This window comes from Corythoichthys intestinalis, chromosome 10 (assembly GCF_030265065.1).
Source record: "Corythoichthys intestinalis isolate RoL2023-P3 chromosome 10, ASM3026506v1, whole genome shotgun sequence".
Classification (NCBI taxonomy): domain Eukaryota; kingdom Metazoa; phylum Chordata; class Actinopteri; order Syngnathiformes; family Syngnathidae; genus Corythoichthys; species Corythoichthys intestinalis.
Window position 1 is genome coordinate 54,570,177 of NC_080404.1, and position 122,781 is coordinate 54,692,957.

The 122,781-nt window shown below is 40.7% G+C and overlaps 10 protein-coding genes and 1 pseudogene across 15 annotated transcripts in view; all 11 read left to right on the plus strand.

Annotated features, from left to right (window-relative positions):
• The first annotated feature begins 3,830 nt into the window (after positions 1 to 3,830).
• Positions 3,831 to 5,210, plus strand: LOC130922676 (E3 ubiquitin-protein ligase TRIM35-like). Its single transcript, XM_057847588.1, has one exon. The coding sequence runs from the start codon at positions 3,831 to 3,833 to the stop codon at positions 5,208 to 5,210; it is 1,380 nt and encodes a 459-aa protein (XP_057703571.1).
• Positions 5,211 to 10,675: 5,465 nt separating this feature from the next.
• LOC130922678 (E3 ubiquitin-protein ligase TRIM39-like) lies at positions 10,676 to 14,099 on the plus strand. The gene is made up of 2 exons (XM_057847589.1): positions 10,676 to 11,963; positions 13,975 to 14,099. Exons 1-2 carry the CDS (start codon positions 10,676 to 10,678, stop codon positions 14,097 to 14,099), a joined length of 1,413 nt encoding a protein of 470 aa, XP_057703572.1.
• A 4,809-nt stretch (positions 14,100 to 18,908) lies between these two features.
• Positions 18,909 to 20,470, plus strand: LOC130923314 (E3 ubiquitin-protein ligase TRIM39-like). The gene has a single exon (XM_057848937.1). The coding sequence runs from the start codon at positions 18,909 to 18,911 to the stop codon at positions 20,289 to 20,291; it is 1,383 nt and encodes a 460-aa protein (XP_057704920.1). The 3' UTR covers positions 20,292 to 20,470.
• Positions 20,471 to 37,783: 17,313 nt separating this feature from the next.
• LOC130923152 (E3 ubiquitin-protein ligase TRIM35-like) lies at positions 37,784 to 39,344 on the plus strand. Its single transcript, XM_057848653.1, has one exon. The coding sequence runs from the start codon at positions 37,786 to 37,788 to the stop codon at positions 39,175 to 39,177; it is 1,392 nt and encodes a 463-aa protein (XP_057704636.1). The 5' UTR covers positions 37,784 to 37,785; the 3' UTR covers positions 39,178 to 39,344.
• Positions 39,345 to 50,405: 11,061 nt separating this feature from the next.
• Positions 50,406 to 53,694, plus strand: LOC130923467 (E3 ubiquitin-protein ligase TRIM35-like). The gene is made up of 2 exons (XM_057849202.1): positions 50,406 to 50,449; positions 51,392 to 53,694. The coding sequence occupies exon 2, from the start codon at positions 51,455 to 51,457 to the stop codon at positions 52,934 to 52,936; it is 1,482 nt and encodes a 493-aa protein (XP_057705185.1). The 5' UTR covers positions 50,406 to 50,449; positions 51,392 to 51,454; the 3' UTR covers positions 52,937 to 53,694.
• A 2,236-nt stretch (positions 53,695 to 55,930) lies between these two features.
• On the plus strand, positions 55,931 to 64,234 carry LOC130923470 (zinc-binding protein A33-like). Of its 2 annotated transcripts, none has more exons than XM_057849210.1 (2): positions 55,931 to 55,962; positions 62,670 to 64,234. In XM_057849210.1, exon 2 carries the CDS (start codon positions 62,713 to 62,715, stop codon positions 64,105 to 64,107), a length of 1,395 nt encoding a protein of 464 aa, XP_057705193.1. In that variant the 5' UTR covers positions 55,931 to 55,962; positions 62,670 to 62,712; the 3' UTR covers positions 64,108 to 64,234. The 2 variants fall into 2 exon arrangements, with proteins under 2 accessions (XP_057705193.1, XP_057705192.1); XM_057849209.1 differs by lacking the exon at positions 55,931 to 55,962 and adding an exon at positions 59,325 to 61,816.
• Positions 64,235 to 66,331: 2,097 nt separating this feature from the next.
• Positions 66,332 to 71,812, plus strand: LOC130923477 (E3 ubiquitin-protein ligase TRIM35-like; annotated as a pseudogene).
• A 1,391-nt stretch (positions 71,813 to 73,203) lies between these two features.
• LOC130923463 (E3 ubiquitin-protein ligase TRIM35-like) lies at positions 73,204 to 99,955 on the plus strand. 2 transcript variants are annotated; one of them, XM_057849198.1, is made up of 2 exons: positions 73,204 to 73,396; positions 97,643 to 99,955. In XM_057849198.1, the coding sequence occupies exons 1-2, from the start codon at positions 73,302 to 73,304 to the stop codon at positions 99,066 to 99,068; spliced, it is 1,521 nt and encodes a 506-aa protein (XP_057705181.1). In that variant the 5' UTR covers positions 73,204 to 73,301; the 3' UTR covers positions 99,069 to 99,955. The 2 variants fall into 2 exon arrangements, with proteins under 2 accessions (XP_057705181.1, XP_057705182.1); XM_057849199.1 differs by lacking the exon at positions 73,204 to 73,396 and adding an exon at positions 94,374 to 94,468.
• On the plus strand, positions 77,316 to 79,031 carry LOC130923476 (E3 ubiquitin-protein ligase TRIM39-like). The gene has a single exon (XM_057849215.1). The coding sequence runs from the start codon at positions 77,596 to 77,598 to the stop codon at positions 78,985 to 78,987; it is 1,392 nt and encodes a 463-aa protein (XP_057705198.1). The 5' UTR covers positions 77,316 to 77,595; the 3' UTR covers positions 78,988 to 79,031.
• A 6,007-nt stretch (positions 99,956 to 105,962) lies between the features above and the next one.
• On the plus strand, positions 105,963 to 117,771 carry LOC130923468 (E3 ubiquitin-protein ligase TRIM35-like). 4 transcript variants are annotated; one of them, XM_057849206.1, is made up of 2 exons: positions 105,963 to 106,408; positions 115,470 to 117,770. In XM_057849206.1, exon 2 carries the CDS (start codon positions 115,532 to 115,534, stop codon positions 116,936 to 116,938), a length of 1,407 nt encoding a protein of 468 aa, XP_057705189.1. In that variant the 5' UTR covers positions 105,963 to 106,408; positions 115,470 to 115,531; the 3' UTR covers positions 116,939 to 117,770. The 4 variants fall into 4 exon arrangements, with proteins under 4 accessions (XP_057705189.1, XP_057705187.1, XP_057705186.1 ...); XM_057849204.1 differs by having other exon boundaries at positions 105,964 to 106,414; positions 115,470 to 117,576; XM_057849203.1 differs by lacking the exon at positions 105,963 to 106,408 and adding an exon at positions 107,032 to 107,884 and having other exon boundaries at positions 115,470 to 117,771.
• Positions 117,772 to 122,457: 4,686 nt separating this feature from the next.
• LOC130923478 (E3 ubiquitin-protein ligase TRIM35-like) overlaps positions 122,458 to 122,781 on the plus strand; it is a 1,621-nt gene continuing 1,297 nt past the window's right edge. The window contains exon 1 of the mRNA XM_057849217.1: positions 122,458 to 122,781. This exon is cut by the window's right edge and continues 1,297 nt beyond it. Coding sequence (XP_057705200.1) covers positions 122,509 to 122,781 — 273 coding nt within the window. The 5' untranslated portion in view covers positions 122,458 to 122,508.

Below are 122,781 nucleotides of genomic sequence, written 5' to 3' on the forward strand. Positions count from 1 at the left end.
GGTGCGTCTGATAGTGCGAAAATTACTGGAATTCAATTTTAGATTCATCTGTGCAAAGAACAGTATTCCAGAAGTCCTGGTCTTTGTCTACATTCACTCCAGCAAACTTCAGTCTGGCCTTCATGTCCTTTTTGAAGAACAAAGGTTTCCTCCCATGAAGGTTAAACTTGTAAAGTCTCTTTCTGATTGTAGAGGCCTTGCACTTTCACATCAACAGGAAGGAAGAGCCTCCTGTAATGACATTTTAGAGTTTTTGGAGACTTCTTTTAGCATCTTGCGGTCTGCTCTCCGGGTGAACTTGCTTGGACGGCCAGACCTGGGCATGTTGGCAGTTGTTTTGAATGTCCTCCACTTTCCGGACAGTGGAATATTTTATATTCTTTCGAGATCTTTTGAAAGCCTTTACCAGACTCTTCTTTCTGAAGGCCTCACCGTGGTGTTTTCTCTCACTTCAACAGTCAGGGGCACACCAAAGTAAATGCGAGGTTTAAATAAGGCAAGCGTCCTCCAAAACACCGGGTAATGATGTTCTAATCATGTGCACCTGATGTGATATAGCTGTGCGTGATTTTACCCATTTTAAGTGGGACTGAATGTGGGGGTGTCCTAATTTATTCCTCATCTACATCTACATTCACTACATACTAGTCAATGCGATCAGCATTTGACCTCATTGTTTATTTGTGATTTATTATTGTTATTTACGTGTTTATTAGGACTTCAATAAAGAACTGAAGAGTTCCAAAATGTTTTTGTGAATTAATAAGTGTCAATAAAAACTTAATTGCTAGATTATTAAAAAATATATACATATATTAGATTTAGTCAACTCATCACTTAAAAAAGTCTGCTGACTAATCTGGAGAAAATTAGTCATTTGGGACAGCCCCAGTGCTTCATTTGTAAATCATAAGGTGCTAGAATGCAAAATACATATGACAGCGCAGAGATGATGACATGGGCACAAGTCGCGGAACATACGTAGAAAATGGTGCTAAAACCAACACGCAAACGCCCACTTGCCATGCTGTGGGACTTGCAAGCAAGCCTCAATTTCAGATAATATCCATGGTATAAATATTAAGTCAATTTACAATTGTTTAAGCTATACTCAGCCCAGCACGAGCAATTGCCCAAATAACCACAGGTTGGGCTTAAAGTAACATATAGTCTAACTTGTATAACATTAAAACAAAATCTGAGAATACAATAAATAACACAAGCCCATCCTTTTGCGAGTTTCATCCCACCCGTCTTCTCTTTCCCCAAATTTCCCACCGGCTTACAAATTGTGCAGCCCAAACCCGAATTTCCCATAAGGGTACTAGCCTGTTGCTTTGGCTGTTGGTGGTCCACCTGGCTGACTGCTGGCGCTGTAGCTGGCCTCCACTCCGGGTGGCGCTGAACCTGACCAGCTGCTGCCACGGTAGCAGCCTCCTGCCCCGGCTTGGCTGGCTGTCCTTGAACCTGGCTAGCTGCTGCGGCTCTAGGCTCCTGCTGTTATCATGCCTCCTCCGTTAGCATGATCGCTGCAGCTGCCCTCATTGCCGGTTGTTGCGTTTCTGAGTCCTTCTGTAAAAGAATTTATGCATATTATTATTGTATTTTATACTGTAATGTCCGTAACTATGCACGGTCCCTTTAAGAGACGCTGGGACTGGAGAGCTGTGAGGTAGTAGGAAGCGAGGAGGGGACGGGCGAGAAGCAAAAGTTAGCGGTCGAATGTGGCGGCAGTCCGCGGTTATTTTGTTTATGGTTTTATTTTTGCCACAATACAGTAAAGTGGAGAAAGCCATCAACGACTCCTCTCCTTCGATCAGGGCTGGCCCGGGCCATTTGGGGGCCCGAAGCAAAATAACGCAAAGGGGCCCATATTTTTGGCCCACCATTTCGTCACAGTGTACTGTGAAACCCTTACATGCAATCCAACCCATACGTCCATATTTTGTATATTAATCAGATTTTGTTGCACTGCATACTTCAAACTTCTCACCCCAAATGATTGTCAGTACTTGCAGTAGATAGCGCCAAACCTTTTTCTAAAAGAGGAAAGAAAGAAGTTAAGGAAGAACTTTTATTTTTTTGTAAGCTTGTAATCAAGTATCAAAACTCACAAAAGTCAAATAAAGCAAACTGTAGCAAACAAAAAAAAATAAAAATAAATTAAACAAATGCCAGATTGGGAGCCCCTAAGTGGTCAGGGGCCCTAAGCAGCTGCATAGTCTGCGCACAGGCTGGACCGGCCCTGCCTTCGATCCCGCCATTTGGGGCTTTTAATGACATTTTTTAAAAACGTTTTTACAATATTATTTTCTATACAAGAGAGGTGCCGGATCTCCCAAATAAATCCCGGAACACAGGGAAACCAAAATCAAGAGGTGCTGGATCTTGTTCCGGCAGGATCCGGCACAAATTAACCCCTGGACAGCCCTAAAATGTGATGTAGATGAGCCAAAAGATAAAGAGTTTCTTTACTTATGAAGCACATTCTAAAATCTACACTGAGGAGAAGCATAATAGTATTCCAATTTGCCATGATGTTATTTAAGTCATCAGGCTATGATGTAGCCTGGAGCTGCAACCAAGTGTTGGTAGCTCATAAATCATTGTATTGATAATGATTTGATGTAGATGAGCCAAAATATGAAGGATGTCCTTTTCCTGATTTGTAAAACCGATTCTAAAACACAAGATGCTTTCAATATGGTAGATTTTAACAAAGACAAAGTGCTATGTAAAGTAAGTAGCAGTTTATTCAGCGACATTAACCCAACTAGAGCCATGTAGAAAGAGAGTTGCGACACACTTCCGGGTAATGGAGCCTCAAACATCGCTTCACCGAGGGCGAACCCCTTTCATATGAGTGGCTGGCTATCAAGTACAGTGGGGCAAATATATAATATTATAATAACACCTCAAGCACCCTCTGATACACGACAGAATTCATGGTGGATTCTATGATGGTGTGCTGGCCAGCTCCTGCTGAAGCAAAGCATCCCCACTTCGACCTCCATGCTTCACAGTTGGTATGAGGTTCTTTTCCTGGAATGCTGTATTGGGTTTACGCCAAACAGGTCCTCTGTTCTGGTGTCCAAACAACATAATTTTTGGACTATAAGCTGCTACTTTTTTTCTTCATTTTGAATCCTGCGGCTTTTTTCCAGTGTGGCTTTTTGTTGATTTATTTGAGTTAACAGGTAACACTTTATTTGATAATTATGACATGACACTGTCATGGGAAATACTGAATTCATATGACAAATGTCATTAAGTGTCATCCGGCAAATTCCGTCACTAACTCCATTCATGTACATCTTGGATCTTTTACATTCATTTAAAAGTGAGATAATTTGTCGTACCGATCGAACGGGTCCGATCACGTCATTTTCAAAGTATCGGAATCGGCAAAAAAAATATCGGACATGCCTTTTTTTAATATAGATAGATAGATAGATAGATAGATAGATAGATAGATAGATAGATAGATAGATAGATAGATAGATAGATAGATAGATAGATAGATAGATAGATAGATAGATAGATAGATAGATAGATAGATAGATAGATAGATAGATAGATAGATAGATAGATAGAGCTCTTAGATAGAGGTTAGAGCTCGTCACCTCAGGGTAACTCTTCTGTAATAAATTTGACTTCAAAGTCATATAAGTTGCTCTTTACAAATTGGAGCCCAGCTTCAGTTAGCAGGAAGTGCACTTTTGGACCTAGAGGGAGGACATGAAAGAATCCTTTTGAATTGTATGTAAGAATGCTTTTTGTTTTGCAGAACAACTGCAGCTCGACATTCCAAACTTGTGCGCTCTAAAACAATGGGTGACCGTCTAGAGGACCATCTTCAATGTCCCACCTGTCTGGACATCTTCAAAGATCCTGTCATTCTTCCATGCAGTCACAGCTTCTGCCGTGCGTGTCTGCAGCAGTGGAAGGACAAAGGAGAACGATCGTGTCCACTCTGTAGGACAGCGTTTAGTTCGATGGAACCGCCTTTGAACTTGGCACTGAGGAATATGTGTGAGAACCTGCCACGAGCCTCAGTCAAGTCAGAAGACATCTGCAGCTTGCACCAAGAGGAACTCAAACTCTTCTGTTTGGACCACCGGGAGATTGTGTGCATCATCTGCAGAGACTCAGAAATCCACGTTGGTCACACGTTCCGGCCCCTCAAAGAAATTGTGAAAGGAAAGGAACTCCAGGAAGGCCTGCAGAAGGCCAAGGAAAGACTCCAAATTTACAACGACTGTCGAGAGAACTGCAACGAACAGGTAGAGTACATCAAAGTCCAGAAGGAGAAGGTCGAAGGCAAGATTAAGAAGGATTTTGAGGAGCTCCGGTGCTTTCTCGACGTCGAGGAGGAGGCCAGGTTGGCTGCGGTAAGGGAGGAAGAGCAGAAGAAGATTGAGATCATGAAGGAGAAGATTGTGGTTCTGGGCCAACAAATGACTGTTCTCTCGGATGTCATCAGAAGCACTGAGGAGCAGCTGGTGTCTGGCAATGTTTCTTTCATGAAGAACTTCAAGACTGCGATAAGCAGAATACAGGAGCTGCCGGAAAAGCCACAGCTGCTGCCAGGAGGTCTGCTGGACGAAGCCAAACACGTGGGCAACCTCAAATTCAAGGTGTGGGAGCGGATGAAGGAGACGCTCGCCTACAGTCCCGTCATTCTGGACCCCAACACGGCCAATCCAAGAATCAGTCTGTCTGAAGATCTGACCAGTCTGAGCTGGGAATACGTACGGCAAGAGCGTCCAAAGAATCCAGAGAGATTCCAGAAGTGGCTGTGTGTGCTGGGTGGTGCTTTGGACTCGGGAAGACACGTGTGGGACGTTGAGGGGGGAGACAACAATGCCTGGAAAGTGGGGGTCATGGATGGGGACCCTTGTTTGCCAGAGAAAATGACTGGTTGGTTCATTGGATTTTGGGATGGTATATACAAAAAGCCCTCTGCCAATTATTATGCAGAGTGGAATCCGCCTGTCAAAGTGCAGAGGATTCGAGTCAAACTGGACATGAATGAAAGGTCATTGTCCTTCTCTGAACCTCTTACAAACACTGAATTGTTGAATGTTAAGAAGCCTTCCGATTGGCCAAACTTGTCTGATAGTAAAATGTATCCTTATTTTTACACAAAAAGTAAAATTCCTCTAAAAATAATCCCCATTCCACCTGGAGTTACCACTGCCATCAGTTAGCAATCATGTTGGCACAGGTTGATTTTTGTTGTTGTTTTGCTTTTTAATGTCATCTAAATCATATTTTTTTCCAAATGATTTGACCCTCACTTATTGGCCAGGTCATGTGATAAGACTTTACTGGAGTCAAAATAATGAAGCAGTTACTAAGTATTCATTTCTTCCAATACTTGTGTGAATACAACTTTTAGTTTAATGCGAGTAATATTTGGAAGTACAGTAATGCTACTCTTACTTTTTGCTCCTCTCTTGTTAACATTGATTTACTTGTACTACCTTCATACTTGTACTACAATCATTTTTTGATTTTATAAGTATTTTGAGTGATTTCATTTGAAAATAATGCTACTCTTAGTCAAATAAAATGCTTGGCTTCTCGTTACAGTTTAAAAAATACATTACACGCAACTCGAGTATTCTTTTCAACAAACAATTTGGATTGATGACTTTGACTTGTACAGTGGGGCAAATAAGTATTTAGTCAAACACGAATTGTGCAAGTTCTCCTACTTGAAAAGATTAGAGAGGCCTGTAATTTTCAACATGAGTAAAGCTCAAACATGAGAGACAGAATGTGGAAAAAAAAACAGAACATTAAATTGTTTGATCTTTAAAGAGCCTATTTCCAAATTAGAGTAGAAAAAAAGTATTTGGTCACCTACAAACAAGCAGGATTTCTGGCTGTCATAGAGGTCTAACGAGGCTCCACTCGTTACCTGTATGAATGGCAACTGTTTTAACTTATCGATATAAAAGACACCTGTCCACAACCTCAGTCAGTCACACTCCAAACTCCACTATGGCCAAGACCAAAGAGCTATGGAAGGACACCAGAGACAAAATTGTAGACCTGCACCAGGCTGGGAAGACTCAATCTGCAATAGGTAAAACGCTTGGTATAAAGAAATCAACTGTGGGAGCAATTATTAGAAAATGGAAGACATACAAGACCACTGAAAATCCCCCTCGATCTGGGGCTCCATGCAAGATCTCACCCCGTGGTGTCAAAATAATAACAAGAACGGTGAGCAAAAATCCCAGAACCACACGGGGGGACCTAGTGAATGACCTACAGAGAGCTGGGACCACAGTAACAAAGGCTACTAGTAGTAACACAATGCGCTGCCATGGACTCAAATCCTGCACTGCCAGACGTGTCCCCCTGCTGAAGAAAGTACACGTCCAGGCCCGTCTGCAGTTCGCTAGAGAACATTTGGATGATCCAGAAGAGGACTGGGAGAATGTGTTATGGTCAGATGAAACCAAAATAGAACTTTTAGGTAGAAACACAGGTTCTTGTGTTTGGAGGAAAATTAATACTGAATTGCACCATACCCACTGTGAAGCATGGGGGTGGAAACATCATGCTTTGGGGCTGTTTTTCTGCAAAGGGACCAGGACGACTGTTCTGTGTAAAGGAAAGAATGAATGGGGCCATGTATCGAGAGTGAAAATCTCCTTCCATCAGCAAGGGCATTGAAGATGAGACGTGGCTGGGTCTTTCAGCATGACAATGATCCCATACACATAGCCAGGGCAACAGAGGAGTGGCTTTGTAAGAAGCATTTCAAGGTCCTGGAGTGGCCTAGCCAGTCGCCAGATCTCAAACCCATAGAAAATACGTGGAGGGACTTGAAAGTCCGTGTTTCCTAACGACAGCCCCAAAACATCACTGCTCTAGAGGAGATCTGCATGGGGGAATGGGCCAAAATACCAGCAACAGTGTGTGAAAAGCTTGTGAAGAGTTACAGAAAACGTTTGACCTCCCTTATTGCCAACAAAGGGTACATAACAAAGTATTGAGATGAACTTTTGGTATTGACCAAATACTTATTTTCCACCATGATTTGCAAATAAATTCTTGAAAAATCAAACAATGTGATTTTCTGGGTTTGTTTTCCACATTCTGTCTCTCATGGTTGAGGTTTACCCATGTTGACAATTACAGGCTTCTCTAATATTTTCAAGTGGGGGAACTTGCACAATTAGTGGTTGACTAAATACTTATTTGCCCCACTGTACTTGAGTAATCTTATTTAATCGTAATGCTACTCTAACTCGAGTACGATTTTGGCATACTCTACTGATGACATTATTTTCAAAATAAAAATCAACACTTGCTCAGTACTTGAGTATTTTTTTTCCACCCGATACTTTTTGACTTGTACTTGTGTCCTTACTAATTTTACATTGATGTGAGTAATACTTGAAAGTAACACTACTCTTACTTGAGTACATCTTATGGCTTCTCTGTTGATAATATCGATTTACAGTATTTGTACGACTATTTGTGGATGGATAAGTACTTTTACTTGAGTGATTTTATTTGGAAGTAACGCTGCTCTTACTTGACTACAATGTTTGGGTTCTCATTTCAGTTTTAAAAATATATCAAATGCAGGTGACTGAGTACTTGAGTATTCTTTTCAACAAATAATTGTTTTGTTTTTTTTTGATTGACACTGAATTGTGAGTGAGTAATCTTGTTTTAAAGCAATGCTATTCTTACTTGCACACCACTTTGGGCTACTCCACTGATGGCATTTTCAAAATAAATAATTGTAAAACTTACTAATTACTTGAGTATTCCTTTTACCAAATACTTTTTGACTTGCACGGTACTTGAGTGAATTTTCTGCAACTTGATATGTTGAAGTAACGCTACTCTTACTTGAGTAAAGTACAGGTACTGTAGTTCCCGGGTTAACATCTTGTTCTGAACCTGAGCAAGTAAAACTAAATATGATAAATAAGCCTCCTCAACTCTTTCCTTGCTCTTAAAGATTTTAATCCTTTTTTTTTTTTTTTTTGCTGTTGCAGAAAACATGCACATTTGAACTAATCAGATGTTAAACTAATCTGATGTTGGTAGATTGTTTTCTTCGAGGAGATGAAATGCATGTGTGGCAACTTTGTATATATTTTTTTTACATAGCGTTTTGACAGTTGCCGTCATATTTTCGGAATCAAAGCACCGTGTACCCCTACAGCATTCTGGCCCTGAATCTTATACCGGAACTGCGTTCCTGACCGTTCTGGCCCACTTTCACCCCTGATCGTGACTGTCAAGGCCGGGAGTTTTGGCAACTATTCACTTTGTTTGAGCTACTTGGCGACTAATGGCAGAAAGCTTAAAGTGCATGTGACACGAAAAAGTATGTTTATTTCATAATACACGCGGTATTTCATGCTCCTGAATGATATGGACCGCTTGGACGTGTGTAGAAGCGATCGCTATATTTATTTAGTTTTTTGAATCCCGCGCCATGAAAATGAGTGACTTCCGGCTTCGGTCTTGCATTGAGGAGGAGGGCACTGTGACGTGTACAGTAGAAGACGTCCTCCTCACTATACACCGCACTGTTGTGTATGAGGACGAAGGATTCAGCTGATTTTGCGGATTAATACGTTTATTTTTCGCATCACGCCAGCCAAACGGCTGCAGAAAAATCATTCTGGATGAGGGAGAGGCGTATGTGCCTTTTTGGAATTTCAAAAGGTTCCCATTCACTGTGGATATTTACTGAAGGACCATTGGACTTACGAGGAAGTGAGTAAACATCTTGTTTTGTATTATGTCAAATAAGAATACAGCGATTACAAAGTAAACACTACAAACTTTCTTTAAATAAAGGACTACTTACGTTTGATCATTGATAGGCATGTAAAAAGCTCTCCTCGTGCACATTAGCAGCACGTTAGCTGCACAACAACTGCAGCCACCCTCCACCGGGGAACGAACTGTAAATTGCTCTCCGCCGGGCGGTTTGCCAATCCGCGATGACAATCGACAACCCAGTCGTCATGTCAAATAATCCAGGATAGTTGTGTGATTTTCCGCTTCGAAGACTTTGAAACATCACTCGTTTCGGGTTAGCATGTCGGCTAGCTGTCACGCCTTTTGGTTTGTTTGCATTCTCCGAAGCCAGGGAAGGGAAATGACATATGTCTGATTTAGGTGTCATAAAATATCGTTCGGGAGGTGCGACAGTAAAGGTGAAGTCGACAGTTTTGACCATTATGGAGTAATTTTGCCATGTCGTCCTGAATAAATGCATTTTTATTATTTCATATTCCATTTAGCACAAGACTGTTATTTGCCATGACCATGCCATTTATTTAGCAATTGGGGGGAAATACTTGGATAAAAAGAATATCCTGTAAAAATATTGAAGTAAAGAGACAGAAACAATGACATTTTGCAGCTCTCTTAGTCGCGTTTTCCTCGTTGTGAATAGTTCCCCCTCGACGGGCTGACTGGTCCTTCTCAAGCCATTTATATAGCTATTGGGGAAAAATACTTGGATAAAAAGAATATCCTGTAAAAATATTGGAATAGAGAGACTGAAACAATGACATTTTGCGGCTCTATTCGTCCTGAATAATTCCCACAATGGGCTGAATAGTAAAACCGATGAGCCCAGTCTACTGCTGACGTCATCCACCTGTTGGGGACGCTAAAGCCCTATAATGGTAGGCGTGGCTAACCGGCAGATTAAAAGACTAATTTCTCGTCATCTGCGCTTTGCTAAATTGTTGTATATAGTCGAATCGTCTCAAAATATGATTCCAATTCACATAATAATGCCATTTAAGACTTTTTTTTCCTCCTGTCGTATGCTCTTTAAAGTCAAATTTCCTCTAAAAATATCGTACAGTGCGACTTTTTTTTTTTTTTTTTTTTTGTAACGAGTTTGACTCACACTTCAAAGTAGTGATGTTTCCTCTAAGGCGAGCTCCGAAACCAGGCCATAAAACTCGGAAGGACCTTTTTTCCGGAGCGGGAAATCGATGATTTGCAGATTATTTGTCATGTCTTATCTCATTAGATAATAGTAATGGCTCATTTAGATGAAATTATGCTGAAAAAATATCCCCACTTTGTAAGCAGCCATGAGTGAATTATTTGGACAACGACTTTGACTTGAGACATATTATTTTGAAGTCATGCTACTCTTACTTGAGTACAAATTTGTCTTTGCCCCTAAATGGAAAAAGTCCATGAAAGGTTTTGATCAGTAATCCACGTGTCATTTTGGCTCCTCTCGTAACTATCTCACTTCTCATAAAATCAGCAAGAAAGGTTTGATCACAAGTCCAAGTGTCCAAAATCCCCAATAATGGCAAATAGCAGAGTTTACTTTTGGATATTTTGAAAACAAAAGCATCCCTTCAATGCCAGACGAAACAACAATTGCGATCTTTACTTCAGTGAGACACGAGCTTAACGATACAGCTAGTAACCTCAGGGTAACTCTCCTGGAACATTTCCCTTCAAAGTCATAAAAGCTGCTCTTTACAAATTCGAACCCAGCTTCAGTAAGCAGGAAGTGCACTTTTGGACCTAGAGGGAGGACAAGAAAGAATCCTTTTGAATTGTATGTAAGAATGCTTTTTGTTTTACAGAACTGCAGCTTGACATTCCACACTTGTGCGCTGAGCCAATTGCTGTCTTCTCTAAAACAATGGCTGACCATCTGGTGGACCATCTTCAATGTCCCACCTGTCTGGACATCTTCAAAGATCCTGTCATTCTTCCATGCAGTCACAGCTTCTGCCGTGCCTGTCTGCAGCATTGGAAGGACAAAGGAGAAAGATCGTGTCCAATTTGTAGGACAGAGTTTAGATCGCTGGATCCCCCTGTAAACTTGGCATTGAAGAATTTGTGTGAGAACCTTTCACGAGCCTCAGTCAAGTCCGAAGACATCTGCAGCTTGCATGAGGAGAAATTTCAACTCTTCTGTTTGGACCACCAGGAGCTTGTGTGTCTCGTTTGCAGAGATGCCGAAATCCACATTGGTCATACGTTCCGGCCCCTCAAAGAAGTTGTGAAAGCTCATCATGAGGAACTCCAGAAAGGCCTGCAGAAGGCCAGGGAAAGACTCCAAGATTACAACGACTGTCAAGAGAACTGCATTGAACAGGCAGAGTACATCAAAGTCCAGAGGGAGGATGTTGAATGTATGATTAAAAAGGATTTTGAGGAGCTCCGTCGTTTCCTCGATGTCGAGGAGGAGGCTCGGTTGGCTGCGGTCAGGGAGGAAGAGCAAAAGAAGAGTAAGATGATGAAGGAGAAGATTGTGGTTCTTGGCCAACAAATGACCGTTCTCTCAGATGTCATCAGGAGCACTGAGGAGCAGCTGGCGTCTGGTAATGTTTCTTTCATGATGAAATTCAAGACTGCGATGAGTAGAATCCAGGAGCTGCCTGAAAAGCCGCAGCTGCTGCCAGGAGGTCTGCTGGACGAAGCCAAACACGTGGGCAACCTCAAATTTAAGGTGTGGGACCAGATGAAGGAGACACTCGCCTACAGTCCCGTCATTCTGGACCCCAACACGGCCAATCCAAGAATCGGTCTGTCTGAAGATCTGACCAGTCTTAGATGGGTAGACGTACAGCAGGAGCTTCCAAAGAATCCACAGAGGTTCCAGACGTCTTTGTGTGTGCTGGTTGGTGCTTTGGACTCGAGACACGTGTGGGACGTTGAGGTGGGAGACAACAATAACTGGTCAGTGGGGATCCTTGATGGAGACCCTTGTTTGCCAGATGAAATGTCTGGTTGGTTTATTGGATTTTGTGATGGTAAATACAAAAAGCCCGGTGGCAAATATGGAGAATGGAATCCGCCGGTCAAAGTGCAGAGGATCCGAGTTGAAGTGGACATGAATGAGAGGTCATTGTCCTTCTCTGAAACACTGACAAGCACCGAATTGTGGAACACTAAGAAGTCTTCCAATTGGCCAGACTTGTCAGGTAACACCAAAATGTATCCTTACATTTCCACAAAATGTAAATTCCTCGAAAAATAATCCTCATTCCACCTGGTGTTACGACTGCCATCCGTTAGCGGTCATGTTGACACGGCTTGATTCTTTTGCCTCTAATGTCATCGAAATCATTCCTTTTCTTTTTCCACATGATTTGACTCTCACTTATTGGCCAGGTCATGTGATAAGACTTTACTGGAGCAAAGCAAATAAAAAATAATTCAGCACTTACTCAGTTGTTGTTTTTTCTTCCAATACTTTTTGACTTGTGTGAAGTCAGCTTTCAGTTTCATGTGAGTTATATTTTTTTGGGCGTAATTCTACTCTTGATTACAACTTTTGGCCACTCTTGTTAAAATTGATTTACTTGTACTACTTTAATACTTGTACGACAATCATCTTTTATTTTAAAAGTACTTTGAGTGTTTTTATTTGAAAGTAATGCTCACTCATGCTTTCTCGAGTACAATTTTTGGCTTCTCGTTACAGTTGGAAAAATATATCTGAGACAAATAACTAAATACTTGAGAATTCTTTTCAACAAATAATTTGGATTGACGACTTTGACTTGAGTAATCTTATTTAATCGTCACTATTACTCGAGTACCATTTTGGGCTACTCGACTGATGACATCATTTTCAAAATAAATGATAGTCAACACTTGCTCGGTACTTAAGTATTTATTTTCACCCAATACTTTTTGACTTGTACTTGTGAGCATACGACTTTTACTTTAATGCGAGTAACATTTGGAAGTAAGACTACTGGTACTCGAGTTAAACTTTTGGCTTCTCTCTTGATACCATTGATTTACTTGGACTACTTTTGGAGAGATAAATACTTGAGTGATTGTATTTGGAATTAACGCTGCTCTTACTCGAGTACAATGGTTGGCTTCTCATTTCAGTTATAAAAATAAATCAAACACAGGTGACCGAGTACTTGAGTATTCGTTTCAACAAATACTTTTTTGGATTGACTAATCTTTTTTTAAAGTAATGCTACTCTTACTCGATCTACTGATGACATCATTTTCAAAATAAATGATTATAAACACTTACTTGAGTATTGTTTTCACCAAATACTTTTTGACTTGCATAGTACTTGAGTGAATTTTCTGCTACTTGAGTCATTATATGTTGAAGTAACGCTACTCTTACTTGAGTAAAGTACAGGTAGTCCCCGGGTTACAACGTACCAGACTTCATGATTTCCACTTTACGACGCCGGAGTCTCGACCACCAATTCCGCCCCAGTCGTTTTTTTGTTGTTTTTTTAGTCACATAACAGTGTTGAGTACAATGGAGGATTAGGGCCAAATAAAGGAGAAGGGGGGGGGGGGAAGGACTCTGAGATTATAGTTGCACTGGTACTACAAGAAAAAAGTCTAATTATTACATAGGGTAAACCACTACTCAATTTACATACATGTAACTTAGCCAGAAGCTAAGCCCAGCTCAGCCCCAACCACCCCACCTCTCGCCACCGCCAATTCAGAAAGTTTTGAATGTTGAGCAGAAATAAAATTCCTCCTTTTCTCTGGTTGGATTAAAGCCCTCATTGAAGCTCAAGATCCTCCAGAGTTATTTTAAAAGACCTTTTTTCTTTGTGTGTGTGTGTTTGTGAATTGGGCCCCAAATCTTCCCCCTCCAAGAAGTCCCATCAACCAGGTCAGGACCAACTTGACATTCTCGCAGGGATTTGTTCGAGTGAGGGGAAAATGACCATAAATCAACAGGAAGTGAACTGAAAATACCCCAAAATTAAAGGATGTGACATGTTCTGTAACCCAAAATCAACAGGAAGTGACCTCGGAATGAATAGGCAGCGACTCAAACTCAACAGGAAGTGACCTGGAATGAAAACCCAAGGAATTTGACAAGAGTCCCCCAAAACCACACAAACACAACACAACACCCCTCTAGTGGCTTGGCGGTGAATTACAGACCAACGCGTTCCCTTGACGCAGAACTTTGAATGCTCGTTGACGACGTAGGGTCTACGCCGTCGCTACTCCATCACCGCAACGTGAAAGCCATGAAGGCAGAAGAACCTTTGTTTTTGAGAATAAAGTTTTTGTCTGAACTCCGCAGCCGAGTCCGCCACGTCATTTCGGCTTGACAGTTACGATGGGGCTTTGCCGTGGTATATACAGATCTATTAGGTCACTTCTTGTTGATTTAGGGGACACTTGCTGTTTATATAAGGTCACTTATTGTTGATTTAGGGACATTTGAGGAACTCGTCCTGCCGGGTCACTTCCTGTTGTGGGGACATTTCGAGGGCAATTACTGTAGATAACCGGTAATTTCCTGTTGATTTGGGCACATTTCGGGGACACGTCCTGTTGCATGGCTGTCAATGGCATCTACTTACATGGGACCCAGTTGAATGTCAATGGGCTGTAATTGTAAGTTATTGGTCCAAAATCACAACCGCACAAGTCTTTCTACCATTGAAACTGAGTGGTAAATTTGGACGTACATAGCTGTCAATAGCATTGATTTACATGGGCCCCAGCTGAATGTCAATGGGCTGTAATAAGCGGTCCAAAATCACAACCACATGTTTTCCTGCCACTGGAAATGATTGGAAAATTTGGAAGTACATGGGTGTCAATGGCAATCCATTAGAAATGAATGGGCAAGTTTTGGGCACATTTTGGGGGGACTGTAGGTTTTTATAAAACTTTTATGCCCCTTACCGTCCTGGAATTTTTTATGTGTAAATTATGTGATTTTGTCAAAAAATGATGTAACAAGTAGCTTTTTGAAAAAAATAAAAAGTGCACGGAAAATTTTGGGGCGTCGTTCAAAAAATTATCTGCGTCATGCAAAAATTCCGGCTAATTTGATATTCGAACGGTGACAGTCGGTCAAACACTTTGGGTTGTGTGGCGCGCCGAAGAAACGCTATTAAGAAAAACAAAAGGAATTTTAGTATATGGGCCTTGGCCTTTCAAAGACCCATCTAATAATGTATAAACACTAGTAACTGCAATTTCTGGAGAAATGACAATGGGGCTTTACTGTGGTAGATACAAATGATGTCACTTCCTGTTTTTTGGGGGATGCGTCCTGTTGATATCAGGTCACTTTGTGTTGATTTGGCCAGTGTTGTCACGGATTACTTAAAAAAGTAATTTAATTACTGATTACTGATTACACCTCAAAGTAATTTAGTGACTTCACTGATTACTTTATTATCAAAGTAACTAAGTGACTTTAAAAGTAACTTATCAGTTAGTTTTTACGAATTTTTCTCCTTTTGCTGCCTCAACATAAATATAACAGAAAAATTTCATCACGTGTAATTGAGTTTTTCACATTAGGCTAAAATCTTTGAGTTAGCGGGGGTTTAATTAGTCGATAGAGTTGATTTCAACCACCATTGACTCGCCCTAGCTTAGCCATTCCGGAGCCTTAAAACTAACAAATAACTGACAAACTGCACAAAATGTGTTTAAATAAAGTCCAACGACTAATTAAATCCCCGCTAACTCCAAGATTAAGCCTAATGTAAAAAAAGTCTGAACTTCCCCTTTGAAATAAAGACCTAGCCATTAAAATGTCTATAAAAGTTGTAAAGCAATAAAACAACAGAAATTAATGAAATGAACAAAAATCCTACAACGTACAGTTTTCATAATGGGTCAAAATCATTTTTCGAACAGATCATGTGACTAGCACCTTGAGACTATCCTTTGCTTTGCTAAGCCAAAACTACACCAGAGGAGGCAAGATGGATATTTAGAATTTCTTTAAACAAAAGCTTTCAAATGCTACCAACAACAACTTGAACAGTTGATTGAACTCAAACAGTATCAAGATGTGTGTGTGTGTATATATATAATATATATATATATATATATATACAGTATATACACACATATATATACATATATATATATATATGTATGTATTAGGGCTGTCAAAATTATCGTGTTAACAGGCGGTAATACATTTTTGGTAATTAATCACGTTAAAATATTTGCTCCACTCAAACATTAAAATGACAACACAGTGAAATGTATACTTGTTGTGTTTTTCGGAGTTTTGTCGCCCTCTGCTGGCGCTTGGGTGCAACTGATTTTATAGGCTTCAGCACCCATGAGCATTGTGTAAGAAATTATTGGCATCAACAATGGTGGGCTACTAGTTTATTTTTTGATTGAAAATTTTATTAAAACGAAAACATTAAGAGGGGTTTTAATATAAAATTTCTATAACTTGTCCTAACATTTACTGTATCTTTTAAGAACTACAGGTTTTTCTATCCATGGATCGCTTTAACAGAATGTTAATAATGGTAATGCCATCTTGTTAATTTATTGTTATAATAAACAAATACAGTACATATGTACCGTATGTTGAATGTATATATCCATCTTGTGTCTCATCTTTTCATCCCAACAATAATTTACAGAAAAATATGCCATATTTTATAGAAGGTTTGAATTGCGATTTATTGTGATTAATTAGGATTAATTTTTAAGCTATAACTAACTCGATTAAAAAGTTTAATCGTTTGACAACCCTAATATATATATGTATATATATATACAGAGGGGAGAACAAGTATTTGATACACTGCCAATGGGTTTTCCCAGTATCAAATACTTGTTCTCCCCACTGTATATACAGTATATATACATATATATACAGTATTGGCCAAAGGTTTGGAGACACCTCAAAGGTGGATACTTTGAAGAATGTAGAACACAAAACCTGTTTTCAGTTATTTCACTTTTCATAGTTTTGATGTCTTCAGTGAGAATTTACAATAGCAGTGAAAATATATAAAACACAAAAATTTGTGCTGGCTGTCTCGTTACCTGTCGGCTTTGTTTCGAGTTTTTTTCGCGACACGTTCTGCTGTAATTCCAAGTGCTTCCTTATTGAATTGGATGTCGAGTATATAGCGGTCGACAGTCTTTCTGAGCCAGCGCAGAGTTGCAACGCACGGAGATATTTTTGTCATCTTTACTGGACGGATATGTGATGTAATGGCTGTATCTCCAGTGAGCAAATGCAGCCGTTTGTTGTATCTCTCCGGCTGCTTTACTGTTACCATCCTGATAGGTAGCCAGGCTATGTGGCAGACGGCGCGCATACAGCATGGTAATACACGTGACCCGTTTTTTTTCCAATGAGAAAACGTGAGGTGTGATGTCACTCCCAAACTCAATAGCAGTATTTTCTATTCAAATGCTCTTCGTGCATGACTACAGTATTCTTCATTCTACATACAGTATGAGGCAACAACAAAATAGTAACGCACAGGCACTGAGGAGACTAACTTTAGTCAGATTACTGGCTTGGAAAATGAACGCGTTGGATTGCTCGTTACTGAAAGAAAGTAATCAGATTACAGTAACGTGTTATTGACAACACTGGATTTGGGGACACGTTTGGTCGTATTGCTGCCAATGGCATCGACTTACTTAGTTGCCAATTGAATGTCAATGGGCTGTAATGGTAAGTTATTAGTCAAAAATCACAACCACAAAGGTTTTTCTGCCATTGAAAATGAACAGGAAATTTGGACGTACTTGGCTGTCAATGGCATTAACTTACTTGGGTGCCAGTTGGCTGTCATGGTAAGGGCTAAAAAATCACAAAAACCTGTTTTCCTGCTATTGAAAATGAAAGGGAAATTTGGATGTACTTGGCTGTCAATGGCATCCCATTAGAAATGAATGGGCAAGTTTTTTGCAAACTTTTGGAGAACCGTAGGTTTTTGCCAAATTCGTTATCTTTTCTAACTTTTATAAGCTACCGTCCTGGAATTTTTGATGTCTAAATGAAGCGAGCATCAGCACACACTTTGCCGAAAAGTCCCTTCATGACTCGACACGCTTCAAAAGAGGTCAGACCAGTTTCATCAAACACGTTTTGACTTGTGCAGTACTTGAATGAATTTTCTGCAGCTTGAGTCGTCATATGTTGAAGTCACCAACAGGACCTTCGGCAAGCGGAGTATTAGCCTAAACGGTAAGTGAAAGGCTTTCTACATGCTCCTAAAGTTGCTGACCAAGTGGTCATAGTTGAGTTAAAATGCTGCTATTGTGTGTAGTAGCTCGTTAAGCTAAGGACTACTTATCGTGGAACTAGCAGCACCACTCTTAATCGTAACTGTCAACGCGGTCAGTATTGGCAACTATTCACTTCGTTTGAGCTCCTTGGCGACTAATGGTAGAAAGCGTGAAGTCAATTTTCCTCGAAACGTATTGTCCACTGCAACTGATTTTTTTTCTACGAGTGTGACTCATACTCAAGAGTAGTGATGTTTCCTCTAAGGCGAGCTCCGAAACCTTGCCCGCAACTCAGAAGGACCTTTTTTCTGGAGTGGGAAATCGATGATTTGCAGATTGTTGGTCATGTATTAGTGAATTATTCAATTGACTTGAAGTCATGCTACACTTATTAAGTACAAATTTCTCCTTACCCATAACTGAATAAATCCATGAAAGTTTTGATCACAAATCATTCTGTTATCTAGTATTTATCTCACTTCTCATAAAATCTGCATATCAAAAAGGTTTGATCAAAAGTCCAAGTGTCCAAAATCCCCAAGAATCGCAAATCGCAAAGCAGAGTTGACTTTTGGACATTCTGAAAACATAAGCATCCATTCAATGTCAGATGAAACCGCATTTGTGATCTCTACTTGAGTGTGACACCAGCATAAGGTTAGAGCTCGTCATCTCAGAGTAACGCTTCTGTAATATTTCACTTCGAAGTCATATAAGTTGCTCTTTACCAATTGGAGACCAGCTTCAGTGAGCAGGAAGTGCACTTTTGAATCTAGAGGGAGCACATGAAAGAATCCTTTCAAATTGTATGTAAGAATGCTTTTTGTTTTGCAGAACAACTGCAGCTCGACATTCCGAACTTGTGCGTTGAGACAGACTGCGTCTTCTCCAAAACAATGGCTGAACATCTGGAGGACCATATTAAATGTCCCACCTGTCTGGACATCTTCAAAGATCCTGTCATTCTTCTGTGCAGTCACAGCTTCTGCCGTGTGTGTCTGCAGCAGTGGAAGGACAAAGGAGAACGATCGTGTCCACTTTGTAGGACAGAGTTTAGTTCCATGGATCCGCCTTTGAACTTGGCACTGAGGAATATGTGTGAGAACCTTTCACGAGCCTCAGTCAAGTCAGAAGACATCTGCACCTTGCATGAGGAGAAACTTCAACTCTTCTGTCTGGACCACCAGGAGCTTGCGTGCCTTGTCTGCAGAGATGCAGAAATCCACATTGGTCACACGTTCCGGCCCCTCAAAGAAGTTGTGAAAGGTCATCATGAGAAACTTCAGAAAGGCATGCAGAAGGCCAAGGAAAGACTCCAAGATTACAACGACTGTCAAGAGAACTGCAACGAACAGGCAGAGTACATCAAAGTCCAGAGGGAGAATGTAGAACGCAAGATTAAGAAGGATTTTGAGGAGCTCCGTCGCTACCTCGATGTCGAAGAGGAGGCCAGGCTGGCTGCTGTCAGGGAGGAAGAGAAGGAGAAGAGTCAAACGATGAAGGAGAAAATAGCGTCTCTCGGAGAACAAAAGGCCGCTCTCTCGGATGTCATCAGAAGCACTGAGGAGCAGCTGGCATCTGGTAATGATTCTTTCATGAAGAAGTTCAAGACTGCGATGAGCAAAATCAAGGAGCTGCCTGAAAAGCCGCAGCTGCTCCCAAGGGGTCTGCTGGACGAAGCCAAACACGTGGGCAACCTCAAATTCAAGGTGTGGGAGCGAATGAAGGAGACGCTCGCCTACAGTCCCGTCATTCTGGACCCCAACACGGCCAATCCAAGAATCAGTCTGTCTGAAGATCTGACCAGTCTGAGTTGGGAAGACGTACAGCAGGAGCGTCCAGAGAATCCAGTGAGGGAGAAGTATGCGTGTGTGCAAGGTGTTGCTTTGGACCCGGGAAGACACGTGTGGGACGTTGAGGTGGGAGACAACAATGCCTGGAGTGTGGGGATTATGTGGGGGGACCCTTGTTTGCCAAATCTAATGATTGGTTGGTACATTCTATTTGAGGATGGAGAATATGAAAAGCCCGATTGCGATATCGGAGAATGGAATCCGCCTGTCAAAGTGCAGAGGATCCGAGTTGCAGTGGACATGAATGAACGCTCATTGTCCTTCTCTGAACCTCTTACAAACACCGAATTGTGGAACACTAAGAAGCCTTCTGAATGGCCAGACTTGTCCGGTAACACCAAAATGTATCCTTACTTTGCGTCACAAGATAGGAGTCCTCTAAAAATAATTCCCATTCCACCTGGTGTTAAGATTGCCATCAGCTAGCGGTCATGTTGGCACGGCTTGAAATTTGTCATCTGAATCATTCCTTGTCTTTTTCCACATGCTTTATAGCCAGGTCATGTGATAAGACTTTACTGGAGTCAAAATAATGAAGCATTTACTCAGTATTTGAGTATTCTATTCTTCCAAAGCTTTTTGAATTGTGTGAATTTTACTTTTAATTTCATTTCATGTGAGTAATATTTGGAAGTAATACTACTCTTACTAGAGTACAACTTTGGGCTACTCTCTTCCATCCATCCATCCATCCATCCATCCATCCATCCATTATCGTCCGCTTGTTCTGGGATCGGGTCGCAGGGGCTGCAGCTTTAACAGGGAAGCCCAGACTTACCTCTCCCCAGCCACTTCAACCAGCTCCTCCGGCGGGATCCCAAGTCGTTCCCAGGTCAGCCGAGAGACATAGTCTCTCCAGCGTGTCCTGGGTCGTCCCCGGGGCCTCCCGCCGGTGGGACATGCCCGGAACACCTCTCCAGGGAGGCGTCCAGGAGGCATCCGAACCAGATGCCCAAGCCACCTCAGCTGGCTCCTCTCTACACGGAGGAGTAGCGGCTCGATGCCGAGTCCCTCCCGGATGACCGAGCTTCTCACCTTATCTCTAAGGGAGAGCCCGGACATCCTGGGGAGGAAACTCATTTCGGCCGCTCGTATTCGGGATCTTGTTCTTTCGGTCACGACCCAAAGCTCGTGACCATAGGTGAGGGTAGGAACGTAGATCGATTGGTAAATCGACAGCTTTGCCTTTTGGCTAGGCTCCTCCTTCACCACTACGGACCGGTGCAGAGTCCGCATTACTGCAGACGCTGCACCGATTCGCCTGTCGATCTCCCGCTCCCTCCTAACGTCACTCGTGAACAAGACCCCAAGATACTTGAACTCCTCCACTTGGTGCAGGATCTCATCCCCGACCCGGAGAGGGCACTCCACCCTTTTCCGACTGAGGACCATGGTCTCGGATTTGGAGATGCTGATCTTCATCCCAACCGCTTCACACTCAGCTGCGAACTGCTCCAGTGAGAGTTGGAGGTCACGGCTTGATGAGGCCAACAGCACTACACCATCTGCAAAAAGCAGAGATTCAATGCTGAGGTCAACAAACCGGACCCCCTCAACGCTTCGACTGCGCCTAGAAATTCTGTCCATAAAAATTAGGAACAAAATCAGTGACAAAGGGCAGCCTTGGCGGAGTCCATCCCTCACTGGGAACGAATTCGACTTACTGCCGGGAATGCGGACCAAACTCTGACACCGGTCGTACAGGGACCTAACAGCCCTTACCAAGGGGCTTGGTACCCCGTACTCCCGGAGCACCCCCCAGAGGACTCCCCGAGGCACACGGTCGAACGCCTTCTCCAGATCCACAAAACACATGTGGACTGATTGGGCGAACTCCCATGCATCCTCGAGGACCCTGCCGAGGGTGTAGAGCTGGTCCACTGTTCCACGGCTGGGACGAAAACCACACTGCTCCTCCTGAATCCGAGATTCGACTTCTCGGCGGACTCTCCTCTCCAGCACCCCTGAATAGACTTTACCAGGGAGGCTGAGGAGTGTGATCCCTCTATAATTGGAACACACCCTCCAGTCCCCCTTCTTATAAAGGGGGACCACCACCCCGGTCTGTCAATCCAGAGGCACTGTCCCCGATGTCCACGCGATGTTGTAGAGACGTGTCAGCCACGACACCCCTACAACATCCAGACCCTGTAGGAATTCCGGGCGAATCTCATCTACCCCCGGGGCCTTGCCACCGAGGAGCTTTCCAACCACCTCAGTGACTTCAACCCCAGAGATCGAAGAGCCCACCTCGGAGTCCCCAGACTCTGCTTCCTCAAAGGAAGGCGTGTTGGTGGAATTGAGGAGGGCTTCGAAGTATTCTCCGCACCGGCTCACGACGTCCCGAGTCGAGGTCAGCAGTACACCATCTTCACTATACACAGTGTTAATGGTGCACTGCTTTCCTCTCCTCAGGCGCCGGATGGTGGACCAGAATTTCCTCCAAGTTGTTCTCCATGGCCTCGCCGAACTCCTCCCATGTCCGAGTTTTTGCCTCGGCGACCGCCGAAGCCGCAGTCCGCTTGGCCAGCCGGTACCTGTCAGCTGCCTCCGGAGTCCCACAGGCCAAAAAGGCCCGATAGGCCTCCTTCTTCAGCTTGACGGCATCCCTTACCGCTTGTGTCCACCAGCGGGTTCGGGGATTGCCACCACGACAGGCACCAACCACCTTACGTCCACAGCTCTCATCGGCCGCCTCAACAATGGAGGTGCGGAACATGGCCCACTCGGATTCAATGTCCCCCACCTTCCCCGGGACAAGGGAGAAGTTCTGCCGGAGGTGGATGTTGAAACATTTTCTGACAGGGGATTCTGCCAGACGTTCCCAACAGATCCTCACAATACGTTTGGGCCTGCCAGGTCTGGCCAGCATCTTCCCCCGCCATCGGAGCCAACACACCACTAGGTGGTGATCAGTTGACAGCTCCGCCCCTCTCTTCACCCGAGTGTCCAAAACATGCGGCCGCAAGTCCGATGACACGATTACGAAGTCGATCATCGAACTGCGGCCTAGGGTGCCCTGGTGCCAAGTGCACTTATGGACACCCCTATGTTTGAACATTATAGACAAACCGTGACGAGCACAGAAGTCCAATAACAGACCAACAGCTCAGGTTCTGATCGGGGGGGGGGCCTTTCCTCCCAATCACAGCCCTCCAGGTCTCACTGTCATTGCCCACGTGAGCGTTGAAGTCCCCCAGGAGAACGAGGGAGTCTCCAGAGGGGGCGCTCTCTAGCACACCCTCCAAGGACTCCAAAAAGGGTGAGTATTCTGATCTTCTGTTCGGTGCATAAGCGCAAACAACAGTTAGAACCCGTCCCCCCACCCGAAGGCGGAGGGAGGCTACCCTCTCGTCTACCAGGGTAAACCCCAACGTACAGGCGCCAAGCCAGGGGGTAATAAGTATGCCCACACCTGCCCGGCGCCTCTCACCATGGGCAACTCCAGAGTGGAAGAGAGTCCAACCCCTTTCGAGAAGATTGGTACCAGAACCCAAGCTGTGTGTGGAGGAGAGTCCGACTATATCTAGTCGGAACTTCTCTGCCTCACACACCAGCTCAGGCTCCTTCCCTGCCAGAGAGGTGACATTCCATGTCCCAAGAGTTAGCTTCTGCAGCTGGGGGTCGGACCGCCAAGGCCCCCGCCTTTGGCTGCCGCCCAACTCCCTATGCACCCGACCCCTTTGGCCCCTCCCACAGGTGGTGAGCCCATGGGAAGGGGAACCCAAGTTGACTTTTCGGGCTGAGCCCGGCCGGGCCCCATGGGGACAGGCCCGGCCACCAGACGCTTGCCTTTGAGCCCCACCTCCAGGCCTGGCTCCAGAGGTGGGCCCCGGTAACCCGCGTCCGGGCAAGGGAAACTGGAGTTCATTTATGTTGTTCATCATAAGGGGTCTTTTTGAGCCATACTTTGTCTGGCCCCTCACCTAGGACCTGTTTGCCATGGGTGGCCCTACCAGGGGCTTAAAGCCCCAGACAACATAGCTCCTAGGATCATTGAGACACACAAAGCCCTCCATCATGATAAGGTGATGACTTACGGAGGGGGGCTACTCTGTTGTTAACATTAATTTACTTGCACTACTTTAATACTTGTAATACAATCATTGTTTTTATTTTATAAGTACTTTGGTGATTTTATTTGGAAGTAACGCTGCTTTTACTAGAGTACAATGTGTACATTTTTTTGGGATTGACTACTTGTGATTGATTAATCTTGATTTAAAGTCATGCTACTCTTACTCACGTACCATTTTGGGCTACTCTACTGATGACATTTTTTTTTTTTTTTTTAAAGATTGTAAACACTAATTAATTACTTGAGCATTCTTATCACCAAATACTTTATGACTTTCACAGTACTTCAGTGAATTTTCTGTAACTTGAGTCATCATAGGTTGAAGTAACGCTACTCTAAGTACAGGTAATTCACAGACCCGACTTACGTGATTTCGACTTTATGACGCCAGTTTAGTACGTCAGAGGATTAGGCCCAAATAAAGGAGAAGAAAAAAAAAGACGAGATTGAAGTCGTACTGGTGCTACGAGAAAAAAAAAGTGGTATGACTAAATAGGGTAAACCGCTACTCACTTTACGAACATGTACCTTAGTCGGAAGCTACGACGAAGCATCAACATAAAGCCATCTATTGATTATAATTAGAACTGTCCCGACTAGTGGACATCATCGATGACGTAAATGGGTCGACGAGCACAACATCCCATTGACGGTTAATGAAGAGTTAAAAATATATATGCGTGGAAAGTTGAGAATGGCGGTGTTAGGTTTTGTGTTGGTTTTCTCCTAGTGTGATTTGTCCCTGTGATTGCCCATTGATTTCACCTGTTGTGCCTGCTCCTAGTGTATCCTCCAATCTACATCCTCATGTGTTGCCCAGCTGTTCCTCGTTGTCTCGTTACCCCTTGTCTGCGTGTGTGTGTATATAAGCTCCCATTTTCTTTTCACTCCTTGTTGCGTCATTGTCTATGTCAATGTCCATGTGCACGTCCGAACGGGTTTTCGTCAGTTTTCTCCAAGCCTTGTGTTCACCTCCGTAAGTTTTTGATACCCAGCCTTTTGTTAGTGACCTGAGTTGTGTTTGCTGCGTTTTTTTGGGATCTGCACATTATTTGTTGATACTTTGTTTTTTGCTTGCCTTAATTAAATCATTTTTGTACCGCTCTTTTTTGCCTTGCTTCCCTTTTCCTGCGTTTGGGTCCACACACCACGTGCCTGCCCATTTCTTGACAGGCGGACGCCCGGTATGCAAGTGGGCAAGTCGGCACAAAGGCAAAAAAGCGCACCAGAGTGGCCAAAACATTGACCTATATCAACGAAACAAAGGAGGTTTGTTTCTGTTGTGTTCTGTCTCTTCAATGCCAAGCTTGGCTGCACGTCGGCCGTGAATGATCACCTAAAGCATCGTCACCCAGTTGTAATTTTGGAAGACAGGAGACAACAAGCTGGCAGATCGTAAATCCATCTAATTAACTAACCAACGACTTTTTTAATTGAAGTTGAAGTCTGTCGCGATATTCAAAAGTTCATTTATCGCACAGTAAATAAAAATCAGGGCGGTAATGTTCACGGCTGCGTTTTATCGCCACGTGCGTGCATGCATACGTTTGTGCGTGTGTGTACACGTGTGTGTTGATGGCATATGAGACTCCTGTTCCTTTCACAGTTGTTTATTGGTCATCAACACCCCGTAAAGTTCAAACAAAATAAGGAAAAACATCTATATTAAACACTGTAAACAAGGTATTGGCTAGAGCTGGGAATCTTTGGGCACCTAACGATTCGATTACGATTACGATTCAGATGGTCCGATTCGATTCTAAAACGATTATTGATGCACCCCCCCCCCTTTTTTTTTTTTTTTTTTTTTTTTATGTTTTATATATTAGTTCCAAAATTGTTCAAAAATACTCTCAGGCTAAACCAAACTACTATTTCAGTATCAAGTTAACATATAGCAGTAAACAAATATACAAAAATAACAGTAAATAAAAAACTCCAGTCCCCATTCTGTATCAGCAGCTTTAAACTACATTCAATTAATTTAATGTTGTCAATCAACCGTTAAAGTTGTTAAAATTGCTCCCGTTAATCCATAATTTCCCTTTTGTCAACTTTCGACATGTGAAAGTTTTAAAACTATTTTAAAGATAGATTCAAGTCAATATTTTACCGATTTAGGAGTATTTTAGATAAAAAGTTAATTAGGTTTGCTTGGAAGGTTCGCTACAACAGCCTTGCAGAGAAGTGTACTGCTTTAAGATGGCGGCCGTTTACTACATCCGCATCTAGCTTTTTGTAGATGTGCTGCAAACGCTACCGCTACCGTAGTGCATCTAGTCTTATATAAATGATATTTACCGTAACTTTATGTGGATGACGTACTTTTGTAGCAGCTTCGGGTATGTTGTTGTGTTTTTTTTTATCTCGTGGCATGAGTTGAGCTAGAGCCGGGAGTTGAGCATTGGCATTACCCGAGGGGCCGGGTAATGAGAAGCATGATGTTTAGCTACTCTCGCTCCGTTGCTCATTGACCGCGCGGCGCGCTGAGTGTGTTGTACTTCCGCTTTACTTGGCATATTTCAATAATTGGAATTTGGATGTTTGTGAATCGTTCTCGAATCTTCCACGGCCGAATCGCGAATAATCTAAGAATCGGAAATTTTGCACACCTCTAGTATTGACGGTGCAATAATCGTGAGAAAAAAAATACCACGGTATCACGGTATTGCAATTATAGCTCCAAAATGTGTTACTTTTTTCCATTGAACAGGACTTTTTTTTTTCAGAACATATTTGCAAATTGGAACATGAATATAGTGTTAAAATAAATGAATTAACATAAAATAAATATTTTAAATAAAATTATAATAGATTGAACTTATAGACTATACCCACAGCCACAGCTCAAGTTGCTCAAGATTAGAGCAAGAACAAAATAATTGCAATAAAAATGTAAAAACAGTTCTAAATAAAATTATATACAGGTATGTATATATATACATATATATATATATATATATATATATATATTAGGGCTGTCAAAATTATCGCGTTAACGAGCGGTAATTAATTTTCTTAATTAATCCCGTTAAAATATTTGATGCAACTAACGCACAAATGCCCCGCTCAAACAGATTAAAATGACAGCACAGTCAAAAGTGTTTTTGTTGTGTTTTTCGGAGTTTTGCCGCCCTCTGCTGGCGCTTGGGTGCAACTGATTTTAAAGGCTTCAGCACCCATGAGCATTGTGTAAGTAATTACTGACATCAACAATGGCGGGCTACTAGTTTATTTTTTGATTGAAAATTTTACAAATTTTATTAAAACAAAAACATTAGGAGGGGTTTTAATATAAAATTTCTATAACTTGTGCTAACATTTTTCTTTTAAGAACTACAAGTCTTTCTATCCATGGATCGCTTTCACAGAATGTTAATAATGTTAATGCCATCTTGTTGATTTATTGTTATAATAAACAAATACAGTACTTATGTACCGTATGTTGAATGTATATATCCGTCTTGAGTCTTTCCATTCCAACAATAATTTACAGAAAAATATGGCATATTTTATAGATGGTTTGAATTGCGATTAATTACAATTAATTAATTTTTAAGCTGTAATTAACTCGATTAAAAATTTTAATCGTTTGACACCCCTAATTTTATATATATATATATATATATATATATATATATATATATATATATACATATATGTACATATATACATACATGCATGCTGGGTGACTTTCTTTTTTTTTTTTATGTGGGGGTGAAAAGCTCAAGTGAAGTTTTGCAATTTTCAGCCACTGTGTCAACTCTAGTCTACATGATGTCATGCCTTTGTGTTAAAAAGAACATGAATTCATAAGTTAATAAGTTAGTAAAAATGTATAAGTTAGTTAAAAAGTACATAGTTGTAGAAAGCTTTAATCGAAAAAAAAAAAAAAAACATTGGGAGTGAGACCTCTCCTCGTCCAGCGAACATGAATTTGTGCTGATTTTTATGATCTTCATGCGATGTAAAGCACTTTAAATTGCCTTGTGTTGAATTGTGCTAAATCAATAAAGTTGCCTTGCCTTGCCTTGGGCAAATCATATTTCGCAATTAGCGATCTTTGACGCCCCCCCCCCCCCTTTATTCAAGCTTGTTTGTCACTCAGCAGCTGTGAGACTTAAAACCTCGACAAAGTTGCTCTCCCAGCTAAGCCTAGGTTAACATTCGTCTTTGTAAGTTTTTAGTTAGTTTGTATATTGAATTTGAAAGGAAAATGTGTGTTTTGTTTTTGGCGAACTTTTTCATGGTGCTAATCTGTTGAAGCTACTCACACGTGTATTCTTTTTGTATATTTCACAAATACAGCACTTATGTACTGTATGTTGAATGTATATATTCGTCCGAGTTTTATTCATTTTTTTCTTAATGCATTGCCAAAATGTATATGATCGGGAAAAATTATCGTGAATGATTGGAATTGAATCGGGAGCACAAAAAAAAAGCAATCGGATCGGGAAATATCGGGATCGGCAGATACTCAAACTAAAACGATCAGATCGGATCGGGAGCAAAAAAAACATGATCGGAACAGCCCTATTAGTAATGCCATACCTCAGCTACTGTGTGGAGGTTTGGGGCAATACATATCCCAGCAATTTACAGTCACTTGTGGTACTTCAAAAAAGGCAAAAAGAATAGTGCACAAGGCTAAATACCTCGAACATACAAATACACTGTTCTTGGAATCCGAGCAGTTAAAATTCCTGGATCTAGTCAAATTCAAAACGGCCATAATCATGTTTAAGGCACGGAAAAACGCATTACCTGGAAATATACAAGTTTTGTTTTCAAATAAACAAGGAGGGTATAATCTGAGAGGGGAGTTAAACTTCAAAAAGCAAATCACCGTACAACAAAAAACAGCTTTTGCCCTACAATTTTAGGTGTGGACTTGTGGAACAAACTTACTGAGGACCTAAAGAAAAGTGCTAATTTGAGCGTGTTTAACCCTTTAAGGTCTGGGCCTATTTTGTCTGATTTTGCATGCCTTTGAAGTTGCCTTTATATTTCAAAGAAAGAATTGTTTACGATGGCCTGGTTTGGTCCCTTTTTTTGTGACACCTTGAACTTCATGTCCAAACTGTTGTTTCCTTCACTAATTAATTATAAATCCTCATTTTGGACCCAAAAAGACCAAAAATTCCAAAATCGTTTTGTCAAAATTTTTAATATTGATGTCCAATTGACAACCAAACATGCGTAACGAACCGTTTTGAAACTTTGTAATATTTATTCAACATGTTAGGATGAACATTCAACCAAAAAAATTTAGAATAAATAGTCTTATATTTGACAATTCAACATAAACAACAGGTATAGCCATAGGCGTTTTTTGCCTTTATACATACTCTAGTCAAAACAGGTTATATACAGCAGACCAAACAGTGAAGAACAGTGAAAAAATATATACCATCTAACACAAAAAGTGCTTAGAGGCCATCTCTTTATGAGTTTAGGTATTGCGGCCCATCACCTGATGAAAACTATGTACACAATCAAGCTTCTTGAACACACATTTATATACACAAATTGAGAAGACTGATTGTGGGGGGAAAAAAATATATATAACACTGGGAAAAAAAGTATTTTCAAAAATATTTACAATAAACAAGTTAAATTTTTGTCAGGCTTGCCACTCCGAAAAGCAGTTTCGTCCTGGAAATAGACACAGGGCTACATCACACAGCTCACACTTCCATGGGGTGTCGGTCCTCTTTCCACCCTTCCATTTTCATTTCACTTTACTTTCATTGTCACTATAAATGTACATGAAAAAAAGTCAGTATTTATGAAAATAATAAAGTATAAAGTAAAAATATATACAGCAATAAATAATAATGGAAATCTATATGTATGACAATAGAAAGAATACCATAGCTGAATATGTGCTACATCCCTAATCTTCATATAGAAAGAAGAACACCACAAATTATAAATTCCTGCCTGGGATACCCACAGTGCACGTACGACTTTGATCTGATATGCACATTCTATTATTATATACACAAACGCACACTTATATTGCATCAAAATTAACTTTGTCTAGCAATAACAAAAGAAACTTTCAAAAGAAACTTTTGCAGCATAAAAAAAAAAGAGTGAGTTGGCTTACCTCTGCTCGTCGATGGCGTCACCCGCGTGTTCAAATCCGTCACTGTCTTCACTCGAGGACTCTTCCGAAGAAGACGATGATGACGAATTTGGACCATCCTCTTCCTCAAGTTGATCAAAAAGCACAATTGCTTGCGCTAAATTTAGTTTTCCGTTCATTGTCAAAGTCACACAAAGTCGCTGCTCGATCGAAACGGCCGTCGCTCGTCACCTCGCTGCTTTAGAACAGTCCACCCTCCCTCTCGTTCGGTAGAACCTCGCACGGCAGTTATATTTATTAAAAAAAAAAAAAAAAAAACTCATTTTGTGCTTCCACTGTGACTTCGAAAGGGTTCGTTTGATTTGTGATTTTTTCATGGAGCTTCCGTTTTGAAAAAGGACAAGAAATGATGGAAATATAGACATAAACAAATGATCCATGCAGCGTTTTAATGTTTTTTTGAGAGGACAATAAAACTATAAAACTTAAATGACAATATCTCACGTTCTAGTTGGTCGATTGACTTCAAATAATAACGAGAGTAAACCGCAACTTCCGCACTTTAAAACGAGACCAACCAAAGGCATGTGGGTGACGTAATTAAAACGTGAGGGCGCTTCAAAGACGACGTGCGCTGAGGACGCGCCGGCGCGTCCTTCGACTCTCAAGGGTTAAGAGAAAATACAAAGATCTTGTTTTCTGTATTTATAGAAATTAATTATAGTATTTATGTTGAGAAAATGTTGAGTGATGCCAACCATTGTTCTTTAGGCATTATTGAACTGTTCTGAATTGTGTTTTGTATGATTCATGCTGATGAGTATGTAGCGGACAAAGGGGTAGGATTCAAATAAGTTTTTTACTTCTTCCTACTCCTTTTCGAGTCTTATGTTTTGTTTGTATTCTTGTATATCCATAACGTGATGCATGTTTTCGAAATAAATTCAATCAATCAATCAAAAGATCACTTCTTTTTGATTTAGTGGACATTTCGAGGACACTTCCTGTTTATAACAGGTCTTTTCCTGTTAATTTGGGAACATTTCAGGGAAACGTTCTTTTGATATCAGGTCACTTCTTGTTGGTTTAGGGACATTTCGGGGACACGTCCTATGGATATCAGGTCATTTCCTGTTGCGGGGACATTTCGGGGACACTTACTGGGGATATCAGGTTATTTCCTGTTAATTTGGGCACATTTCGGGGATACATCCTGTTGGATGGCTGTCAATGGCATCGACTTACATGGGCCCCAGTTGAATGTCAATGGGCTGGAATGGTAAGCGGTCCAAAATCACCACCACCTATGTCAGGGGTCCCCATCTGCCGCGTACCGGTCCGTGGCACATTTGCTACCGGGCCGCACAGAAATAATATTTTATTAACGACCGCATTCTGGCCGAATTAACTTTGGCCTGTGCCCCTGCTTAACACATCAATATCCCTGTCCACTCTAGATATATTACTACAGAATAGATTAGAATGTCGTCATAGAAATCCATTGATTGGACTGCAAGCAGTACATCTTGTTTTGTATATATAATATATCTATGTGCGCTTGTCCTCCATAATAACGTATGACGAGGCCGCGGGCGCAGTACATTTGTTCCCCCACACGAGCGAAAATGACTGGAAAACAGACGTCTTTGGAGAGATTTTTTACGGCGAAAAAGGGCACCTGAAGAGCCAGAAGATGAGCCTACAACCTCAAAGACCCACGAACGGCGAAGGAGTGGATTCGTGACCTGTTTGTGAATTAACCGAGTGATTCGAGCATGTCTGTGCAACAGGAGGATCAGCTTGGAGAGATCGCAAATGACGGCTACCTTAAACGTACATTTGAGACAATTAAAGTCATTCCGGAATATGCTGACAGCGCAACGAAAACGCTGAAAACCTTGCTGCAATTTCCAACATCGTAACTTTGTGAAGCGGGCTTCTTAATTAACGCTTAACGACACGGCGAAAGCGTTAACGATGAGAGAGCGGTGTGCAGCTAACATGGCAGGATGGGTCTGAGGAGAACTTTCCTACATGTCCATCCACGGTCAAACGTAAGTTAATATTCCTTTCTTTAAAGAAAGTTTGTAGTGTTTACTTTGGAATTGCTGCCTTCGCGGCCATTTTTAATGTTACACGCATGCGCAGAACCGCATAGTGTATGGGAATTGGGCCCTCAAATCTTCCCCTTCCAAGAAGTCCCGTCAACCAGGTCAGCACTAACTTGACCGTCTCGCAGGGATTCTTTCAAATGAGGGAAAATGACCTTAAATCAACAGGAAGTGAACTGAAAATACACCAAAATTAAAGGATGTGACGTATGTTACGTGTCCTGTAACCCAAAATCAACAGGAAGTGACCCGGGAATGAATAGGCAGCGACTCAAACTCAACAGGAAGTGACCTGTAATGAAAACCTGAAAACCCTAGGAATTTGACGAGTCCCCCAAAACCACACAAAAACAACACAACACCCCTCTAGTGGCTTGGCGGTGAATTACAGACCAACGCGTTCCCTTGACGCAGAACTTTGAATGCTCGTTGACGACGTAGGGTCTATGCCGTCGCTACTCCATCACCACAACGCAGAAGCCATGCAAGCAGAAGAACCTTTGTGTTTGAGAATAAAGTTTTTGCCTGAACTCCGCAGCCGGGAACGCCTCGTCATCTCGGCTTGACAATTACGATGGGGCTTTACCGTTGTATATACAGATCTATTAGGTCACTTCTTGTTGAATTAGGGGACACTTGTCGTTTATATCAGGTCTCTTCTTGTTGATTTAGGGACATTTGAGGAACACGTCCTGTTGATATCGGGTCACTTCCTGTTCTGGGGACATTTCAAGGGCTATTTCTTGTGATATCAGGTTATTTCCTATTGATTTGGGCACAATTCGGGGACACATCCTGTTGCATGGCTATCAATGGCATCTACTTACATGGGCGGGCCCCAGTTGAATGTCAATGGGCTGTAATGGTAAGCTTTGGTCAAAAATCACAACCGCACAGGTTTTCTACCATTCCACCAAGTGATTGGTAAATTTGGACGTACATGGCTGTCAATAGCATTGATTTACATGGGCCCAGTTGAATGTCAATGGTGTGTAATGGTAAGCGGTCCAAAATCACAACCTCGTATGTTTTCCTGCCATTGAAAATGATTGGAAAATTTCGACGTACATGGGTGTCCATGGCAACCCATTAGAAATGAATGGGCAAGTTTTTGGCACATTTTGGGGGGACTGGAGGATTTTATAAAACTTTTCTGTCCCTTACCATCCTGGAATTTTTGATGTGGAAATTATGTGATTTTGTCAAAAAATTGTTGGACAAGTAGCTTTTTGAAAGGAAAAAAAAAACGTTTACAAGTGAACGGAACATTTTGGGGCATCGTTCAAAAATTTCTCTGCGTCATGCAAAAATTCCGGCTAATTTGATATTCGAACGGTGACAGTCGGTCAAAGACTTATGGGCTGTGTGGCGCGCCGAAGAAACGCGATTCAAAATAAAAATAATAATTTTACTATATGGGCCTTGGCCTTTCAAAGACCTATCTAATAATGTATAAACAATAGTAACTGCAATTTCTGAAGAAATTACGATGGGGCTTTGCTGTGGTAGATACAAATGATGTCACTTCCTGTTTTTTGGGGGGACGCGTCCTGTTGATACCTGGTCACTTTGTGTTGATTTGGGGACACGTTCGGTTGCATAGCTGCCAATGGCATCAACTTACCTAGGCGCCGGTTGAATATCAATGGGCTGCATTGATAAGATTTTAGTCAAAAATCACAACCATACAGGTTTTTCTGCCATTGAAAATGAACAGGAAATTTGGACGTACATGGCCATCAATGCATCGACTTACTTGGGCGCTAGTTAAATGTCGATGGGCTGTTATAGTACGTTTTTGGTCAAAACACACAACCACATAGGTTTTTCTGCCATTGAAAATGAACGGGAAAATTTGGACGTACTGTACATCTTCATCAATGGCATGGATGTGCATGGCTGTCAATGGCATCGAGTTACTTGGGTGCCAGTTGGCTGTCATGGTAAGTGCTCAAAAATCACAAGAACCTGTTTTTCTGCCATTGAAAATGAAAGGGAAATTTGGATGTACTTGGCTGTCAATAGCCACGTTTACATGCTGACTTTTATTCAAACCGATTCAAATCATTCCGAATGGAAATTTCAGATCAGCTGTTTACATGTCACTTCATCTATTCCGATCCAGCATTTACATGTGTCTGCATTTATTCTGAAAGGACGTTTGACAACTGCCGTCTGACATGCGCAGATTGATCAAAACAAAGCGTCACGTTGCAAAACATGGAGATCGATCGTCAGAGTGCTGCTGTTTTAACTTTAACCCACTTGTTGTGTTTGTGGGGTCGTATCCGCTTCTGCTGTTTTGCTCTTTTGCCTCGTAGTGGCCGGTTTTCAGCGTTTTCCACCGGTTTCTAATCTGGTCAACGCTCCGGTCTATTCCGGCTTCGTGTAACCTCTCGTGAACTTTTTTAAATAGTTCACTGTTCCTTGTTTTACGCCCGTCTAAGCGAGCAATTATATTCAATTCTTTTAAAGTTTGAATTAAATACAATCTTTCCGCCGGACTCCAATTAGGTGCGCTGTGCTTGGAAGCCATGTTACAAGTGACGTTACTTACGTCACCAAGTGACGTCACCACGTCAGTACGGAGCATGTGCAGAAAGAACGCAACCAGACACCATTCCGCTTCCCTGTTTACATGATAAGGAATATTCCACCCCTGTGAAACGGAATGAAATTCCATTCGGTTTGGGCCTGTTCATTCCGAATGAGGTGTTTATATGGAACACATTTATTCGGTTTGAACATCTAAACCAATTGTAATTGGAATATTTGGCTCCATGTAAACGTGGCTAGTGGCATCCCATTAGAAATGAACGGGCAAGTTTTTGGCAAATTTTGGAGGAACCGTAGGTTTTTGCCAAATTCCGTATCCAACCTTTATAACTAGGGTTGTTCCGATCATGTTTTTTTGCTCCCGATCCGATCCCGATCGTTTTAGTTTGAGTATCTGCCGATCCCGATATTTCCCGATCCGATTGCTTTTTTTGGCTCCCGATTCAATTCCGATCATTCCCGATAATTTTTCCGATCATATACATTTTGGCAATGCATTAAGAAAAAAATGAATAAAACTCGGACGAATATATACATTCAACATACAGTACATAAGTACTGTATTTGTTTATTATGACAATAAATCCTCAAGATGGCATTTACATTATTAACATTCTTTCTGTGAGAGGGATCCAAGGATAGCAAGACTTGGGACTTTGTGTATTGTGACTAAATACTGCCATCTAGTGTATTTGTTGAGCTTTCAGTTCAGATACTGCAGCATGCCCCAAGGCATGATGGGAAAGTGGAAACATGATGGGAAGTAAAACCATGACTGTGAGTCATCGTAAGAATGGATATACCATCTCTGCTTGAAGAAAAAGTTATGGTGTAAAGAAATTATATTACTGCCTCCTTGCTTCCCACATTTCTTCAAATAAGAGTCCAAATCAAGAAGTGGACATATACAAGATTATGTTTAAATGAGGGGAGGCTTCAAAGGCAGGCAAAGAGCACATCTTTCAATTATTGCTGACATTTAACTCTCTGAGTAGGTAAAATGACGACACAACAGATATCATATGACAATGACTGAAAGGGTGATACATCGAAAATATTAATAGCTTAAACACTTTAACGTGACTTATTTCTAAATCAAGTAAATACCACCCTCATCACATCGAAAATATTAATAGCTTAAATACTTTAACGTGACTCATTTCCAAATCAAGTAAATACCGCCCTCATCACGATATTTATTGTAACACGACGCTAAGCCTACCTGAAAGACTGGATTGATGACTGTTACATATTATTTCTGTAACGTTAAAACCAATTAGAAAATGATTTTTAAAAATATATATATATTAGAAAATGGCATGGCCGATATATTTTTGCCGATTCCGATACTTTGAAAATGACGTGATCGGACCCGATCGATCGATCGGGGCATCTCTATTTATAACCTACCGTCCTGGAATTTTTGATGTCTAAATGAAGCGAGCCTCACCACAAACTTTACCATAAAGTCCCTTCATTCATCGGCACATCCTTCTAAAGTGGTCAGACCAGTTTCACCAAACACTTTTCGACTTGTACAGTACTTGAATTAGTTTTCTGCCACTTGAGTCATTATATGTTGAAGTCACCAACAGGACCTTCGGCGAGCGGAGTAGTAGCCTAAACGGTGAGTGAAAGGCTTTCTACATGCTACTAAAGTTGCTGACCAAGTGGTCATGGTTGAGCTAAAATGCTGCTATTGTGTGTAGTAGCTCGCTAAGCTAAGGACTGCTTATCTTAGAACTAGCAGCACCACCCTTAGTCGTGACTGTCAATTCTGTGAGTTTTGGCAACTATTCACTTCGTTTGAGCTCCTTGGCGACTAATGGCAGAAAGCGTAAAGTCAATTTTCCTCGAAACGTATTGTCCACTGAGACTGATTTTTTGGACTAGTGTTAGGTTTTGTGTTTGTTTTCTCCTAGTGTGACTTGTCCCTGTGATTGCCCATTGCTTTCACCTGTGTGTGTTCTCCCAGTGTATCCGGCAATCTGCATCCACCTGTCTTACCCAGCTGTTCCTCGTCTCGTTACCCCTTGTCTGCGTGTGTGTATATAAAGACCCAGTTTCTTGTCACTCCTTGTTGCATCATTGTCAATGCCCATGTGCTTGTCGATGTCTGTATCGGTGTCTAAGTCAAGCCCTGTCCAAGCCCTCGTGTATCAGTCCCTCCGATTTAAGTAAGTTTTGTTTGAATCTTGCCCTTTTGATCCCCAGTGCTTTTGGTTGTACTTTGTGTTTTTGTCAGATATCATTAAAACGTTTTTTGAGATCACCACCACCTCCTTGGCTGCCTTTTGTTTCCCTGCAATTGGGTCCACACAACCACCTGCCCGCGTCATCCCTGACAACTAGTTTGACTCATACTCAAGAGTAGTGATGTTTCCTGTAAGACGAGCTACGAAACCACGCCTGAAACTCGGAAGGACCTTTTTGCTGGAGCGGGAAATCGATGATTTGCAGATCATTGCTCATGCATTAGCCTATTGAATAATAGTAATAGCTCATATAGATGAGGTTATGCCAGGGGGAAAAAATCTGAGTTTTCAAACAGCCACGAGTGAATTATTCAATGGACTTGAAGTCATGCTACTCTTACAAAGTACAAATTTCTCCTTACCCATAAATGAATCACTCCAGAAAGGTTTTGATCACTAATCATTCTGTCTTTCAGTATTTATCTCACTTGTCATGAAATCCGCAAATCATAAAGGTTTGATCACAAGTCCAAGTGTCCAAAATCCCCAAGAATAGCAAATAGCAAAGCAGAGTTGACTTTTGGACATTCTGAAAACATAATCATCCCTTCAATGTCGGATGAAACCACATTTGCGATCTCTACTTTAGTGTGACACCAGCATAAGGTTAGAGCTAGTCACCACTGGGTAAAGCTTCTGTAATATTTCCCTTCAAAGTCATATAAGTTGCTCTTTACAAATTGGAGCCCAGCTTCAGTAAGCAGGAAGTGCACTTTTGGACCTAGAGGGAGGACATGAAAGAATCCTTTTGAATTGTATGTAAGAATGCTTTTTGTTTTGCAGAACAATTGCAGCTCGACATTCCAAACTTGTGTGCTCTAAAACAATGGGTGACTGTCTGGAGGACCATCTTCAATGTCCCACCTGTCTAGACATCTTCAAAGATCCTGTCATTCTTCCATGCAGTCACAGCTTCTGCCGTGCGTGTCTGCAGCAGTGGGAGGACAAAGGAGAACGATCGTGTCCACTCTGTAGGTCAGCGTTTAGTTCGATGGAACTGCCTTTGAACTTGGCACTGAGGAATATGTGTGAGAACCTTCTACGAGCCTCAGTCAAGTCAGAAGACATCTGCAGCTTGCACCAAGAGGAACTCAAACTCTTCTGTTTGGACCACCGGGAGATTGTGTGCATCATCTGCAGAGACTCAGAAATCCACGTTGGTCACACGTTCCGGCCCCTCAAAGAAATTGTGAAAGGTCATCAGAAGGAACTCCAGGAAGGCCTGCAGAAGGCCAAGGAAAGACTCCAAATTTACAACGACTGTCAAGAGAACTGCAATGAACAGGTAGAGTACATCAAAGTCCAGAAGGAGAAGGTCGAAGGCAAGATTAAGAAGGATTTTGAGGAGCTCCGGTGCTTTCTCAACGTCGAGGAGGAGGCCAGGTTGGCTGCGGTAAGGGAGGAAGAGCAGAAGAAGATTGAGCTCATGAAGGAGAAGATTGTGGTTCTGGGCCAACAAATGACCGTTCTCTCGGATGTCATCAGAAGCACTGAGGAGCAGCTGGTGTCTGGCAATGTTTCTTTCAGGAAGAACTTCAAGACTGCGATAAGCAGAATACAGGAGCTGCCGGAAAAGCCACAGCTGCTGCCAGGAGGTCTGCTGGACGAAGCCAAACACGTGGGCAACCTCAAATTCAAGGTGTGGGAGCGGATGAAGGAGACTCTCACCTACAGTCCCGTCATTCTGGACCCCAACACGGCCAATCCAAGAATCAGTCTGTCTGAAGATCTGACCAGTCTGAGCTGGGAATACGTACGGCAAGAGCGTCCAAAGAATCCAGAGAGATTCCAGAAGTGGCTGTGTGTGCTGGGTGGTGCTTTGGACTCGGGAAGACACGTGTGGGACGTTGAGGTGGGAGACAACAATGCCTGGAAAGTGGGGGTCATGGATGGGGACCCTTGTTTGCCAGAGAAAATGACTGGTTGGTTCATTGGATTTTGGGATGGTATATACAAAAAACCCTCTGCCAATTATTATGCAGAGTGGAATCCGCCTGTCAAAGTGCAGAGGATTCGAGTCGAACTGGACATGAATGAAAGGTCATTGTCCTTCTCTGAACCTCTTAAAAACACTGAATTGTGGAATATTAAGAAGCCTTCCGATTGGCCAAGCTTGTCTGATAGTAACACCAAAATGTATCCTTATTTTTACACAAAAAGTAAAATTCCTCTAAAAATAATCCCCATTCCACCTGGTGTTACCACTGCCATCAGTTAGCAATCATGTGGGCACAGGTTGATTTTTGTTGTTGTTTTGCTTTTTAATGTCATCTAAATCACTTTTTTTTCCAAATGATTTGACTCTCACTCAGACCCAGCGGCATGGGCGGGCATTAGGGGGCCGTGCCCGCCCTGAGGGACGGCTGTGCCCGCCCTAGCTCGATTAAACTGTACGGTGTAATTTTTAAATTTTTTTATTTTACATCTTCCACAAAAACACACACACACGGGGAGAATGAACCCTATATTCCAGTGTTTTTCAATCGATTGTGCCGCCGCCGCGAGAAATTATCCAATGTCGCTTTTTTTAACATCGTCGGGCAAAGTTGCAGTAGGAAGGAAGGAATGTGGAAAAGGTTCTCGGTTGTGTGCAGATGAGTTGTGTTGCGTTCAAGAACTGCTCGGATTTCTAGCCGTCAGCCACCTTGCTCTCTGTAACAATGTGGACCCCAGCACTTCTACTGTTCATTATTTGACTCGTCAAGTGTCGATATATACAAAAGTGTCCTTTCCATTTTATCCATATGTGACGACCGTTAATCCACCCTTTATGTTTATTCCAACACATTATCGAGGACAGCTAGGTGGGAGATACCTAGAAATCCGAGCAGTTCTTGAACGCGACACGAGCGGCTATCTAGCGCCATGGCGCCATACAAGCTTAAACTCATCTCCAAATGAACCCCCATCGCTTCAGAACAAGTCGATGGATTATTTTGTACGCCTTCGTGAAAACACAGAGAAATGGGCAACTTTTTTGAGGAAAACTACAAAGGTAAATAAGAACGCCTTGAAAGCCAGTTACTTTGTTGCTAAATCCCAAAAGTCCCAAACTGTGGCAGAGACGTTAATACTACCTGTCTGCAAAGCCATTGTCAGCGAGACAACCAGCCCTGATGTGCTTAAATGCATTGCTCAAGTCCCCTGTCTGATAGTTTTTCAAGCCTAATTGCTAAAAGTTTCACACTGAGTAAGTATTAATACTGAGAAATTATTTTATAATTAAATATACTATACAGAAAGTAATTTTGGAACATTTTGGTGTGGTGTGCCGCGAGATTTTTTCCAACGTAAAAACGTCCCGTGACTCAGAAAAGGTTGAAAAACACTGCTCTAGTCATCCTATCTTGATCTATCGTCACAATCAGAGCAGCGAATGTAGGCAATTTCTGGCCAATCGCAGATAAGGGGGGCGGGCTGAGTAGCCGGTGTTGTGCCGAAAAATAGCCGCCTCGCGTGAAATGCCCCCCCCCCCCCGACGGGAACGCTTATTTATATCGCTTTATTGAGCGTTTATTTGATTTATTTGTTTATTTATTTTATCGTTGAGCGGCCACACGTCACTCGTACAGCTTTTTCTTACCAATCGATGGACAAGGAAAAGACTTTCTTATACCGTGAATATATGCATTATTTTACTCTGCTTGAACTAAATGTCATAACTGTGTGATTGTCATTGAGATATGGTCGTGAAAACCTGTAGACTAATACATTTTTGTTCAAAGATGGTTTTGTGGCCCAGTCCACGATTTGTTAGTAAAATAAAGTACTAGTATTTTGTCTAATTTATTTATTTAAAAGTGATTTTACAGTCGTAAATCCATTCCTGTAACGAGTCCATGAAAACATTTGATGTTTTCACCTCAATAAAGCGTTATACATAAGCGTTCCCGTCAGGGGGGACATTTCACGCGGGGCGGCTATTTTTCGGCACAACACCTGCCATTGTGTACTGCGATTGGATAGGGATAGCTCTGGTTACAGAAATGGTGATTGAGCGGCTCCTCCGTTACTAATTCAAATTGGAATGGACATCCGTTTTTTTTTTTCAAGAAACTAAAAACGAACTCAAGCCATGACAAAGACGCGGCCGAAAGTCAACATGAAGGGATAGCGCTGTCACCTCCTGCAGTTTCACTGACTGACACTATCATCAGAAAATATAACGGGTAAAAACGCCACTGTTACGGCTAAATTTACATTGAAGAAGTGCCCTGTAATTTCTTTCTGCAGCCGGGTCTGCTCTCACTTATTGTCCAGGTCATGTCATAAGACTTTACTGGAGTCAAAAGAATGAAGCAGTTACTCAGCATTTGAGTATTCTTTTCTTCCAATACTTGTGTGAATACAACTTTTAGTTTAATGTGAGTACGTAATATTTGGAAGTACAGTAATGCTATTCTTACTTTTTGCTCCTCTCTTGTTAACATTGATTTACTTGTACTACCTTCATACTTGTACGACAATCATTTTTTGATTTTATAAGTACTTCGCGTGATTTCATTTAAAAGTAATGCTACTCTTAGTCAAATAAAATGTTTGGCTTCTCGTTACAGTTTGAAAATTACATTAGACACAACTAGAGTATTCTTTTCAACAAACAATTTGGATTGACGACTTTGACTTGTACAGTGGGGCAAATAAGTATTTAGTCAACCACGAATTGTGCAAGTTCTCCTACTTGAAAAGATTAGAGAGGCCTGTAATTGTCAACATGAGTAAAGCTCAAACATTAGAGACAGAATGTGGAAAAAAACCCAGAACATTAAATTGTTTGATTTTTAAAGAATCTATTTCCAAATTAGAGTAGAAAACAAGTATTTGGTCACCTACAAACAAGCAGGATTTCTGGCTGTCATAGAGGTCTAACGAGGCTCCACACGTTACCTGTATAAATGGCACCTGTTTTAACTTATTATCGATATAAAAGACACCTGTCCACAAGCTCAGTCAGTCACACTCCAAACTCCACTATGGCCAAGACCAAGGAGCTGTGGAAGGACACCAGAGACAAAATTGTAGACCTGCAACAGGCTGGGAAGACTGAATCTGCAATAGGTAAAACGCTTGGTGTGAAGAAATCAACTGTGGGAGCAATTATTAGAAAATGGAAGACATACAAGACCACTGAAAATCTCCCTCGATCTGGGGCTCCATGCAAGATCTCACCCCGTGGTGTCAAAATGATAAGAACAGTGAGCAAAAATCCCAGAACCACACGGGGCGACCTCGTGAATGACCTACAGAGAGCTGGGACCACAGTAACAAAGGCTACTAGTAGTAACACAATGCGCTGCCAGGGACTCAAATCCTGCACTGCCAGACGTGTCCCCCTGCTGAAGAAAGTACACGTCCAGGCCCGTCTGCCGTTCGCTGGAGAGCATTTGGATGATCCAGAAGAGGACTGGGAGAATTTGTTATGGTCAGATGAAACCAAAATAGAACTTTTTGGTAGAAACACAGGTTCTCGTGTTTGGAGGAGAAAGAATACTGAATTGCATCCGAAGAACATCATACCCACTGTGAAGCATGGGGGTGGAAACATCATGCTTTGGGGCTGTTTTTCTGCAAAGGGACCAGGACGACTGTTCTGTGTAAAGGAAAGAATGAATGGGGCCATGTATCGAGAGTGAAAATCTCCTTCCATCAGCAAGGGCATTGAAGATGAGACGTGGCTGGGTCTTTCAGCATGACAATGATCCCATACACATAGCCAGGGCAACAGAGGAGTGGCTTTGTAAGAAGCATTCAAGGTCCTGGAGTTGCCTAGCCAGTCGCCAGATCTCAACCCCATGGAAAATCCGTGGAGGGACTTGAAAGTCCGTGTTGCCCAACGACAGCCCCAAAACATCACTGCTCTAGAGGAGATCTGCATGGGGGAATGGGCCAAAATACCAGCAACAGTGTGTGAAAAGCTTGTGAAGAGTTACAGAAAACGTTTGGCCTCCGTTATTGCCAACAAAGGGTACATAACAAAGTATTGGGATGAACTTTTGGTATTGACCAAATACTTATTTTCAATCATGATTTGCAAATAAATTCTTGAAAAATCAAACAATGTGATTTTCTGGGTTTGTTGTCCACATTGTCTCTCATGGTTGAGGTTTACCCATGTTGACAATTACAGGCCTCTCTAATATTTTCAAGTGGGGGAACTTGCACAATTAGTGGTTGACTAAATACTTATTTGCCCCACTGTACTTGAGTAATCTTATTTAATCGTAATGCTACTCTAACTCGAGTACTTTTTTGGCATACTCTACTGATGACATTATTTTCAAAATAAATATCAACACTTGCTCGGTACTTGAGTATTTTTTTCCACCCAATACTTTTTGACTTGTACTTGTGTCCTTACTAATTTTACATTGATGTGAGTAATACTTGAAAGTAACACTACTCTTACTTGAGTACATCTTATGGCTTCTCTGTTGATAATATCGATTTACAGTATTTGTACAACTATTTGTGGATGGATAAGTACTTTTACTTGAGTGATTTTATTTGGAAGTAACGCTGCTCTTACTTGACTACAATGTTTGGGTTCTCATTTCAGTTTTAAAAATATATCAAGCGCAGGTAACTGAGTACTTGAGTATTCTTTTCAACAAATAATTGTTTTTTTTTTTTGATTGACACTGAATTGTGATTGAGTAAAATAAATCAAAATAAATAATTGTAAAACTTACTAATTACTTGAGTATTCCTTTTACCAAATACTTTTTGACTTGCACGGTACTTGAGTGAATTTTCTGCAACTTGATATGTTGAAGTAACGCTACTCTTACTTGAGTAAAGTACAAGTAGTTCCCAGGTTACCACGTACACGACTTCCGTGATTTCAACTTTACGACGTCGGAGTCTCGACCACTATTTCGGCTCCAGTCGTTTTTTTTTTTTTTGTTTGTTTGTTTGTTTTTGTCATGTAATGGTTTTAGGTACGACGGAGGATTATGGCCAAATAAAAGAGCAGGGGGAAAAAAGGAGTACTAGATTAAAGTTGTACTTGTACTACGAGAATAAAAGTGGTATTATTATATAGGGTAAACGGCGACTCACTTTACGTACATGTACCTTACCTGGAAGCTATGACGAAGCATCAATATGAAGCCAATCAATACAAAAACATCTATTGATTATAATGTGATGTGGATGAGACAAAAGATAAGTATTTTCTTATTTATTCTAAACACAAGATGTTTTCAATATTGTGGATTTTAACGGAGGCGAAGCGCTACGTAAAGTAGCAGTTTCTTCAGCTACATTAGCCCAAAAGAGCCATGTAGAAAGAGAGTTGCGACACACTTCCGGAGCTTCAGTTAATTCCAAACATCGCTTCGACGAGGGCGGACCCCTTTCATATGAATGGCTGGCTGTCAAGTATATTTGGAGGTAAATTCAGGGGTGAAAGAAGGCTAGAATTTCTTGCTGGAACTCCCTGACATGAAGGTCCCCACGGAGCCCAAATTTGGGTGGGTCAAACCCCTTTAGAAACGACTGAAATGCATACAAAAAAATATATACAGTGGAGTAAAAAACTATTTAGTCAGCCACCAATTGTGCCAGTTCTCCTACTTGAAAAGAGGCCTGTAATTGTCAACATGGGTGAACCTCAACCATGAGAGACAGAATGTGAAAAAAAAAAACAGAAAATCACATTGTTTGATTTTTAAAGAATTTATTTCCAAATTAAAGTGGAAAATAAATATTTGGTCACCTACAAACAAGCAAGATTTCCGGCTGTCAACGAGGTCTAACTTCTTCTAACGAGGCTCCACTCGTTACCTGTATTAATGGCACCTGTTTTAACTCATTATCGGTATAAAAAACACCTGTCCAAACCCTCAGTCAGTCTCCCCTAAATGAAGCCAGCCTGAGCACGCACTCCGTGGAAACGTATCTTCATTAATCAACACACCCTTCAAAACAGAACAAATATCTGTCGACTTATACAGTACTTGAATTAATTTTCTGCCACTCGAGTCATCGTAGTTGAAGTCCCTAACAAGACCTTCGACGAGGTGAGTATTAGACAAAACGCCAACGGTGAGTGAAATTCTTTCTCATGTTGCCAAAGTAGCTGACCAAGAGGTCATATTTGAGCTAAAAATCCTGCTACTTTGTGCAGTAGCTTGCTAAGATAAGGACTGCTTATCTTAGCACTAGCAGCACCACTCTTAATCGTGACCAGGGGTGAAAGTGGCAAGAATTCCTTGCCGGAACTCCCCGACATGAAGGTCGCCACGGAACCAGAAATTTTGTTTATTTATTTATTTCCATTTTGGAGGAGGGGGGGGTTAAACCTCCTAAAACTATTGAAATGCAAAACTCTTTTGGCACAGTCATTTCTATAGCACATAAAAAATGATTTTCATTCAAAATTGTATTTTTTCAATGATTTGCGAAATAAAAGTTAACACAGCGATAACCCCAACCTCCATTTCCTAATTTTTATTTTCCCTCATTTCCTCACATACTAAATGCCAAATCTCAATTTTAACTACTTAAGAATGTATATTTAGGAATGTATACTGAGGATGTATATTAAAATCAGGGGTCGCGTTAACCGGATATTTTCCGTCGTTGACCGGTTTTTTAAAACGGTGACGGAAAAAACTGAAGTCCGTCCGTCATTTTGACAGGTTGCAATTCACACCCCAGACCACAGGGTGGTGAGTTAGCATATTAATTAGCTATTGTCTCTCTTAATGCATGACGTCGTTGGCTCTTCTGTCAGAATATTGTAGCGTAACCGGGGTCTGGCGGCGGCACCGTGATTGACACATCAACGAGAGGTTCTTATTGGTGCACCCGGTGTGCCAGCGCGTCATCCAATTGGTGGACAAGATGTGTATAGACCCCAATCACATGACGTCACCACTCCGCCCCCCTGACCGGAGCCGCCATATTGTGTGTCAGCACGTCATGTTTACACATTACCGCTACGTACATGCCTCCCATTACGGCGTGTTTTTCTGCTCGTTAATATTAATAATCAAAATAGTGAAGGCGTGTGTGGCGGTTGGTTGCTGTAACAGAGAAGATAGACGGAGAGACTTGAAGTTCTACTGTATTCTGAGTCACCCGAAGATGAGAGCGAGATGGACTGCTGTAATTCGACAAGAAATCTGGGCACCAAACGATCACCACAGACTATGTAGTAGTCTTTTTATATCTGGTAAGATGCATTTAATATATATTTAGAAGATTTTGGGCTGACAACCACAATTAAGATAATTGCGAGGCTAATCGCCGACAACATAGTTTCAAATTCAAGATGCTTATTTCTTCCACCATCATTACATTTTGAATAATATTTAGCTGGTACCAAGTGAAAGAAGCTGGCTTCGTCTACGGATCATCAGTTAAACAGGTGTGTCCAATCCTTTTGCAAAGGGGGCCAGTGACGTTGGCGATTGGGGTCTATATCGTTGCCTCTTTTTCTTTGGGGGCGGAGTTGTTGGCGGTAAGCAGAGTAAAACGGAGAAAAATACCACGACTTCCGTGTCTAATTGTTCGCCGCCAAGCAAGCGTTACAATATTAATTAAAAATGAATGAATACTAAATACTATTGAATATGTCATCATTATCATTTTAAAAATTTAAGTGACGGGTAAAAATAGACTATGACCGGATTTTTATGACCCTGTCAGTCAAAACAACAGACAACGAAAATGTCTAGCGCAACCTCTGATTAAAATTGAAGTTAATGTAAACATTTACTTTTTTTTTTTTTTTTTTTAAATAATAAAGATAAAGTAACACATTCAGAAAAATAAGTACAAATTACTTCAATTATGCAGAGTGAAATGGAATATATTTTGAACATCGCGCAAGCATTGACTTTTTGAAATCCTAAGGAAATGAATAAGTAGCCTAAAATAAATGAATATAAGTCCAAAGTGCACATTGACAGCTAAGATGTTCTGAACCTGAGCAAGTAAAACTAAATATGATAAATAAGCCTCCTCAAATCTTTCCTTGCTCTTAAAGATTTGATCTTTTTTTTTTTTTTTTTTTTTTTTTTTTTTTTTTTTTTTTGCTGTTGCAAAAAACATGCACATTTGAAATAATCAGAGCTAACTCTCTCCTGATCACATGTCAGTATGACAGCCAATTGAACGGATAAATGAGTCCAGGCGTTTCGCTTTGCTGCGTGCATTCGCACGTTGACGTGACTCATCATCGTCATACTTGGATAACTGCAACAGCTGGGGAAATTCATTTCAACAAATACTTTTTCTTTTTGGATTGACTACTCCGATTTGTGATTGAGTAATCTTTTTTTAAAGTAATGCTACTCTTACTCGCTCTACTGATGACATTTTCAAAATAAATGATTATAAACACTTACTAATTACTTGAGTATTCTTTTCACCAAATACTTTTTGACTTGCATAGTACTTGAGTGAATTTTCTGCTACTTGAGTCATTATATGTTGAAGTAACGCTACTCTTACTTGAGTAAAGTACAGGTAGTCTGCGGGTTACGACGTACCAGACTTCAGTGATTTCGACTTCACGACGTAAAGTCGTTTTTTTTTTTTTTTTTTTTGTTACTCCATATTGAGTACAATGGAGGATTTAGGGCCAAATAAAGGAGAAGGGAGGGGGGGAGGACTGAGATTATAGTTGCACTGGTACTACAAGAAAAAAGTGGTATTATTACATAGAGTTAACCGCTACTCAATTTACGTACATGTACCTTTGCCAAAAGCTAAGCCCAGCACAGCCCCAACCACCACCACCCCTTTCGCCACCACCAATTCAGAAAGTATTGAATGTTGAGCAGAAATTCATTCCTCCTCTTCTCTGGTTGGATTAAAGCCATCGCTGAAGCTCAAGATCCTCCAGAGTTATTTTAAGACATTTTTTCTTGTGTGTGTGTGTGTGTGTGAATTGGGCCCTCAAATCTTCCCCCTCCAAGAAGTCCCGCCAACCAGGTCAGCACCAACTTGACAGTCTCGCAGGGATTTCGAGTGAGGTAAAATGACCTTAACTCAACAGGAAGTGAACTGAAAATACCCCAAAATGAAAGGATGTGACTGATGTGACGTGTCCTGTAACCCAAAATCAACAGAAAGTGACCCGGCAATGAATACGCAGCGACTCAAACTCAACAGGAAGTGACCTGTAATGAAAACCCAAGGAATTTGACAAGAGTCCCCCAAAACCGCACAAACACAACAAAACACCCCTTTAGTGGCTTGGCGGTGAATTACAGACCAACGCGTTCCCTTGACGCAGAACTTTGAATGCTCGTTGACGACGTAGGGTCTACGCCGTCGCTACTCCATCACCGCAACGCAGAAGCCATGCAAGCAGATGAACCTTTTTGTTTGAGAATAAAGTTTTTGCCTGAACTCCGCAGTCGAGTCTGCCTTGTCATCACGGCTTGACAATTAAGATTGGGCTTTGCCGTGGTAAATGAAAAAACAGGTCACTTCTTGTTGATTTGGGAACATTTCAGGGAAATGTTCTTTTGATATCAGGTCACTTCTTGCTGATTTAGGGACAATTCCAGGACACGTCCTATTGATATCGGGTCACTTCCTGTTGTGGGGACATTTCGGGGACACTTGAGAGAGATCAGGTTATTTCTAGGGCTGTCAAAATTATCGCGTTAACGGGCGGTAATTAATTTTTAAAATTAATCACGTTAAAATAGTTGACGCAACTAACGCACATGCCCCGCTCAAACAGATTAAAATGACAGCACAGTGAAATCTCCACTTTTTACTTGGTTTTTTTTGGAGTTTTGTCGCCCTCTGCTGGCGCTTGGGTGCGACCCATGAGCATTGTGTAATTATTGACATCAACAATGGCGGGCTACTAGTTTATTTTTTTGATTGAAAATCTTACAAATTTTATTAAAACGAAAACATTAAGAGGGGTTTAAATATAAAATTTCTATAACTTGTACTAACATTTATCTTTTAAGAGCTAAAGTCTTTCTATCCGTGGATCGCTTTAACAGAATGTTAATAATGTTAATGCCATCTTGTTGATTTAGTGTTATAATAAACAAACACAGTACTCATGTACCGTATGTTGAATGTATATATCCGTCTTGTGTCTTATCTTTCCATTCCATCAAAAATTTACATTAAAATGTGACATATTTTATAGATGGTTTGAATTACGATTAATTAATTTTTAAGCTGTAATTAAAAATTTTAATAGTTTGACAGCCCTAGTTATTTCCTGTTGATTTGGGCACCTTTCAGGGATACATCCTGTTGCATGGCTGTCAATGGCATTGACTTAAATGGGCCCCAGTCGACTGTCAATAGGCTGTAATGGTAAGCGGTCCAAAATCCACAATGACTTATGTTGTCCTGCCATTGAAAATGATTGGAAAATTTGGACATACATGGCAACTCATTAGAAATGAATGGGCAAGTTTTTGGAAAATTTTGGACGGACTGTATATTTTTATAAAACTTTTATACCCCATACCGTCGTGGAATTTTTGATGTGTAAATGATGTGATTTTGCCCCCAAAAAATGTGGATCAAGAAACCCACTATTACGGGCAAATGGAAAATTTGGGGGCGTCTTTCAAAAAATGCCCTACGTCACGCAAAAAGTCCGGTTATTTTGATATTCGAACGGTGACAGTTGGTCAACACTTTGGGCTGTGCGGCTCGCCAAAGACACGCTTTTCAAAAAAAAAAAAACGTTTTTCTTTTAATTTTACTATATGGGCCTTTGCCGTTCAAATACCCATATAATAATGTAGAAACACGAGAAACTGCGATTTCTGGAGAAATTATGAAGGGGCTTTGCTGTGCTAAATACAGATCTATCATGTCACTTCCTGTTTTTGGTCCAAAATCACAACCACAGGGGTTTTTCTGCCATTGAAAATGAACGGGAAATTTGGACGTACAAGGCTACAATGGCATCGACTTCCTTGGGCGCCAATTAAATGTCAATGGGCTGTATTGGTAAGTTTTTGGTCAAAAATCACAACCACACAGGTTTTTCTGCCATTGAAAATGAACGGGAAATTTGGATGTACTTGGCCATCAATGGCATGGACGTGCATGGCTGTCAAAGGCATCGACTTACTTGGGTGCCAGTTGGCTGTCATGGTAAGGGCTCAAAAATCACAAGAACCTGTTTTCCTGCTATTGAAAATGAAAGAGAAATTTGGATGCACTTGGCTGTCAATGGCATCCCATTAGAAATGAATGGGCGAGTTTTTTGCAAACTTAGGGAGAACCGTAGGTTTTTGCCAAATTCTGTATCCAACCTTTATAACCTACCGTCCTGGAAATTTTTTATGTCTAAATGAAGCGAGCCTCACCACAAACTTTGCTATAAAGTCCCGTCATTAATCGGCACACCCTTCTAAAGTGGTCAGACCAGTTTCACCAAATACTTTTCGACTTGTACAGTACTTGAATTAATTTTCTGCCACTCTAGTCATTATATGTTGAAGTCACCAACAGGACCTTCGGCGAGTGGAGTAGTAGCCTAAACGGTGAGTGAAAGGCATTCTACATGATACTAAAGTTGCTGACCAAGTGGTCATAGTTGAGCTAAAATGCTGCTATTGTGTGCAGTAGCTCACTAAGCTAAGGACTGCTTATCTTAGAACTAGCAGCACCACCCTTAGTCGTGACTGTCAGTTCTGCGAGTTTTGGCAACTTTTCACTTCGTTTGAACTCCTTGGCAACTAATGGCAGAAAGCGTAAAGTTAATTTTCCACGAAACGTATAGTCCACTGCAACTGATTTTTTAGACTAGTTTGACTCATACTCAGGAGTAGTGATGTTTCCTGTAAGGTGAGCTACGAAACCACGCCCTGAAACTCGGAAGGACCTTTTTTCTGGAGCGGGAAATCGATGATTTGCAGATTATTGGTCATGCATTAGCCTATTGAATAATAGTAATAGCTCATATAGGTGAGGTTATGCCGGGAATAAAGATCTGAGTTTTCAAGCAGCCACGAGTGAATTATTCAACTGACTTGAAGTCATGCTATTCTTACAAAGTACAAATTTCTCCTTACCCATAAATGAATAAATCCATAAAGGTTTTGATCACAAATCATTCTGTCTTCCAGTATTTATCTCACTTGTCATGAAATCCGCAAATCAAAAAGGTTTGATCACAAGTTCAAGTGTCCAAAATCCCCAAGAATAGCAAATAGCGAAGCAGAGTTGACTTTTGGACATTCTGAAAACATAAGCATCCCTTCAATGTCGGATGAAACCACATTTGCGATCTCTACTTTAGTGTGACGCCAGCGACCACAGGGTAACGCTTATTATTATTATTATATTTCACTTCAAAGTCATATAAGTTGCTCTTTACCAATTGGAGACCAGCTTCAGTGAGCAGGAAGTGCACTTTTGAACCTAGAGGGAGCACATGAAAGAATCCTTTCGAATTGTATGTAAGAATGCTTTTTGTTTTGCAGAACAACTGCAGCTCGACATTTCCGAACTTGTGCGCTGAGCCTATCGCCGTCTTCTCTAAAACAATGGCTGAACGTCTGGAGGAACATCTTCAATGTCCCACCTGTCTGGACATCTTCAAAGATCCTGTCATTCTTCCGTGCAGTCACAACTTCTGCCGTGCGTGTCTGCAGCAGTGGAAGGACGCAGGAGAACGATCGTGTCCAGTCTGTTGGACAAAGTTTGGGTCAATGGAACTGCCTTCGAACCTGACACTGAAGAATCTTTGTGAGGACCTTTCACGAGCCTCAGTCAAATCAGAAGACCTCTGCAGCTTGCATGAGGGGAAACTTCAACTCTTCTGTTTGGACCACCAGGAGCTTGTGTGCCTCGTTTGTAGAGATGCAGAAATCCACATTGGTCACACGTTCCAGCCCCTCGACGAAGTTGTGAAAGGTCATCATGAGGAACTCCAGAGAGGACTGCAGAAGGCCAAGGAAAGACTCCAAGATTACAACGACTGTCGAGAGAACTTCAACGAACAGGCAGAGTACATCAAAGTCCAGAGGGAGAATGTCGAAGGCAAGATTAAGAAGGATTTTGAGGAGCTCCGTCGCTTCCTCGACGTCGAGGAGGAAGCCCGGTTGGCTGCGGTCAGGGAGGAAAAGAAGAAGAAGAGTCAGACGATGAAGGAGAAGATGGTGGCTCTCGACAGACAAATGGCCGCTCTCTCGAATTTCATCAGAAGCACTGAGGAGCAGCTGGCGTCTGGCAATGTTTCTTTCATGAAGAAGTTCAAGACTGCGATGAGCGGAATCCAGGAGCTGCCTGAAAAGCCGCATCTGCTGCCGGGAGGTCTGCTGGATGAAGCAAAACACGTGGGCAACCTCAAGTTCAAGGTGTGGGAGCGGATGAAGGAGACGCTCGCCTACAGTCCAGTCATTCTGGACCCCAACACGGCCTATCCAAACATCAGTCTGTCTGAAGATCTGAGCAGTCTGAGTCTGGAAGACAAACAGAAGAAGCGTCTAAACCATCCAGAAACGGCCTATCGAAAAATCAGTCCGTCTGAAGATCTGAGCAGTCCGAGGCGGGAAGACAGACATCAGAAGCCTCCAAATAATCCAGAAAGGTTCCAGAAAAGGATGAGTAACTGTGTACTGGGTGCTGCTTTGGACTCGGGAAGACACGTGTGGGACGTTGAGGTGGGAGACAACAATGGCTGGTCAGTGGGGGTCGCGTGGGGGGACCCTTGTTTGCCAGAGGAAATGAACACTTTGCTCATTGAATTTCGTGATGGGAAATACAAAAAACCCGGTGGCAAAAATAGAGAATGGAATCCGCTGGTCAAAGTGCAGAGGATCCGAGTTGAGGTGGACATGAAAGAAAGGGCGGTGTCCTTCTCTGAACCTCTGGCAAACACCAAATTGTGGAGCAATAAGTGCCCAGAAGAAGATTGGCAAGACTTGTCCTGTAACATCAAAATGTATCCTTACTTTTTCACTAAAAGTACAATTTCTCTAGAAATAATCCGCATTCCACCTGTTGTTACGACTGCCATCCGTTAGCGGTTATGTTGACACGGCTTGATTTTCTGCTTTTTAATGTCATCTCAATCATCTTTTTCCCACATGATTTGACTCTCACGTATTGGCCAGGTCATGTGATTAAACTTTACTGGAGGCAAAATAATGAAGCAGTTATTCAGCATTTTTTTCTTCCAATGCTTTTTGACTTGCGTGAAGACAGCTTTTAGTTTCATGTGAGTAATATCATTTGGGCGGAATTCTACTCTTACTTGAGTTCAACTTTTGGCCACTCTTGTTAAAATTGATTTGCTTGTACAACTTTAATACTTGTTTTACAATCATTCTTTATTTGAAAAGTACTTTGAGTGTTTTGATTTGAAAGAAATGCTCACTCATGCTTTATCGAGTACAATTTTTGACTTGTCGTTACAGTTGGAAAAATATATCAGACACAAATAACTAAATACTTGAGACCTCCGTGAAGTTGGCCCCCCATCAGACGCAAATTTATATAAAAATTATGTCAATCGCTTGTGCTATAATTGTGCTTGTTTGTGCTGCAAAAAGTTTCGTTTGTGCCATCTAGGGCTGCAGCTATCGAATATTTTAGTAATCGAGTAATCGACTGAAAATTCTATCGATTAATCGAGTAATCGGATAAAACAAATATATTTTTAGGTGAAGAGCAATTATAAATATACATGAGAAAATAAGACCTTTCATCTAATCTTGAACCATTTTCAGTCAATCAATGTCTTTATTTTCGATGTATGTTGTTGAAAACAGCCAGCAATTGCATCTCAGATGTAACTAGAATTAAAAAAAAAGACAAATTCACTGCTTTCACTCGAAAACCTTTAGATCTTATTAAAAAAATATATATATACCTAAAAATGCCGTTACGCTTGATAACACACATCACTTTTTTCACACACACGTTTTTTTTCCCACGTGTTTCAAATGAATTTCTATTTGTGTCAAGCCATTTTTAAGTTCTAGTTAAGTTTTAAGTTTGTCTAGTTTTTGCAGTGTTCAAAATAAATGTATGATACAGGCTGTATTGGAGCACATTAGGGACCAGTGCTACTTGGTGTTTTATCCAGCAACGCCTACTGAGCTAAAATTGATGGTTAGCATGATTGAGTTTTTATTTTACACCCTCATCACTCCACAACGCTATGTTATGTTAAAGCCTGTATGTAAGACACGTTAGCCACGCATCGACAGTGGTCATAATAGAAACCTAGCCCTCCGCAGGGCTAACGTTGCTTGAGTTAGCGACAGTAACGTTAATCTTTATTTATTAGCGCTTAGCGCTCTTTATTAGCGCTCTACTGCTTTAAGATGGCGGCTGTTTACTAACGCTGCCTAGACGCGGCCGAGTCTGTCATTTTGCATCTAGTTCAACATACATGTGATCTCTATGAGACTCATCAGACGCTACCTACCAACGTAGCATCTTGCGGGCTAGTATTTAGCAACGTCGGTGTCGTTTGTAGCGGCTGTCGGTTGCATTAAGTTTTTTTTGCTTCTTCCTCTACGCACGTGACATCAGCGTGTTGTCCCGCATTAAAAGTAGTCCGAGCAAAACGTGATGCTTAGAGCTGTCAAAATAAACGATTACTCGAGGTGAATAAGTTTGAATAAGTAACCAGTTTTTAAACTCGAGTTACTCGTGTTGCTCGAGTATTCGTTTCAGCTCTAGTGCCATCATCATTTTGCAGTTATTAAACATTTTTTAGGTCATCCAGAGTTCACCCAGCCCCCCATCTGCGGCAGATTGGAACCCCAGTGGTGTCATTTGATTCTTCGTCGTTAGTGCTGGATTGTGCTGAAAAATTTTTTTGTTAGAACTAGAGATGCACGATAATATCGGTCACCGATAATTATCGGCCGATAATGGCAATTATGACGTCACACAGATAATCCAGATAAAGCGAAATTCAACCGATAATGCAATCCGATAATTATATACTTGGTTTAGCCTCCAAATATGCGCAATCAACAGTTTTGTCCAATTCTGCTTGTTTTAAGGAGGTGTTTTTGCAGTGTAGTAATGTGATATATGTTAGGAATGGCTTACTTTTAAAGGCATCTTTGTGCAACTTGGGTGTTTACTCTCTAAGTAATTGTTGCCAAAAGCTAACCATTACACAACGTCATTGCCATTGTTTAGTTGTTGGAATTTACTACTTGTTCACATTTGATGTGGGAAAAAAATAGCACTAAATTACATTTTTGCACAGTAGCATTTGATCTTTGTTTAATTTTACATACATATTTGAATAGAATTATCGGCGTGACATTATCGGTTATCGGGGGGAAGGGGCAGGAAATTATCGGTTATCGATATCGGTTGAAAAATGTATTATCGTGCATCACTAGTTAGAACTAGTCCGGTTTTCGAGATATTCATAATAAAGTATAGTGATGACGTCACACGCAGCCCCCCCATCTGCGGTGGAATGGAACGGCGATGATGCCATTTGATTCTGCCTCGTTAGTGCTGGATTGTGCTGTAAAAAGTTTTGTTTGAACTGCCATCGTTTGGCAGTTATTGAACATTGTTTTTTTTTTTTTTTTAGGTAATGAAGACGGTGCTCAACTTTTATTTTCGGTCATCAAGAGTTTAAGTGACCCACCCCCTCCACTCCTACTCGACCCGGAAATGTTACCTTTCATTTGTCCCGTTAAAAACTATAATTTTTGGTTTGCGCTGCTTCGTTTTAATAGATATTGGTGTTGTGACCACAAACAAACGTTTTTTAATCGATATTACACATTTTTTTATGCTGTAGTGGTCACGTCACCAACACATTCACCTGACGCAGCCTTCATTTGTTTTGGTGCCGTCGAATAAGGTTTGTCTCATACAACTACACACAGTCAATCGCTTTTGTTGTTCTTTTTCATCCCAGGTTATATGTTTTTTGTTTTCGTAGTTTTTTTTTTTTTTTATTATTTCTGCCCATTTTCGTAGTTTTTTTTTTTTTATTATTATTTCTGCCCATTTGACAGGATATGCCACTGTTTTGGGGCGAGCTTGCTGCAAATCGTAACATTCGGTGAGTATGGTCAGATTCGTCACAAAAAGAACATTCTAATTCCTCTAAAAATTAATACCTGTATATTAAATTGATGAGTGCCTGCAGAAGAAACTTAAATAGCTTGAGACAATGACACATACAACGAACCGTATGCATAGCAACAGAACTAAAGGACGGATGACAAGAAATGAAGCGGTCAACACGAAGAGGCAGGCTCTCGTGCTTGAAAAGCCCATTTTTTATTAAGTAGAACCCTGCTTCAACAGCAGCGGAACTTGCAGTGATGCTGGTGTTTTGGAAGAGGGCGACCATTATTCCTGTTCAAAGTGGTAAGTAACATCCAAGTCTTCATTATGTGGGCAATAATCTCAGGGAGGAAATGGATGTAATCTCTATCTCCATCAGCCATGGGAAGTGACCTGCTCTCCTCACATATTTCTGTCACCCTCTGTCTGGATCTGCTCACTATGTGCGTCCACTGGTTCTTGTCCCACAACCTCTTTGACTTGTAAGCTGACAAGCTCTTCAGCTATTTGAGCTTTCAGCTACATCATGCACCTTTCTGATGGGAGAAGGGCTACAGCAGTGCTTCTCAATTATTTTCTGTTACGCCCCCCCCCCCAAGGAAGACGTAAATGTTTCGCGCCCCCCAAACTCTCTGCCGCCACTGTAAATAGTATCATTTGTCTATAAAATTACTATTATAAATACGCATCTGCCTAACATTGTCTTTTTTTTTTTTTTAAATAAAGAAAAAAAGTAACATAGATCAACTTATAATAAAGTATAACTTTATTAAAATTGTTTTGTTTGTAACAGAGAACACTTGACGCGCATCAATTTGCCTGAATTTCAAAAAAAGTCATATCCAAACTGTAAAAAATACACTCAAGGTACATTTTTGACCATTTGATACAAAAAAATTAAATGTAATAAAATCAGTAAATAATAACAAATTAAAATTGATTAGAAGCATTCACTCATGAGGACAATATGCTAAAAAATCTGACCGAAAAAACAAAACTGAATAAAAGAAAAAAAGTGTCCTTGGACAGAAGGACAGTTTTTATTTTTGCTGCTCACAGTATTTACTGTACCTCCTTTGAAATGGTGTGGAGTTATTTTGCAATGAGCATGCAATTGCAGGCATTTTCACATCATTTTATGTTTTTGTCTATCTGATGACATTGTTTAAAAAAAATAATAATCAGACTTCATGTTCATTTTGGCAGATCCGTCAGCTCTCGTGCATATAAAATAACAATATAAAAACGTTGGTGGGAAAAAAGGAGATGAGTCGTTGATGGCTTTCTCCACTTTACTGTGGCAACAATAAGAAAACAAAATAATAGCGGACTGCCGCCACATTCGACCGCAAAGTTTTGCTTCTCGCTCATCTTCCCCTCGCCTCCTACTACTCACAGCTCTCCACTCCCAGCGTCTCTTAAACAGATCGTGCATGGTGTCTTGTTATGAGCTTTTTGTTGACAAAGGTATCGAACACACGACGTGCTGAAAACTTTGTTTCTGTATTAACACATGGAGCTAACAGTACGAACACCGCTTGGGGCTCTCGGCAGGAAGTGGCATCTAATGGCGTGAGGAAATGTAGTTTTTTCACACAAGCGAACAGATTACAAAGCACCACTTCAGTGTTGTCCCAAGTAGGGCTGGGCGATATGGCCTTAAACATGTATCACGATAAATTGAGCAGATTTATCTCGATAACGATAAATGACGATAAATTCGCCCAAGCGGACTGTTATATAATTTGAAAATCTGAATCAATGCATGAAATACAGATTAACTATTTCTTGTTGATTTATTTACCAGCATTCAATTTGATATACTGTATTTAACAATTGTACATGCAGTCCAAACATTAAATTTATAAAAATTAGGGCTGTCAAAATTATCGCGTTAACTGGCGTTAATTAATTTTTTAAAATTAATCACGTTAAAATATTTGACGCAATTAACGCACTTGCCCAGCTCAGACATATTTAAATGTCACTAGAGTGAAAGGCCCACCTGTTAATTGTGTTTTGCGGAGTTTTGCTGCCCTCTGCTGGCGTTTGGGTGCGACTGATTTTATAGTGTAAGTAATTATTGCCATCAACAATGGCGGGCTACTAGTTTATTTTTTGATTGAAAATTTAACAAATTTTATTAAAACGAAAACATTATGAGGGGTTTTAATATAAAATTTCTATAACTGATTTAGAACTGATTTATTGTTATAATAAACAAATACAGTCCTTATGTACCGCATGTTGAAAATATATATCCATCTTGCGTCTTATCTTTCCATTCCAACAATAATTTAGAGAAAAATATGGCATATTATATAGATGGTTTGAATTGAGATTAATTACGATTAATTAATTTTTAAGCTGTAATTAACTCGATTAAAAATTTTAATCGTTTGACAGCCCTAATAAAAATGTTTTGTAAGCAATAAGAATTCAAGTATGAACATTTATAACAGCGTGTATGACTTGAACAATGTACATTGTCAAAATCAATATGCCTGTGCAAACATGTAATTGTAACACAAATGACTTGCAGCTTGAACAGTACACTTCAAAAAGACAACTTATTGTTAATGGCTGCTGTGATATAATTATTAAATACAAGTGTTTACTTTATGGTTTAAGGGTCCCCCCAGTGCATTTTTTCATAAATGCACGCACAATAAAAATAGCTGGGGCCATTTCTCGGTCATTATAAGTTTCGCCGTTGGATTGTACTTTATGCAGAATTCTTTACCATCACAAAAGCTATCAGAAGAATCACACACACAGACAGACACAAAATAACGCCACATAGTAATTGCTAGATGCAGTCCGTGCCCAATCCACTCATTAAGTTCAGCCGTTTCGACAAGGTTTGAGCCTCTATCCGACTCCATAACGTTCATTTGTAGCGTTAGCCGCTAGCTAGCGTTAGCCTGGCTACCAGTAGAAAGCACTGAAAGCACCATCTCCGGAAATCGTGAGAACAAAGGAGGACAGCGGGTGAAAGCCCGTCTGGATGCCACCAAGAGTCTACTAAATGTCGGTTGAAAGTTTGGTGAACCTCCCTTAAGCCACACTCCATCACGTTTTGCTTGTAGCGTTAGCTGCTAGCGTTAGCTTACCGGGCTTTTGTTTGATTGGCTTCCTGATGATCACGTGACTCCCTACGTAAGCACATTCACTGCTTTCTTAAAGGGGAATGAACATAGACGAACAACACAGAATCAAAGCGGGATGAAAAGACTATTTTCTTGTTTTATTAATTTACCGAATTTACCGACATGGTCAAAATTACGTCGGTCATCGTTAAGAATTTCGGTGACGGTAAATTTTCGGTTTACCGCCCTGCTCTAGTCCCAAGACTACATTTCCCATGATTCACTGCGTGACCTGCGCACTTGCTGATTCGCTGCCAGACATTAAAACCAACACGCTTGTTGTCAATTGTCACCTGTCAGTGGCTCTCGTGAAACACAAACTAGAAGGCTATCAAGCGATCACTGTGAAAGAAACGCCGAACCGTACAAATGCAACTCAATGCTTGAAGCATGAAGGTGGAAATACATAATAAATGTGCACAAACTCACCGGCGGTGTGTGTCTCTTACGGCAACGTGACCGTGAATTACCGCGACGCTGACCCTCTTATAATCACATCCACACCCCTTTCCCGATTCACAGTAGATTAACCCTTTCGGACAAGATCGTAGATGAAGCACAATTTAAACGCGCTTAACCTAGTGAACGCAACAACAACAACTATGATCGGGGATTGCCACGAGTTAACTTTCGGCTAACGTCGCTAGCTTATACTGTTCATTCCACAACAGTTGGCAGCTCTGCTTTTGACAAAGTCATCCATCCAAAAATCACACTTACTTTTTGGCAAATCCTTGATCAAATCAAATCAAATCAAATTTATTTATATAGCCCTTTACAAAACCCGAAAGGTCCCCAAAGTGCTTTACAACAAAGACAAAGATGGCACATAGTAAATAAAAAGGCAGGAAAGTATTATACAATGACATTAGGAAGAAAAGAAAAAAAAAAAAAAAAAGAAACGAAACATCGCATCACGATTAGTCAGACAGCAAACAAAACAATAAAACAGATAAAATCCGAAAACATTAAAAACCCTAAGGAAATAAAACCAGGCTAAACTAATCTTGGGGAAAGGCGAGTCTAAAAAGGTGTCTTTAAACGAGATTTAAAAAGGCCCAAATTTGTAGTGGTGCGGATCTCCGGGGGAAGACTATTACATAACCTGGGTGCAGCAACCGCAAAAGATCGGTCTCCCCACTGTTTGAGTTTGGACCTTGGGACTTGCAAATGAAGTTGGCCGGTAGAGCGAAGAGTCCTGCCAGAGTTACGGATGGTTAAAATTTCTGATAAGTAAGAAGGAGCCTGGCCATTAATAGAATTAAAAACAAACAGTAAAAGTTTAAAATCAATTCTAAAATGGACTGGAAGCCAGTGGAGCGATGATAGCACGGGGGTAATATGTTCACGTCTAGGTGTATCTGTTAAAAATCGAGCAGCAGCATTTTGAACAAGTTGGAGACGAGAAACTGAGGACTTGGGAAGACCAACATAAAGTGCGTTGCAGTAATCCAGCCTCGAGCTTATAAAAGCGTGAATTGCTTTTTCCAGGTCGTGGCGAGTAAGAAAAGGCTTGATCATAAGCAGACCGGTTAAGGAAGCAGGCATCTTCGAAGTGCTTGCAGCAGAGAACACTACTCGATGATGGCGTGAAATTCATTCGCTTCCCGCGAACGAAAGATGTCCATTTACGTGCCCTGCTATCCTTTGGTCACTCATACAACTTTTCGTTTGAGTGAGAACAAAACATCGCCACACACCGCCGTGGCATCTTACCGAGAAGCAATGCAACAAACAATACTGTTCTATGGCGGACTTCCCTCGCACTTCTGGGTGTGACGTAGTTTCCGAAGATTGCCGAAGAAAAGCATTTTCGTTGTCAAGGGCGTTGCTATGGGTTAAACAAAGAATCTGGAAGGGTTGCCTTAAAAAAATAACGAAAATATGCTTATAATTGTTTACCCATTGATATTATTCAAAAACATGGTTGGCCAACCTTACTTCACATTTCCGCTTCAAGTGATTTCGACTTTATTACGCCGGAGTCTCGACCACCAATTCGGCCCCAGTGTTTTTTTTTTTTTTTTTTGTCACATAACGGTGTTAAGTACAATGGAGCATTAGGACCAAATAAAGGAGAAGGGTTAGGGTTAGGGTTTGGTTGCATTGCTGCCAATGGCATCGACTTACTTAGGCGCCAGTTGAATGTCAATGGGCTGATATAGTACGTTTTTGGTCAAAACTCACAACCACATAGGTTTATCTGCCATTGAAAATGAAGGGGAAAATTTGGACCTATTGTACATCTTCATCAATGGCATGGACGTGCATAGCTGTCAATAGCATCGACTTACTTGGGCGCAAGTTGGCTGTCATGGTAAGTGCTCAAAATCACATGAACCTGTTTTCCTGCCATTGAAAATGAAAGGAAAATTTGGATGTACTTGGCTGTCAGTGGCATCCCATTAGAAACGAATGGGCAAGTTTTTTGCAAACTTTGGGAGAACAGTAGGTTTTTGCCAAATTCTGTATCCAACCTTTATAACCTACCGTCCTGGAATTTTTTATGTCTAAATGAAGCGAGCCTCAGCACACACTTCGTCCCTTCATGACTCGACACGCTTCATAAGTGGTCAGACCAGTTTCACCAAATACTTTTCGACTTGTACAGTACTTGAATTAATTTACTGCCACTCTAGTCATTATATGTTGAAGTCACCAACAGGACCTTCGGCGAGCGGAGTAGTAGCCTAAACGGTGAGTGAAAGGCTTTCTACATGCTACTAAAGTTGCTAAGCTAAGGTCTGCTTATCTTAGAACTAGCAGCACCACCCTTAGTCGTGACTGTCAATTCTGCAAGTTTTGGCAACTATTCACTTCGTTTGAACTCCTTGGCAACTAATGGCAGAAAGCGTAAAGTCAATTTTTGACTAGTTTGACTCATACTCAAGAGTAGTGATGTTTCCTCTAAGGCGAGCTCTGAAACCACGCTCGAAACTCAGAAGGACTTTTTTTCTGGAGCGGGAAATCGATGATTTGCAGATTATTGGTCATGCATTAGCCTATTGAATAATAGTAATAGCTCATATAGATGAGGTTATGCCGCAAAAAAAAAAAATGTTTTTAAGCAGCCACGAGCGAATTATTCAATTGACTTGAAGTCATGCTACTCTTACAAAGTACAAATTTCTCCTTACACATAAATGAATAAATCCAAAAGGTTTTGATCACAAATCATTCTGTCTTCCAGTATTTATCTCACTTCTCATAAAATCAACAAGTCAGAAAGGTTTGATCACAAGTCCAAGTGTCCAAAATCCCCAAGAATGGCAAATCGCAAAGCAGAGTTGACTTTTGGACATTCTGAAAACATAAGCATCCCTTCAATGTCAGATGAAACCACATTTGCGATCTCTACTTTAGTGTGACACCAGCATAAGGTTAGAGCTAGTCACCACTGGGTAAAGCTTCTGTAATATTTCACTTCAAAGTCATATAAGTTGCTCTTTACAAATTCGAGCCCAGCATCAGTAAGTGCACTTTTGGACATAGAGGGAGGACATGAAAGAATCCTTTTGAATTGTATGTAAGAATGCTTTTTGTTTTGCAGAACAACTGCAGCTCGACATTCCAAACTTGTGCACTCGAAAACAATGGGTGACTGTCTGGAGGACCATCTTCAATGTCCCACCTGTCTGGACATCTACAAACATCCTGTCATTCTTCCGTGCAGTCACAGCTTCTGCCGTGCGTGTCTTCAGCAGTGGAAGGACAAAGGAGAACGATCGTGTCCACTTTGTAGGACAGAGTTTAGTTCGATGGATCCACCTTTTAACTTGACACTCAGGAATATGTGTGAGAACCTTTCACAAGCCTCAGTCAAGTCAGAGGACATGTGCAGCTTGCACCAAGAGGAACTCAAACTCTTCTGTTTGGACCACCGGGAGCTCGTGTGCCATATCTGCAGAGACTCAGAAATCCACGTTGGTCACACGTTCCGGCCCCTCAAAGAAATTGTGAAAGGTCATCATGAGGAACTCCAGGAAGGCCTGCAGAAAGCCAAGGAAAGACTCAAAGATTACAACAACTGTCGAGAGAACTGCAATGAACAGGTAGAGTACATCAAAGTCCAGAAGGAGAAGGTCGAACGCAAGATTAAGAAGGATTTTGAGGAGCTCCGGTGCTTTCTCGACGTCGAGGAGGAGGCCAGGTTGGCTGCAGTAAGGGAGGAAGAGCAGAAGAAGAGTAAGATCATGAAGGAGAACATTGTGGTTCTGGGCCAACAAATGACCGTTCTCTCGGATGTCATCAGAAGCACTGAGGACCAGCTGGCGTCTGGTAATAATTCTTTCATGAAGAAGTTCAAGACTGCGATGAGCAGAATCCAGGAGCTGCCTAAAACACCGCAGCTGCTGCCAAGGGGTCTGCTGGACGAAGCCAAACACGTGGGCAACCTCAAATTCAAGGTGTGGGAGCGGATGAAGGAGACGCTCGCCTACAGTCCCGTCATTCTGGACCCCAACACGGCCTATCCAAGAATCAGTCTGTCTGAAGATCTGACCAGTCTGAGTTGGGTAGACGTACAGCAGGAGCGTCCAAAGAATCCAGAGAGGCGGAAGTGGGAGAATGTGCTGGGTTGCACTTTGGACTCGGGAAGACACGTGTGGGACGTTGAAGTGGGAGACAACGATGTCTGGTACGTGGGGGTCGCGTGGGGGAACCCTTGTTTGCCAGAGAAAATGACTGGTTGGTTCATCGGACATCGCAATGGGAAATACAGAGAGGTCAGTGGCAAATATGGAGAATGGAATCCGTCTGTCAAAGTGCAGAGGATCCGAGTTGAAGTGGACATGAATGAGAGGTCATTGTCCTTCTCTGAAACTCTGACATGCACCGAATTGTGGAAAACTAAGAAGTCTTCCAATTGGCCAGACTTGTCCGGTAACACCAAAATGTATCCTTACTTTTCCACAAAATGTAAGATTCCTCTAAAAATAATCCCCATTCCACCTGGTGTTACGACTGCCATCAGTTTGCAGTCATGTTGACACAGCTTGATTTTTTTTGGTGTTGCTTTTAATGTAATCTAAATCATTCCTTTTCTTTTTCCACATGATTTGACTCTCACTTTTTGGCCAGGTCAGGTGATAAGACCTTAGTGGAGCAAGTTAAGTAAAAAAATAATTCAGCAGTTACTCAGTTGTTGTTTTTTCTTCCAAAACTTTTTGACTTGCGTGAAGACAGCTTTTAGTTTCATGTGAGTAATATTATTTGGAAGTAATTCTAATCTTACTTGAGTACAACAAGAGCCAAAAGCCACTCTTGTTAAAATTGATGTACTTGTACTACTTTAATACTTGTACTCCAATCATTTTTTATTCTAACAGTACTTTGAGCGTTTTTATTTGAAAGTAATGCTCACTAATGCTTTCTCGAATACAATTTTTGGCTTCTCGTTACAGTTGGAAAAATATATCAGACACATATAACTAAATACTTGAGTATGCTTTTCAATAAATAATTTGGATTGACGACTTTGACTTGTACTTGGGTAATCTTATGTAATAGTAATGCTACTCTTACTTGAGTACCATTTTGGGCTACTTCTAATGACATTATTTTCAAAATAAATGATTATCAACACTTGCTCGGTACTTGAGATGTTCTTTTTCATCCAATACTTTTTGCCTTGTATGCCTAGTTGTGTGCATACTACTTTTACATTAATGTGAGTAACACTTGAAAGTAACACTATTCTCAGGGCCGTCCCAAGCCATTTTGGGGCCCTAAGCAAAATAATGCAAAGGGGCCCATATTTTTGGCCCATCATTTCGTCACAGTGTACTGTGAAACCCATACATGCAATCCAACCCATACGTCCATATTTTGTATATTAAGCAGGTTTTGTTGTACTGCATACTTCAAACTTCTCACCCCAAATGATTGGCAGTACTTACAGTAGATAGCGCCAAACCTTTTTCTAAAAGAAGTTAAGGAAGAACTTTTATTTTTTAAGCTTGTAATCAAGTATCAAAAGTCAAATAAAGCAAACTGTAGTAAACAACATAGAATATAAATTAAACAATTGCCAGATTGGGGGCCCCCTAGTGGTCAGGGGCCCTAAGCAGCTGCATAATCTGCGTATAGGCGGGGCCGGCCCTGACTTTTCTTACTTGAGTACATCTTATGGCTTCTCTCTTGATAACAGTGATTTACAGTACTTGCACTTTATTACTTGTATCACTATTTGTGGATGGATAAGTATTTTTACTTGAGAGATTTTATTTGGAAGTAACGCTGCTCTTACTCGAGTACAATGTTTGGCTCCTCATTTCAGTTTTAAAAATAAATCAAATGCAGGTGACCGAGTACTTGAGTATTCTTGTCAACAATTTTTTTTTCTTTTTTTTTTGGATTGACTAATCTTGTTTTAAAGTAATGCTACTCTTACTCGCTCTACTGATGAAATTTTCAAAATAAATGATTAGAAATAGAGATGTGTCCGATCACGTCATTTTCAACGTATTGGAATCGGTAAAAAAATATCGGCCATGCCTTTTTTCAATTTTTTTTTTTTTTTTTTGGGATTGACTAATCTTGTTTTAAAGTAATGCTACTCTTACTCGCTCTGCTGATGAAATTTTCAAAATAAATGATTAGAAATAGAGATGTGTCCGATCACGTCATTTTCAAAGTATTGGAATCGGCAAAAAAATATCGGCCATGCCTTTTTTTAATTTTTATTTTTTTTTTATTAAATCGTTTTCTAATTGTATTTAACGTTACAGACATAATATGTTACACTCATCCAGAGTCTTTAGTTTAGGTTTAAGGTAGGGTTATCAGATTTATCCCAATAACGGTAGTTTTTTTTTTTATTTTATTTTTTTATGTATCACGTGAAAATATTTAACACAGTTAATGCATGCGCTGCACGACCCACTCATGCATTGTCGCACTCCATCTGTAATGGCGTCGTTTTACCTATATAGAGAGATAAAAGGCAGTGTAAATTGAGTAGAGTGAATTTTGGCAGCCTTTGGAGCCTTTTTTTAATCCTCAGTGGAAGAGTTCCAGAGTGCCATTTGCACTGTTCATTTGTGAAAAAAAAATTGGGAAGTATTGTTCTAAGTGCATTAATGTGTGCCGTGTGTGCCTTGAGATCATATTTTCTCTATTTTTTGCCGGTCTGTGCTTTGGTTATATTTATATAAGGGTTAACCATCATCCAGAGTGGTGCTGCTTTCACTTTCATTCTGACTGGCAGTCATGTGAGTCTTCATGAGGAAGATAGTGGGGGAGCGAGAGAGAGGGAGTGAGAGACAAAAAGCCATCCGAGGCCTCTCGGTGTTTCTGTGCACGCCGCTGCCGCCTTCCTGAGGGAGAAATTGGACGAACCGACGACAACGAGCCACTCCTTACTACAGCGAGGAGTTGAAAACACCGCCAATTACCAAGAAGGGCAGAATTGGTAACAGTAAGTAAATATTTTTTTGAAAGAACTTTGTCCTGTTTACTTTGAAACCGCTGCATGCGCAGAACAGCAAAGAATCATTTGGAGTCTAAAGCGCCGTCAAAAATCAGCAAACTCACTCCCAGTTTTTATTTGGCTCAGACAGACCACGGAAAACCCCGAGTTACGATAGTTTTCGTTTCATTCTCGAAAATATCTTCATCTGGGCCACTCTTGCTCTTTGGACGGCTGACGTTTCATTTATTTTAGTGCCGGGGTCGGCAACCCAAAATGTTGAAAGAGCCATAATGGAGATGAAAAAGGAGCCACAAAAATTAAAAGCCTTTTATAATGAAGGCAACACATGGTGTATATTAGCTATAGACCCTACTCACCAACGTCACTGAATGACGTGTCGCTGTATCCGGCCGCCATATTGTCTGTCTCTGTTTAGCCCTATTCTCAATGGTTTCAATTAGTCGTTCAGTTTATAGACCCTACTCACGTGACGTCACAACCACGCCCCCGCCCCATGTTGTCCGTATACTCGTCATGTTAATGCATTAGCGCTTCGTAAACTCCTCCTATTATGGCGTGTTTTTCTGCTCGTTAACATTAATAATCAAAATGGTGAAGTCGTGTGTGGCGGTCGGTTGCAAAAACAGAGAAGATAGACGGAGAGACTTGAAGTTTTACCGTATTCCGAGAGACCCAAAGAGGAGACAGAGATTGACTGCTGCAATTTGACGAGAAAACTGGGCTCCAAACGATTACCACAGATTATGTAGTAGTCATTTTATATCTGGTAAGATGCATTTAATATATATTTAGAGGGTTTTGGGCTGACAACCACAATTAAGATCATTGCTAGGCTAATCGCCGACAACATACACTCAGACGTTGTGAATGAACTACCTGAAAATATATAATTATAAGGGGATAATCAGACAGTTGTCATACAATTCATTTACAATTTCACTATTGAGGCCAAAAGCCAAAAAATAAATTCAACTAGGGACAATCTGGAGTAGTGCTATCGCACTTCATATTTATTACATATTATATATGTATGTAGTGAGAGTGCTATCGCTAAACCATATAAACATTAAAAGCCCTAGCTCCATTGACAAATGACATGAAATACATTAGACTTTACAGTGGATGTTAGCAAGAACAAAAGATTTTGAATTGAAAATTTCGTAACTCACTTTCCGAGCACAAGATTCCTGCCGAATTTTCGTGTACGAAGACCTGTTTCACCCAACCAGCAACGTAGCATTTATAAGCCTCCAAGCTCTTAGTTTTTCAAACTTTCGTGTGAATAGGCTGATTTTGTGTGGACAAGATAGTTGTAAATATCAGGATAGCATATGTATGTGCCGATGCACACCTCTAGTAAACAGTGGTCTTTCGCCATCTCCCACTGTATTAAAAGTCAAAAGCCAAAAGGCGAACGGCCTGAAAAAAGCACATTCTCGGCGGCCGAGGGAGAACCGTAGGTGAGGGCGGTCGTCGTGACGATCCCAGCCGAAAATGGCACTTCTCGGGCGGACACGTGAGAACCGGAGAAGACAGTAGGTCGCTGCATGAGTCCGGTGTTGTGCCGAAAAAAAAGGCCGGAAAACAGCTTTTGAAAACAGTGCACAGCTCTCATATCTCTTGTCTGTGTGCTCTTGCTTAGTTCAAAAATACTGCGCGCACTCCGAAAATGAGAGCGCCACTGCCACCCACTGAGTGGATGCGCAAGTACACTTGATTCAAGTACGGCAAAAAAAAAAAAAAAATCTGCAAAATCAGCTGAATGCTATAGTGATGGCTGTATTGCGAAATGGTTACTCGGCAGACGTCACATTCGCCATATATCGATCGCTTCCACAAACATCCAAGCAGTCCATTTCATTCAGGAGCATAAAATATCGTGTGTAACATGAAATAAAGGTGTTTTTTTTTGTGTGTGTGTCACAGGCACTTTAAGTTTTATTATACTTATTCATTCATTCATCCGTTTTCCATGTCGCTTTTCCTCACGAAGGTCGCAAAGTTTGCTGGAGCTCATCCCAGCTAACCACGCGCAGTAGGCAGGTTACACCCTGAATCGGTTGCTTACCAATCGCAGTTTTGTTATACAGTGGTACCTCTACATACGAATTTAATTCGTTCCAGGACCTTGTTTGTAAGTCGAAATGGTCGTATGTCGAGCAGGATTTTCCCATAGGAATACATTATAATTCCATTAATTCGTTCCAAAGCCTAAAACCATACACTAAATTCTTAATAAATACTGCTGGCACTGTTACAAATGGCAATTAAACATAGAAAAACAAATAAGTTATAAATAAATAATTCAGAATAATATAATAATAAGAAGAATAATTAATAATTATTCCTGTAAATAATGTAACGAATCGGATTCTAATATGGCGGACACTTTTTACTGTCCCTGAACGCACCGCGAAGGTGACGTCTCAGTGAGATAGGTCGGTGCGGTAGAGATAATACTTTCGTTTTCTTGAGAGCGGTCAACTGCTTGAGACAATGGGCGTTTTGTGTTGGATAAGTTCTTAAATAAATGATAAAAACGTGACGAAGCTGGCGATTTCCTTGGCAATGTTACCACAATAATAATTGTCACCTTAACTTATAAATAGTGGCGAACGGTGGTCGGAAGAGGACCATGGAGCTGTATTGTTGAGCCAGTTCAGGGACGCGCACCCCAAGCTCATATTTTTCTATAACTTGCATCTTCATTTCAAAGGTAAGCATCACTTTTTTCCTTGTTTCTCCAACTGTATCAACTTTTTTTGAAAACTGTGTTGATTTCTCACACAAGAAAATCCACCGTGCGTTCGTTTGCAGTGCTGTCATGTCGTCGTATTTCGAGCAACTCGTCGGATGTAGAAACAAATGGCGGCTCAAATTTTACGTCGGATGTCGAAAAGATCGTGTGTCGAAGTGATCGTATGTAGAGGTACCACTGTACTTATTTCAAAAAAATAAATCAGGATTTTTTTATGGAACGACTTTGAATTTTTGGATCCCGCTGCTCATGGAGACTCATACATGCCTAAAAGAGGTGTCCGTTTTTGTATGAGGTCGCTAGTGGTTTTGAAAATATTTGGAAGTTTTTGATGGTAGGCCCCCTACGGATCGGCCTTGTGCCCCTCGTTCTGTCAACTGATAGTGAAGTACATGAAACAACATGAAAGAATCCTTTCGAATTGTATGTAAGAATGCTTTTTGTTTTGCAGAACAACCGCAGCTCGACATTCCGAACTTGTGCGCCGAGCCAATCGCCGTCTTCTCTAAAACAATGGCTGGACATCTGGAGGACCATCTTCAATGTCCCACCTGTCTGCAAATCTTCAACGATCCTGTCATGCTGCCGTGCAGTCACAACTTCTGCCGTGCGTGTCTGCAGCAGTGGAAGGACAAAGGAGAACGATCGTGTCCAATCTGTCGGACAGAGTTTAGTTCGATGGATCCGCCTCCGAACTTGGCACTGAGGAATATGTGTGAGAACCTTTCATGTGCCTCGCTCAAATCCGAAGACATCTGCAGCCTGCATGAGGAGAAACTTCAACTCTTCTGTTTGGACCACCAGGAGCTTGTGTGCCATATCTGCAGAGACGCAGAAATCCACGTTGGTCACAAGTTCCGGCCCCTTGAAGAAGTTGTGAAAGGTCATCATGAGGAACTCCAGAAAGGCCTGCAGAAGGCCAAAGAAAGACTCAAAGATTACAACAATTGTCAAGAGAACTGCAATGAACAGGCAGAGTACATCAAAGTCCAGAGGGAGAAGGTCGAACGCAAGATTAAGAAGGATTTTGAGGAGCTCCGTCGCTTCCTCGACGTCGAGGAGGAGGCCAGGTTGGCTGCGGTCAGGGAGGAAGAGAAGAAGAAGACTCACACGATGAAGGAGAAGATGGCGGCTCTCGACAGACAAATGGCCGCTCTCTCGAATCTCATCAGAAGCACTGAGGAGCAGCTGGCGTCTGGCAATGTTTCTTTCATGAAGAAGTTCAAGACTGCCATGAGCAGAATCCAGGAGCTGCCTGAAAAGCCGCAGTTGCTGCCAGGAGGTCTACTGGACGAAGCCAAACACGTGGGCAACCTCAAATTTAAGGTGTGGGAGCGGATGAAGGAGACACTCGCCTAGTCCCGTCATTCTGGACCCCAACACGGCCAATCCAAGGATCAGTCTGTCTGAAGATCTGAACAGTCTGAGTTGGGAAGACGTAGAGCAGGAGCGTCCAAAGAATCCAGAGAGGCCCCAGACGTGGCGGTGTGTGCTGGGTGGTGCTTTGGACTCGGGAAGACACGTGTGGGATGTGGAGGTGGTAGACAACATTGAATGGCAAGTGGGGATTATTTGGGGGGACCCGTGTTTGCCAGATGAAATGATTGGTTGGTTCATTTGGTTTCGTGATGGGGAATACAAAAAGCCCTATTGCGATGATGGAGAATGGAATCCGCCTGTCAAAGTGCAGAGGATCAGAGTTGAAGTGGACATAAATGAAAAGGTGGTGTCCTTCTCTGAACCTCTTACAAACACCGAATTGTGGAACACTAAGAAGCCTTCCAATTGGCCAGACTTGTCCGGTAACACCAAAATGTATCCTTACTTTTGTACAGTACATAAGAGTCCTCTAAAATTAATCCCCTTTCCACCTTGTGTTACGACAGCCATCAGTTAGCGATCGTGTTGACACAGCTTGATTTTTTTGCTCTTCAATGTCATCTAAATCATTCCTTTTCTTTTATCAAATGATTTGACTCTCATTTATTGTCCAGGTCATGTCATAAGACTTTACTGGAGTCAAAATAATGAAGCAGTTCCTCAGCATTTGAGTCTTCTTTTCTTCCAATACTTGTGTGAATACAACTTTTAGTTTAATGTGAGTAATATTTGGAAGTAGTCATGCTACTCTTACTTTTTGCGACTCTCTTGTTAACATTGATTCACTTATACTACTTTAATACTTGTACTACAATCATTTTTGGATTTTATAAGTTCTTTGATTTCATTCGAAAGTAATGCTACTCTTTCTCGAGTAGAATGTTTGGCTTCTCGTTACAGTTTGAAAAATATATCAGACACAAATAACTAGATTATTTTTTTCACAAATAATTTGGATTGACGACTGACTTGTACTTGAGTAATTTTATTTAATCGTAATGCTACTCTTACTCGACTACCATTTTGGGCTTTTACTGATGACATTATTTTCAAAATAAATGATTATCAACACTTGCTTGGTAATTGCATATTTTTTTCACCCAATACTTTTTGCCTAGTACTAGTGTACGTACTACTTTTACATTGATGTGAGTAATACTTGAAAATAACACTACTCTTACTTGAGTACATCTTATGGCTTCTCTCTTGATAATATTGATTTACAGTACTTGTGGATGCATACGCATTTTTACTTGAGTGATTTTATTTGGAAGTAACGCTGCTATTACTTGAGTACAATGTTTGGCTTCTCATTTCAGTTTTAAAAATAAATCAAAACGCAGGTGACCGAGTACGTGAGTATTCTTTTCAACAAATACTTTTTTTGGGGGGGGTTGACTCCTGTGATTTGTGATTGAGTAATCTTGTTTTAAAGTAATGCTACTCTTATTCGCTCTACTGATGACATTTTCAAAGTAAACGATTATAAACACTATAATTACTGGAGTATTCTTTTCACCAAAATACTTTTTGAATTGATTTTGACTACTCGAGTGAATTTTCTGCTACTTGAGCCATCATACTGTATGTTGACGTAACTCTACTCTTACTCGAGTTAAGTACAGATAGTCCCGGGGTGACCACGTACCCGAACTGCGTGATTTTGACTTTACGACGGCGGAGTGTCAACCGCTATTTCGGCTCCAGTCGTTTTTTGTTTTTTTAAAGTCACGTAACGGTGTTGCGTACGACGGAAGATTAGGGCCAAATAACGGAAGAGGAAAAAAAGGACCACGAAATTAGTCGCACTAGTACTACGAGAAAAAAAGTGTTATTCCATAGGGTAAGTCGCTACGCACTTTGCGTACACGTACCTTAGCTGGGAGCTATGACGAAGCATCAATATGAAGCTATCTATTGATTATAACGTGATGTACATTAGACGAAAGATAAATGATTTTCTTATTTATGAAGCAGATTCCAAAATATAGACTCAGGAGTTCCTCCGACTGTAGAGGAACTTGGTAAATGTAGAAAGGGTGATCTTGTTCTAATTGCATACGCTTTTGAGGTGGTTGTGCCTCCTAACATCAGGAAACCTGAACTACGTGAGCTCCTGTTTAATGTGTTAAATGACAGGGGTTTGTTTGGTGAGTCAGCAGTGATTCCTGTTTCGAATCATCTTTGTACATATTGTAAATAGTTGAGCAGTAATGTAGGAGGGAGATGCCTTTTTGTTTTGCACAGTTTTCTCCTGTTTTTGGTTGCTAGGAGTTAGGTAAGGGAAATGTCTTTAATTTGACTTTTTTAGTTTTGTTAGGGAAGACAGGGTTTTCATAGATTGTTTTGTTTGTTATTTTGGCGACTGTCTCCCTCTGAGCCAAATAAAGAAACTGCTCTTGACTTTTTTTTTCGTTTTCACTGGCTTTTCTGGGTGAGGGTTTGACAGGAAGAGCACACCCCATGTTGCGTCCTGAAACCCCTAGACCGGGGCGTAACAATGCTGCACAATATTATGCCAATTCGCTATGACGTCACTTACGCCGTAGCTTTGTGCTACGACCAAGTGTTGGCAGCCCTTAATTTATTCTGTTGATAATGATTTGATGTAGATGAAGGATTTCCTTTTCCTGATTTGTAAAAGTGACTCTGAACACAAGATGCTTTCAATATTGTGGATTTTAACGGAGGCGAAGCGCTACGTAAAGTAAGTTGCCGTTTGTTCAGCTACATTAGCACAAAAGAGCCATGTCGAAAGAGTTGCGACACACTTCCGGGTGATAGAGCCTCGGGTAATTCAGAACATCGCCTCGATGAGGGCGGACCCCTTTCATATGAATGGCTGGCTGTCAAGTATAATTGGAGGTAATTTGAGGGGTGAAAGTGGCTAGAATCTCTTGCCGGAACTTCCTGACATGAAGGTCGCCATGGAGCCCAATTGTTATTTTTGCGGGAGGGGAGGTCAGACCTCCTTAACTCACTGAAATGCAGTGCGCTTATGGCGCAGTTATTCCTATAACGCATACAAAAAAGAAAAAAAAAAAGCCTTCAAATTTGTATTTTTTAATAATTTGCGAAATGATAGTTAACAAAAATACTTCTCCCCCCACATTTCCTAAATGCAAAACCTCAATTTTAACTAATTAAGAACATTGGACGTACATTAAAATTGAAGCTAATGTAAACGTTATCTTTTATTTCTTTTAAACAAAAATATACAGTCATGTGAAAAAGTAGGACACCCCATTAAATATACACTTTATCAAGAAATGTTCACATATCTGATCTTGTTTTTTTTTTTTTTTTTTTCTGGGAAAGAGTGATTAAATTGCAGATAACAAACAAAAATTTTACATTGTTTTACTCATTAAACCAAATATATATAAAAAAAAAAAAATGCATAAGGAAAAAGTTAGGACACCCTACCACATAATAGCTAGTGTCACCCCCTTTGTTTGAAATAACTTCTGTGAGACACTTTTTGTATCCATCTGCCAGTCTTTGACATCGAATTCATATAGACATAGAATTCATGGTGGATTCTATGATGGTGTGCTGGCCAGGTCCTGCTGAAGCAAAGCATCCCCACTTTGACCTCCATGCTTCACAGTTGGTATGAGGTTCTTTTCTTGGAATGCTGTATTGGGTTTACGCCAAACAGGTCCTGTTCTGGTGTCCAAACAACATAATTTTTGGACTATAAGCCGCCACTTTTTTCATTTTGAATCTTGTGGCTCATATTTCAGTGTTGCTTTTTGTTGATATATTTGGGTTAAAAGGTAACACTTTATTAGAAAGTGACGCCATAAGACTGTCATAAGATCGTCATGATTATGACATGACACTATCATGGGCAATACTGAATTCATATTACAGCTGTGATTAAGTGTCATCCATCAAATTCCATCACTAACTCCATTCATGTCCAGCTTGGATCTTTTACATTCATTTAAAAGTGAGATCACTTGCCGGATAACACTAAATGACATCTGTTATAAGCATTCATTAATGTTCATGACAGTCTCATGACATAATTATGATTGTCTAATGACAGTATTAAGGCGCCACCGTCAAATAAAGTGTTACCAAATAACACAACTAGCAATTAATGAAACAACTGGAACAGTAACTAAAGAATTAGCACAGAACATGAATTTTGATTGTTATTTACATCTGTAGCGCTGCAATGCATGCTAGAAGGCACGTTGGATGACAATAGTGTTGGATGACAATAGTGTTGACAGCAAAGGTTTCCTCCCATGATGAGTAAACTTGTGAAGTCTCTTTCTGATTGTAGAGGCATGCACTTTCACATCAACAGGAGCAATAGCCTGCTCTGATGACATTTGAGGGTTTTTGGAGACTTCTTTTAGCACCTTGCGTTCTGCTCTCGGGGTGAACTTGCTTGGACGGTCAGACCTGGGCATGTTGGCAGTTGTTTTGAAGCTCCTCCACTTTCCGGACAGTGGAATGGTTGATTTTATATTCTTTTGAGATCTTTTGAAATCCCTTATGAGAATCATAAGTGTCTACAATCTTCTTTCTGAAGGCCTCACCATGGTGTTTTCTCTCACTTCAACAGTCAGGGGCACACCAAAGTAAATGCGAATTTTAAATATGGCAAGCCTCCTCCAAAACACTGGGTAGTAATGTTCTAATCATGTGCACCTGATGTGATACACCTGTGTATGATTTTAGCCATTTCAAGGGGGATTGAATGTGGGGGTCTCCTAATGTATTCCTCAACAGAAATTGCATTTATTCAAAATAACATTTTACAGAAACTTTTTCTCAATTTTAATTGTTTAGTTCTATTACTTCTCTCAAGATTGTTAAAATTGTTATTAAATACCCATATGACCAAATACAGTATGTTAGAAAACACACAATCTTCCATAGGGTGTCCTAATTTTTTCACATGACTGCATGCTCGTTTTCCTTTCATTCTTGAAGGTATGTTCATCCGTGCCACTAGAGGGCACTCTTGCTCATTGGACGGCTGGTGTTTCATTTTTTCAGCGGGAATAAAGAAATCTGAAATAGCACACTGCATGAATGCAATTTTTAAACTGTGACATCGCCATCGTAACGCGGAATTGGGTCATTACTGACACGCCCTCCCATACAATCCATGTTATTTCTGCTTTTTTTACCTCCGGCAATCTTTCAAAAAAAGAGCATGCCAATCAAACCCTGCTGGTATAGAACTTGTAGAAACGACTCTAGACATTACAACATATAAATGATGTTTTCTTTATACGTTTCCCGAAACCAAAACTTTGGAGAAAGAAATGTGAAGAATGGATCAACTTGCGCGGATGTCCAAAAGACCAGTTTAACGCCAACAAGGTGAAGCCATTCACATTTCATATGCAGTAAACATTTTGTCAGGGGGCATGGTCGTACAGAGGACGAAGAAGTAAGCCATTTTGATATTGTTACTTATTTTCTAGCGTGGCGTTTTGCCGTGCTGCTTCTGTCTGACAATGAATGACATTAAAAAACATTAAAAGTATCTAGTAAGGGGGAAGTGTAAATAAATTATAGAATTGAATTAAAAGAGTTCGTTAGCTGTCACTGAGTAGCATTTGTGATCGCTACACAAAAATTGCAATGTAAATTGCCCCCAAGAACGGTTAGAGACTTCAGACAACCAGAGGATATAATATATAAGAAAGACGGGGCATACGGTGGTAAAGGATAGATTGTTGAAACAGGAGAACGTCATAGTCAGTGGCGTATGGCAATGCACACAAGAAAAAAGTGTCAATAAAAAAGCTGACTCTGGATCAAGTCGGCTTTTTTTCAGCCCTCGACACTCAAGCCATCTCTTTAACCCACGTGGGTCCGGTTCCCTTTTAGCCATTCGTTTTTCCTTATAATTATGGAAAACATAATTGAATACAAGCCCAATTCCGTGTTTTGTTTTTATGCGTCTTCCACATCTTTACCAGTGAATTTGGCACCAGGGACATCATTTTCGGACAGAATTGGTAGGTTTAGCTCAGTAAATATCTAGTTCGTACACTATTTCCATGCGTTTACCATTAGGGACAAACGGGAGGTTCACCCGCCTAGCAACAATTGCTAACGTCATGAATATTAATGAGCAAAAGTGGCATGTTGCTTGTGGTACGCAATATCATGTGTATTCTTTTCATCCAATACCTTTTGACCAACATTCAAATGAATTTTTCAGATGACCACTTTGACTCATACTGTCATATTGCCTTGAACTCATGCTACTCTTATTGGAGTATAGATTTGCCTAAATGTTTGTTTTCTAAATGGTGAACAACTTTGAAAAGAACTTCTGAAGGGGGAGGAAGACGCAATGGACAGACTTTGACATGTCCTTAACTGGTGTCATGAGGCATTCTGGGCAAATATCATTGCCCCTAAATGAATAAATCCATTAAAGTTTTGATAACAAATCCGAGTTTCATCTTGCACTTTGGATCCTTTAGTGACTATCTCACTTATAATCAAATCATTAACTCAAAGGTTTGACCGCAAGTCCAACCGTCCAACATCCATGCAAGAAGCTCGATTTAAAAAGCAGAGAGTTGACTTTTTGGACATTTTGCTTCCATGTCAGATGAAACTTTCTGAGAAGAAACCACACTTGCGATCAATACTTTAAGTGGACAAAAGCTTAAGGTTGCGGTTCGTCACCTTAGGGTAATCCTTCTGTAATATGTCCCTTCTACTCCAATAATCAAGCCATAAAAGTTGCTCATTACAAATCTGATTCCAGCCTCAGCAAGCAGGATGTGAACTTTTGGACCTTGAGGGAGGACATGAAACAATCCTTACACTTGTGACGGAGGCAGAAGAACTGCAGCTGTCCTGAGAGTCGACACTCCAAGTTTGTATGCTAAGAGAAACCCCGTCTTCTCAAAAACCATGGCTGAAAGTCTGGAGGTGCATCTTCAATGTCCCACCTGTCTGGACGTCTTCAAAGATCCTGTCATCCTGCCGTGCAGTCACAGCTTCTGCCGTGCGTGTCTACAGCAGTGGAAGGACAAAGGAGAACGATCGTGTCCACTCTGTAGGACAGAGTTTCGTTCGATGGTTCTGCCTCTGAACCTGGCACTGAAGAATCTGTGTGAGAACCTTTCACGAGCCTCTATCAAGTCAGATGACATATGCTGCTTACACAAAGAAGAATTAAAACTTTTCTGTTTGGACCACCGGGAGGTTGTGTGCATCATCTGCAGAGATGCAGAAATCCACGTTGGTCACAAGATCCGGCCCCTCGAAGAAGTTGTGAAAGGTCATCATGAGGAACTCCAGAAAGAACTGCAGAAGGCCAAGGAAAGACTCAAAGATTACAACGACTGTCGAGAGAACTGCAATGAACAGGCAGAGTATATCAAAGTCCAGAGGGAGAATGTCGAACGCAAAATAAAGAACAATTTTGAGGAGCTCCGTCGCTTCCTCGACGTCGAGGAGGAGGCCAGGTTGGCTGTGGTCAGGGAGGAAGAGAAGGAGAAGAGTCAAACGATGAAGGAGAAGATGGCGGCCCTCGGCGAACAAATGGCCGCTCTCTCGGAGGTCATCAGAAGCACTGAGGAGCAGCTGGTGTCTAACAATGTTGCTTTCATGAAGAAGTTCAATACTGCAATGGGAATGATCCAAGAGCTTCCCGATAAACCAGAGCTGATCGGAGGACGTCTGCTGGACGAAACCAAACACGTGGGCAACCTCAAGTTCAAGGTGTGGGAGCTGATGAAGGAGAAGCTTGCCTATAGTCCCGTCATTCTGGACCCCAACACGGCCCATCCAAGAATTAGACTGTCTGAAGATCTGAGCAGTCTGAGTTGGGAAGACGTACAGCAGGACCGTCCACAGAATCCAGAGAGGTTCCAGACGTGGCGGTCTGTGCTGGGTGCTGCTTTGGACTCGGGAAGACACGTGTGGGATGTTGAGGTGGGAGACACCAATTTCTGGGCAGTGGGGATCAAGTGGGGGGACCCTTGTTTGCCAGAGAAAATGCGTGGTTGGGTCATTGGATTTCATGATGGGGAATACTTAATTCCCAGTTGCGAATATGGAGCATGGAATCCGCCTGTCAAATTGCAGAGGATCCGAGTTGAAGTGGACATGAATGAGAGCTCATTTTCCTTCTCTGAACCTCTAACAAACACCGAATTGTGGAAGATGCCTTCCGATTGTCCAGACTTGTCCAGGCAAACCAAAATATATCCTTACTTTCACACAACACGTAAAATACCTCTTAAGGTAATCCTCATTCCACCTGGTGTTACGACTGGCATCAGTTTGCAGTCATGTTGACACAGCTTGATTTTTTTTGCTTTGAATGTCATCTGAATCATTCCTTTCTGAGAGAATTTTATTCATGCTTAAAACACAACCATTTTACATTATACTTTGCATGCGTTTGTTATGCTTGCATGAGAACATTGTAGCATAGAGCATAATTGTTATATTAACCTGTTTGAGTGTGCCTTCCCATAGCCTTGACTGTTGTAGACTGTATCACAATATGCCCAAATACGGACTGTTATGTTCCTGTGTTTTCCAATACGCCCTGAATGAATACAATGGGCGACTGTGGCTTATCAGACTGAGCTCATCATTGTTCTAGCCAGAGCTGGGTCAAGGTCATAACTTGAGGTGTTTTTTCACCTACTGGAGATGTTTTTCTGTGGAAAACCACCTGAGTGGATACTTAAGTTTCACTTTCGTTTTCATAGGTATCGTTTCAGAGTAAGCATCCTTTGGTATGGGATGTCAGGGATGGTTGGGATGGCGTGGCTCAGTGGTAGAGTAGTTGTCCCCCCAACCCAGAGGTTGTGGGTTCAATTCTCTGCCCTGATGAACTCGCCTAAGTATCCTTGAGCAAGATACACATTGCTCCTGGTGCTGTGTCACCAGTAGGTAGATGGCGATGTAGTGTAAAGCACCTTGAAAGATGGAAAAGCGCTATACAAGTATAACACCATTTGGTAACCCCCTTTCAACAGGATAAATGTCCAGCCTCTACTCTACTTCTTGGTGATTGATCACAGCTCCTGGCTGAATCACATCATTTTGTACCCTTGATATATCATGTTTATAAAGTCTTCGAAGCAGGCAATCTTTGGTTGGTCGTATTCATTTCTCTAATCGAGCTATCGAGGTAACACTTCTTAGAGTTCAAACTTGAATTTCCCTGACATTTTCCTTTTTCCATATGATTTGAGTCCTACTTATTGGCCAGGTCATGTAATAAGACTTTACTGGAGTCCAAAAAATGAGGCAGTTACTCAGTTTTCTTTTCTTCCAAAACGTTTGAGTTATGTGAATACAACGTTTCATGTGAGTAATATTTGGAAGTACTGTAATGCTACTCCTACTTGAGTACAACTTTTGGCTACACTCTTATTGAAATTGATTTACAAGTACTACTTTAATACTTGTACGCCAATCATTATTTTAAATTTTACAAGTACTTTGAGTGATTTTATTTAAAAGTAATGCTACTCTTACTCAAGCAAAATGTTTTTCTTCTCATTAGAATTTGAAAAATATATCAGACACAAGTAACTAAGTACTAGAGTTTTTTTTTTTTTTCAACAAATAGTTTGGATTGACGACTTTAACTTGTAGTTGAGTAATCTTATTTAATCGTAATGCTATTCTTACTCGAGTTCATCTTATGGCTTTTCGTTAATATTCGTTGACAGTACTTGTACTTTCTTACTTGTACTACGATTTGTTGATGGATAAGTACTTTTACTTCAGTATTTGGAAGTAACGCTGCTTTTACTCGAGTACAATGTTTGGGTTCTCATTTTGATTTTAAAAATAACTCAGACGCAAGTTACTGAGTACTTGAGTATTCATTTCAACAAAAGCTTTTTTTTTGGAACGACTACTCTGACTTCGAGTGTGGCAAATAAGTATTTAGTCAACCACTAATTGTGCAAGTTCTCCCACTTGAATATATTAGAGAGGCCTGTAATTGTCAACATGGGTAAACCTCAACCATGAGAGACAGAATGTGGAAAAAACAGAAAATCACATTGCAAATAAATTCTTTAAAAATCAAACAAATCAAATCTTCTTGCTAATCACCTCTCCAGTTTATGAGAATATTCTCTCACATGCCACAAACAAATATACAAATTGGCAGATAGACAAACACAACAACTAACGTGTGTGTGTGTGTGTGTTGCGGGTGCATATTATATAAATCAGCGTATCATGTGTCAATGAATGCCTATACTATGTGCAATTGCAAATTAATTCAATATGTAATCTGATCTAACTTCACTGTCCCTCGTTCTCAATATGACGTAATGCGCACAAAAGCGCTCCTCCTCACAACCCACAACGTTTTGAGGGATATTTCCCCTTTTCATAAGCATTGTTAGTTTGACTGAACCCAATTGACTGACTCGACCCCTCCGTACCTGAGTGACACGTCGACGGTCACAACGCTTCGCTTCCGCGGCCAGGTGGTTTTCACTGAATGAAGCGAGACATCGGTACAACGTATCGGGATACTTGTTGCTGCGAGCGCTCGACACTTGTCTCGAGCGTCTGCTTCGAGCGTAACATCACTACTGTTCTCGTCAGTTTTCTCCAAGCCCTCGTGTTCACCTCAGTAAGTTTTTGATACTCAGCCTTTTGTTAGAGTTTTGTTTGCTGCGTCTTTTTGGGATCTCCACATTATTTGTTGATACTTTGTTTTTTGCTTGCCTTAGTTAAATCATTTTTGCACCACTCTTTTTGCCTTGCTTCCCTTTTCCTGGATTTGGGTCCACACACCACCTGCCTGCCCATTTCCTGACAGGCGGACGCTCGGTATGCAAGTGGGCAAGTTGGCACAAAGGCAAAAAAGCGCACCAGAGTGGCCAAAACATTGACCTATATCAACGAAACAAAGGAATTTTGTTTCTGTTGTGTCCTGTCTCTTCAATGCCAAGCTTGGCTGCACGTCGGACGTGAATAAACACCTAAAGCACCGTCACCCAGTTGTAATTTTGGAAGACGACAGGAGACAACAAGCTGGCAGATCGTAAATCCATCTAACTAACCAACGACATTTTTTATTGAAGTTGAAGTCTGTCGCGATATTCAAAAGTTCATTTATCGCACGGTAAATAAAAATGAGGGCGGTAATGTTCACGGCTGCGTTTTGTCGCCGCATGCATACATTTGTACGTGTGTGTTAATGGCATATGAGACTCCTGTTCCTTTCACAGTTGTTTATTTGTCATCAACACCCCGCAGAGTTAAAGTTCAGACAAACAAAATAAGGAAACACATCTATATTAAACACTGTAAATGAGGTATTGACGGTGCGATAATCGTGAGCAAAAATACTACGGGTTCACGGTATCACGGTATTGCAATTATAGCTCCAAAATGTGTTATTTTGAGATGTATGGGATTTTTAAAAAAAACACTTTTTTTTCCATTGAACAGGATTTTTTTTTTTCAGAACATATTTGCAAATTGGAACATGAATATAATGTTAAAATAAAAGAATTAATTAACATAAAATAGATATTTTAAATAAAATTATGATAGATGAACTTATAGACGATTCCCACAGCCACAGCTCAAGTTGCTCAAGATTAGAGCAAGAACGAAATAATTGCAATAAAAATGTAAAAACAGTTCTAAATAAAATTATATAAAGGTATATATATATATATATTAGGGCTGTCAAAATTATTGCGTTAACGAGTGGTAATTTTCTTAATTAATCCCGTTAAAATATTTGACGCAATTAACGCACAAATGCCCCGCTCAAACAGATTAAAATGACAGAACAGTCAAAAGTGTACTTGTTGTGTTTTTTGGAGTTTTGCCGCCCTCTGCTGGCGCTTGGGTGCGACTGATTTTATAGGCTTCAGCACCCATGAGCATTAGGTAAGTAATTATTGACATCAACAATGGCGGGCTTCTAGTTTATTTTTTGATTGAAAATTTTACTAATTCTATTAAAACGAAAACATGAAGAGGGGTTTTAATATAAAATTTCTATAACTTGTACTAACATTTTTCTTTTAAGAACTACAAGTCTTTCTATCCATGGATCGCTTTAAGAGAATGTTAATAATGTTAATGCCATCTTGTTGATTTATTGTTATAATAAACAAATACAGTACTTATGTACCGTATGTTGAATGTATATATCCGTCTTGTGTCTTATCTTTCCATTCCAACAATAATTTACAGAAAAATATGGCATATTTTATAGATAGTTTGAATTGCGATTAATTACGATTAATTAATTTTTAAGCTGTAATTAACTCGATTAAAAAATTTTATCGTTTGACACCCCTAATACATATATATATATATATATATATATATATATATACATGCTGGGTGACTTTCTTTTTTTTGTGGGGGTGAAAAGCTCAAGTGAAGTTTTGCAATTTTCAGCCACTGTGTCAACTCTAGTCTACATGATGTCATGCCTTTGTGTTAAAAAGAACATGAATTCATAAGTTAATAAGTTAGTTAAAAATGTATAAGTTAGTAAAAAAAGTACATATAGTTGTAGAAAGGTTTAATCGAAAAAAAAAAACATTGGGAGTGAGACCTCTCCTCGTCCAGCGAACATGAATTTGTGCTGATTTTTATGATCTTCATGCGATGTAAAGCACTGTAAATTGCCTTGCCAATTGTGCTATATCAATAAATTTGCCTTGCCTTGCCTTGGGCAAATCATATTTCGCAATTAGCGATCTTTGACGCTATCCTTCCCCCCCCCCCCTTTATTCAAGCTTGTTTCTCACTCAGCGGCTGTGAGACTTAAAACCTCGACAAAGTTGCTCTCCCAGCTAAGCCTAGGCTAACATTCGTCTTTGTAGGTTTTTAGTTAGTTTGTATATTGAATTTGAAAGGAAAATGAGTGTTTTGTTTTTGGCGAACTTTTTCATGGTGGTAACCTGTTGAAGCTACTCACACATGTATTCTTTTTGTATATTTCACTTACCAAGATTTGAGAGCTCAATAAATTGAAGAAAACTATGCATTGTTTTGGAGTGTTTGTTCTTGGGTTCGCTGGCTGTTTAGCAGAGTAGCGTCACTGAAACACACAGCAATAAACGGGAAGGGGTGAGCGCTGCCGCGCCAAGCCACTTCTGGCTGCATTTTTGGGACATGAAAAATAGCGAATACTGTACTAAGGTATGGCCAAAAATTTTGTTGGTTCTGAAACCGCAACATTCTCACACCACGGTAAACCGTAAAACCGGTAACCGGCACATGCCTACTGTTAACATTTGCATTTCTACATTGAGGCTAATGGGGGAAAAAAAGACAACCTGCTTTAGCCTGCTATAAAACATGAGCAGTCTTTTCCAAAATGCAAACTTGCGGTTAAAAGGTGACACTTCAAACATGAAAAATCGCTGACTAACGGCATTTGCAAACGAAAAAATGGGGAAAAAAATCTATTACTGACACCATTTGTAATGACGAAAAGTGCACATTTTTGCTGAGTGTAAAGTTTACGGTTAGCGGTTTAGCGAACGTACTTCCGGTGAACATTTTAAAATAAAAGCACGTCATGTTCAACATATAAATAACGATTTCTGGAGTTAATCCAACATACAGTAAAATGACAACCTTTATGAAAAATCTGACTGGCAATGAATAATTATTATATTACTATTATATATAGTAGTATACTATAATATTAATGCTATATTTTTTTTTTAAGAATTGTTTTGAATCATGTTTGAAAGGTGAAGTCAGTGTTCTGAATCTGTCTACATTCCATTTTTTTGATCATTTTATCATTTATTTGCGATCAGCATTTGACCTCATTGTTTATTTGTGATTTATTATTGTTATTTACGTGTTTATTAGGACTTCAATAAAGAACTGAAGAGTTCCAAAATGTTTTTGTGAATTAATAAGTGTCAACAAAAACTTAATTGCTAGATAATTAAGAAATATATACACATATTAGACTTAGTCGACTCATCATTTAAAAAAGTCTGCTGACTAATCGGGAGAAAATTAGTCGTTTGGGACAGCCCCAAACTGCAACGGTATATTTACAGGTCTTGATAAAAAATCAGTCAGGAAGCTGCAGCTAGTACAGAATGCTGCAGCCAGAGTCCTCACAAATACAAGGAAGCTGGACCACATTACACCGGTTTTGAAATCGCTACACTGGCTTCCAGTGAGTCAAAGGATAGACTATAGAATACTGCCGCTCGTCTACAAAACACTTAATGGCCTTGGACCAAAATACATGCTTGACTTGTTAGATTCCTATGAGACATCTAGACCCCTAAGGTCGTCTGGAACGGGTCTTCTGCATGTTCCAAGAACAAGAACCAGGCAGGGTGAGGCAGCATTTAGTTATTATGCTCCTCACCTCTGGAACAAGTTACCCGAACGTCTGAAGTATGCTCAAACTGTTAGCTCCTTTAAATCAGGGCTAAAAACGCTTTTGTTTAGCACTGCATATCCATAACTGTCTATATATTTCAATCTACCTGCCTTTTATTCCTCCTGTGCTTATCTCCATTGCTGATTTCAATGATTATTAGTAGTAGTAGTTTTTGCTTTATTTCTATTTTTGTTTTATTTTTATTTATTTATTTTTATTCTGTGATTAAATGCGATCTTTTGTCTTGGTTTTTACGTTGTGTTGATTTAAATGTGATTTTTATGTCTTCATGTGATGTAAAGCACTTTGAATTGCCTTGTGTTGAATTGTGCTATATAAATAAATTTGTCTTGCCTTGCCTTGCCCCAGTGCTTAATTTGTAAATCATAAGGTGCTAGAATGCAAAATACATATGACAGCGCAGAGATGATGACACGGGCACAAGTCGCGGAACATACGCAGAAAATGGTGCTAAAAACAACACGCAAATGCCCACTTGCCATGCGGTGGGACTTGCAAGCCTCAATTTCACATAATATCCATGGTATAAATATTATGACAACAATTTACAATTGTTTAGCGGCACGCACAATTGCCCACATAACTACAGGTGGGACTTACAGTAACGTACAGTCTAACTTGTAAAACATTAAAACAAAATCTGAGAATACAATAAATAACACCAACCCATCCTTTTGCGAGTTTCATCCCACCCGTCTTCTCTTGCCCCAAAGTTCCCACCGCCTTACAAATTGTACAGCCCAAACCCGAATTTCCCATAAGGGTACTGGCCTGTTGCTTTGGCTGTTGGTGGTCCACCTGGCTGACTGCTGGCGCTGTAGCTGGCCCCCACTCCGGGTGGCGCTGAACCTGACCAGCTGCTGCCACGGTAGCAGCCTCCTGCCCCGGCTTGGCTGGCTGTCCTTGAACCTGGCTAGCTGCTGCGGCTCTAGCGTCCTGCTGTTGTCATGCCTCCTCCGTTAGCATGATCGCTGCAGCTGCCCTCATCGCCGGTTGTTGCGTTTCTGAGTCCTTCTGTAAAAGAATGTATGCATATTAGTATTGTACTTAAACCTTAATGTCCGTAACTATGCACGGTCCCTTTAAGAGACGCTGGGACTGGAGAGCTGTGAGGTAGCAGGAAGCGAGGGGGCGGGCGAGAAGCAAAAGTTAGCGGTCGAATGCGACGTCAGTCCGCTGTTATTTTGTTTATTTTTGCCACAATAAAGTGGAGAAAGCCATCAACGACTCCTCTCCTTCTTTCCCGCCATTTGGGGCTTTTACATGACATTTTTTAATAACGTTTACATTATTATTATTTTCTATACACGAGAGGTGCTGGATCTCCCAAATAAGTCCCGGAACACAGGGAGACCAAAATCAAGAGTTGACGGATCTTGTTCCGGCAGGATCCGGCACAAACTAACCCGTGGACAGCCCTGAAATGAGATGTAGAGGAGCCAAAAGATAAAGGATTTATTTATTTATGAAGCACATTCTAAAATCTAGACTCAGGAGAAGCATAATATTATTCCACTTCGCCATGACGTTATTTAAGCCATAAGGCGACGATGTTCTAGATGTTCTAATCATGTGCACCGGATGTGATACACCTGTGTGTGATTTTAGCCATTTTAAGTGGGATTGAATGTGGGGGTGTCCGAATTTATTCCTCAACAGAAATTGTCATTTATTATAAATGACATTTTACAGAAAAATATAAATAAATCTTTTATCCATTTTAATTGTTTGGTTCTATTACTTCAGTCTCTCAAGATTGTTGAAATTGATATTAAATGTGACCAAATATGTTAGAAAACACAAAGGCTTCCATAGGATGTCCTAATTTTTTCACATGACTATACTCGTTTTCCTTTCATTCTTGATGGTAAGTTCATCCGTGCCACTAGAGGGCACTCTTATTCATTGGGCAGCTGATGTTTCATTTTTCCAGCGGGACTTCAATGATTTACCAAATATCGTCATGTATTAGCTTAGACAGTACCATTAGAAAGTAACAGTTCATGTAGATGAAGATGTGGGTCAAAAATATGAATTTTTATGCAGTTGCGCATGACTTGAGTATTCAACACTTTTTGACTTCCAATCGAGTGAAATTTTCAGATGACAACTTTAACCTAAGCCATATTGACTTGAAGTAACGCTACTCTTATTCGAGTATGAATTTGTCTGACATTGTTTTGAGAATCACAATATGATAATACATGACAATATCCACACTTTCAAAGTAAAATGTTTTTGAAATGGTGAACAACTTTTAAAAAAGAACTTCTGGAGGGGGAGGAAGAGACATTGGACAGACTTTGTTTTTTTTCTTCTCGTGTAATGAGGCACTCTGGGCAAATGTCCTTTCCCCTAAAAGGATAAATCCATAAAAGATTTGATCACAAATCTGAGTGTCATCTTGCACTTTAGCTCCTTTAGTGACTATCAGGCTTCTAATAAAATCATAAAATCATAAAGGTTGGACCACAAGTCCAAATGCCCCAAATCCATGCAAGAAGCTCGACACATAAAGCAGAGAGTTGACTTTTTGGACATTTTGAAAACAAAAGCATTGCTTCCATGTCAGATGAAACCTTCTGAGATGTAACCACACTTGCCATCAATACTTTAAGATGACACAAGCTTAAGGTTACGGTTATTTACCTCAGTGTCATCCTTCTGTAATATCTCACTTCTACTTCAATTATCAAGCCATAAAAGTTGCTCATTACAAATCCGAGGCCAGGCTCAGAAGGAAGTGCACTTTTGGACCTTGAGGGAAGACATGAAACAATCCTTTCGCTTGTGAATGAGGCAGAAGAACTGTAGGTCTCCTGAGAGTCAACATTCCGAGCTTGTGCGCTGAGACATACGCCGTCTACTCAAAAACCATGGCTGAAAGTATGGAGGGTCATCTTCAATGTCCCACCTGTCTGGACATCTTCAAAGATCCTGTCATGCTGGCGTGCAGTCACAACTTCTGCCGTGCGTGTCTGCAGCAGTGGAAGGACGAAGGAGAACGGTTGTGTCCAGTCTGTAGGACAGAGTTTAGTTCGATGGATCCGCCTTCGAACTTGGCACTGAGAAATATGTGTGAGAACCTTTCACGAGCCTCAGTCAAGTCAGAAGACATCTGCAGCTTGCATGAGGAGAAACTTCAACTCTTCTGTTTGAACCACCAGGAGCTTGTGTGCCTCGTCTGCAGAGACGCAAAAATCCACATTGGTCACAAGTTCCGGCCCCTCAAAGAAGTTCATGAGGAACTCCAGAGAGGCCTGCAGAAGGCCAAGGAAAGACTCAAAGATTACAACGACTGTCAAGAGAACTGCATTGAACAGGCAGAGTACATCAAAGTCCAGAGGGAGGATGTTGAATGTATGATTAAAAAGGATTTTGAGGAGCTCCGTCGCTTCCTCGATGTCGAGGAGGAGGCTCGGTTGGCTGCGGTCAGGGAGGAAGAGCAGAAGAAGAGTAAGATGATGAAGGAGAAGATTGTGGTTCTTGGCCAACAAATGACCGCTCTCTCAGATGTCATCAGAAGCACTGAGGAGCAGCTGGCGTCTGGCAATGTTTCTTTCATGAAGAAATTCAAGACTGCGATGAGCAGAATCCAGGAGCTGCCTGAAAAGCCGCAGCTGCTCCCAAGTGGTCTGGTGGACCAAACCAAACACGTGGGCGACCTCAAGTTCAATGTGTGGAAGCGGATGAAGGAGATGCTCGCCTACAGTCCCGTCATTCTGGACCCTAACACAGCCAATCCAAGGATTAGCGTGTCTGAAGATCTGACCAGTCGGAGTTGGGAAGACGTACAGCAGGAGCGTCCAAAGAATCAAGAGAGGGAAAAGGGGAACTGTGTGCAAGGTGGTGCTTTGGACCCGGGAAGACACGTGTGGGACGTTGAGGTGGGAGACAACAATAACTGGACAGTGGGGGTTATGTGGGGGGACCCTTGTTTGCCAGAGAATATGATTGGTTGGTACATTAGATTCTGTGATGGTAAATACAAAATTCCCAATTGCGAATATGGAGAGTGGAATCCGCCTGTCAGAGTACATAGGATCCGAGTTGAAGTGGAAATGAATGAAAGGTCATTGTCCTTCTCTGAACCTCTTACAAACACTGAATTATGGAACACTGAGAAGCCTTCCAATTGGCCAGACTTGTCCGGTAACACCAAAATGTATCCTTACTTTTACACAATACATAAAAGTCCTCTAAAAACAATCCCCATTCTACCTGGTGTTACGATAGCCATCCGTTAGCGATCATGTTGACACGGGTCGATTTTTTTGCTTTTTGATGTCATCTAAATCATTCCTTTTCTTTTTCCAAATGATTTGACTCTCACTCATTGGCCAGGTCATGTGATAAGACTTTACTGGAGTCAAAATAATGAAGCAATTACTCAGCATTTGAGAATACTTTTTGACTTGTGTGAATACAACGTTTGGTTTAATGTCAGTTAATATTTGGAAGTACAGTAATGGCATGCTACGCTTACTTTTTGCTACTACTAACATTGATTTACTTGTACTACTTTAATACTTGTACTACAATCATTTTTTGATTTTATAAGTACTTTGAGAGATTTCATTTGAAAGTAATGCTACTCTTACTCGAGGAAAGTGTTTGGCTTCTCGTTAGTTTGAAAAATATATCAGACACACATAACTAGAGTATTCTTTTCAACAAATAATTTGGATTGACGACTTTGAGTTGTACTTGAGTAATTGGTACTTGAGTATTTTTTTCACCCAATACTATTTGACTTGTACTTGTGTCCTTACTAATTTTACATTCATGTGAGTAATACTTGAAAGTAACACTACTCTTACTTGAGTATATCTTATGGCTTCTCTCTTGATGATTTACAGTACTTGTAGTTCTACTTTATGACTTGTACTACTTTTTGTGGATGGATAAGTACTTTTACTTGAGTAATCATATTTGGAAGTAACGCTGCTCTTACTCGAATACAATGTTTGGCTTCTCATTTCAGTTTTAAAAATAAATCAAACGCAGGTGAGTTTTCTTTTCAACAAATACTTTTTTGGGGGATTGACTACTCTGACTTGTGATTGAGTAATCTTCTTTTAAAGTAATGCTACTCTTACTCACTCTACTGATGAAATTTTCATAATAAATGATTATAAACACTTACTAATTACTTGAATATTCTTTTCACCAAATACTTTTTGACTTGCACAGTAGTTGAGTGAATTTTCTGCAACTTGTGTCATCATACGATGAAGTAACGCTACTCTTACTTGAGTAAAGTAAAGGTAGTCCCCGGGTTACGACGTACCCGACGGGAGTCACGACCGCCATTTTGGCCCCAGTCGTTTTTTTTTTTTAGAATAAAAGTCTTGTTATTTCGTTGGGCTAATGTAGCTCAACAAATGGCTACTTACTTTACGTAGCGCTTCACCTCCGTTAAAATACATAATACTGAAAGGTGTTGAATCACTTGGCGTCTTTAAAGCGCCGTCAAAAATCAGCTATTTGACACAGATTGCTGGTGAATGGAAAGGGCAGGTTTCAAACTCTCTCCCATTTTTTATTTGGTGCCGGCAGACCACCAATAAAAAATCTAATTATGCTCGTTTTCCTTTCATTCTAGAAAGTATGATCATCCTTGCAACTAGAGGGCACTCTTGCTCATTGGACGACTGATGTTTCATTTTTCCTACAGAAATTTGATGATTTATCAAATACGGTCATGTATTAGCTTATCCAGTAGAATTAGAAAATAACAGTTCATAGAAGTTGTGGTTTTAAAACAAAAATCCGACATTTTAAGCAGTTGCTCATGACATGAGTATCCTTTTCACACAATACTTTTTGACTTAAGGCTGAGTTAGGCTTCTGCGGCAGACCTACGCCATCAAGGCAGGCCTGATTTACGACCCTCCACCGTAGCCTGATGTGCTCCTCCACCGAATCCTGACTACGCGTCACGTCAACGCGTGGTGACGTGACGCAAACGGACTGTGATTGATCCGCTCAGACTGCTCTTTCCGGTTCAGCACGCAATTGCCGCCATTTACAAACATTTTTGCGCTGCACTCAAAAATGGAAAAGCCTATGAGAGGATCATCGAAGTTCGACCACCTGTACAATGTTTCGTCAAGACATTTAAAGATCATTACTGATTGAGAGTGCCTCTGTGTTTTCATGATAACTTGTTTACCATCAAGGCTTCCAACGCAGTTTGGGAAGTTCCATAGCCGCCAGAAATCTGCTCGGGCTTCCCACCCGCTGGTTGTAGGACACGGCAACGAAATAGGATAAAGCGCAGGACACATTGCTTAATGCCAGTTTGTAGCTAGCTGCCAAATCTTGCTGGCTTCCACCTGATGCTAGCATTCGTAATGTGACAGCCAGTCTGTGCGCAGCATCAACAGTCAGACAGACTACCTCCACAACAGTCTTCTGCTTCGCCTGCGCCTCAACATTTGTGTGATTGATTGATTGATTGATTGGATTTTTACTTCGAGCAATAACAACATAAAACAAGTATGGGAAAAAAATTAAATAAAAATAAAACAGTAATGATGATTGTAACAAATATAATAACAATACATACACGAGTAGCTCGAAAAGGAGTGGGAAGAAGCTGAGCTTTTTTTGTGTCCCACCCCCATTTCACTCCAAAAATTCCATAGGAATGCAGTCACTTCCCTACAACAGCTGTACTAATCATAATGATTGATTACATCGATAATAATAACAATAGTTGCAGTAATCATAATAACACCAATATACATATATATATGTACATATATATATACTGTATCTATATACACAGACACACATCACAAATAACACATGAGTAACTATTACATATGTACTGAATATTATACATAAAATATGTAATATTTCTACATACATCCAAGACATTTAAAGACCTCTTTCTGTATATCGTGACCAGACCTGATGTTTATACAGCAATTTGAATTTCTGGATACTTTGACACTGCTTATAATGTAATCCCAAGTTGTTCCAGAGTTTTACCCCACATGCAGACACGCAGAATCCTTTAAGAGTAGTATGAAATTTTGGTTGTGAAAAGTTGGCAAATCTTCTCAAATTATGAGATTGCTCTTGCACTGTAAAAAGACATTGTAAATTGAGGGGTAATAACTTATGAAATGCTTTAAATACAAATATTGATGTGTTGTATTTTACAAGATCATTAAATTTTAAGTTTTGATCAAATAAATCATGAGTGTGATCTAAAAAATCCACTTTGTGTATAATCCGAATTGCTCGCTTCTGTAATGTAACTAATGGATATAATGCACTTTGGTAAGTGTTCCCCCATACTACGACACAATATGAAAAGTTGATGTCAATGTTGACAAGTCAATGCTGATGAGCTGAAGATCCACATTCAAGCATTCCGTCTCCGTTGCCATTGTTGTCTAACTGGAAGAAAACCCAAGGAATTCGAAAAGAGTCCCCCAAAACCGCACAAAGACAATGCAACGCCCCTCTAGTGGCTTGGCGGTGAATTACAGTGCAAAGCGTTCCCTTCCTGTTGTGGGGACATTTCGGGGACACCTACTGGTGGTAACAGGTTATTTCCTGTTGATTTGGGCACATTTCAGGGATACGTCCTGTTGCATGGCTGTCAATGGCATCGACTTACATGGGCCCCAGTTGAATGTCAATGGGCTGTAATGGTAAGCAGTCCAAGATCACAACGACCTATGTTTTCCTGCCATTGAAAATGATTGGAAAATTTGCACGTACATGGGTGTCAATGGCAACCCATTAGAAATGAAGTTGAGTTTTTGGAAAATATTGGACGGACTGTGTATTTTTATAAAACTTTTATGCCCCTTACCGTCCTGGAATTTTTGATGTGTAAATGATGTGATTTTGCCCCCCCCCCCAAAAAAAATGTGGGACAAGTAGCTTTTTGAAAATAAAATAGTTTTTTTTGAAAATTTTGGGGCGTCCTTAAAAAAATGCCCTGCGTCACGCAAAAATTCCAGTTATTTTGATATCCGTACTGTGACAATCGATCAACACTTTGGGCTGTGCGGCTCGCCAAAGACACGCTATTCAAAAAATATATATATATTTTTTTTATTTTACTATATGGGCCTTTGCCTTTCAAATACCCATCTAATAATGTGTAAACACTAGAAACTGTGATTTCTAGAGAAATTACGAAGGGGCTTTGCTGTGGTAAATGCAGATCTATCATGTCACTTCCTGTTTTTGGTCACAACCACACAGATTTTTCTGCCATTGAAAGTGAACGGGAAATTTGGACGCACTTGGTCATCAATGGCATGGACGTGCATGGCTGTAAAAGGCATCAACTTACTTGGGTGCCAGTTGGCTGTCATGGTAAGGGCTCAAAAATCACAAGAACCTGTTTTCCTGCTATTGAAAATGAAAGGGAAATTTGGATGCACTTGGCTGTCATTGGCATCCCTATTAGAAATGAATGGGCGAGTTTTTTGCAACTTAGGGAGAGCCGTAGGTTTTTGCCAAATTCTGTATCCAACCTTTATAACCTATCGTCCTGGAATTTTTGATGTCTAAATGAAGCGAGCCTCACCACAAACTTTGCTATAAAGTCCCTTCATTAATCGGCACACCCTTCTAAAGTGGTCAGACCAGTTTCACCAAATACTTTGCGACTTGTACAGTACTTGAATTTTCTGCCACTGAGTCATTATATGTTGAAGTCACCAACAGGACCAACAGGACCATGTCACTTCCTGTTTTTGGTCTAAAATCACAACCACACGGGTTTTTCTGCCATTGAAAATGAATGGGAAATTTGGACATGCAAGGCCATCAATGGCATGGACCACTTACTTGGGCACCAGTTAAATGTCATTGGACTGTATTGGTAAGTTTTTGGTCAAAAATCACAACCATAGAGGTTTTTCACGAACGGAAAATATGGACGTACATGGACATCAATGGCATGGACGTGCATGGCTGTCAATGGCATTGAGTTACTTGGGTGGCAGTTGGCTGCCATGGTAAGGGCTCAAAAATCACAAGAACCTGTTTTCCTGCTATTGAAAATGAAAGGGAAATTTGGATGCACTTGGCTGTCAATGGGATCCCATTCAAAATGAATGGGCGAGTTTTTTGCAAACTTTGGCAAAAACCTATGGTTTTCCCTAATTCTCTATCCAACTTTTATAACCTACCGTCCTGGAATTTTTTATGTCTAAATGAAGCGAGCCTCACCACAAACTTTGCCGAAAAGTCTCTTCATTACTCGGCACACCCTTCTAAAGTGGTCAGACCAGTTTCACCAAATACTTTTCGACTTGTGCAGTACTTGAATTCATTTTCTGCCACTTGAGTCATTACATGTTGAAGTCACCAACAGGACCTTCGGCGAGCGAAGTATTAGCCTAAATGGTAAGTGAAAGGCTTTCTACATGCTACTAAAGTTGCTGACCAAGTGGTCATAGTTGAGCTAAAATGCTGCTATTGCGTGTAGCAGCTCGCTAAGCTAAGGACTGCTTATCTTAGAACTAGCAGCACCACTCTTAATCGAAACTGTCAATGCGGTCAGTTTTGGCAACTATTCACTTCGTCTGAGCTCCTTGGCGACGAATGGCAGAAAGCGTGAAGTCAATTTTCCTCGAAACGTACGTATAGTCCACTGCAACTGATTTTTTTTTTTTTTTTTGACTAGTTTGACTCATGCTGAAGAGTAGTGATGTTTCCTCTAAGGCGAGCTCCGAAACCACGCCCGAAACACGGAAGGACCTTTTTTCCGGAGCGGGAAATCGATGATTTGCAGATTATTGGTCATGCATTAGCCTATTGAATAATTGTAATAGCTCATATAGATGAGGTTTTGCCGGGGAAAAAATCAGAGTTTTCAAGCAGCCACAAGCGAATTATTAAATTGACTTGAAGTCATGCTACTCTTACTAAGTACAAATTTCTCCTTACCCATAAAATGAATAAATCCATAAAGGTTTTGATCACAAATCATTCTTTATTCCAGTATCTATCCCTTCATAAAATCTGCAAATCAAAAAGGTTTGATCACAAGTCCAAGTGTCCAAAATCCCCAAGAATGGCAAAGGCAAGGCAAGGCAAGGCAAATTTATTTATATAGCACAATTCAACACAAGGCAATTCAAAGTGCTTTACATCACATGAAGACCATAAAAATCACATTTAAATCAACACAACGTAAAAACCAAGACAAAAGATCGCATTTAATCACAGAATAAAAATAAATAAATAAAAATAAAACAAAAATAGAAATAAAGCAAAAACTACTACTACTAATAATCATTGAAATCAGCAATGGAGATAAGCACAAGAGGAATAGAAGGCAGGTAGATTGAAATATATAGACAGTTATGGATATGCAGTGCTAAACAAAAGCGTTTTTAGCTCTGATTTAAAGGAGCTAACAGTTTGAGCATACTTCAGACGTTCGGGTAACTTGTTCCAGAGGTGAGGAGCATAATAACTAAATGCTGCCTCACCCTGCTTGGTTCTTGTTCTTGGAACATGCAGAAGACCCGTTCCAGACGACCTTAGGGGTCTAGATGTCTCATAGGAATCTAACAAGTCAAGCATGTATTTTGGTCCAAGGCCATTAAGTGTTTTGTAGACGAGCAGTAGTATTTTATAGTCTATCCTTTGACTCACTGGAAGCCAGTGTAGCGATTTCAAAACCGGTGTAATGTGGTCCAGTTTCCTTGTATTTGTGAGGACTCTGGCTGCAGCATTCTGTACTAGCTGCAGCTTCCTGACTGATTTTTTATCAAGACCTGTAAATATACCGTTGCAGTAGTCCAATCTGCTGAAAACGAATGCATGCATAAGTTTTTCCATGTCTTGTTGAGTCAGAAGCCCCTTAATTCTGGTTATATTTTTTAGGTGGTAATAAGCGGATTTAGTGACGGACTTTAGATGGCTATCAAATTTTAGGTCTGAGTCAATAATTACGCCAAGGTTTCTGACTTGATTTGTAGCTGTAAATGACATTGTGCTAAGTTGGCTGCTTATCTTTGACCTTTCCTTTTTTTGGCCCAAAAATGATCACCTCTGTCTTCTCCACATTTAACTGGAGAAAATTCTGGCACATCCATTCATTGATTTGATGAATGCATTTACTCAGGGAGACTAAGGGACTATAATCATGTGGGGACACAGAAATGTACAGTTGTGTGTCATCTGCATAGGCGTGATAGGAGATGTCATACTGTTCCATTATCTGAGCTAACGGAAGCATATAGATGTTAAATAAGAGTGGTCCAAGAATTGACCCTTGAGGGACTCCACACGTGAATTTGGTTCGTTCTGACTGATAATTTCCGATTGACACAAAGAAATCCCTATTATGTAAATAGGATGTGAACCACTGAAGAATAGTGTCAGTAAGCCCTACCCACTGTTCCAATCTGCTGAGTAGTATGTTGTGATCAACCGTGTCAAATGCGGCGCTGAGATCCAATAGTAGCAGAACAGATGATTTGCCTGCATCGGTATTCCGACGAATATCATTTAGGACTTTGATAAGCACAGTCTCGGTGCTGTGTTGTGGCCGAAATCCAGACTGAAATGAGTTAAAAACATTGTTTTGGATCATAAAAGTCTGGATCTGTTCAAACACAATCCTTTCGATCATTTTCCCCAGGAATGACAGATTTGATATTGGCCTGTAATTGCTAATGGTTGAGGCATCCAGATTAGGTTTTTTTAGGAGAGGTTTTATTACTGCAGTTTTTAAAGTCTGAGGAAACTCTCCTGTTTGGAGGGAAGTATTTAAAATCTGAAGTATGTCTGGGGCTATGCAATGAAAAACAGTTTTGAAAAAGTTTGAAGGAAGGATGTCAAGGCAGCATGTTGTGGGCTTTAGTTTCGACACAATTTCTGTTAAAGTGGCATAGTCCAAGAGGCTAAACTGTCTAAGATTGACGTGGGGGACATGTTGGGAGGCATTTAGTGTAACATTTGTTAATCCGGAGTTGCACACAGTCTGTCTAATCATTAGTACTTTGTGTGTAAAGAATGCTGCGAAATTATTACAGGACACCTCAGATGCCAATTCCTGAGGTATTGATGCTTGTGGGTTTGTCAGTTTGTCAACAACAGAAAATAGCGTGCGAGTATTGTTAGTGTTTCTACTAATGATCTCTGAAAAATATGATTGTCTAGCATTTTTCAGTTCCTGGTTGTATTTGCGAAGACTCTCTTTGTAGATATCATAAAAAACTAGGGGTTTGTTTTTTCGCCATCTGCGTTCTGCTCGTCTACAAACTTGCTTTTGTTTTATCAAATCGCAAATCGCAAAGCAGAGTTGACTTTTGGACATTCTGAAAACATAAGCATCCCTTCAATGTCAGATGAAACCGCATTTGCGATCTTTACTTTAGTGTGACACCAGCATAAGGTTAGAGCAAGTCACCACTGGGTAAAGCTTCTGTAATATTTCATTTCAAAGTTATATAAGTTGCTCTTTACAAATTCGAGCCCAGCTTCAGTAAGTGCACATTTGGACATAGAGGGAGGACATGAAAGAATCCTTTTGAATTGTAGGTAAGAATGCTTTTTGTTTTGCAGAACAACTGCAGCTCGACATTCCAAACGTGTGTGTTCTAAAACAATGGGTGACCGTCTGGAGGACCATCTTCAATGTCCCACCTGTCTGGACATCTTCAAAGATCCTGTCATTCTTCCATGCAGTCACAGCTTCTGCCGTGCGTGTCTGCAGCAGTGGAAGGACAAAGGAGAACGATCGTGTCCACTCTGTAGGACAGAGTTTAGTTCGATGGATCCGCCTCCGAACTTGGCACTGAGGAATGTGTGTGAGAACTCTTCACGGGCCTCAGTCAAGTCAGTTGACATCTGCAGCTTGCACCAAGAGGAACTCAAACTCTTCTGTTTGGACCACCAGGAGCTTGTGTGCCATATCTGCAGGGACGCAGAAATCCACGTTGGTCACAAGTTCCGGCCCCTGGAAGAAGTTGTGAAAGGTCATCGTGAGGAACTCCAGAAAGGCCTGCAGAATGCCAAGGAAAGACTCCAAGATTACAACGACTGTCGAGAGAACTGCAATGAACAGGTAGAGTACATAAAAGTCCAGAAGGAGAAGGTCGAACGCAAGATTAAGAAGGATTTTGAGGAGCTCCGGTGCTTTCTCGACGTCGAGGAGGAGGCCAGGTTGGCTGCGATAAGGGAGAAAGAGCAGAAGGAGAGTGAGATCATGAAGGAGAAGATTGTGGTTCTGGGCCAACAAATGACCGTTCTCTCGGATGTCATCAGGAGCACTGAGGAGCAGCTGGCGTCTGGTAATGTTTCTTTCATGAAGAAGTTCAAGACTGCTATGAGCAGAATCCAGGAGCTGCCTGAAAAGCCGCAGCTGCTGCCAGGAGGTCTGCTGGACGAAGCCAAACACGTGGGCAATCTCAAATTCAAGGTGTGGGAGCGGATGAAGGAGACGCTCGCCTACAGTCCCGTCATTCTGGACCCCAACACGGCCAATCCAGGAATCCGTCTCTCCGAAAATCTGACCAGTCTGAGTTGGGAAGACGTACAGCAGAAGCGTCCAAAGAATCCAGAGAGACCCCAGACGAGGCGGTCTGTGCTGGGTGCTGCTTTGGACTCGAGACACGTGTGGACCGTTGAGGTGGGAGACAACAATGACTGGAAAGTGGGAATCATGTGGGGGGACCCTTGTTTGCCAGAGAAAATGATTGGTTGGTTTATTGGATTTTGTGATGGTAAATACCAAAAGCCCGGTGGCAAATATGGAGAATGGAATCCGCCTGTCAAAGTGCAGAGAATCCGAGTTGAAGTGGACATAAATGAAAGGGTGGTGTCCTTCTCTGAACCTCTTACAAACACCGAATTGTGGAACATTGAGAAGCCTTCCACTTGGCCAGACTTGTCCAGTAACAACAAAATGTATCCTTACTTTCGCACAGGACATTGGAGTCCTCTAAAATTAATCCCCTTTCCACCTTGTGTTACGCTAGCCATCAGTTAGCGATCGTGTTGACACGGCTTGATTTTTTTGCTCTTCAATGTCATCTAAATCATTCCTTTTCTTTTATCAAATGATTTGACTCTCATTTATTGTCCAGGTCATGTCATAAGACTTTACTAGAGTCAAAATAATGAAGCAGTTACTCAGCATTTGAGTATTCTTTTCTTCCAATACTTGTGTGAATTCAACTTTTAGTTTAATGTGAGTCATATTTGGAAGTACAGTCATGCTACTCTTACTTTTTGCTACTCTCTTGTTAACATTGATTTACCTGTATTACTTTAATATTTGTACTACAATCATTTTTGGATTTTATAAGTTCTTTGATTTCATTTGAAAGTAATGCTACTCTTACTCGAGTAAAATGTTTGGCTTCTCGTCACAGTTTGAAAAATATATCGGACACAAATAACTAGATTCTTTTTTCACAAATAATTTGGATTGACGACTTTGACTTGTACTTGAGTAATTTTATTGAATCGTAATGCCACTCTTACTCGACTACCATTTTGGGCTTTTACTGATGACATTATTTTCAAATTAAATGATTATCAACACTTGCTTGGTAATTGCGTATTTTTTTCACCCAATACTTTTTGACTAGTACTTGTGTACGTACTACTTTTACATTTATGTGAGTAATACTTGAAAGTAACACTACTCTTACTTGAGTACATCTTATGGCTTCTCTCTTGATAATATTGATTTACAGTACTTGTACTTGTACTACTATTTGTGGATGGATAAGTACTTGACTTTATTTTGAAGTAACGCTGCTCTTACTCGAGTACAATGTTTTGCTTCTCATTTCAGTTTTAAAAATAAATCAAACGCAGGTGATCGAATACGTGAGTATTCTTTTCAACAAATACTTTTTTTGGGGGGGATTGACTACTCTGACTTGTGATTGAGTAATCTTGTTTTAAAGTCATGCTACTCTTATTCGCTCTACTGATGACATTTTCAAAGTAAATGATTATAAACACTTACTAATTATTTGAGTATTCTTTTCACCAAATCCTTTTTGACTTGACTTTGACTACTCGAGTGAATTTTCTGCTACTTGAGTCATCATATGTCGGCGTAACTCTACTCTTACTTGAGTAAAGTACAGGTAGTCCCCGGGTTACCAAGTACCCGACTTACGTGATTTCGACTTTACGACGGCGGAGTGTCGACCGCTATTTCGGCTCCAGTCGTTTTTTTTTTTCCTAAGTCACGTAACGGTGTTGCGTACGACGGAGGATTAGGGCCAAATAAGGGAGGAGAAAACGTGTTATGTAAACGTTAACTTTTTTTTTTCCTTTTAAAAATAAAGATATACAGTCATGTGAAAAAAGTAGGACACCCCATTAAATATTCACTTTATCAAGAAATGTTCAGATATCTGATCTTTATTTATTTATTTTTTAATTTCTGGGAAAGAGTGATTTAATTGCAGGTAAACAACAAAAATTAAACATTGTTTTAATCATTAGACCAAATATGTCAACAAAAAGGCATATTCTACCTGAGGAAAAAGTTAGGACACCCTACCACGTAAAAGCTAGTGTGACCCCCTTTGGTTGAAATAACTTCAGTGAGACGATTTTTGTAGCCATCTGCCAGTCTTTGACATCAGTCTGAAGAAAGTTTGCCTCAACGCAGAATACTTTCAGCTGTGAGTTGTTTCTTGCATGTACAGCCCGTTTCAAGTCACCCCACAGCATCTCAATGGGATTAAGATCTGGCCACTCTCCATTTCTTCCTTTTCAGCCAGTCCTTGGTGGATTTACTGGTATGTTTTGGGTCACTGTCATGTTGCAGGGTCCAGTTTCGCTTCAGCTTTCATTTTTTTCACAGATGTTCCTCAAGCCCCCTCTGAAACACGATAGAATTAATGGTGGATTCTATGATGGTGTGCTGGCCAGGTGCTGCCGAAGCGAAGCATCCCCACTTCTACTTCCATGCTTTACACTTGTTATGAGGTTCTTTTCCTGGAATGCGGTATTGGGTTTACGCCAAACAAGTCCTCTGTTCTGGTGTCCAAACAACATCATTTTTGGACTATAAGCCGCTACCTTTTTTCTTCATTTTGAATCCTGCGGCTTATATTCCAGTGCCACTTTTTGTTGATTTATTTGGGTTAACAAGTAACACTTTATTAGAAAGTGGCGTCATAAGACTGTTATAAGACAGTCATAATTATGACATGACGCTATCATTGGCAATACTGAATTCATATGAGAGATGTGATTAAGTGTCATCCGGCAAATTCCGTCACTAACTCCATTCATGTCCATCTTGGATCTTTTACATTCATTTAAAAGTGAGACAATTTTCCGGGTAACTCTAAATGGCATCTGTTATTAGCATGGATTAATGCTCATGATAGTCTTATGTCATAATTATAGTTGTCTAGTGACAGTCTTTTGCCGCAACTGTCAAATAAAGTGTTACCCAATAACATAACTAGCATTTAATGAAACAACTGGAACAGTAACTGAAGAACTAATTAGCACAGAACATGAATTTTGATTGTTATTACCATATGTAGCGCTGCAATGCATGCTAAAAGGCATGTTGGACGACAACAGTGTTGACAGCAGGTGGCAGCAGAGGTTGACAGTTTCCCCAAGGGAGCAGTGATTGCCATGTAAAGCTTCTTGAAGCAATGAAGCTTTGCAGCCAATTGGTTCAAGGCTTCGTGGTGGTTCATTTGCTCTTATGACAGTCGTATGATGCCGCTATAGAATAAAGTGTAACCGGTTAATATATTAATAATATATGAGGACTGCTGCAGCTTATAGTCCAGTGTGGCTTACCTATGAACAAATGCCAATTTTGTGTCAAATTTGGTGGGTGGCGGCAAATAGACAGGTGCGTCTGATAGTGCGAAAATTACTGGAATTCAATTTTAGATTCATCTGTGCAAAGAACATTATTCCAGAAGTCCTGGTCTTTGTCTACATTCACTCCAGCAAACTTCAGTCTGGCCTTCATGTTCTTTTTGAAGAACAAAGGTTTCCTCCCATGAAGGTTAAACTTGTAAAGTCTCTTTCTGATTGTAGAGGCATGCACTTTCACATCAACAGTAGCAAGAGCCTGCTGTAGTTCCCATGATGACATTTTAGGCTTTTTGGAGACTTCTTTTAGCATCTTGCGATCTGCTCTCGGGGTGAACTTGCTTGGACGGCCAGACCTGGGCATGTTGGCAGTTGTTTTGAATGTCCTCCACTTTCCGGACAGTGGAATGGCTGATTTTATATTCTTTCGAGATCTTTTGAAAGCCTTTACCAGACTCATAAGTCTCTACAATCTTCTTTCTGAAGGCCTCACCGTGGTGTTTTCTCTCACTTCAACAGTCAGGGGCACACCAAAGTAAATGTGAGGTTTAAATAAGGCAAGCGTCCATAAAAACACTGGGTAATGATGTTCTAATCCTGTGCACCTGATGTGATACACCTGTGTATGATTTTAGCCATTTTAAGTGGGATTGAATGTGGGGGTGTCCTAATTTATTCCTTAACAGAAATTACTTTATTTAAAATGACATTTTACAGAGAGTTTAACAAAACAACAACAACTTTTTCTCAGTTTTAACTCTTTAGTTCTATTACTTGAATCTCTCAAGATTGTTGAAATTGACATTAAATATCCATATGATCAAATATGTTAGAAAACACAAAGGCTTCCATAAGGTGTCCTAGTTTTTTCACATGACTATGCTCGATTTCCTTTCATTCTTGAAGGTATGTTCATCTGTGCCACTAGAGGGCACTCTTGCTCATTGGACGGCTGACCAAATATGGTCATGTATTAGCTCATACAGTAGCATTAAAAAATAAAAATTCATATAGATGAAGTTGTGGTTAAAAAAATTAATCTGAAATTGCATGAGTATTCTTTTCATCCAATACCTTTTGACTTACATTCAAGTGAATTTTTCAGATGACCACTTTGACTTGAGTCATATTGACTTGAAGTAAAAGTACTCTTATTTGAGTAAAAATTTGCCAGACATTGTTTTGAGAATCACAATATGATAATACATGACAATACAAACACTTTCAAAGTCAAATGTTTGTTTTCTAAATGGTGAACAACTTTGAAAAGAACTTCTGGAGGGGGAGGAAGACGCGATGGACAGACTTTGACATGTCCTTATCTCCAGAGGCAGAGAGGTTTAAGTGGAACAATATGCTGGGTGCTGTTTTGGACTCGAGAAGACACGTGTGGGACGTTGCGGTGGGAGACAACAATGACTGGAAAGTGGGAATCGTGTGGGGGAACCCTTGTTTGCAAGAGAAAATGAGAGCTTGGTTCATTGGATTTTGTGATGGGAAATACAAAATTCCCAGTTGCGAATATGGAGAGTGGAATCCACCTGTCAGAGTATATAGACCCTACCCACGTGACGTCACAACTCCGCTCTCCTGACTGGTGCCGCCCACTTGTCCGTCAACACATCGTGTTGACCTGTTACGGCTACGTACATTCCTCCTATTTACGGCGTGTTTTTCTGCTCGTTAACATTAATAATCAAAATGGTGAAGGCGTGTGTGGCTGTCGGTTGCAATAACAGAGAAGATAGACAGAGAGACTTGAAGTTCTACCGGATTCCGAGAGACACGGAGAGGAGAGAGCGAGATGGGCTGCTGCAATTCGACGAGAAAACTGGGTTCCAAACGATTACCACAGATTATGTAGTAGTCATTTTATATCTGGTAAGATGCATTTAATATATATTTAGAGGGTTTTGGGCTGACAACCACAATTAAGATCATTGCTAGGCTAATCGCCGACAACATACACGTATGTATATAGTGAGAGTGCTATCGCTAAACCATATAAACATTAAAAGCCCTAGCTCCATTGACAAATGACATGATATACATTAGACTTGACAGTGGATGTTAGCAAGAACAAAAGATTTTGAATGGAAAATTTCGTAACTCACCTTCCGAGCACAAGATTCCTGCCGAATTTTCGTGTACGAGGACCTGTTTCACCCAACCAGCAACGTAGCATTTATAAGCCTCCAAGCTCTTAAAGTTTTTCAAACTTTCGTGAGAATAGGCTGATTTTGTGTGGACAAGATAGTTGTAAATATCAGGATATCAGATGTCAGGCGAAGCCAGCGGGTCGAAAAACATCGATTTAGGCATCAAATATGGATCTGGCGACTGTATAGAACGAAGCTTTTCCTCATAACGCCTTTTATGCAACACATCCAGTGAGTTTACGGCATCAGAAAGCACCGGGTCTTCCATGAAATGCATTTTAAATTCCTCGATCAATTGAAACCAATGCTAATACAGAGACAAAATGACAGACAAGTGGGCGGAACCATACAGCGAGCACGTGGTTTTGTGACGTCGGTGGGTAGGGTATATAGGATCCGAGTTGAAGTAAACATGAATGAGAGGTTATTGTCCTTCTCTGAACCTCTTAGAAACACCGAATTGTGGAAATCTAAGAAGAAGTCTTCCAATTGGCCAGACTTGTCCAGTAACTCCAAAATGTATCCTTACTTTAGGACATAAAAGTCCTCTAAAAAAAATAATCCCCATTCCACCTGGTGTTACGACTGCCTTCAGTTTGCAGTCAATTTGACACAGCTTGATTCTTTTGCCTCTAATGTCATCTGAATCATTCCTTTTCTTTTTCCACATGATCTGACTCGCACTTATTGGCCAGGTCAGGTGATAAGACTTTAGTGGAGCTAGTTAAGTAAAAAAATAATTCAGCAGTTACTCAGTATTTTTTTTCTTCCAATACTTTCTGACTTGTGTGAAGATAGCTTTTAGTTTCATATGAGTAATATTATTTGGGCGGAATTCTACTCTTACTTGAGTAGAAATTTTGGCCACTCTTGTTAAAATTGGTTTATTTGTACTACTTTAATACTTGTACAACACTCTTTTTATATTATTATTATTTTAAAAGTACTTTGAGTGTTTTTATTCGAAAGTTGTGCTCACTAATGCTTTCTTGAGTACAATTTTTGGCTTCTCGTTACAGTTGGAAAAATACAGTATATCAGACACAAATAACTAAATACTTGAGTATTCTTTTCAACGAATAGGTTTTGTACATGACTTGTACTTGAGTAATCTTGTTCAACAGTAATGCTACTCTTACTTGAGTACATCTTATGGCTTCTTTCTTGATAACAGTGATTTACAGTACTTGTACTTCTACTTTATTACTTGTACTACTTTTTGTGGATGGATAAGTACTTTCACTTGAGTGATCATATTTGGAAGTAACGCTGCTCTTACTCGATAACAATGTTTGGCTTCTCATTTCAGTTTTAAAAATAAATCAAACGCAGGTGACCGAGCACTTGAGTATTCTTGTCAACATTTTTTTTTTTTTGGATTGACTAATCTTGTTTTAAAGTAATGGTACTCTTACTCGCTCTACTGATAAAATTTTCAAAATAAATGATTAGAAATAGAGATGTGTCGATCATGTCATTTTCAAAGTATTGGAATCGGCAAAAAAATATCGGCCATGCCTTTTTTTAAATTTTTATTTTTTTTAATTAAATCGTTTTCTAATTGTATTTAACGTTACAGACATAATATGTTACACTCATCCAGAATCTTTAGTTTAGGTTTAAGGTAGGGTTATCAGATTTATCCCAATAACGGTAGGTTTTTTTTTTTTTTTTTTTTTTTTATGTATCACGTGAAAATATTTAACGCAGTTAATGCATGCGCTGCAAGACCCACTCATGCATTGTCACACTCCATCTGTAATGGCGCCGTTTTACCTATAGAGAGAGATAAAAGGCAGTGTAAATTGAGTAGAGTGAATTTTGGCAGCCTTTGGAGCTTTTTTTTAATCCTCAGTGGAAGAGTTCCAGAGTGCCATTTGCACTGTTCATTTGTGGGAAAAAAATTGGGAAGTATTGTTCTAAGTGCATTAATGTGTGCCGTGTGTGCCTTGAGATCATATTTTGTCCATTTTTTGCTGCCTTTTGCCGGTTTGTGCTTTGGTTATATTTATATAAGGGTTAACCATCATCCAGAGTGGGGGTGTTGCTTTCACTTTCATTCTGACTGGCAGTCATGTGTGCAGAGAGGAAGAAAGTGGGCGAGCGAGAGAGAGGGAGGGAGTGAGAGAGTAGAGAAAGTGCTCGGGTAACGTAGAGTCAAGTGGCTGTGTCCCCCACATGTTTTGTTTTTGTTAATAAAAATAACCACAAAAAGCAATCCGACGCCTCTCGGTGTTTTTGTGCACGCCGCTGCCGCCTTCCTGAGGGAGAAATTGGACGAACCGACGACAACGAGCCACTCCTTACTACGGCGAGGAGTTGAAAACACCGCCAATTACCAAGAAGGGCAGAATTGGTAACAGTAAGTAAATATCTTTTTGAAAGGAAGTTTGTCCTGTTTACTTTGAAACCGCTGCATGCACAGAACAGCAAAATATCACTTGGAGTCTTTAAAGCTCCATAAAAAATCAGTAAACTCACTCCCAGTTTTCATTTGGCTCAGACAGACCACGGAAAACCCCGGGTTACTATAGTTTTCGTTTCATTCTCGAAAATATCTTCATCTGGCCCACTCTTGCTCTTTGGACGGCTGACGTTTCATTTATTTTAGTGCCGGGGTCGGCAACCCAAAATGTTGAAAGAGCCATATTAGGCTCGAGCGTTTACGTCACAGCAGCACGGGATCATGCGAGATTTGCGACAACGCAACCATTGCGGAAGCATCACGGGACATTTAAACTTAGCGGCAACCAAAGATGGAAAAAAGTAAGGAATACTTGCCAGTTCGATACAGAGACAAACTTGTTACCACGGCGAAGGACAGATATGTGAGCAATTTTAAAGAGCATATGACACCAGAAAAAAAGTCTTAAATGGCATTATTATGTGAATTAGAATCATATTTTGAGACGAATCGACTATATACAACAATTTAGCAAAGCGCAGATGACGAGACATTAGTCTTTTAAACTGCCGGTTAGCCACGCCTATCATTATAGGGCTTTAGCGTCCCCAACAGGTGGATGACGTCAGCGGTAGACTGGGCTCATCGGTTTTACTATTCAGCCCATTGAGGGGGAATTATTCAGAACGAGGAAAACGCGACGAAGAAAGCCGCCAAATGTCATTGTTTCAGTCTCTCTACTCCAATATTTTTACAGGATATTCTTTTTATCCAAGTATTTTTCCCCAATAGCAATATAAATGGCTTGAGAAGGACCAGTCAGCCTGTCGAGGGGGAGCTATTCACAATGAGGAAAACGCGACGAAGAGAGCGGCAAAATGTCATTGTTTCTGTCTCTTCAATATTTTTACAGGATATTCTTTTTATCAAAGTATTTTCCCCAATTGCTAAATAAATGGCATGGTCATGACAAATAACAGTCTTGTGCTGAATGGAATATGAAATAATAAAAATGCATTTATTCAGGACGACATGGCAAAATTACTCCATAATGGTCAAAACTGTCGACTTCACCTTTACTGTCGCACCTCCCGAACTATATTTTATGACACCTAAATCGGACATATGTCATTTCCCTTCCCCGGCTTCAGAGAATGTAAACAAACCAGAAGGCGTGACAGCTAGCCGACATGCTAACCCGAACCGAGTGATGTTTCAAAGTCTTCAAAGCGGAAAATCACACATAACTATCCTGGATTATTTGACATGACGACCCGGTTGTCTATTGTCGTCGCGGATCGGCAAACCGCCCGGCGGAGAGCAATTTACAGTTCGTTCCCCGGAGGAGGGTGGCTGGAGTTGTTGTGCAGCTAACGGGCTGCTAATGACCATTAGGACAGCTTTTTACATGCCTATCAATGATCAAACGTAAGTAGTCCTTCATTTAAAGGAAGCTTGTAGTGTTTACTTTGTAATCGCTGTATTCGTATTTGACATAATACAAAACAAGATGTTTACTCACTTCCTCCTAAGTCCAATGGTCCCACAGTAAATATCCACGGTGAATGGGAACCTTTTGAAAATCCAAAAAGGCGCATACGCCTCTCCCTCATACAGAATGATTTTTCTGCAGCCGTTTGGCTGGCGTGATGCAAAAAATAAACGTATTAATCCGCAATTTACAGTTCGTTCCCCGGAGGAGGGTGGCTGGAGCTAACGCAGCTAACGTGCTACTGCTAATGCATTAGGAGAGCTTTTTACATGCCTATCAATGATCAAACGTAAGTAGTCCTTCATTTAAAGGAAGTTTGTAGTGTTTACTTTGTAATCGCTGTATTCGTATTTGACATAATACAAAACAAGATGTTTACTCACGTCCTCGTAAGTCCAATGGTCCATCAGTAAATATCCACGGTGAATGGGAACCTTTTGAAACTCCAAAAAGGCGCATACGCCTCTCCCTCATACAGAATGATTTTTCTGCAGCCGTTTGGCTGGCGTGATGCGAAAAATAAACGTATTAATCCGCAAAATCAGCTGAATCCTTCGTCCTCATACACAACAGTACACTGTAGCGTGAAGAGGACGTCTTCTACCGTACACGTCACAGCGCCCTCCTCCTTAATGCAAGACCGAAGCCGGAAGTCACTCATTTTCCTGGCGCGGGATTCAAAAAACTAAATAAATATAGCGATCGCTTCCACACACATCCAAGCGGTCCATATCATTCAGGAGCATAAAATACCGCGTGTATTATGAAATAAACATGCTTTTTCGTGTCACAAGCACTTTAAGGATGTGAACAATGTTGACCCTCACGAGCAAGCCGAACACAAATGGAATAAAGATGTCGACAAGCTTCCACCACTACGCGAAATGGACATCATGCTGTATTTAGTGTTTGGTATATGTTACTACACTCATCAGCAATTCCGAAACTACAAATCGCTACAAAGCTACGAACAGTTTTGCTGCGGATGGGTGCAGGATCTTCACTTTATGACCATAGCAAACGGCAACACATCTTTCTAGCAAAGGTAGGCAATGTGTGTTTACATTAGTCTGTGACCACGGATGTACAAATCTTTTGCTGCATAAAATGAAGCTTGTGTACAAATTCTTTGCCACTCTCTCACGTCAAAATATTACAGCTTTTTCATTTAGCACTGACATGAATTATGTCTTATGAAGACAATGCACATGTATGCATGCTAGTTGTTTAGCTGTAGCAATAGCTAACAACAGGCCGACTTAGGGCGTAAAGTTACTGAAATTTGCGTAAACAAACGAAATTAACTTACCGGAGTGGAAGTGCATAGAGCAAACTCAGTGTGTAATTGGAGAATCAAACGTTATGCCCTTCCTTCTGATCGAGGCCACCCATGCCATTCTTCGACGTTTGGTAAGTTCAGATATGAGCTTTTCCTCGCCTTTTCTCCATGTAGGGATCCGGAAGAAACTCAATGGTGTTCCGTCGAGCTGTACATTCTCCTTTCTATTCGATCGGTTGTTACAATTCTTTACCGCACAATAATTTCCAACCATTTTTAAAGAGCGACCTGTGTTGAAATGCCTCAGTTTATCTTCCGCAATGGCGATAGCGGCGGAAACCTCGCGAGTGCCACGTTATACGCTCGAGCCTAATAGGAGCTGAAAAAGGAGCCACAAAAATTAAAAGCCTTTTATAATGAAGGCAACACATGCTGTATAGACCCTACCCACCGACGTCACAAAATCACGTGATCGCTGTATTGTTCCGCCCCCTTGTCCGTCATTTTGTGTCTGTATTATCAATGGTCTCAATTGATCGAGCAATTTATAATGCATTTCATGGAAGACCCGGTGCTTTCGGATGCCGTAAACTCACTTGATGCGTTGCATAAAAGGCGTTATGTGGAAAAGCTTCAGTTTATCCATTCGCCAGATCCATATTTGATGCCTAAATCGATGTTTTTCGACCCGCTGTCTCCGCCGTATTTGCCTGACATCTGCTAGCTACGCTGATATTTACAACTATCTTGTCCACACAAAATCTGCCTATTCTCACGAAAGTTTGAAAAACTTTAAGAGCTTGGAGGCTTATAAATACTTCGTTGCCGGTTGGGTGAAACAGGTCCTCGTCCACGAAAATTCGGCAGGAATCTATCTTGTGCTTGGAAAGGTGAGTTATGAAATTTTCAATTCTAAATCTTTTGTTATTGCTAACATCCACTGTCAAGTCTAATGTATTTCATGTCATTTGTCAATGGAGCTAGGGCTTTTAATGTTTATATGGTTTAGCGATAGCACTCTCACTACATACATACGTGTATGTTGTCGGCGATTAGCCTAGCAATGATCTTAATTGTGGTTGTCAGCCCAAAGCCCTCTAAATATATATTAAATGCATCTTACCAGATATAAAATGACTACTACATAATCTGTGGTCTTACCAGATATAAAATGACTACTACATAATCTGTGGTAATCGTTTGGAGCCCAGTTTTCTCGTCGAATTGCAGCAGCCCATCTCGCTCTCTCCTCTCCGGGTCTCTCGGAATCCAGTAGAACTTCAAGTCTCTCCGTCTATCTTCTTTGTTATTGCGACCGACCGCCACACACGCCTTCACCATTTTGATTATTAATGTTCACGAGCAGAAAAACACGCCGTAAATAGGAGGAATGTACGTAGCCGTAACAGGTAAACACGATGTGTTGACGGACAATTGGGCGGCACCAGTCAGGAGGGCGGAGTTGTGACGTCACGTGGGTAGGGTCTATATTAGCTATAAACCCTACTCACGTGACGTCACAGCCACGCCCCCGCGCCATGTTGTCCGTATACTCGTCATGTAAATGCATTAGTGCTTTGTAAATTCCTCCTATTATGGCGTGTTTTACTGCTCGTCAACATTAATAATCAAAATGGTGAAGTCGTGTGTGGCGGTCGGTTGCAAAAACATAGAAGATAGACGGAGAGACTTGAAGTTCTACCGGATTCCGAGAGACCTGGAGAGGAGAGCGAGATGGGCTGCTGCAATTTGACGAGAAAACTGGGCTCCAAACGACTACCACAGATTATGTAGTAGTCATTTTATATCTGGTAAGATGCATTTAATATATATTTAGAGGGTTTTGGGCTGACAACCACAATTAAGATCATTGCTAGTAAGCCTGAACGATATATCGTTTAAACATCGCCATCGCGATGTGCGTGTGCGCGATAGTCCCATCGCAAACACGTGCGATAGTTTTCCTTTTTTTTGATCCACATAAGCCTCACTTTCTGGTCTGCGCACAGCCTCCTACCCTCCCTCTCCCAGCCTTTTGATCCTCTCAGCCACTGCTGCACAACGATGGCTTTGATCTGGCCAAAGAAGCACACTTTGCACGGGCATCTGTCAATCATCGTTTAACTTGTTAAACAGTTGAAAGGAAGCCGCGCTGGAATGAATGTGTGTACTGTGGGGACGTTGGAGACATTCAAATGCCACAAGTGATCATGAGGAGTTTGAAATTTCTACATGTCACTTCAACGGTCACAGCTAAAGTAGATAAACAGAAGCATTTAATTAAGCCAAACATTTATCTGCTACAGTACTTTATTCTTGTTCAAAAATGATTTGGTTGGACAGTTATGTTTAAAACATCATAATTATGACTTTTTAAGTGCTTAAAAACCATTTATTTATGTACATTTTTTAAATCACTTTGGAGGGAAAAGTGAGAAAAAAACATGTCTTATATGTATCTCTTTCCAATGCTAAATCTGAATAAATACATTGAGCACAAAAAACACACACACAAAAAAAAAAATGGGGGGGTGTGCTACTTCACGGTTTTTCACTTATCGCGGCGAGTTCTGGTCCCCATTAACCGCGAAAAACAAGGGATGACTATACACTGTGGTGATGGTGAGTCATCTAAAGTCTTTCCAAACAGCTATTTAAGTCATCTTGTGAAAATTTCTTGAAAAAAAAAATATATACATTTTTTTTAATACCGCAATATAATATCGCAATATATCGCAAACCCCAAAAAAATCGCAGCAATAGTTTTTTCCAATATCGTTCAGGCCTAATTGCTAGGCTAATCGCCGACAACATACACGAATGTATGTAGTGAGAGTGCTATCGCTAAACCATATAAACATTAAAAGCCCTAGCTCCATTGACAAATGACATGAAATACATTAGACTTGACAGTGGATGTTAGCAAGAACAAAAGATTTTGAATTGAAAATTTCGTAACTCACCTTTCCAAGCACAAGACAGATTCCTGCCGAATTTTCGTGGACGAGGACCTGTTTCACCCAACCGGCAACGAAGTATTTATAAGCCTCCAAGCTCTTAAAGTTTTTCAAACTTTCGTGAGAATAGGCTGATTTTGTGTGGACAAATAGTTGTAAATATCAGTGTAGCTAGCAGATGTCAGGCGAAGACAGCGGGTCGAAAAACATCGATTTAGGCATCAAATACGGATCTGGCGAATGGATAAACTGAAGCTTTTCCACGTAACGCCTTTCATGCAATGCATCCAATGAGTTTACAGCGTCAGATAACACCGGGGCTTCCATGAATCGCTCTATAACTTGCACGACTAATTGAAAACAATGAGAATAGGTCTAAAAAATAGCTACAATATGGTCTATAGACCCTACTCACCAAAGTCACAGAATGACGTGTCGCTGTATCCGGCCGCCATATTGTCCGTCTCTGTTTAGCCCTATTCTCAATGGTTTCAATTAGTCATTCAGTTTATAGAGCAATTCAGGGAAGCCCCGGTGCTTTCAGACGCCGTAAACTCATTGGATGCGTTGCATAAAAGGCGTTATGTGGGGTGTCATTTAAACATTTAACATTTAAATATGTAAACTAAAGTGCAATCAATTTCATAAATGAATGGCTTCTGGTTTTTGAAATATAAATAAGGACAAAATATTGTGATAAAACAAAATTGCAATAACTGCATTAATTATCAAAGTGAAGTCTAACTGTAACTAAAGTTCAGCATTCGATTCATTGATGACTGGCGCCATCCAGCGTCGTGAATGGGTATATGTCTAGGCCGCAGTTTTTTTTTTTTTTTTTTTTTTTTTAATTTTTTTTTTTTTTTTAGGCCGCAGTTATAAGACGTCCCCCAGGTTTTCATTCTTACTTTAATGCAAAAAACACCGTCTTATATTCGGGCCAATACGGTAGTTCATATCTTTTTTCATTCTTTAGGAATCAGCATTAGAAAATAGCTTAGTTTGAGCAATTTTCCAATTTCTGATTAAAACAAACAGAAATTGAGCTTTTTGTAAACGCATACATTTCAAACATGACTTTAACACAGCTCTTTTTTGCTTTAGTTACGTCCCAAACATCTGAATAGTGTTTTCCTTTTACAATAACAGTAACAGTAAACAGTGGTCTTTCGCCATCTCCCACTGTATTAAAAGTCAAAGCCAAAAGGCGAACGGCCTGAAAAAAGCGCAGTCTCGGCGGCTGAGGGAGAACCGTAGGTGAGGGCGGTCGTCGTGACGATCCCAGCCGAAAATGGCACTTCTCGGGCGGACACGTGAGAACCTTAGAAGACAGTAGGTCGCTGCGTGAGTCCGGTGTTGTGCCGAAAAAAAAGGCCGGAAAACAGCTTTCGAAAAAAGTGCACAGCTCTCATATCTCTTGTCTGTGTGCTCTTGCTTAGTTCAAAAATACTGCGCGCACTCCGAAAATGAGAGCGCCACTGCCACCCACTGAGTGGATGCGCAAGTATACTTGATTCAAGTACGGCAAAAAAAAAAAAAAAAAAAAGCATGTTACCCAAGGTCACATGCCCCACCCCTGGTATCGCTCTGCGCCCCCCTATTTGAGAAGTACTGGGCTGGTGTGACGCAAAAAATAAACAAATTAATCTGCAAAATCAGCTGAATGCTATAGTGATGGCTGTATTGCGAGATGGTTACTTGGCAGACATCACATTCGCCATATGGTAAATGGTGTTACACTTATATAGCTTTTTTCCACCTTTCTAGGCGCTCAAAGCGCTTTACACTATCTCACCATCCACCTACTGGTGACGCAGCACCAGGAGCAATGTGGGGTTCAGTGTCTTGCTCAAGGACACTTAGACGTGTTCATCAGGGCGGAGAATCGAACCCACAACCTCTGGGTCGGGAGACAATTACTCTACCACTGAGCCACGCCACCCCATATACCGATCGCTTCCACAAACATCCAAGCAGTCCATTTCATTCAGGAGCATAAAATATCGTGTGTAACATGAAATAAAGGTGTTTTTTTTGTGTGTGTGTGTGTGTCACAGGCACTTTAAGTTTTATTATACAGTGATACCTCGCCTCACGAACTTAATTGGTTCCCAGAAAGAGTTTGTGAGGCGAAAAGTTCTTCTTCCGAACATTTATTTCCCATAAGAAACCATTAAAATGAAAATAATTCGTTCCCAGGTCCCCATAAAACATAATTTTCTACTAAATAAGCCTTAAAACTACACAAAAATATACCTTATTTTATGTATAATAAATGTGCTATTGTATTGAAATTAAATAAATAAACTGTACTGTATAATAAAGTTTATTTACCTTTGTGATGGTAGTTGATGGAATGGAGTGGGAGGAGGAGGGAGGGAGGGAGTTACTGTTTGGAAGGAGAGCCACCTTCCATAAGGACTGTAGGTAACTCAACCTCCGGTGTGCCACACACGAACCCTTAATAGCTTCCTTGTTCTTAAGGATGGTAGCAATGGTTGACTTAGCATACTGGTACTGGGATGCTAAGTCACACATACGTACACCTCGTTCGTGTTTACCAATTATCTCCTCCTTCTGCTCAATTGTAATTCTCTTTAGCGTCTTCTTAGGCTTAACAGTTGCCTGTGGTGGGGTCTTTTTCGGTCCCATAATAGCAAAAATACTGTACGTACATTCAATATGGTCCAAAATGTCTAACCACGTCCGCACTCAAAGAAAGGGAGGGGAACGAAGCGAGGCGCTGCTCGACCGCGTGGTGTGTTCGTCCGCCGAAAAGTAGTTCGTCAGCAGAGACTATAAATTCGCGAATTTAAAGTTCTTGAGGCGAAAAGTTCGTGAGCTTAAGCGTTCGTGAGGCGAGGTATCACTGTACTTATTCATTCATTCATCCGTTTTCCATGTCGCTTTTCCTCACGAAGGTCGCAAAGTTGCTGGAGCTCATCCCAGCTAACCACGCGCAGTAGGCAAGTTACACCCTGAATTGGTTGCTTGCCAATAGCAGTTTTGTTATACTTATTTTTTTTTTAAATAAATCGGGATTTTTTCATGGAACGACTTTGAATTTTTGGATCCTGCTGCTCATGGAGACTCTTATATGCCTAAAAGAGGTGTCCGTTTTTGTTTGAGGTCACTAGTGGTTTTGAAAATATTTTGAAGTTTTTGATGGTAGGCCCCCTACGGATCGGCCTTGTGCCCCTCGTTCTGTCAACTGATAGTGAAGTACATGAAACAACATGGAAGAATCCTTTTGAATTGTATGTAAGAATGCTTTTTGTTTTGCAGAACAACCGCAGCTCGACATTCTGAACTTGTGCGCCGAGCCAATCGCCGTCTTCTCTAAAACAATGGCTGGACATCTGGAGGACCATCTTCAATGTCCCACCTGTCTGCAAATCTTCAACGATCCTGTCATGCTGCCGTGCAGTCACAACTTCTGCCGTGCGTGTCTGCAGCAGTGGAAGGACAAAGGAGAACGATCGTGTCCAATCTGTCGGACAGAGTTTAGTTCGATGGATCCGCCTCCGAACTTGGCACTGAGGAATATGTGTGAGAACCTTTCATGTGCCTCGCTCAAATCCGAAGACATCTGCAGCTTGCATGAGGAGAAACTTCAACTCTTCTGTTTGGACCACCAGGAGCTTGTGTGCCATATCTGCAGAGACGCAGAAATCCACGTTGGTCACAAGTTCCGGCCCCTTGAAGAAGTTGTGAAAGGTCATTATGAGGAACTCCAGAAAGGCCTGCAGAAGGCCAAGGAAAGACTCAAAGATTACAACGACTGTCGAGAAAACTGCAATGAACAAGCAGAGCACATCAAAGTCCAGAGGGAGAATGTCGAACGCAAGATTAAGAAGGATTTTGAGGAGCTCCGTCACTTCCTCGACGTCGAGGAGGAGGCCAGGTTGGCTGCGGTCAGGGAGGAAGAGAAGATGAAGAGTCACACGACTACGGAGAAGATTGCGGCTCTCGACAGACAAATGGCCGCTCTCTCGAATCTCATCAGAAGCACTGAGGAGCAGCTGGCGTCTGGCAATGTTTCTTTCATGAAGAAGTTCAAGACTGCGATGAGCAGAATCCAGGAGCTGCCTGAAAAGCCGCAGTTGCTGCCAGGAGGTCTGCTGGACGAAGCCAAACACGTGGGCAACCTCAAATTTAAGGTGTGGGAGCGGATGAAGGAGACACTCGCCTACAGTCCCGTCATTCTGGACCCCAACACGGCCAATCCAAGGATCAGTCTGTCTGAAGATCTGAACAGTCTGAGTTGGGAAGACGTAGAGCAGGAGCGTCCAAAGAATCCAGAGAGGCCCCAGACGTGGCGGTGTGTGCTGGGTGGTGCTTTGGACTCGGGAAGACACGTGTGGGATGTGGAGGTGGTAGACAACATTGAATGGCAAGTGGGGATTATTTGGGGGGACCCATGTTTGCCAGATGAAATGATTGGTTGGTTCATTTGGTTTCGTGATGGGGTATACAAAAAGCCCTATTGCGATGATGGAGAATGGAATCCGCCTGTCAAAGTGCAGAGGATCAGAGTTGAAGTGGACATAAATGAAAGGGTGGTGTCCTTCTCTGAACCTCTTACAAACACCGAATTGTGGAACACTAAGAAGCCTTCCAATTGGCCAGACTTGTCCGGTAACAACAAAATGTATCCTTACTTTCAGACAGCACATAAGAGTCCTCTAAAATTAATCCCCTTTCCACCTTGTGTTACGACAGCTATAGTTAGCGATCGTGTTGACACGGCTTGATTTTTTTGCTCTTCAATGTCATCTAAATCATTCCTTTTCTTTTATCAAATGATTTGACTCTCATTTATTGTCCAGGTCATGTCATAAGACTTTACTGGAGTCAAAATGATGAAGCAGTTACTCAGCATTTGAGTATTCTTTTCTTCCAATACTTGTGTGAATTCAACTTTTAGTTTAATGTGAGTAATATTTGGAAGTACAGTAATGCTACTCTTACTTTTTGCTACTCTCGTTAACATTGATGTACTTGTACTACTTTAATACTTGTACTACAATCATTTTTTGATTTTATAAGTACTTTGATTTCATTTGAAAGTAATGCTACTCTTACTCGAGTAAAATATTTGGCTTCTCGTTACAGCTCGAAAAATATATCAGACACAAATAACGAGAGTATTCTTTTTTCACAAATAATTTGGATTGATGACTTTGACTTGTACTTGAGTAATCTTATTTAATCATGCTGCTACTCATACTCGAGTACCATTTTGGGCTACTCTACTGATGATATTGTTTTCAAAATAAATGATTATCAACACTTGCTTGGTAATTGCGTATTTTTTTCACCCAATACTTTTTGACTAGTACTTGTGTGCGCACTACTTTTACATTGATGTGAGTAATACTTGAAAGTAACACTACTCTTACTTGAGTACATCTTATGGCTTCTCTCTTGATAATATTGATTTAGAGTACTTGTACTTGTACTACTATTTGTGGATGGATAAGTATTTTTACTTGAGTGATTATATTTGGATGTAACGCTGCTATTACTCGAGTACAATGTTTGGCTTTTCATTTCAGTTTTAAAAATAAACGCAGGTGACCGAGTACTTGAGTATTCTTTTCAACAAATACTTTTGTTTTTTTGGGGTGGGGAGGATTGACTACTCTAACTTGTGATTGAGTAATCTTGTTTTAAAGTAATGCTACTCTTATTCGCTCTACTGATGACATTTTCAAAGTAAATGATTATAAACACTTACTAATTACTTGAGTATTCTTTTCGCCAAATACTTTTCGACTTGATTTTGACTACTCCAGTGAATTTTCTGCAACTTGAGTCATCATATGTTGACGTAACTGTACTCTTACTCGAGTAAAGTACAGGTAGTCCCCGGGTTACTACGTACCCGACTTACGTGATTTCGACTTTACGACGGCTATTTCGGCTCCAGTCGTTTTTTGTTTTTTTTAAGTCACGTAACAGTGTAGCGTACGTCGGAGGATTAGGGCCAAACAAGGGAGGAGAAAAAAAAAGGACCACGAGATTAAAGTCGAACTAGTACTACGAGAAAAAAAGTTATTCCATAGGGTAAGCCGCTACGCACTTTGCGTACACGTACCTTAGCCGGGAGCTACGACGAAGCATCAATATAAAGCCATCTATTGATTATAATGTGATGTACATTAGACAAAAGATAAATGATTTTCTTATTTATGTAGCAGATTCCAAAATATAGACTCAGGAGATGCTGCACAATATTATGCCAATTCGTTATGACGTCACTTACGCCGTAGGGCTACAACATAGCTTGGAGCTACGACCAAGTTTTGGCAGCCGTTAAAATATTCTATTGATAATGATTTGATATACTGTAGATGAAGGACTTCCTTTTCCTGATTTGTAAAAGCGATTCTAACCACAAGATGCTTTCAGTATTGTGGATTTTAACGGAGACAAAGCGCTAGGTAAAGTAAGTAGAAGTTTATTCAGCTACATTAGCCCAAAAGAGCCATGTAGAAAGAGTTTTGTGAACCACTTCCGGGTAATGGAGCCTCGGGTAATTCCAAACATCGCCTCGACGAGGGCGGACCCCTTTCATATGAATGGCTGGCTGTCAAGTATAATTGGAGGTAAATTGAGGGGTGAAAGTGGTGAGAATCCCTTGCCGGAACTCCCTGACATTAAGGTTGCCATGGAGCCCAATTTTTTATTTGGGGGGGGTCAAACCTCCTAAAATCACTTAAATGCAGTGCGCTTATGGCGCAGTTATTCCTATAACGCATACAACTTACACATAACTTGCACATAACTTTTTTATTTTAAATAATAAATATTTACAGTCATGTGAAAAAGTAGGACACCCCATTAAATATTTACTTTTTTTATTAAGAAATGTTCACATATCTGATCTTGTTTTTTTTTTTGTTTTTTTTTCTGGGAAAGAGTGATTTAATTGCAGGTAAACAACAAAAATCTAACATTGTTTTACTCATTAGACCAACTATATCAACAAAAAGGCATATTCTAACTGAGGAAAAAATTTGGACACCCTACCACCTAATAGCTAGTGTGACCCCCTTTGGTTGAAATAACTTCAATGACACGCTTTTTGTAGCCATCTGCCAGTCTTTGACATCGGTCTGAAGAAAGTTTGCCTCAACGCAGAATACTTTCAGATGTGAGATGTTTCTTGGATGTACAGTCCGTTTCAAGTCACCCCACAGCATCTCAATGGGATTAAGATTTGGCCACGCTCCATTTCTTCCTTTTCAGACAGTCCTTGGTGGATTTACTGGTATGTTTTGGATCCTTGTCATGTTGCAGGGTCCAGTTTTGCTTCAGCTATCATTTTTTCCACAGATGTTCCTCAAGCACCCTCTGATACACGATAGAATTCATGGTGGATTCTATGATGGTGTGCTGGCCAGGTCCTGCCGAAGCAAAGCATCCCCACTTCAACCTCCATGCTTCACAGTTGGTATGAGGTTCTTTTCCTGGAACGCTGTATTGGGTTTACGCCAAACATGTCCTCTGTTCTGCGGCTTGTAGTCCAGGTTGCACTTTATTTGAAATTGACGTCATAAGACTGTCATAAGACCGTCATAATTATGACATGACACTATCATGGGCAATTCTGAATTCATATAATAGATGTCATGAAGTGTCATCCGTCAAATTCCATCACTAACTCTATTCATGTCCATCTTGGATCGTTTAAGTTCATTTAAAAGTGAGATAAGTTGCCAGATAACACTAAATGACATTTGTTATAAGCGTTCATTAATGCTCATGACAGTGTGATGACATAACTATGATTGTCTAATGACAGTATTATGGCGCCACCGCAAAATAAAGTCTTACCAAATCACTAGCAACTAATGAAACTGTAACAGCAACTGAAGAATTAGCACAGAACATGAATTTTGATTGTTATTTACATCTGAAGCACTGCAATGCATGCTAGAAGGCATGTTGGACGACAACAGTGTTGACAGCAGGTGGCAGCAGAGGTTGACCCAAGGGAGCAGTGATTGCCATACGAAGATTCTTGAAGCAATGAAGCTTTGCAACCAATTGGTTCAAAGCTTCGTGGTGGTTCATTTGGTCTTATGACAGTCGTATGATGCGGCTGTCAAATAAAGTGTTACCGGCTAATATATTTTGGTGTAAATATCCCATAATACAGTGAGGACTGCTGCAGTTTATAGTCCAGTGCGTCTTATTTATGAGCAAATGCCATTTTCGTGTCAAATTTGGTGGGTGGCGGCTTATAAACAGGTGCTTCTTATAGTGCAAAAATTACGGTAATTCATTTTGTAGATTCATCTGTGAAAAGGTCCCGTGATGACATTTTAGGCTTTTTGGAGACTTCTTTTAGTATCTTGCGGTCTGGTCTCCGGGTGAACTTGGATTGAATGTGGGGGTGTCCTAATATATTCCTCAACAGAAATTACTTTTATTTTAAATTACATTTTGCAGAATGTTAAAAAAAACAAACTTTTATTCAGTTTAAACTTTTTAGTTCTATTACTTGAATCTCTCAAGATTGTTGAAATTGATATTTAATATCCATATGATCAAATATGTTAGAAAACACAAAGGCTTCCATAAGGTGTCCTAGTTTTTTCACATGACTGTATGCTCGTTTTCCTTTCATTCTTGAAGGTATGTTCATCCGTGCCACTAGAGGGCACTCTTGCTCAATGGACGGCTGACCAAATAGGGTCATGTATTGGCTCATACAGTAGCATTAAAAAATAACAGTTCATATAGATCAAGCATGTCCAAAGTCCGGCCCGGGGGCCCAATGCGGCCCGTGGTCAGATTTCATCCCAGCCCCCATCCTCTGTCATAAAATCAATAATGTCTGGCCTGCACACAGACCGAATAAATTGCTCAAAAGTACTGCTACCACCATATGAAGTAGCTTACACACTAAATGCTGCTTCTCATTTACCCACTAAAAGGCAGCAGCACTCTAAGCAACATTACCCCGTGTGACATTTTACACGCAATTTTCTAAAATGGCGACAATCAACAAGTTAAAAAAAAAAAAAAAGGGATAGGCGGAAATTGGACTATTTCTTCACTAAAATACGCAAAAACTGTCTGCATCATTTGCGAAGAGACAGTCGCTGTTGTTAATGAGTTCAATGTGAGGCGATATTACCAAACAGACGCTGACATGTACGGCAAGATTACAGGGAAGATACGTAGCGAGAAATTTAAGCAACTTTAAGCTAGTTTAATTTTACAGTGAGAAGAGATGAAAGAGAACGCCACAAAGGCGAGTTGCAACACTTTGTGGAAATTATTTATTAAAAAAATAAAAAAGCAAATGCGACACACAGAATGGTTTGCTAAAATTTGCTTAAATATATTGTTTTACGTTAAAGGACGTCAGCAAAGGTCGGCCCTCCACATTTTTACCACACCAAATCTGGCAACCTTTGCAAAAAGTTTGGACACCCTTGATATAGATGAAGTTGTGGTTATAAAAATAAATCTGAAATTTCATGAGTATTCTTTTCATCCAATACCTTTTGACTTACATTCAAGTGAATTTTTCAGATGACCACTTTGACTTGAGTCATTTTGATTTGAAGTAACACTACTCGTATTCAAATATATGTAAATTTGCCTGACATTGTTTTGAGAATCACAATATGATAATACATGACAATACAAACACTTTCAAAGTCAAATGTTTGTTTTCTAAATGCTGAACAACTTTGAAAAGAACTTCTGGAGGGGGAGGAAGATGCATTGGACATACTTTGACATGTCCTTATCTCGTGTCATGAGGCACTCTGGGCAAATGTCTTTGCCCCTAAATGAATCAATCCATAAAGGTTTTTGATCACAAATTTGAGTGTCATATTGCACTTTGGCCCCCTTTGTGACTATCTGACTTCGAATAAAATCATAAAGTCATAAAGGTTTGACCACAAGTCCAACCGTCCAAAATCCATGCGAGAAGTTTGACTCATAAAGCAGAGTTGACTTTTTTGGACATTTTGGAAAAAAAAAAAAAAACATTGCGTCCATGTCAAATGAAACCTTCTGAGATGAAACCACACTTGCGATCAAAATTTTAAGGTGACACAAGCTTGAGGTTACGGTTACTTACCTCAATGTCACCCTTCTGTAATATCTCACTTCTACTCCAATAATCAAGCCATAAAAGTTGCTCATTACAAATCTGAGCCCAGCTTTAGCAAGCAGGAAGTGCACTTTTGGACCTTGAAGGAGGACATGAAACAACCTTTCGCTTGTGACTGAGGCAGAAGAACTGTAGGTCTCGTGAGAGTCAACGTTCCGAGCTTGTGCACGGAGACAAACCATGGCTGAAAGTATGGAGGGTCATCTTCAATGTCCCACCTGTCTGGAAATCTTCAAAGATCCTGTGATTCTTTTGTGCAGTCACAGCTTCTGCCGTGTGTGTCTGCAGCAGTGGAAGGACAAAGGAGAACGATCGTGTCCACTTTGTAGGACAGAGTTTAGTTCTATGGATCCACCTGCCAACTTGGCACTGAGGAATATGTGTGAGAACCTTTCACGAGCCTCAGTCAAATCAGAAGACATCTGCAGCTTGCATGAGGAGAAACTTCAACTC

Coding starts and splice junctions, on each gene's coding strand:
- LOC130923314 (XM_057848937.1), top strand. CDS start 18,909: ATGGCTGAACATCTGGAGGACCATATTAAATGTCCCACCTGTCTGGAC.
- LOC130923152 (XM_057848653.1), top strand. CDS start 37,786: ATGGGTGACTGTCTGGAGGACCATCTTCAATGTCCCACCTGTCTAGAC.
- LOC130923470 (XM_057849210.1), top strand. CDS start 62,713: ATGGGTGACTGTCTGGAGGACCATCTTCAATGTCCCACCTGTCTGGAC.
- LOC130922676 (XM_057847588.1), top strand. CDS start 3,831: ATGGGTGACCGTCTAGAGGACCATCTTCAATGTCCCACCTGTCTGGAC.
- LOC130923467 (XM_057849202.1), top strand. CDS start 51,455: ATGGCTGAACGTCTGGAGGAACATCTTCAATGTCCCACCTGTCTGGAC.
- LOC130922678 (XM_057847589.1), top strand. CDS start 10,676: ATGGCTGACCATCTGGTGGACCATCTTCAATGTCCCACCTGTCTGGAC. Junction 11,964..13,974: donor CAATTGGCCAGACTTGTCAG/GTAACACCAAAA, acceptor TTGACGACGTAG/GGTCTACGCCGTCGCTACTC.
- LOC130923476 (XM_057849215.1), top strand. CDS start 77,596: ATGGCTGAAAGTCTGGAGGTGCATCTTCAATGTCCCACCTGTCTGGAC.
- LOC130923463 (XM_057849198.1), top strand. CDS start 73,302: ATGAAGGATTTCCTTTTCCTGATTTGTAAAAGTGACTCTGAACACAAG. Junction 73,397..97,642: donor GAGGCGAAGCGCTACGTAAA/GTAAGTTGCCGT, acceptor TTTGTTTTGCAG/AACAACTGCAGCTCGACATT.